Source organism: Chionomys nivalis, chromosome 8 (assembly GCF_950005125.1).
Source record: "Chionomys nivalis chromosome 8, mChiNiv1.1, whole genome shotgun sequence".
Taxonomy (NCBI): Eukaryota; Metazoa; Chordata; class Mammalia; order Rodentia; family Cricetidae; genus Chionomys; species Chionomys nivalis.
This window is the reverse complement of record NC_080093.1, coordinates 23,096,082-23,223,361: the sequence shown is the minus strand read 5'-3', so window position 1 is coordinate 23,223,361 and position 127,280 is coordinate 23,096,082. Positions and strand designations below refer to the sequence as shown.

At 41.2% G+C, this 127,280-nt stretch overlaps 1 protein-coding gene across 2 annotated transcripts; it reads left to right on the top strand.

The window, feature by feature from the left end:
* The first annotated feature begins 66,169 nt into the window (after window positions 1–66,169).
* Tnks2 (tankyrase 2) lies at window positions 66,170–126,932 on the top strand. 2 transcript variants are annotated; one of them, XM_057777818.1, is made up of 27 exons: window positions 66,170–66,673; window positions 78,379–78,603; window positions 80,082–80,177; window positions 80,757–80,793; window positions 81,732–81,807; window positions 82,337–82,431; window positions 84,495–84,561; window positions 88,175–88,361; window positions 89,567–89,688; window positions 92,310–92,401; window positions 92,486–92,564; window positions 95,917–96,088; window positions 97,389–97,468; window positions 98,878–99,023; window positions 99,706–99,871; window positions 101,048–101,267; window positions 104,468–104,577; window positions 105,375–105,563; window positions 108,280–108,532; window positions 109,432–109,514; window positions 110,948–111,068; window positions 113,938–114,035; window positions 115,317–115,391; window positions 116,983–117,088; window positions 119,756–119,942; window positions 123,303–123,459; window positions 124,184–126,932. In XM_057777818.1, the coding sequence occupies exons 1-27, from the start codon at window positions 66,475–66,477 to the stop codon at window positions 124,244–124,246; spliced, it is 3,501 nt and encodes a 1,166-aa protein (XP_057633801.1). In that variant the 5' UTR covers window positions 66,170–66,474; the 3' UTR covers window positions 124,247–126,932. The 2 variants fall into 2 exon arrangements, with proteins under 2 accessions (XP_057633801.1, XP_057633802.1); XM_057777819.1 differs by lacking the exon at window positions 105,375–105,563.
* The last annotated feature ends 348 nt before the right edge of the window (window positions 126,933–127,280 follow it).

Genomic DNA, 127,280 nt, shown 5'->3' with positions numbered 1-127,280 from the left:
GGCAGCATTCAAACGCTGCTTTGTCTTGCTCATCTTCACATAGTAAATATACCAACTGGGGCTCTTTAATTGGTGCAGTGTGTTCAGCGCCATGCTAGGGGTTACCAGGAGTCATAAGCCACAGCCCTTTGACCTTGAGAATAGTCCAGACTTTATTTGATTTTAAACTCAGCAGGTAGCCTGGGCATGAGGAGCCGCTGACTGAGTGAGTTACACAACAGAGGCTGCCCAAGTCTTTGCTCAATATATCTGAGCTGCCTCTGTTGGAAACTCACCCTGGGGTCCCCCAATTACCAACTCATTTTTTCCTTCTTTCCTCATGTCTGTGCGTGTTGTATGTGTGTGTACATGTTCATGTTCGTGCTCATGTGTGGAAATGTGTGTGTGTGTATGTGTGTATAAATGTTGAATGTCTTCCTCAGTCCCCAACATTGCCTTACTTTCTCTTCCTAAACCTAGAGTTCACTGATGACCAACAAGCCCCCAAAACATAGTACACTAGAACCCAAAACTCCTGCACCCATCAGTCATCTTCCTCAGTTTCCCAGGTAGCTAAGACAACCAACAAAATAACATGATTTTTTTTTTAAGTCTCCAAAATACTCTTGAACAAAATTAGACATCTGGGTGCTACAAAATGAAACAGGCAATGGATAAATACAATCTGACTTTGGGAAGGGGCATTCACTCTTCTTGATGGTGACAACTCCAAATAGCTGTGCTGTCTCTGTCTTCACTGAGGGTAAAGCTGGATGAAGGTGCTGAGCTACAAAGACTCTAAAAAGTAACCACTGAATCGTGCTGAAGGGCATTTTACAAGACTTTTAAACGCCATTACTTATTTGTGTGTGTGTGTGTGTGCGCGCGCGCGCGTGCACAATGGCACCTGGGTGGAGGTCAGAGAATACCTTGCAGGAGTAGGTTCTCTCCTTCTGCTATGTGGAATCCAGGGATCAACCTCAGATCGTCAGGCCTGGAAGCAAGTGCTTTTACTCACCAAGCCATCAGCCCTTTAAAGGCTTTACTGGAACTGCCTGGAAGATGAGAGAGAAGAGCCATGTAAGAGAAGGAACAGAAATTAGCCAAAATGTTACCAAAATCATAGGAAACATCAAAAAAAAATCAAAATGAGAACAAATAGTATTCTGAAAAAGAATAAGAAGGCATTTTAGCTCTATCTGCTTAAATTATACTATAGAGTTTTACAAAATAGATAAATAAATTGGTACATGAATACAGAATTATTAATGAAAGGAAAGAATCCAGAAATAGACATGCTTACATATCAGAATTTACTAAATGCTTCAGGAGGGCATGTCTAATAAGGAGAGAGGGAAATAGATGGTTCAAAAAATGGGCATCCGACCATTTTTGGGGATTGGGGACTGGGGATTAAAAAGATATGCCCAATAAATTGTTTTTGCTCTCTGTGGAGAGGAGCCTAAAGTGGGTTGATGGCATAACAACGTGTATGAATAAGACATGTCAGTAGGAAAGTCCTAGTCTGTTCTGTGTTGCTCTAACAATTGCCAGATGATGGGCAACATGTAAAGAAAAAGAGATTTACTTGGCTTTTACTTCTAGTGGCCAGCAAGCTCAGATAGCATGGCAAGGGACCAACTGACTGCATTGCAACACAGCAGAGGGCGTCCTGTGGAGGAGCATAGCTGAGATCAGAAAGCAGGGGCAACAGGACACACTGCAAGGGAGACACGAGACAGCAGGATCACCTCCTCACTTTTATTACCGGCTCTGGCAAGAACTAAACCACTCTTGAGAAATCTACCTATTTCTAGAGACCAGCTCAGCCTCAGTCCTTGCAGAGAGCAGTCGTCCCCAGCCACTTCCCGTCGGGTTTAACCTCTGTAAGGTCCTGACACATTTCAATACATTATCTGGGGAACAAGCTTCAGTGTGAGTTTGACACTGTTAGCCTGGTTCCACCCACCCTGGACACTGCAGTGTTGGTGATTCGGAGAATTTCTACTTTAATCCATGACTTTGGGACAAGGGGGAAAGTATTGAATGGGAGTAGGGTTTGTTTCCTTCAATGATGTAGCCACCGTTAAGTTGTTTGTGGTCTAGTAAATAATCCTCAACCTGTACTCATTCAAGCGACCCTAATTCAGTTCAGATTGTCACTCACATACACCACACACACACACACACACACACACACACACACACGTCTGATCTGGGAATTGTAATTATTTTTTAATTATAGATTTTATCTAAATTTGTAATCAAAAATCTTTATTTTCCTCTTTTAAAAAAAAAATCCAGCCGGGTGTGTTGTCACCTTTAATCCCAGTATTCCAGAGGCAGAGACAGTTTGAGGCCAACTTGGTCTTCATAGTGACCAGGACAGCCAAAGCTACATAGTGAGACCCTGTATAAAAAAAAAAAAAAAAAAAAAAAACTTTAAAAGAAAAAAAGTTCCTAGGTGAGGGCCTCTGTAGCTAGATGCCACGAGAGTACATGAAGGGTTCTCAAGAATTAATTTAGGGATAAAATAGGGATAAATACTCACTGATATAGAACAGTTTAAATACCGCTGTTCCAGTTGTTTTTGTTTGTTCATCCTGTCCTGGTGAAGAGCAAGCCACTTGCTCCACTCCGACCATCCAAGACCGCGGGAGCAAAAGCGTGAGACCCTCTCCCTATTGCTATAAGGAGACATCATGACCAAGGCAACTTATAAAAGAAAGCATTTAGCTTGGGGCTGACTTACAGTTCCAGAGGGTTGGTCCATGATCGTGGCAGGAAGCTTGGAAAGCATTTAGCTGGGGGCTGACTTACAGTTACAGAGGGTCAGTCCATGATCGTGGCAGGAAGCATGGCGGCAGGCAGGTACGGTGCTGAAGCAGAGCTGAGCGCTCATATCTGATCTACAAGCTGCAGATAGAGAGGGCAAGGCTGAGCCTGACCTGGGCTTCTGAAACCTTGAAGCCCACCCCCAGTGACACACCTCCTCCAACAAGGCCACGCCTCCTAATCCTTCCTAAATAGTCCAGCAACTGGGAACCAGACTTTCACATTTATGAGTCTATTCTCATTCACATTCAAACCACCACATACACCCTAACCAAGAAGCTATTTGCAATTGATACCCATTGGCAAAAGGAAAATTTGTTTCCTCCGATGGAGTGTCACTAAGTTTATCAACTATACTTCAGGGCAGACCACGCATGCCCAGGAGTAGTTGGCCAACACAAAAGAAGCTGTATGTTTTTTGTTAGGATTTTGGACATTTTTTTTGTCTTATTGGTGTCTTTTGCTTATTTTGGTTTTTGTTTTTGTGTGGTGTTTTGGTTTTGTTTGTTTGTTTCTGAAAGAGAGAAATAAAGAGCATAAAGTTGGGTGAGTGAGGAGATGGGGTGGACCTAGGAAGAACGGGAGGAAGTGGAAAACATGATCAAAATATATTGAATGAAAAAAATTAATTAAAAATAAGTAGTCTCTGAGGGGATAGACAGAAAGGAAAGGGTGTGGGGGTCAATATGGTCAAAGTACATGATATACTTGAATGAAACTTATTTACAAAGCCAATAACCTTTTTTAAAGGTTAAAAAAGGGTATTAAAGCCGGGCATTGGTGGCGCACGCCTTTAATCCCAGCACTCGGGAGGCAGAGGCAGGCGGATCTCTGTGAGTTCGAGATCAGCCTGGTCTACAAGAGCTAGTTCCAGGACAGGCTCCAAAACCACAGAGAAATCCTGTCTTGAAAAACCATAAAAAAAAAAAAAATAAAAAAAAAAGGTATTAAAGCGAAGACTGAATCGGCTTGGTACAAGGGGAGCAACAGGATATCACCAGTCCCTCCCCTCTGAGTCAGACAAGCCCCTTTATGGTTGCTTGGCTTTCTCTGTGCTATGTGGGCTGATGCTGTCTACATTGTCCTTGCTATGTGTAGGCAGCTAGTCACACCTCTGGTTTGATCACACATTTCATTAAGTCTTCATGCCCTGTGACATCAAATTCTGTTGCTTTGCTTTAAGTATGAGTGGCCCATGAGCCTCAGCAGCTGTCTGTGTAACCAGGCCACTGTTTACCAGGTTCATATTATCCACCGTACAGGCTTCCTGTTTTATAGCCCAATGTCTGTCTGGCCTCAGCTCTGAACTTCGGCTATAGGAAAGGTTTCAAAGTGCCTTCAAGAGTCGCAAGCCCACTCACTGGTAAGATACCACAATGCTTCCTTTAATTATGACAAAACTGACCTCCTCCCCTAATGAGCTGCCCCCTCGTGCTCACAAATGGCTCACATCACCCTACTCCCAAGGCCAAACAGAGCGGCTGATAATTACTGACTCCAAGCGGTGTTCAGAGCTCCGTATTCCTTTCTTTCTGACTAGAATCGGGTGTTGTCTCCCTAAACCTGGGGGAGAAATTGTAGATCTAGTGTAGGCCAGAGTCTTGTGTCAGAGAACTGTTTCTGCCTAGCTGCGGCTTGCCAAGGATGTGATGGAAAGTTCCAGCTTGGGAGCCTGGGGAAGGCAGTTTTCCAGATCCCACAGAGTCAACTATTTGTACTAGGGCTTTAATATTTTGTTTAAAGTGTAGTAAATCTTCTAGAATGTCACCCAAAACTTTAAAAAAATACCCCTCAAAACCAACCTTCTCCAAGTGTTTACCCGCCATTAGCTAAGCAATGGCCTTTTTTAATGAGCAACTGTTAAGCATTTTTTAATTGTTTTGTTTTTGTTTGTTTTTCCGAGGCAGGGTCTCTCTCTATGTAGCTTTAGCTGTCCTGGAACACACTGTGTAGACTAGGCTGGTCTTGAACTTATAGAAGTCCACCAGCCTCTTTCTCCCAAGTACTGGTATTAAAGGTATGGCCCACCACACCCTGCTGCAACTGGTAAACTTTTAAATCACTTTAAAGTTCGGAGTGTTTAGAGAGCCACCAAGAGAAAGATAAGTGCTTCCAAATGCTTCCCCAACCAAAACAGGTTCCCTCCTGCAGTCAAAACCACACTGCTGAGCAAACCAGCATCTGGTCTGGCTTTCCTGTGTGCATTGTTGAGGTCTGGGAGCTCAAACAATTGGTGGTTGAAAAAGATTTTCATCCTGAAAAAGAACAGTCAGAAGAAAATTCACAATACTAAAAACAAATTATGTAGCGAGCATGTGAGGTTCTTTTACACATCTAAGGACATTGCTGCTTTGTAGGCAGACTTTTCTCTGTGTCCAGTCAGCTGCTCCCAGAAAACCACACAGAGACTTAATATTAATGATAAATGCTTGGCCAATAGCTTAAGCTTGTCTCTCCAGCCAGCTCTTACAACTTAAATTAACCCGTTTCCCTTCCTCTATGAGCTGCTCCAAGGCTCGTTTATCTCATCTATGAACTTCCCATGTGGCTTCCTCTTCATCTGGCCCATGCCTCCAGAGACTCCGCCCTCCTTCTTCCCAGCATCCTCTTAGTTTGGCTCTTCTGCCTAACCTCTACCTGTCCAGCTATTGGCCAGTCAGCTTTTTTTATTAACCAATGAGAGCAATGCACAGTTACAGTGTTCAAAGTTTGTTCCACAGCACTGCTAGCTATAATATAATATGATTACAATATAATGTCCATTTTTCCTTTATGTTTGCCTTATTTATTTATTTGGCTTTCTGAAACAGGGTCTCAAGAGCCCAGTTTGGCCTAGAATTTGTCATACAGCTGAAGATGACCTTGAACTCTTGATCCTCCTGTCTTCTCCTCCCAAGTGCGGGCATTACAGTCACACAGCACCCTACCAAGCTCTAATGCTCATTTCAGATTAAATGAGTATTTGCCCAAAATTCCTAGGTATTTACCCAAAAATCTCTAAGTCAACATATCACAGAGACATTGAACATTCACGTTTATAATTACACTATTCACAACACCCAGGAAACGAAGCCAGCTAGAAGTCCGTAAACAGATGGATGGATTAAAAAAAAAAAAAAAAAAAAAAACTGGGCGGTGGTGGTACACATCTTTAATACCAGCACTTGGGAGGCAGAGGCAGGCGGATCTCTGTGAGTTCGAGACCAGCCTGGTCTACAAGAGCTAGTTCCAGGACAGGCTCCAAAACCACAGAGAAACCCTGTCTCAAGCAAAAAAATAAATAAATAAATAAATAAATAATAAAATAAAAATCCAGTACACATACACAACAGAATTTTATGTAGTCACAAAGGAAGACAAAATCATGACACCTGCAGGGAAATGAATGGAACCGGGGGCCGTTGTGTTAAGCGAAATAATCAAAAAGACAAACAGTGCTGATTTCTCTTCAGAGATGGAACCTGAGTTTTAAATTACAAACGTGTATCCGTACGCATGTATGTATGTATGCACAGTTATGGGTCATGATACTAGATAGGGGGATCCTCAGAATTAGGGAGCAGACCTTAAGGGAGGTGGGAACTAGAGAGGGCAATCGAATCCATGACCGGAACACAGAAGAGGCGACTCGCTAGAAAAAAGAAAAGAAGTGGGTGGTGTGGGAGAAGAGCGCGAGAGGGGAGGGAGAGAAAATGAAATGTAATGACACTTATGTATGAAATGTGATTGTGAGAAACAATGACCCTCCCTTCATAATAAGGGTACCACTGAAGCAGTCAGTGTGACGGCCTTGCAAAGTAGGGGGTCAGCCCAGCATGCAGGCACAGCTGACTGTGTGCTGCAGGGAACAGGTTCTAAACCCTAAGCAGCAAGTGCCTTCCTCTTTTCTCCCTGCTGAGTAATCAGGAAAGTACAATCTTACATGTAATCTTCATTGCATCCTTTCCTCTTACATTCATCTTTTTCTGAGCAAAAACATGTGTGGGTTCGTCTCTGTCAGACACATGCCCATTTAGGCAAGCTTGGCCGTTAGTAGCATTAGTAACTCTCTACGCTCAGCTTCCTATTTGTGGGTAGAACACCCTAGCAGAAGTCAGCAAAGGCCTAGTTTTTCCTATTCATTTGTAGCCCTCCCTAAGTTATCTCAAGGTACCTTTGAAAATGGACTAACAGATTTTATTTCTGACATTATTTTGCATGGTAACTAAAAGATAATTTTAAAAAGAAACAAGTCAGACTGAAGAAAAGAGAGTAATAAAATAAATAGCATTAAGTTAAAAAAAAGAGCAAGAGACTTTTGCTTAACTCAGGAACAAAAGATGACTAGCTATCACGTTTTCTTGTCTTGCTTCCACTCCACCCCACCCCCAAATTCAAAGTTTGGGTGCTATTTACTGAACAAGTCTGTGGTTTCTATTGGAAGAGGTTATTATTTTGCAAAGTTCAAACAAAAATGCAATGCTCAATTCGTAGTAGCCAGAGTCAGCGCGTAGGCAGAGTCAGCGCTTAGGCAATAACACTTGATGTGTGGTTAGCTCTTTCAGTGTTCTTCCCACTAAAACCCTTTCTATTGTTGTGGAGAGACACCATGACCACAACTCTTATAAAGGAAAACATTTCATTGTGGTGGTGGCCTTCATGGTGCTGGAGAAGGAGCCGAGAGTTCTTACATCTTGTCTCATAGGCAACAGGAAGTGTCTGAGACACTGGACAGTGTCTCGAGTATAGGCGATCTCAAAGCCCGCCTCCACAGTGACACACTTTCTCCAACAAGACGACACTTACTCCTGTAAGGCCAAAACCCCTAATAGTGCCGCTCCCTTTGGGGGTCATTTTCTTTCAAACCACACAGCTCGTGATTCCATTCTGTCCATGGGGAAAATGAGAAATGGTAAAACTGAATTTCTGGGAAAAGAGTCACAGGAAGTAAGTGGACAGAATCAACTTTTGAAGTCAAGACCGTCATGTGTATCTCATCTGGGTCATTCACAGATATCACACCAGGATGAAGCATGAGCAGTCTGTTGGCCACATGTCTCCCCGTCTTCGTTCTGTCTCCAAGCCTGCCTGCTTTCCCTGCCTCGCTCTTCCCCGTCTCTCACTTGAATTGAATAACCTTCTTGCTTAGTTTGTCTTATAATTCATTCAAATGTATCACAACCAATATACAACTCTAACCACAAAATCCAACAGTAGCTACCCCAATATAAATCTGTCAAAAATGGACAAGCAATCACTTAATACCTGTGCTCAAATACAGTCCCTCACCTGCAGGGTCCTTTCTCCATTCCCTTTTCTGAGGTTTATCTCAGAAGCTTTTCTGCAGTAAGCCATCCTTACCCTCCCCCGCCTCAAGGACCTTCTCTGTGTTTTTCATAAGATCCTAGAGGATTTATCATTTCATGTACATCGACTTTGATAACGATCTGCCTTGTGTTTGTCTCCCCTGATAGACTGTAGGTTCCTTGAGAGCAAGGACAATGCCTTATTCATCTGCGTATCTCCAACACCTGACACCATGTCTACCTAGCGCACATGCCCACCAGGAGAACTGGATGCATTAACTATGAAATAGGTACTGGCTTCCCAATGCCTCACAGGTAATTGAGAAAATGGCATTGAACTGAGATGAAGGCTGTAAACTGGCAGGTGGGAAGAGCATGAATTACCCAAAGATGCTTTGAGAAACAATCTACAGAGTAATGTTGGCCACCCCCAAAATGAAAGAACTCCTAAATAAAGATTGTGAACCACACAAGGTTGGCTGGCGAGAGGAAAGGGTATTTCAAAAGTACCACAGAGCAGTGCCAATCAAACCAGCCAGTGAACCAGGCTTGGGAGCCCCGGCAAAAGTACAAGCTGTCCTAGGACATGGCAGGTTCGTTGTCAGGCCACAAGCCAGTTCCCAGGACCAGTGGAGACTTGGGTTTCTTTAGAGCAGTAGCTCATTAGAATTCTCTTAGTGTAGCTAAAAGCCTTTCTCATCCTCTGACGGTCCTTGACTGCTTCTGTCTATTGCCCAACTTCTCCAGTTCATACTAATCTCTCTAAATCTCTCTTTCTTCCTCCATCTCCCAATGTCTCCATTTCCTCCTTCATCTTACTGCTTGTGTAAGATCAGCATTGCCTTTCAAGCCTGCTGGATATTTCTGCTGCATAATGCATACCTCTAATTTCAGAAAGTACACGGGCCATATGAATGCTCGCCTTGGTGTGCTATGGACTCCTGTTTGTCTCTGCTGTTCCCTCTCCTGGGAAGTCCTTCACCTTATCCATCCCTGGTCCAGCTCAAATGTCCTCTGCTAAATGTTCCCAATCCATGGTAATGAGACAGAATGCCCTGTTCTCTTCCCTGAACTTTAGAGATGAATTTGCTTAGACAACTAAAATAACTTTTGTAGCACTCGATGTCTTTATTTTGTTTGCTTAACTGCCTCCTCTGGTAAACTATGAACTCTCGAGGACAGATACCAAATATCAACCATTTCCGTATCCCTGAGACTTCACAATGCCTCAGCATCATAGACACTCGAAAGAAATTTGCTTATGTAGCCTGTATTCTAAGCCAAGCACAGTGGCCCATGATTGCAATCCCAGCACTTGGAAAACTGAAGCAAGAGAATTGCTGTGAGTCTGAGACCATAGTGAGGTCTAAGCCAATCTGGAATACAGAGGGAGACCCTGCCTTAGAAGAGAAAGAGAAGGAGGTAGGAGGAGAGGAAAGAGGAAGGCTAAGAAATAGCTCAGCTGGTAAAGTGCTTGCCTTGTAACCATGAAGACCTAAATTCATTCACCAGGAAAGGCCAGCCCTGGTAGCATACACAGAAAATGCCAGAACTAGGGGAACAACATCAGGTACATCCCTGGAGCTCATTAGCCAACCAGTCTAGCCTCCTTAGCAAGTTCACCTGGAGAATGCAACCCAAAGTTTCCCTCTGACCTCCTCAGGAACATGCACAAATGGGAATAGGCACACATGTATCCTCTATTCTTATTATTTATTGTGGATTCTAAAAGAGACTATGACGCGAATAGTTATACAGTTAATTAATATGAAATTTGCATACATGAGTCAAAAGGTAACTACAGGGAGTCCTGAGGAACATGACCTAAATGAAGAAATGTAGCGAGTCTTTCTCTTTCCCGCCAGCCAGCCAACTCCCAAATAACCAAATGGAGACTTATTATTAACTATGAAAGCTCAGCTGATAGCTTACGCTTATTTCTAACAAGCTCTTGTAACTTAAATTCACCCCTTTCTATCAATTTACTTTCTGCCTCGTGGCTTTATTACCTCATCTCCATATTGCTCATCCTGCTTGCTCAATGTCTGGCAGGCAGCTCCACCTTCTTCTTCCCATCATTCTCCCTGCCCTGAAAATCCTGCCTAGCTATTGACCATTTCGCTTCCAATCAGAGTGACACATCTTTACTCTATACAAAAAGATTATTTCAAAGCAGAGGAAGTTCATGGAAGGCTCCTTGCATGAGTCTTTGTTACTCAGGCTGAAATTAGATAGCAATAGATTATCAACTAGGTAAATGGGCAGGCATACAAGACCCAAGGAGATACTGCATGTAAAATACAAGGTGACTTGGAACAACCATGCAGGGACCTGCTGAAGACGTCCAGAGGATCCTCTAAATGCATTTGCCCCATTTGTTCAGTACACTTCCTGCCTGGGGAACCTCACTTACACAGTGTCAATAGCTGCTTCTAACCTTTGGTTTCGGGTTGGGTTTGGTCAATGGCAGGAGAGAAGAGGGTGGGAAGGAAAGTAAAATTGAAGAATTTATTCCCCGGCTTCCATCTTGACAGGTGACTGGGGTTGACTTCTCCCTCCTACTCAAGGCCATGGCTTCCATCAAGGGATCTTCCCTATAGAGCAGCCCCATAACCTCTGCAATGGCTCTTCCGCTTGTCCCTCAGCACTAGAGGTGACGACAGCTCCAGATTAACATGCAGAGGACTGCACTTGTTAGATGTCTCCAACCCCATCCAGTCTTGTCAGCAACAACATGTTAATGATGCTCTTTTTCTGCCAGAATTTTGACTGGCTCCCAATGTAAAGGGGAAGTTAGATCAAGCAAAAGACACTTTTAAATTTTGTGAGGACTTCATTTTTGTCCTAAGAGCCACAGGGAACCATTGAAGAGGTTAGTAAATGAAGTAGAAGTTTGAGTTTGAAGCAATCTTTAACATTTGTTCTGTAGAACAGTAAGGAAAGAGGTGCAAGATGGAGGAAGAGGGCAGGGAGTCCAGGGAGGCAGCAGCTAAAGACATAAAAGTGGCACAGAACTAGAAGGAACGAGGGAGCAATGGAAAACCAGCATGATCGCAAACACATCCCAACGCTGCTGCACTGGCCAGGGAAACTAGACCCCAAACTCTTCACCCTGGCATCCAGTGTACCAGTTGTTGTCGCTGAATCCCTCATGCAGTTTAGATGGCCCAATGGCATGACCTCTTTACTGATCACAGTGTGCTTCGTGCGTGGTGTCCTCTATCCAGCATGTTCTGCCTCTTATCCAAGTCCTACTCATCCTCCAAGACCCAGTTCAATAATAATTCTATCAGACAAACAAAAAAGATGCGATACAAACTGTCTCTCAGATATACGATTGTGTGACACCTACGCCAACTCACAGAACAGACATACGGTTGTGTGGCACCTACATCAACTCACAGAATCTCCCTACTTAAGTAATGGTGTCATCCTCTCCATTCTTGTCGGTGATCTGATGCTCAGAGAAATTAAGTGATCATAATTACCCCAGGTTGGATTTGAACCCAGAATGCTGTAGTTGATCCTGATCTAATAATGCTGCTTCTGCAATCATAAACCGTTAACTTGAGGAATGACTCACTGAATGAAGACATTAAACTAAACTCACTAGAATTGCTTTACTCGATTTTCATAAAACTCTTATATGAGACAGACCAATTAAAATACCCGATGAAATAAAAACAAAGAATCTGTTCCAATGCCACCTCCTCCATAAAGCTTTGCTAGGTTTCCCACACGTTTAAAAAGAACTTCTCCCTCCTCTTAAGGGCATGCAGGGCATTTCCAGTTTCCTTACTGCCCTCTGCTTCGTCTCAGTCTGGCTAGCCTGTATTGTCCTTTTATAACAGGCAAGGAAGCCAACCTGGTCTAACTTACCATCCATCCATCCGAGGAAATCACCTGCCTGCCTGCTCTTTCCTCCCAGCCATTCAATAACAGTTATTTGCTTCAAGGAAGCACTTGAAGTGGCTTGGTGAATGAACACCAAGAGCCTACAGCATGCCATTAAGGCAGTCACTTAGCAATGAGAAAGGACAGAGTGTCACTTAGCATTTGTTCAGACCGCACTGCTGGGCCCACCCGCCAGGGCGGAGCAATCTCTTAGTCACTGGGCTTTCTGAGTCACATTTGATTCAAACCTAGAGACTGAATTAAAGGATTAGGTTTATTGCAATTAACTTGTTAAATAGTAAGTGCAATCATGGATGGAGAGTTGTGAACTTTAGAAAAATCACCACATATCCATTTATTCCTACCGCTGTAGAGTCCTGAGTCCGTCTGATGAAAACAGAAATCCAAAAGGAGTCCAGAAGGATTGCTACACACACCGTCAAAGGAGCTGGAGGAGCGTAGCCTGCGAACCCCGAGGTATACATTTATGAACATGCAGAGTTCAGTTATGGATTAGAGCGCAAACTTCTCCTTGGCTCCAAAGCTTAAATAAGACCAATGAGGGGGAAAAAATGATAAGGATAATTTTTATGTTTATTTATGTGGGGTTTTTTGTGTGGGGGTTGGTGTGGGTGTGTGTGGGTGTGAGTGTATGTGGGTGTGGGGAGGTTTGGGGGGTTGTAGGTATGTGTGTGGGGGGTGGGGTGGGTGTGTGTATGTGGGTGTGGGGAGGTTTGGGGGGGTTGTAGGTATGTGTGTGTGGGTGTGGGGAGGTTTGGGGGGTTGTAGGTATGTGTGGGTGTGTGTGGGTGTGCATGCACACATCCGTGTACCATATCTTGTGTGTAGAGGTCAGAGGACAACTGAGGGAATCCATTTTCTCCTTCCACTGTGTAATTCCAAGTATCAAACTCAGGTCGTGAGGCTTGATGGCAACTGCCTTTTCTCACCAACTTAAGGCACACATTTTGATTCACTATAAGAGAAACCTTGCTGACAACCGAACTTTCCAACTATGAGCTACCAAGCCAGGAAGAATTTGCTCATCAGACCCAGTTACAGTCTGAATCCGAAACACCCTCGGAGGTTTAAAGCCTTGCTCTCCAGCCAGTGGCTTTGTCTGTCGAGGCTTTAGGAGATGTGGCCTAGCTCAGAGAGTGGGTTACTGGGGGTGCGCCTTTCAAGGTTACACTTGGCCCCTAGCCCCAACCCTGCTCTACTTTCCGGACTACACACTGTGACCGGCCTCCACCCTCACACTCCTGCTGCGACAGAGCCCTGTGCTCTGCCATCCCTATCGTGATAGACGGAAACTCTCCAAAATGGTGAAATCAAAACAAACCTTTCCTCTTACCTCAGTCAGTAATTTAATCAGCGCAATGCAGAGTAATTGATGGAGACTTGCTCAGGCAAAGCCTGGGAGCTGTGGCCAAGATGAAGACTTCCTGGGGAGCCCGCCTCAGAGGAGAAGGCCTTGCTCCACGCCAGGACTCTGCACCCTAACACACATCGGAAACATGGATAACAAAGGATCCAAGGATTCTGAACAACAGGTCATTAATTCTAGAGTATAAACTAATCTATCGGCCATAGTGACTCAGTTTGACCTACATCCAGGTAGACACCCAGCCCTGAAACCCTACGGAGAAGATCAGGGCTGTCATCTTGACTTCTCACCAGATAATGAGCTCACCGTTTTCTAAAGCTAGGTGAGCCCCAGGAGGTGTTCTAATCGAATACCTGTATTTAGGAGAGCAACTGTACCCTCTTTAGTCAGTACTCAAAGAACGCTAATTCTGTACGGTGTAGATAAGTACCAGATGGTAACTCCCAAAAGCCCCTCAACTTCACCAAATAGAAACTGTCAGTTTTAATTCGTTTGTTTATAAAATATTCTGGGTAAAGCAAAATGCCAGGGTGACTGAATGTTCAAGGTGAAATAACCTCAGACTTGTCCTTTAAAACACACAGAGATGAGATACACACGTAAATTGGTAAAACAAAGGTAAAAGGTAGGGTTTCTATCAGGTCCAGATAGAGTGATCCAAAAATACAAAGAGAAATTGGTCTCCTTGGCCCAGGCAATGGGAAAGCCCTCCCAAAGTGTGTGCACCAAGCCATGCAGGACGGGTAGGACCGGGCAGAGAGGAAACTTAGATCTTCAGCAAGGGCACAGAGCGCATCAAGGAACACGAGTGGCGCAATGGGAAGTGCTCGCATTAGCTCATTCAATGAAGGAAAAGTGAGGAGCGGCGGGTGAAGCATGATCACCAAGGATCTTTGCAAGTCGTATCTGCCTTTCTACTTTGGACGAGAGCAACCTTTGAAGGCCATGAACTGGGAGCTTTAAACATGTGTGTACATTAGCTCACCACATCCTTTGCCTGCTGGGTGCCTTCCAAGCAGGAAATTGCCACTGCGGTACTCTTGCTGGTAGCAGAGAACTTGCAATACTTTTCTTGATAGCAAAAGGACGTTGGCTGAACCTCTGTTTTTGACCTCAGCTCTATTGACCAATAAGCACTAAACATATGGTCAGGTATAGTCCTGCCTCTTGTTTACGAAGCATGCTTTAATAATATTAATTGCAAACTAGCAGTGGTTACCTGGCAGCTGAGAGTTGAGACTGTCCCCCAGGTAGCAAGGAGTCTAAACCATGCTCTTCCATCTTCAATGCTTGTGCCCACGGCCACCCCACACACCCAGAGTCATGGAATTCTTGGCCTGAATAATATTAAGATGCAGTTTTTTATGACCCGTTTATTCAGCAAATATCTAAAGACTATCTGTAATGTAAAAATTGGCTGCCTTTCTAGGTACTGAAGGCAAGACAGGGACTCAAGGAGACAGAGTCTTTGTCCTCAAGGAGAACAGTGGGGCAGAGGGAAGAGAAGGGTGACTGCTCTGTCATGACTTCTGGGTGACGGCAAAGATTGCACGAGCACGAAGGAGATGAAGGAGCTGTGAGGACTTCGGAAGACAGTTTCTCTTTGCCAGTTTTATGAGGAGCAGGTGAAGATTTCTCTAAAGACATGACGTTTAGAAAGAGCTGAGCTGATAGGAGGTGGGGTGGAGAAAGGGGGATAGCGGGAGGAGAGGAGGGGGAACTGGGATTGGTATGTATAAAAAAATAAATGACTTAATTTTTTAAAAAATAAAATGCTACCAAAAAAGTGCTGACATACGTGAAGAGTGAGCCGTGCACAGATATGGGCCTATGCAATCTAAACACTATGTAAAGAGTGAGCCTTACACACATATGCAATCAAAATGCTATGTACATATCTGGGCCTAGACAATCGAAATGCTATGTAAGTGGCTGCTTTACTGCCTTCTTTAGGGAGAGATAACAAGAGGGAGAGTCTGGACATATTTAGTATAGGTCAAAATTAAGTATTTTTGTGGCTGTTGCTTACATCTATGCACAAAAGGCTGTGGGTGTTAGTAAAATACACTGCCCTTGTCAGTGCTTCCAAACATTAGCACACGCATGTCACCTGGGAATTTCACCAAATGCAGATTCTGCTTCCGGCTGCCTGAGGCCTGTGTTTCTAGCAAGCTCCCAGGTGCTGCTGACCCAAAGTCCTCCAGGCCCCTGACAACTGCAGTTCTAGACAGAGACTATTTGAGAAGCGATTTAAAAACCGATATCCATTTTCAGAAGAGTCGTGATGTGGAAATGTAAACTTGCAGGAAGGAAGAAATGGCTAGCCCTTAGAGGGTAAACTCTGAGTCTAAGCTTGGCCTGTCTAGGTCAGCATTTCACTCAGTGAAATTTAATCGATGTTGTTATACAGAAAGTCAAACCTCCCATAGGAAATCGTGCATAAAGAATGAAGGGCCGGAAGTATAGCTGCATGGCAAAATATTTGCCTAGGATACTCAAGGACCTGGGCTCAATTCCCAACAAACACACACACACACACCAAAATAAATTAACTACTTAATTAAATAAACCTAGTGATCAGAGTTCTTGCAGTGGCCTCCTATTCAAAAACTCACCCAAAACACCCATTAAAAAGAAATAAACCCTAAGTAAGAATATTGCACTATATTTTTTAAAAACTAACATAACTAATGTTTTCACTCATCTTTCCACTGATATAGCCGTCCCCAGCCTCAGCCACTTGAAACATTGCCAGAACCCTTGTTCCCATCGCTACAGTCTGGTGGAGTCCACGGACCTGATTAAAGAAACCCAGGTATCTGTATTTCTCAGTGGAAAAGGCTTAGAAAGCCCCTCCTAACTTGGTTCACATCTTTTCTCAGAGGAGCGGCACTGTGGAGAGGAAACAGGGGGTCCACCAGAGAACCCAGTGGCAGCCAACTGTGACACCCATGTAACCTCGATCAAGTTACTCACTCTATCCAAACTGTGTTTTCTCATGTATAAAACAAGAATAGTAAGTTTCTACAAAAGTAATGGAACTTCTATTTGTAAAGTCAATGTAAATGTGATTTCCATAAACTCATTAAGTCAAATCTTCACTGAACAAGGCTGTTGAACTATTGTTTGGTTTGTATCGGTATAAGATTATATCCACTTAGCCAAGGAGACTTGGTAAAGGTCAAGTTAATGTGAACCTGGACAAGCCCTGCTTTGCCTTTCATTATTCCAGCCTGTGGGAAGATGGACATCTTCCAGATCTATTATTTTACCAGTAAAACAGCGGTGATGAGAACTTCCCACTCTGCACTCTGACTGGTTGAGGTGCTCCGTAATGATGAAATCCAAAGGTGTTTTACAAACTCTATTATGATGCCACACACATCGATGCCAGGCCGTACACATCAATGCCAGGCCATACACATCGATGCCAGGCCACACAGGCGCTGGATGGGGCAGGAGTCAGTTTTCAGAACCACTAATACATCACCCCACCCAACCCATGACATCTCATTCCTGCCCCAAACAATAAAAGTCCTGCTGACAGAAGAGGAGGATGGGGGCCATGACTTTCCATCAGCAGAAACTTGAGTGAACGGTGCAACAGTGGATCATGGGATAAAACAAATCCAGGAAGGAGTGCACTCAGCAAGTTTAAGTACAGGAGGTAACACATACTTGAACAAGGTCAACTTAGCCATTGCATAGTATACAAATATTTCAAAACATCATGTTGTGCAGGATAGATATCTAACAATGCGATTTTTAGTTCTCAATTAAAAACCAACAGTTAAAATAAATAATGATGAGGAAAAGATCCCAGAATGCCAGTTTCCCCCACAAGTGTGCACAGAGAAGAGGCTGTGTGAGACTAGGCAAGGAGACAACAACGTATCAGGAAGACAGGAACAAGGCCTCCCCAGAAACAAACACCCAGTAGCAAGTGAACACTGGGACTTCCAGACTCCAGAACTGAACGAAAATATATTCCTATTGTTTTGTCCAGAAAATAAAGAGACCCTCAAAGATACTCAGAGTTCTGCAGTGCCCGAAGTGGAGTTGAGGAATGCTGGCTAACAAGCAAGGAAGCTGGCCCACTGTTGGTGTGCCTGGTATCTTTCAAAGCTCCAAGCCTACATCTAGTGATGGACAGAGTCAAACATTTCTCTGCTGCTGCTGCTGCTGCTGCTGCTGCTGCTGCTGCTGCTGCTGCTGCTAATTGACTGTGTTGTCATGCAGGCATTTCAGGAGTGGGACTGTCATGTTTGTTCCTGGAGGAGAAAATTGAGCTTGGATATCTGTAATGTGGAGTACACATCTAAGGGATTGGGGAGAGGCCATACAGCACAAACTCAAACTGGGGAACAGCTGTCTGGGTCAATAAAGCATACCACTCAGATGTTAGTGCAGAGGACAGGGAGCGGAAATGGCCAAAGGCAAGCAAGAAAGCCGATCAATTACCATTTAGCAAGCGCAATGTGGCTGACTGGCTGATTCCAGGAAAGCTACTTCCAAGAGAATTTCAGGAAAGCAAGAGATGGAGCTCAGCAGCCAGTGAACCAGGAAAACTAGGACAGGTGCTAGAGTGCTAGCCAAGCACGCATGGAGCCCTGGGTTTGATCCGCAGCACTGTATAAACCAGTAATTGTAATCCTGGTATTATGGAAAGAGGGCAGGAGGATCTGAAGTTCAAGGTCATCCTTTACTACGTAGTGAGTTCCAGGCCTATTGTGAACTATTTAACTATGCAAAGTTCTAAAAAGACGTGTTACTGTTTCACCTTCCCTGCCTAAGGTCGCTGATTGGTCTAATAAAAAGCTGAATGGCCAATAGCTAGGTAGAGAAAGGATAGGCAGGACTAGTGACCAGAGAGAAAAAATAGAAGGAGAAATTTAGGCTCAAAAGAATGAAAGAAGGAGAAGAGAATGAGGGAGAAAAGAGGGACACACCCAGGGCAAGAAGCCCGGCAGCTGCCAGCCAGCCAAACACAAGAAGCTGCAAAAGTAAGATACACAGAAGGAAAAAAAGTAAAAAGCTCTGGGGCAAAATGTACATAAAGAGAAACAGGCTGACTGAAAAGAGCTAGCCAGGAATGAGCCTACGCCAGGCTGAGCACTCATAACTAATAACATCTCTGTGTCATGGTTAGGGAACTGATTGGTGGCTCAAAAGTAAAAGCCTGGTATACAGTCCAGTCTCAGATACTTGAGATCCTGTCAATAATTAATAATAATAATGTCCAAAGAACAAACTCCAACACCGTATATTTTAATATTTTTTTCAAAACTCTCCTTTTCTTACTAAATGTCACTTAAAAGCCAGCAAGAGCCTGGAGAGATGATACAGAGGGTAAGGATGCTTGCTCTTACAGAGGACTCAGCTCAACAACCACATTTGGTGACTCACAACCTCCTGTAATTCCAGTTTAAGGGGATCTGACAGCTTCTTCTGGCTTCCATGGGCGCCTGCACTCTCGTGGTGCACATACACACACTCAAGCACACACGCATACACATAAATCTTTTTTAAAAAAACTAGTAAGAAATGTGGCATCACACTCAGGTACAGAAAGAAGATCTATTTGGCCAGGGAATTAGAGCAGAAACCCACAATTCTCAAACTCTCACAGCAGAATGATCTAGAGGCCGTTAAGGCACCGGGCGTACTCCCATGTGCCTAGAGCTGAAGAGTCTGCACTTGCGCAAGCTCCAGGTGATGATCAGTCCCCAGCCCATTTCCTGGGGACCGCTGCTCTAGATGGGGACCCTAGGCGGGTTGAAAACTAGGAGTGCGCAGACTCCTAGGAACAAAGAACGTCTTTGTCTTAAATGTTGCAGTGTTTTAATTGGATGTTGGAGCATCTCACTCCTCCAGGGCAGGTGGCTTGGCTTCCTAGCCTAAGTCTCGCTTTTAGGAGATGCTCATAGGAACACTAAGGGCAATCTTAAAATGGGATAGTAGAATAGGTAGCTCACTAAAAGAGTGGTGTCATGAAGCGAAGTGCTGTCGTTCCAGATTTACCCACTGATGTCCAGCAGAAGATTTCCTATGTGGGGGGGTCCATTGTTTAAAAACTATTGTTTGGAAATCATGTTTTCAGATTTTTTTTTTATAATTATGCATGGATTGGAAGTATGCAATAAAAATAATTTAGGGGACTGGAGAGATAGCTCAGTGGTTCAGAGCACTGGCTGCTACTCTTCTAGAGGACCCTGATTTAATTCCCTGCACCCACATGGTAGCTCACAACCACCTATAATTCCAGTTCCAAGGGATATAACACCCTCTTCTGGCCTCCATTGGCATCAAGCATGTGAGTAGCACACAGATATACAAACTGGTAAAACAACTATACATACAAAAAAATTAAATTTTAAAGAAGGCAAGAAGGCTCAGCTGGTAAAGAAAGGCACCTGCCATCAACCTGAGTGAGATCCCCAGGACCCACCTGGTGGAAAGATAGAACTGACTCCTACAGATTATCCTCTGACCTCCAAAGGTTTGCTCACACATGAAAACATTCACACAAATTAATAAATATGATAATAACTTAATCATGTCCTTCCCAATATTCACAATAAAAATGTTAAATATTGTCTCTTGCTGGTAAAAGTTTGATAACATCAAAGCCAAAGGCCTGTGTCTACTGGCCTGGAGGCCCAGATTTGAATATATTCATCCCTCTGTCCACCCTTTCTTTCCCAGTAGAAAGTTCAGTTTGTTGTCTAGTCTCACTAAAACCCAAGAAATCTAGCATACTGAAGTCACCACAAGTTTGAGGCTAACCTGGTCTACACAGGAGTCTGAGGCCAAGCAGGGCCTCACTGTGAAACACTGTTTTAAAAAGTCAAAAACTAAAATAAAATAAAACAAGACGCTGATTCAAGAGGTAACTCAGCCAGCAGAATTGTTTTCCTGGAAAGCAGAAGACCTTATTTTGATCCCCAGAAACCAAATGAAAAACAGGCATCAGGTATACCCTTGTAATACCAGCACTTAGGAGGCAAAAACAACTGAATCCCAGGATTCACTAGCTAGCCTAGTATACTTGACAAACTCCAGAGGAGAGACTCTGTCTCAAAAAACTAAGTGGAGATGGTCATGGTGGCACATGTTTCTAATCCCAGCACTCAGCAGACAGAGGCAAGCTGATCTCTGTGAGTCTGACGCCAGCCTGTCTACATAAGGAGTTCCAAGTCACCCAGAACCACAACGTGAGAAGCTGTTTCAAAAGAAAAGAAAGAAAACAAACAAAACAACAACAAGGTGAACAGTTTCTGAGGAACAACATTCAAGGTTGTCTTTCAGATTTCACAAGCACACATATGCATGCACCTCCCACACCCACACCTCCATACACCCGTATGCATGCATGCATACACGCATGCACGCGCGCACACACACACACACACACAAATTAGATACACAGAGTGTTCAAATAAGCCACTGGCATGAGTAATATCTTCCTGCAGGAAGAAAAATTAGGAAAATAATTGCCCTAGTAATAACTCAATCCATGGTCATTCTATGGCTGACCCCACAAAGTATAAACAGTGTGCTTCCCAGAACTCGGTGATACACACTGGTGGCCCAGAAAATTTTGGTAAAGGTCTCCTCATAGTCCTCATAATGATTGGAAATGCTTTGCTGGGAGCAAGCCTCTTTCTCTTGTTTGCATGTAGCATGCCTCTGAGCCACCAAAGGTGCTGCTTCTGCTGTTAGGTGAAGAGAGATTTTGCAATCATGCTACACAGCAACACAAGCCCTAAGCGCAGGACGGCTGTGCCCATGCCTGCATGTTGTGTCTGCCACCATATCACCACTAGGCTAGAGACAATTGGTGGTCCCAGAATGTGGCCAAGATTGAGCATGATACAGAATGAATCTTTAATATCAAGGCATTGATGCCATTGTTCTAATTCTGACCAAAGGTAGCAGCTAAGGTCACCCACAAAGCTCACTGTGACCTCAGAACAGGGCACCCTGCCTGCCTGCACCCTGACCCCATCTCCCCAGCTCCCATGGCACATTCATGCCACTCTTCCTAAATACCAAGCTCCTGCTAGGGTAGCAGCAGGAAGGTATTAGTGACACGTGAAGTTGGTGAGGTATGCAGGTGGCAAGCGCTTACCACCCACAGGTTGGGTGGTGACAGTCACAACTATATTTAGGGATCAAGATTAGCACAATCCTCCATGGGTACAGCAAGTACTGGCACATGGGCTCATTGCATTGTGCCAGGGAGAGGGAGACTATTAACCATGGTGAACATGTGCCAGGCCAACTGGAAACACAGTCACAGTGGAAAACGGAATCTGAGATTTAAAGGGAAAGAAGGAGCTAACCCTGTGACCAGCTAAAACTGAAGCTCTTGCACTCAGTTACTCAATTGTCAACATGGAAGCTCAGGCGCAGACTCAGTCCTGAAGGTGAGTGCTAGGACAGACCTCTCCAGTGGGCAGACGGTTTTCAGTGGAGGCATTCTGTCTCACCAAAACTGCCCAGGCACCGTCTGGCCTGGGCATGAGTAGACAGGTCCTTTAATTTAAAATTTTTTAATTATCTGCAGAAGAAACCTTGTGTATAGCTCCCAAGATATCCTGACAGGAGTAAGACACTCACGATAAAAACTTGAATGACCTCCACATTATCACCTAGGGGAGCAGCTGGAGCCCATTGAAAGAACAGCAATGGTGGATGCAGTGATTCTTACATGGTATGTGATGCTCTAGGAAATGTACTTTCCTGTGATATGCTTAATCTGCAAAAACCTGATGAGGAAGTACCACGGGGCCTATCGTATTGATTAGAAACTGAAGCACAGAAAACCGTGTAGCCCATCCAAGATCACACAGCCGACTAAGCCTGGACCAGGGTTTGAACTTGAGTGTCTGGGCCCAAACTCAGCTATATGCTACGAAGTAACTGTTTTTGTAAAATAAATTAATAATAAGCCAATCCCACTGCAACTTTACAAGCTAAAGCAGGACCAATAACCTTTCGTTAAGATTCTCAGAGTCTCTACAGGGCCTTGGCAGAAGTTAGCACCTGCCTTTCATCTTCACAAGGACTGCTCTCCCAGGGAAGATGTCGTCTCTGGATGAGAACTTTCGAACATTGTGAATGAGTCTACTCGAGGCTGTGGAAATGCTCCTCACTGACCATGTCTGGTCCTCAAGTCGGGGAGCCAGCAAACTTCCTAATGACTGATGACATCAAGGCCTGCCAGTGAAGAGGTGGCACAGGGCAGGGTCAGGCACCCACCAAGGCACTGGGAGATGTATCCAATGTCAGCACTAATTGACTTACAAAATGAAAAGATGACTCTTAAGAGCTGGCAACCGAATTGGAAAATCTATTAGAAATAAGATCCCAAATATGTCAGAGAGGAACACTGTGTACAATTGGTGTTAGATATATGGACAGAATCTTTTACCGAAACATACCTACTATGAGAATGTAAATTAGTCTAGCCACTGTAGAAACCAGTGTGGAGGTTCTTCAAAAAACTAAAACTGTAATTACTATACACTCCTGGATATATACCCAAGCGCATTGAAGGCAGCTACCACAGAAGTAACTATACACCCATGTGGGCTGCAGCTCTCATTAGTCAGCCATGGAGTCACCTTAAGTGTCCATCAACAGACAGATAAAAAACAGAGTATGTACACACTGTGGAGAACTATTCAGCTATAAAGGGAAATGAAATTTGGTGACTTGCAGGAAAATGGATGGAACTAGATATCACAGATTACAGATGAAATCCACACTCCTTAGTCTGGACTCCTTGGGGACGTCCATACTTCCGTCCCAAAGAAGCTACAGCCAAACTTTCTGGTCTTATTTCCTGCTACTTCCTCCCTTCTCTGGTCTCACTGAACCGCCCTTATGTCATTAACATTCCGCGACCCTGGAATGTTAATGACCTGCACCATTCCTTTGCCCAAGAACACCCTTCATGCCTTCTTTGCTGATGTAATCCTATGCATCCTTGAACACCAGATGCAAATGCATGTGTCACTGTCTATGAGTCCCTCTGGGCATGCTGTGGGGCCCTTGTGCATTCTCTGTAGATATCTGTTATGCTAGACTGTCTTTGCCCGTCCAGCTATGATCTCAGATTCCTCTTACTTGATGCTCAGTGGTACATGGTGAGCACTGTTATTGTAATCTTGCTCTGGCCTCCCTCTGCTCCCAGACATCTTCATCAGATGAATTCAGACTAGATACACAGTGTACCAGACAGGTACGTTTCATTTCAGAGAAACAGAAAACACTCTCAAGGCATGAGGATGGACCACACCAGAGGGACACAATATACCTTTGTTGCTTACCAGACATGCTCCTGCTACATCATGCTATGTAACTCTCCAGCAGTTCAGTCATGCATCACCCAGGGCCAGAGATATAACCCAGACTTCATCCTTGACTAAAAACCTTGAACCAGCAGATTAAGAAGAATAAAAGAGTTGGGCATAATAGTACATGCCTTTATTCCCAGTACACAGAGGCAGGTGGATGTCAGTGGGTTCAAGGTAAACCAGTTCTACATAGCAAGTTCCAGGCCAGCTGGGGTTGCAGAATAAGGCCCTGTCTCAAAAAAGGAAAACAAAGAGATGAAGATAAATAATAATCTTTAAAAACAGCATATTTGCTTCTCAGGAAGTGGCTGTCCCTTAGCAGGCCTCAAGAAAGCCCTGCCATCTCTAATCTCGATGTCATATGGTATTTGAATCTCGAGCAGGTGCAGTTGGGATACTTTCTCCCTCCTCTCATGAAGTACTTCAAATCGAAGGAGAGGCAACAGTGATGTTTTCCCCTTCCTTAAAATAATGTGTTAACAGGAACACAAGAGGGAGGGGCTGAAGCTGATCGTGAGGGAGGAGTCCATCCTCAATGGCCTGCAAGTATGCTAATTTCTAACTACCTACCCAACCCTATGAACTGAAGCTCCCATAAAAACCTAGAACTTCCTAAGTGTGGAAAGTTGGAATGCTGAGCTGGCATTAACTGGAGAGTTGGAGTGTTGAGCTGGATGGGCCCAGAGCCAATATTACCTTGGTGTGCCTTTACGGCCTTTAAACATCGCTTGTCATCCACCCCTGTATCTTTACCCTTTGTCTACTAGGTATAAGTGTTATAAGTAGATATTGCAGTAAGAAGGACACCACTGGGATCTCTAGGTTCTTATGTCCCTGAATAAAGGTGCGGACAGAGACATGGAGATGGTAACAAGGGCATGAAACGACAAAGAGAGGAATCCATTGCAAAAGGCAAGTGTCCAGAGAGGGATGGCATGACTGAGAGGAAGCAGGACCATCAAAGACAGAAGAAGTCTTGATCGTCTCGTCCAGGCCATTTGCTCAAGGCTCCATATCTAGATAGGTAGGCAGTCCACCTCACTAGCTCCTTAAGCAGTAGATTTAAACATTGCAGGTTGTCTTTCTTGAGACGGCCATTTAGTCAGGGTACCATGGGTCATTAGGAGCTCCAAATGTTTGTATATAATAAGTCATGACCTAGTTGCTAAAGTATAAAAATTTTGCTTGAATTTTTGATCTTCTGTCTCTACAATATCAGTTAACATGCCACTAGCCAAGACAAGTCATATGGCCAAAGCCAGCATCAGTGGAACAGGAATACACTCTCTTACAATATTGACAATGCCACATGACAGAGCATGTGATGGTATAATAACATAGGGAGCCAAATCAGGAATAACCCAGCTGACCAAAGGTAGTGAGTGCTTCACATGTCTGGTGCCCCGCTCAAACTTGTTTATTCTGCTCAGAGGACTGCTGGAATCCCTGAAAGGGAGTAAGTCAAATTTTTACTAATTCAAGACACTGGTTCCACTTGCACAAAATGGGCAGATCGATCTTTTCTAGAAAGGGCCAGACATATCTAGAGACCAGATACCCTATTTTTTATCTGACATCTTGCTCAGAAGCAGATTTCTGTTGCCTTCCTTAGAAAAATAATTGCTACTGGTTATCCTAAAAGGTGTTTTAAAATCTGATATATGTTCATCTGTGTTATGTTTTAATTGATGAGTTTGGAATTCCACTTGAACTTCAGCCACACCTACAGTTGTTCAAGCACTTAAAAAGTCACCTAAATAATAGATTGCCAAACAAAAAGAGCTGTATGTCGTTTAAAGGTAATTCTTGTTCATCTGGTGGTTTGTTAGCTGTAGTCAGACCTGGCCAAATGTGTGCACAAGGACAGAGAAAGGGCAGAAAAACAAAGATCTCGCCTATATATCTTCACAGCCAGGCAAGAAAATTTTCTGTTGTAGTATTCAATACAGTGCTTGTGTCTTTTAAAAACAAGAATATTTTTTCAACAAAAACATATAAATAAATAAATTAAACAACAAAAATATATTCAATCAGGAAAAATATGTTTTTATGGAATGCTAGGGCTACAATCTAAAGCAAAGAGCATTGTGGTTGTTTCTTAAGGGGAAAATCAGCACAGACTTACGAAAGGAAGCACTTTTGTCTATCATGTGCTTGAGGCTGGAAACCAAGAAGAGCTCGATTCAGCCAATGTCTTTAAAACCATCTTTTACAAAATCGCTGTGTGCATTCGTAGAATCACCCACTGTTTCATTCTTCCTGTACAAAACTGTCCAGGGCTGAAAATTTTCTCAATAGTCTATTCCTAGTCATAATAATACTTTTCTTGAACTCCATTTACTTTTGCCCTGTCTTCAAGGCTGACAAAAAGCCCAGTTTAGACCGGGAGATCAGAGGGGCTCTCACAGAGCTTCCAAGGAGGAAGCAGAAAAAAGTCACCAGCCCATCTTCCCTTCTACACACACACATACATGGTCTATTGCTAAAGACGATGCCACACTACAGATCTTCTCCAGGGTGAGGTTATTGCATCCCAATGTTCTCTGTTTTTCTGAGACCCTAGCACATAGCACACCTCCAGCCAGAAAACTCCTCCTACCTGAAATCAACCAAGAAATCATCCTATATCCATCCTTACAGACTGCCGAAGAACGGAAGTCTCTGTTAAAGCAGACAACGCACGATAAAGCCATAAGTTGCCAGTTCTACCACCATGTACCTTCCTGGACCTCCATTCCTTTTCTGATGTCTCCTGGAAGGAATTTGTTCATGATTCAGATGGAGCAACCCATTCTTCACGACATAACATGATTTGTGACTTACATACTGATTTATCTTCTTACCTTTATTGGAGGATATGCACTCTCCAGCTCTTTTCAGCCATGTAAACCTACATTTCATACCCAGCACCTGAATTAATGTCAGGACACAACAATAGTGCATGCAATTAATAATTAAATGCACCAACTAATAAATAAACCAAATATGACCTGCCATAATAGTCTAGGATTTTTTCATCTAGTCACAGGAAAAAAAAAAAGCAAGTGACAAGAATATTTAAGATTTGCTCCCTTTTAAAGTTCCCAAGAAGAAACAGGGTAATAAGTGACAGTGTGTGGCCTGTTCATCAGTAGCCCTGGAGCACTTTGTCTGATAAGAGAAGGGATGATTATCTCATGTATCTGTGTTATAACATGACTTGAGTAATTACGACAATCTTTCATCTCTTCCTGTGTTTCTAGCATTTCTCAGCTGACCTGATCAATCGTTTGACTCAGCAGCTAGACGAACAGCCTCACCTACTCACCAAGTCCAACTCAGCTTCTCCACTTCCATTATGGCCAACCTCAGCATTTTTTTTTCATTGTTTTTGCTTACTCTTACTACCAATGCCAGAGAATTTCAGATTAAACTGAAAGCAGAAACTTAAAAAATATGTCATGTAACTCTCCAGAATGGACTGCTTATATAAACTACATGTACAAAGCCACCATAATGAACCGCCCTTAACCAAACTGCTTTCAATATAATATTTAATTAGGAAGACTGTGGTTTGTGAATGGCTCTGGTCTCTATCCTCATGCCGTCCAAGCCGCACACAGCGGGGGTATCCCAGTCTACAGCACAAACCACAGATCACCACGCTTGTCGTCGTTGTTCCTTTGGCATTCTTTTCATCCATTTTCTGGGTTTGCAGAAAGATCTTAACTGCTCTTTGCTTTTTGTTTGCAAGTAGCTAAGACGATATATCTGGTGTTTGTCATTCATTGTGGTTCATGCAGTTCTCCTGGCAGCTCAAGCACAATCCAGACATGACCCCCTGCTCTGACCTTCTAAGAACTATTGGACAAAGCAAATACTTCTATGCAATGGCAGATGTTTAAAGCAAAAACTAAAACAAAGTCTGACAGTTTTACACAGAGAAACCCTGTCTCAAAAAAAAAAAAACAAAACCACTCCAAAATGGTGAGCTTATTTCAGATGTGTAGTAATGAGGTCGGCGGGCTGCGTCCCCGCCACCCAGCTAGTTTTACCGAAAATAATTACATGGAAACTGTATTTCTTTAAATATTGTTTGGCCCATTAGTTCTAGCCTCTTATTGGCTAATTCTCACATTTTGATTAACCCATTTCTAATAATCTGTGTAGCACCACGAGCTGGTGGCTTACCAGGGAGATTCTTAACCTGCGTCTGCCTCAGAGAGGAGAATCATGGCAACTGCCTCATTCTGCTTCTTTCTCCCAGCATTCTGTTCAGTCTACTCCGCCTACCTAATTTTCTGTCCTATTAAAGGGCCAAGGCAGTCTCTTTATTTAACCAATGAAATTAACACAAAACAGAAGACTCTTCCCCATCACAGGTGGTTTGTTATAGAGATACGAAGTGCCTGACACACCACCTATCTTAGGGTACCTACAAAACTCCCTGTCTTCTATATCAACAGTAAGTTATCTGCATGTAAGACCCATGTCCTCTGCATCTTTGTTTCTCATAATATATTGTTTGATTGGTTAAATGAATAAATTTTCTCACTTGTGAGCTGTCTTGCATTTAGAATTCAACACATGCTGTAAACAACAGGTAACTATTATCTCTTTTGGATGCCACGGTTAGCAGGGTAGATAGTAAAATAGTCAATGATCTAAATCAGGGCCATAAGTTTGGTTTTTGTTGTTGTTTTGTTTTGTTTTATTTACGTTGGACGGGCTACTGTTTTATCTCAGATTTATGGCAGAAATATTAATTCTGCCCTGAGCAAGTGATACACTAAGTTCACAAATAGAAGGCATCAGCACCTCCTACTGGAGGAAACTAGAAATGCAGGCACTCACTGAAACATCTACTCCAAAAGGTTAGAGCCACAACTTCCATTCTGTATTTGAGTGACTCTGTTCATGTATACAAACCACGGTGACTAAGTGTCCACATAATAAAATGCTCGTGGATGGCTTCAATGCCTGGTTAAGCCCAAAACAATATTACCCAAGAAAGTTCATGAATGTATAAACAAATTTGAGAACTACAAACACAGTCAGGGGAGTATTTTGCACTGGGATTGAGAGAGCCAGGAACATTCAGGGAACTGGGGTCTGAGAAAAGTGTAAAATGATGGAAATGAGCTGCAGAATGGTGATCTTGGGAGCTGGAGAGATGGCTCGGGGGTTGAGAACACTGACTGCTCTTCCAGAGGTCCTGAGTTCAAGTCCCAGCAACAACATGGTGGCTCACCACCATCTGTAATGAGATCTGGTGCCCTCTTCTGGCATGCAAGCATACATTAAGACAGAACACTGTATCTATAATAAATAAATAAATCTTTAAAAAAAATAAAATAAAAATAATAAGAGCTGTCAAGTTGGTTCAGTGAGTAAAGGTGTTTGCCATCAAGACAGACAGTTTGTGTTCAATCCCTGGAACCCACATGGTAGAAGGAGAGAACCAACTCCTGGATGTTGTCTTCTGGGTGCCACGCAAGCACTGTATGCACATACATATATACATATACACAAAATAAATAAAGGAAAATATAGAGGAGAAAGGAGGAAGAAGAGGAAAAATTTTGAAAATTAGAGAAAAGAGATTTCATATTTAAAAAAAGAATGGTAATCTTGGGAGTCGTAAACAAACAGAGAAAGGTACGGGTCAGTCAGGAAATTCTGGAAAAGTTAAGTGCTTAAAGAAGAACACAAGATGCAACCTAGGACTGCATTCTCCAAGCAGTTTATTACAGTCAATGAAACATTTGTCTCCAGCGCCATTTAGAATTCAGGGAGCCAAATCATCACTGTAAATTCATGCATGAATCCGTAAAGAAAAAAACGTTAACTGTCGTGTGAAACAGCTGGTCTTTGAAATGTACACTATTCCTGGTTACTATAAAGACGCCAGTTCCTCTCCTATTTGCAATCAAAACTTATTTTATTCAGTACCTATATATTTAAGGCAGACATAGAAGAATACACCGGCAAAATAAGTATCAAAACTTGTTAGGTGGGCTCAAGAGATAACTCATCAGTTAAGAGAGCTAACTGCTCATCTAAAGGACCCGGGTTTGTTCCCAGAACCCAGAAGATGACTCCCTACTGTCTGTAAATCCAGTCTTGGGGTATCTGATACTCTCTTCTAGACTCTGTGGGCACCAGGCAGACACATGGTACACAGACATACATGCAAACAAAATACCCATACACATAAAAATAAATGCAATGTTTTAATTTTAAGATAGACATATTTATAGAAGGTCCTGCCTTACTAGCCATGCAAACATATTAGAAAGCTGACATAATTATATCAACATGACCCAACCACAAGAATTATCAGAGTTCAACTAAACAGACAAAATATGTCATTATATATGTTATGTACACCAGTATCTGGTTTGCCATATACAAAAGAAATCATCACAAACAAGTAGGAAGAAAATTTTATTTAAATACATGACAGGGGGCTGGAAAGATGGATCAGCAGTTAAGAGCATTTGCTGCTGTCCTAGAGGATCTGAGTTTGATTCCAAGCACCCACAGAAGGTGGTTCATAAACGTGTATAATTTCAATGTCATGTCATCTGATACCCTCTTCTGGATTTTATAGGCACCTGCACTCACAACTGCATACACCCATACATGACACATACAGATACACATAATTTAAATTAAAAATAAGTCTAAAAATAACTAATAATAGATACATGAGGGTCAAAAACCCATTAGAGTAAAAATTGACTTAGAACCTTAGTTCATGCACAGATAAACTGTATGTGTTTATAATTAATATTGAAAATGACTTAAAATGGATACATTTTATTATGTTGCTAGATGGAAGATAATTTATATAAATATAACAATAGAAACAACTTAAAGATGTATCATTTATATTTTTATACTTCAAAATGTCATCATTAAAAGAGCTAAGTAACAAACTAGAAAAATATTTGCAACAATATTCTTAATATGTAAAACCTTTAAGTCAGTAAGAAAGGTGCCAGTAATGTAAATATCAGAGTCAGTGCAGAAAGAGACAAGTTATGAACAAGTGTAAGAAGTGCTTAACCCCACTAATAATGAGATGTATTTGATAACATTAAAACCTTAACATCATTGTAGAGGGCATGAGGTTCTTGTGCTCACAGAGAAGCACTAGGGAAACAAGGAATTCTAAACACGCAGGGTTGTCTCTTCAGTGGAAGAGATGAATGCCTATTTCTGCCCAGAAAACTGGGAGCGGACGTAATTTACAGCATGGTGATCTGTGCTGTCTGTGGGGTCAGGCCACACCCAAATTATGTTTATCCCAGACTCTTCCTTCCTAGACCTCTATCTTGGGCATTGTTTCTCAGTCAATAGAACCCATCCTTAGGGGGAGTGTCACATGTCCAAATCCTCCCCTAGGCCCTAAAACTATAGAACCCATTTTTTGTTGTTGTTGTTTTGGTTTGGTTTGGTTTTAATTTTTATTTTTTAAGATTTAAGAAATTTTTTAAGATTTATTTATTTATACAGTGTTCTGTCTACATATATCCCTGCCTGCCAGAAGAGAGGATCAAATCTCATTACAGATGGTTGTGAGTCACCATGTGGTTGCTAGGAATTGAACTCAGGACCTCTGGAAGAGCAGCCAGTACTCTTAATCCCTGAGCCATCTCTCCAGCCCCCTTGTTTTTATTTTTCAACACAGTGTTTCTGTGTAGCCCTGGCTGTCCTGGAACTCACTCTGTAGATCAGGCTGGATTCAAACTAAAGGAGGTCCTCCTACCTCTGCCTCCTGAGTGCTGGAATTAAAGGCATGCACCACCACTGCCTAGCAGAACCCATTCTTATAGAAGACGTTGCATGTACTTTGCAAAAGAGTTTTAATGTACTCATGCCTTAAACTTTATTGGTATAATTGTCACCAGGAAATTTCTTTTCCAAAGTACTTAGATACATCTTTAAATAAATTGACCAGGGTCAGATTCCAGAAGTTGGAACCAACACTGGCTACAGAGTCCTGTTGAACTAGATTTCCATCTTGCCTCATGTGGACTGCTATCCCTGGTGTCTGCAGAGGTCCCCACACTTTGTGTCCTGGTAAAGTACTTAGTAAGAGAAGTACTCTCATGTCACTGGCAAGAAGACAGAACTGTTTTTGGTAGAAAACCAGGTGAGACATAATAAGACCACTAAAAATGTTCACACCCAGGCACCACCATGTGGGTGCATGCAAAGGTCAAAGGCACTTCTGGGTTGCTGTGGGTGTTCTCTGGCAGGGTCTCCTCCATTCAGAACCTCAGAGATGAAGCCTCAGGCCATGAAGTTAACTAATGCCTCAGAAATGAAACCGGGTGAGCAACCCAGGACCCAAGTCATGTCTGCAGGATGGTTAGAGCCAGAAAGCTCAGCATTTGAGTGAGAGCCGGTAAGGAAATATATAGCTGCCAACTTTGCTGCCTACAAGAAACTACATGACCCAGGGCAGCTCATCTCAAGAGTGTCCCAGAACTTAAAGGGGGATAACTTAGCTCAAACAAAGTCTTATGCCATGAGCTACACTCAGCTACCTGAGCACAATTTGATTAGGCTAGACCAACCCCAGCTGCACTCAATGTGAAAGGCACAGCTGAGTGTACCTCATGGCTTTTACCTATATGGGGTCCCTACAGGAGAGGAATGAGTGTCCAACCTCCTGGCTCTATAGATGAGGATGCTAAAAGCTTTTGCACTCAGGATAGTGGTGGCCTAAAAGCCTACAGTGATTACTAGTTCTAGAAGGCCTCTTGTAGTAGCTAGGCAACAGAAGCAGCTTGACCCAGGACAAGTGTCAATTGTAGAAGCCTCCAATGCCTCAAATGAGTAGTCTGTTCTCAAGGCAGCTCTTTTCTTCAGGCAAAGGAGTCAAACTAATTTGGAATCTGTTCATTCTCCCTTCCTTGCTACTCATATAGCCCTGGGATCATAAGTACTAAGGATAATGTCCTGCTGTCCCCAACCCATTTGCTCCCCAGGGCCAGAAAGAAAACAAGATATCCAAACCTGGGCTTGGTGCTTGACTCATGGAACTTCCCAAAGGAGATATCTATCTGACTAGGCATGAGACACACAATGAGTAAAAAAAAAAAGAATTCCAAGGAAGCAGGTCACCAGCTTCAGGGACTATGCTGCTCTGAAACCTAAATGTATGTTGAAGCTTTAATCCCCATGCAATATTGGAAGATGAAGCCTTTGGGGGGATCATTACAGTTGGAGGATGTCGTGAAGATGGGTGCCCCGTGATGAAATTAGTGCTCTCACAAAAAAGAGCCCAGAATATTCATTTTCTTCCTCTATGTGAGAACCACTGGGCAAGAAGGACCCCTTCCCATTAGCTACTCTTAGGTAAACAGCATCAACTTTCAGTTAAGACACTCCTAGTGTCTCCCAGAGCTAAGCCAGACGCTGGGGTCCAGCTACCAATAAAACCAATTAATCTCTGTCCTCACACAGCTTCCCACACAGCAGGGATTATGGGCACTGCAGTGAAGACCAAGGATACGCCAAGTGGACATTACATAAGAGGCCTGTCTGTAAAGAAAAGAAAGGTTTCTCCTGCTTCCCCACTCAGTTCTCTTAGGAAGAGAGTCTGGATCGGAACCAGACAGAGGCATTCTCCTGAGCAGTCATAACACAGGCTTATTTCAGAAGAACTCAGGAGTGCTTCATAATGGTGACCTGTGGTGGTGGTTTACTCCAAATGTCCTCAAAGCTGCTCAGTAATTCATTGCAGGGCTGGAGCGATTGCTAAGTTGGTAAATCACCTGCTTTGGAAGCACAAGGACCCAAGTTCAATCCCCAGAACTCATGTGAAAAAACTAGGTGGATGCATTCTAGTAAACCTCGCACCGAACAGGCAATGACAGGATCCCTGGGGCTTCCTGGCCAGCCAGCCTAGACTGTGTGATGTAGTCCAAGACAGTGAGAAACATTGTATCAAAAAAATAAGTAGTGTCTTCTGGCCTCCACATGCATGCACATGCATGGACACGTGGACCTGCACACACAAATATGTACATAAAAATCATCTATATCCTTGAACTTACTACTTCATTCTGCTCTGTCATTTGTTGACTTAAATTGTCCTTTCACACGGGAGCACCCCCCTTTTGGTGTCTACTTGCCCTTAATCCCTTTGTGCCCCCGGACTGCTCCAGCCTCCTTAGATCATTTTGAGACTATCTTCGCCCGAATCTGCCCACATCCTCCCTCTTTCTGAGAGCAACCCTTCCCTGTCTTCCACTCTAGGCCCAAGAAGGCCACATCCACAATGCCAGACCCTGCAGGGTGGACCCTCCTCATCAATGCTTTCTTATGCTTAGCCCTCATAGTTTCCTAAGCTCTTCCAAAGATGTTTTTCTCAGCTGACACACTCTTGAGAGACAGGCAGGCAGATTCTGGCATCCCTGTATTCCGGGAAACAGAGATCCAGTTTAACCAATGCAATTAATCAATCGCAGTGTCATAAACTGTTAATGACAAGTGAGGGAGCTGAACTCTGGCCCCTGAGTTAGACTAGTCCCCCATCTAAAGCTACACACTCCGTCCCTGCTAGCTGCCTCGGAGCAAAAGCCACCTCCTCCTCCTGAACTCAGAGTAAAGGCCGTGTCCTCCATAGTCGACGTGACTCACGCCTGCATGGTTGACCTTCTTCTTCCCCAGGTTCCTGGATTCCCAGTGCTGAGCCATTTCTGCCCCCCTGCTCCTCCACGGACTAGTACTCTCTCAGCCTAACTCCACATTCTGCTGAGCACTAAGCCATGCCCATGATAGTGTTCCACGTTTGACAAATTATTAAAGGGGAAAATCAACTTGTCATCCTCAGTCTGGTGGTTTTCTGACTCACCGTCTTCCCTTGCCCTGTGACTCATGTAGTCTATACTCTGTGAGTCCTGCCCCTGCTGCTGTTAATACACTAGGTTCCGGGGCTGGTTTCAAACTCATGGGCTCAAGCAATCCCCCACCTCAGCTTCCTTGAGGAGCTAGGACAACATTTGCATGCCACTAAACCCCACTAGGATAACCTATAAGACCCAGTGTTAGGGCCAGTGAGATGGGTTAGCATATAAAGTCATTTGTCATCAAGCCTGATGACCTGAGGTCAACCTGTGGGATCAACTCTTAAGTTGTTCTCTGATCTCCACAAATGTAATGTGGCACATGGACACACACACAAACACACAAGATAGATAGATAGATAGATAGATAGATAGATAGATAGATAGATAGATAGATAGATGTAATTTTAAACAGAACCACCTATTGGACATGATAGTACATGCCTTTAATCACAGTACTCTGTGAATTTGAAGCCAGCATGATCTACATAGCAAGTTCTAAACCAGGCAGGGCAAGAGTGAAACCATGCTTCAAAAATTTTTTTTTTTTTTTAATTTAAGAGTCTGGAGGGGATGGAGAGATGGCTCAGAGGCTAAGAGCACTGGTTGCTCTTCCAGAGGTCCTAAATTCAATTCCCAGCAACCACATGGTGGTTCACAATCATCTATAATGTTATCTGGTGCCCTCTTCTGGCAGAACACTGTATACTTAATAAATAAAAAATAAAATCTTTTAAAAAGTCTGGAGAAGCCAGGCGGTGGTGGCGCACGCCTTTAATCCCAGCACTTGGGAGGCAGAGGCAGGCGGATCTCTGTGAGTTCAAGACCAGCCTGGTCTACAAAAGCTAGTTCCAGGACAGGCTCCAAAAACTACAGAGAAACCCTGTCTCGAAAAAAAAAAAAAAACAAAAACAAACAAAAAAAAAAAAGTCTGGAGAGATGGCTTAGAGATTAAGAACACTGGCCATTCTTCCAGTGAACCCAAGTTCAATTCCCAGCACCACATGATAGCTCACAACTGTCTATAACTCCAGTTCCAGGGGATTCAATACCCTCACACAGACATACATGCAGGCAAAATACCAATGCACTTGAAATAAAAATAAATATTTTTTATTTTAAAAAATGTTTAAGGCCTGATTTTTTGGTCAAATTACTTAAAAAACAATCCCAGCCCTTCCAGTTCAGAGGTTCCTGCTTCTTACTGTTGTTTTCAAAGGCTACTTTGTGTGTATACAAAATACAGTTTCCCATTGTCTGAAAGTGTGATCTCATCTGTTATGACAGAGCTAAACAGAAGTGCTTAACTCAAAAAGACTGAGTGTGTGAGAAGGATGGGGTAGGAAAGCCTTCTAAGAGAAAAGTGGCTGGGCCAGTCTTTAAAACTGTGCAGGGGGGCTGGAGAGATGGCTCGGCAATTAAAAGTACTGGCTACCAGCCACACTGAATGTTATAGAAGAGAAAGTGGGAAGTACACTTGAACGCATTGGCACAGGAGACCACTTCCTAAATATAACTCCAGCAGCAGAGACACTGAGAGAAACAATTAATCAACGGGACCTCCTGAAACTGAAAAGCTTCTGTAAAGCAAAGGACACGGTCAACAAGACAAAATGTCAGCCTACAAAATGGGAAAAGATCTTCACTAACCCCACATCAGACAGAGGTCTGATCTCCAAAATATACAAAGAATTCAAGAAATTGGCCATCATTGAAGAATTCTCATGATCAGATTGGTGGGAATATTCTAGATGCATAAAGAGATTTTATGACAAAAGGAAGCAAAGCCAAGTTTTAGGATCAAAAAATACAATAATATGGAATCTGTCTGAAATCCAGTACTATTTTCATCCACTCATTAAGAACCAATGGGTTTATTTCCTTACCAGGAAAACTCTTCACTATCAAAGCACATATCAGCCAGTGTTCTAGAGAAAATGTAGCATCTGTCCAGTAGCCAAATGCCTACGAGTTCCTGTGGTGGACCAGTCTTAAGTGTCGCGAAAGCTGGGAGGCCAAACACTGGATACTGAGATGATCGGCAGAGTCAGCACAGTGACAAGCTGCTAGCTCCAACCACCTTAATCAAAACCAGAAGCCAGGGCATCAGAGGCCTGGAAACTCAAGATGCCTCCTTTAGCAGAGAAATGGGAAACAAAATATCGGCCTGCCTTCCAGACACCCCAGAGGTGAAATGTGACTAGAAGCCAGATGGTGCCAAAGAAGCTTGGGAAACAGGTCTGTGGCAGTCCCCTTGACAGCTGAAGAGGAGGGAATAGGTATAGGGTCTCAGGGCACACGAGGAAATGTATGACACAGTACCCCAGATAGAGCTAGAATAGTGCCTGAGAAAGAGAGCTCATTCTTTCTCTGTCCATGGGGAAGAACCTGGCACCTCAGTCCCTCTAGCTGGTCAAGTTTATTGTCCTTAAACTAGAGTTTAAGGACAGAGCAGTTCCACCACACAAGACTGGACCCACATGCACTAGCATCTGAATCTGTGTTTACACTTCGGGTAGTGGAACTGGCATTTCATCATCTCTGCCCACGGAGGCTGACCTAGGCAAATCAGCTTTCAACTCTGTGCACCTTTCAAAACCTTTGGACTTCATGCCACATCCAGACTTCTGATCTTTGCCCAGCCCCATGATATGTCTCCACTTCCCTGTCCCAGCAACTCTTTCTCCACAAAACTGATAGAACCAGAACCAGAAGTCTCTCTGTGATAAATAGATACTGCTAGCTGATGCTGTATCAAAAACACATGTGTAACAAACACTGAGAGGAATAAGGCGGGGAGGCACAATGGTGTGAGCTAAATCCTCAACTGACGCAGAAGATTGACAGGTTCCATGAGAAGGAGATCAATCAAGAGCCTGCTAGAGACGTGAAGGAACCACCAGAAATGAAAACAGGGATGACTGAGAGGAAATAGGACTGTTGCCTTGGGCAGGGGGCTGCAAAAGGGGAGGGGAGAATTCTTCCGCCTTCTCTAGTGTGCTTTAAGCCCCCGGAGATTTCTCCACTCAGATCTTATCTCTGGCGTTCTCTACCTGGAATATGCTTTGCTCAGACACTCGCTGGCTCATTCCTTCACTCCCTTCAGATCTTTCCCACATGACACCTCTATGGGGACCCCCCCAAGCATCCTACTTAAAACATCAACTGCCCAACCTTTTCTCCTTCATCTCCACCCATACCACTTCACACTATCACTACTTATGTGCGTTTCTTATTCACAATTCTTCCTTTCTGTCTGGCTACTAACAGTGTGATCTCCACGAAAGCTGGAGCTTTGCTTTATTTACTCATCAGCTTCTAGAATCTGGACCGCAATGGGCACAGTTGACAGACTCCATGAACAAATCATATGTGTTACCGGGTGAAGAATGCTTTAATGACTGACAAATGTTTTTGAAAATTTTACTTCTTTTCCTGGCTTCTTATTTTGTTGAGTTTCATGCTGAATTAGTTCTTGTAATACTAACTATGCCTCAAGTTTTCCAAGTGGATTTATTTTGTGTACTCCTTTGGAGAGTTCCTTGAATTTCACCTGGAAAAGTATAAGACTCACCAAGTTCAAGGAACTATGTCATTAGACACAGACAAAGTCTCTCCAGAAAGATAGTCTCAACCCCTGAGGATAAGGTTTCTCATGGTGATACCCCCCCAAAAAGAACCTTCCAAAGGCAATCAGTCAAACTTCACTGGGGAAGGACATTACTAGTATTGGGATTTGCCTAAAAATTTCTAATATTGAGTCTAAAACACTGAGGAATTGTGGGTTAGACAATATTGCTGTCTATTAGATAAAGATGGCTTTCTAATGGTCTTAAATTGTAGTCAGAATGCACTCTGTTTTGCAAAGACAAGTTATCCCTTGTGAAGGAGTCTGGGGCATTAGCAGCACCAAATGCAGCCTCTCCTTCACCTTTAGTTCTGCTTGAGTGAACCCCCCACTCCTTTTGAATAAGTGACTCAAGTCAAATGGGGAATGCAGAGGAAGGCACACACACCGTGATGCTTGCTTTTAAGTTCAGCTTGAGTGGCCACAGGGCTCCCTGTTATCTGCTTTATCATGGTAAACATACTTTAGAATCTTTCAGCTTGCTGACCTCGAATTTGTGGATTAATGATTCCTCATCTGGTCTACTAACTCTCCCTCAAGAAGTACTGCCCACCCCCTCCCTTACTGGTTTGTCCTTTTTACTGTGAGCATGGATGCCAGGGTAGCTATGAGATCATCACTCACATACCATATGTCACAGAGGAGTCACTACAGAGAGTTTGTTATTAACTGAGTGGTTACTTGTTTCAGTGTTCTCTCTTAGAATGAGCACTAGGGAATTATGTGGGTAAACACGAAGCTGAGCTCCACTCACAAGTGTGTAGTGGATTGATGATGGCTGAGGTAATAATATGAACTTTACATTTTCTGTTTGAACTGCTTAGATTTGTTATTGTATTGCAAGAATAGTCAGATCAATGTTGGGGGATTTAGAGGAACATGGTTATGCTCACAGACAGCTGTACCACTGGGAAGTCTTCTGGACAACTTCTGGGTAACTACACCACCAAGAAGTCCAAACCCGGTTAGCCTTCTACCTCCTATCCGTCCCAGTGTCCTGCAAACCACACAAACAGTCTCACTACTATTGCTACCACGGACCTAGGAAGTGGTGTGTCATTCTGCTTCTTTCATTGCCGTGACTGTGGCTTAGGGTCACACACCCTACTCCACAAGAAACCATGTATAAGCTCTGTACCTTCTTCGGTTTGCTGTTGCTTCTCACCCTAGAGGACCCATACCCCTGGAGTCTTCCTTCCCAATAAATCTCCTGAGTGAGGTTTGTTGTGCAGTGTGACATTCAAAGCCCAGCTGTAACAACTTTTGTGGGAGCCAGAGCAGAACAAAACAGTAACATTTTTACTGGGGAAGATCTCCCCTAGCGGAACATGGAACACAGTCGTTTCACTCCAGGGGACCTAAGCAGAGCTGTAACACTTCTCTGGAGCAGAGCTGCAACAACTTTGCTGGGGAAGCCCTCCCCTGCAGGAGCACAGTTGTTACACCCGCATTGGGGACCTTTCACTGGAACAGAGCCGTAAGCAGATATACTTACAGTGACTTTATGGTCTTCCTTGGCTCCGGACTGCCAGGATACCTTTACATCTGAAATGCAATGCTTACAGATACACTATGACATGGGTGTGTCCCAATAAAACCTTATTTAAAAAATAGACCAGGCCATTAGATTTGGCCCCCATACTGTAGTTTCCAACATCTGGAGTAAATGATCAGAATATAAATGTTCATTATATAATACTTTTAGCATTTTTTTTGAAGCAGAGTTGAAATTTATTAAGAGCCTTTAACCAATTCTTTTAGCATTTGTGCATAATTTTTAAAGTCTTCATAATAAAATATTAAAAATAATGTCTCTCATATAAATGTTTAAACATTTATAAATTTGCACATGTTTGCAGTCCCAGCACTCAGGAAGATGGAGAATTTGAGGCTAATCTGAAGAGCTACATAAAGAGTTCAAGGCCAGCGTGAGTCAGATTGTGAGACTGTCTTAAAAACAAAATGAAAAAGGTTATACATGCCCTTCAAGTTCATTCTTTGCTTTATGTGTGGTCTTTGACATCAGCTTCCAGATGATAAAAGTTGTATACCAAATTCTGACAAGCTCTTCAGGCTGAGCTTTCAAATTACCCTGAGAGGATGATTGAGATGATTCTTGGCAATGGTATGACAAAATTTTTCCTTCCTGCTTTTCCCAGCCAAAAATATACAGTGACTTCCACTTGACTGTGACCTTTCTACTCCTGTCAAGAAGGGGAATGTGGACTTTTTAAGGATACTAACATATATAGCAATATGTGCCCCTTTTTCAGGATTTTTTTAAACACACATTATTTAAGTTAATATTAGCTAAAGTTGACAGCTGTGACTTTTCAAATTATTTCTTTTGAATAATTCTATTACCTGACACTTACTATAATTTGACATATTTTCACTTCCTTCCCAATGTGGATTTTTAAACTACGTCTTGCAGAAGTGGTGACAAGTTACTTGAACTGTTACAAGGTTTCTAGATCCGTTTGACTTTAGAATGTCACTGCTGCAGAACAGACCAGGATTGTAACCGGACCAGTAGACACTTTGGCCTTCTTAAATGAAGAGGGGTAGGAGTCTGTTCTAAATCATTAGCCAAAGTAAGCATGAGGAGAAACCAGTAATGTCTTTGTCTTTCAGAGAATCTCTCTTCAATCCCATTAACCCATTTAATCTTGGGGCCAATCGTTCTCTGTAGAAAACAAAATGTGGGAACAAAGAAAAAGCATCCATGCTGTGAGACCATTATAGCCGCCACAGTCACAAGACTGCTGTGGTGCTGATGCTAGGCAGCCCTAAAGGCTAAACGCTACCCATGGGGAGCATCCCCACCTAGCTGCTGTTACTTGACTCTTTTAAAAGCACATCAGTGTAAGACCAAGGGCAAGTATTAGTTTGGTGAAGAAATTAAACAGAGAATTAAACTATGTAGCCTTCCCTCCTGCTTGGTGGAAAATAAACATTTGCAGCTGTTTGGGTGGCCCCAGGTCTAATTTTGAATAGCTGAGCCCTAGAAAAACTGCAGGGTTTTTGAATATGTTGCAAGTGATTTGGGACAGCATCTCCTCTTGCTTATCAGGGCAATTGGGGAAGTGGAGGAGGCATGTGATAAGATGCATTTGCCTCCTCAAATCCAGAAGGGTACTGTTCTGGGGGAATAATCAATTATGCATGGCTTTGGAAAATACAAAAATGGAGAAGGCAGAGTCCCTCTTTTGGAGGGACACACAGGCTCATGAAGAAGGTATAAGCAATAGGTTTAAATTCAGATGATAATGGCAAATCTGAAACTTAGCAAGGATCTACTATCTGGATGACATTTTCTGTTACCTTGTGGTTTTTTTTAATTGAGTTTTATTGAGCTCTACATTTTTCTCTGCTCCCCTCCCTGCCTCTTCCCTCCCCTTCAACCTTCTCCCGAGATCCCCGCTGTTACCTTGTTTACTCTTCACAATGGGATTTTAACAAGGTTAGCTTGCCCAAGATAAAACAGTATAAGAACAAGAACACAGAGTTGAAAAGCCAGATGTGTACATGCCTGTAACTCCAGCACTAGAGAGACTAAGGAAGACAGATTACTACATTTGAGGACAATTTTGGCGACTTGGTAAGTATGAGATTGGAATGCGCTATATAGAACTTTAATGAATGTTTAAGATTGACTTATTTTAAGCTGGGCACGGTGGTGCACACTTTTAATCCCAACATCGAGGAGGTAGAGGCAGTTGGATCTCTGTGAGTTGGAGGCCAGTTTGGTCTACAGAATAAGTTCCAGGACATCCAGAGCTGTTACACAGAGAAACTCTGTCTCAAAAAAAAAAAAAAAAATTGACTCATTTTTGTTTTATGGGTGTGGGTGTTTTGCCTGCTTGTAGGTCTGTGCATTGTGCAGAACCCTAGAGGCCAGAAAAGGGCATCAGAACCCCTGGATCTGAAGTTAGAGATGATTGTGAGCCATTGGGTGAGTGCTAGGAATTGTACCCAGGGCCTCTGCAAGAGCAGCCAGAATTCTAAACTGTGTGGTCATCTCTCCAGCCCTTTGATGAGTTTTTCGAAAGTTTCCTTAAGTATGTTAATCAAGGACAAAAGTACAAACGATTAAAGAAAAAAAAAACTCTTTGTGTTCCACCCTGGTCTATCCAAGCCTGCCGCCATCTTATAAAACTCAGGAAATGACACCTCCATCAGATGGGTAACTCAAACCAGGAACCTGGAAACAAACATGGATGCCCACTTCCTGGCTCCCAGATCTAACAGCACCAGTGCTTTCTAATTCTGCCTCGAAAATACATCTCAAACCTGTGATGGTCCTTCCTCTGGGTTTGTGGGCCACCGAAGGCCACTTTGCGTCCCCTTCTCAACTTCAATAACCACCCTTTCACTGACCTCACTTCTCCTCCTCATTCCTCTTGACCTATCTCACAGTAGCCAGAGAAAAACATCCGTGAATGCTAAACCTGATCAACACTCTTCAGTGCTGTCCTATTAAGATTAAGATGAAGTCAGGAAGCAGGAGGATTGCTGCAAACTCAAGACCAGCCTGAGCTACAGAATCAAAAACAAAGCAAAATAAAATGAGGATAAAAATCCAGAATCTTGCCGGGCGATGGTGGCGTATGCCTTTAATCCCAGCACTCGGGAGGCAGAGGCAGGCGGATCTCTGTGAGTTCGAGACCAGCCTGGTCTACAGAGCTAGTTCCAGGACAGGCTCCAAAGCCACAGAGAAACCCTGTCTCGAAAAACCAAAAAAAAAAAAAAAAAATCCAGAATCTTTACCACTATGGCACAGGATTAAGCCTTTCAACCCCTCTCAACCTCACTATCTCTCTTTCATTGACTTCCCGTTTCACTCCAGCTATTCTTTAACATCTTCAAAAGTATCAAACTCCTCCCACTTCAAGGAGTCTGCATATCTTCTTCCCCTTAGCAAGCCACTACAGTCTACAAGCCGACACCGTTCCCTGCGGCAAACACAGCTAGAAGTTCTAAAAAGGCCACTTACTGGTCTTATGGCCACACTTTGCTGCTGAAGACATTACTAATTTAATTCCTTCTCCCAGCAAGGAGAAGAGATGGTTTAAAGACCATGCCAGCTTCCCACACAGCCAACCGGGTTTCTCAAAAGGGCAGCTTCAAGAGCATCCAGAAGTCAATTGATTAAACAATGCATACTCAGCAACCCCAAAGTTGGCAATGCGTTTAAATCATCAAGAGAAAAAACTCAGAGAGGCTTCGTGGGCACTGTTCAAACAGACTGAGAGCAAAGTTCACCCTCTGGGAAAGGCTCGACATGTGCTGGCAGAACTGTCACCAGCAGTATGGCAAGCTCCGCTGTTTCACAACCAGATAGCCCTTCTTTCTTGTCATGCTTTACTATACAAGCAGAGAAGCTAAACAGTCCAGCCTCAGCCCTCCTGCAGCTAGGAGCAGCTAACTGAGCAGTTTGGGCTAGATAAGAAAACTTGCGAAGAGTTTCCTGACAAAGCCGGTGATTGAACAACCAGTCTTTCAGGCAGCGCTGTGTATATAATGTCTGGATCAGTAACAGTCATCTTGCAGCTATAAGGAACAAGTCAATAAGGAGGATGTGTAGATATTGGCCTCCTGGATCGATAGATAACATCCTACCTGCACTGCTTACTCCCAGATCTTTCTGTTGCATAAGAAAACTAAATCTTGGATACTCCTCGAGCCTTCTTACTTTCCCATATTTTGCTTGTCCAAGCTACCAAAACTCAAAAAAGACATCTTACAAGTATATGAAATATGGTTGGTGAAATAGAGAGCTAGAAAGAGAATTATTTAACGAGAGACAGACTCAGTCTATGAAGGAGCCTGACACCAACCCTGACAACTGCAGCTGGATCCCTTAAGCCCCCATAGTAGAGGGAGAGACAAGCTGTTTTCTGACCTCCACATGTGTACCGTAGCACAAACATGCTCACAATACAGAGAAAGAGAGAGAGAGAGAGAGAGAGAGAGAGAGAGAGAGAGAGAGAGAGAGAGAATAAATGTAATTTAAAGAACACTGTGGGCATTATCATGTTTCCAGGATGCTTTTCAAAAATTTAAAAATGCAAAATCAAACACTCGATTTTTCTACCCCAAACTGCTTGTTCCTGGTGTTCATTTTAATTAATGGCATTTCCATTTTCCTAATTGTTTATGCCTTTCAAAAACTTGGAGCTATTCTTGACTTCTTTTTTTCTCCCACAATGCCGCATTTAATTCATTAGCAAATGCTGTTTGCTCCAACATCTTAATATTTTCCAAATCCAATTATTTCTCAGCTCTCCTAGCTTAGTCTCAGCCAGAATTATGTGCTAAGCCTCAGCAATAGCTTCCTGCCTGCTTTCCCCTTTGCCCACCTATGGTCTGGTTTTCAAGGAGCAGCTGGAATAATCCTTTTTAAAACTGGAAACTTGTCATATCTCTCTGATTCTGAAATCTTCCAGTGCTGTTTGTTTTGGTTTTGTTTTGAGACTGGGTCTTGGTATATAACCCAGGTTGACCTGGAACTCTCTACATAGCCCAGACTGGCTTCAAACCCACAGCCTTTCTGCCCCAGTGTCTTGAGTGCTGTGTTTGCAGGTGTAAGCCACCACTGTCTTTTGGGGGAGGATTAAGGGGTGAAGGGGTTTAATTTTTAAGCTTTCATTTATTTTTGTGTGTGTATTGCCTGTATGTATGTATGTGCACAGCATGTGTGGGGGTGCTCAAGGAGGACAGAAGAGGGCATTGGATGCCCTGAATTGGAGTTACAGGCAATTGGGAGCTGCTGTGTGGTTGCTGGGAACCTAGCCCTGGTTCTCTGCAAGAGCAGAGAGTGCTCTTAATCACAGAGCCATCTCTCCAGGTCCACCAATGGTTTTTAGTGTAATTAAATACAAACGCCTCAGCAACTTGGAAAGCTGTCACATGGTCTGGCCTCATCCACGTTGACATCTACCACTCATCTCCCACCTCCCCTTCTTCATTGCTCCCCACTCAAGCAGGCAAACACTTGTACACCAGGGTCTGTGTTCGTCAGGGTGCTCTAGAGTCGCAGAATTTATAGAATGAAGAGAGAGAGAGAGAGAGAGAGAGAGAGAGAGAGAGAGAGAGAGAGAGAGAGAGAGAGAGAGAGGCGGGGGAGGAATTTATTGGAATGAATTACAAGATGCAGTTCAACAATGGCTAGATAAATGGAAGTCTAGTAGTTGCTCAGTCCCATGCGGCTGGGTGTCTCGCTGGTCTTCTGTATGTGCCGGAATCACAAAGAGGGAGACTCCAACGCTAGTGAAGGAATGGATGAGCTGACAAGGCAAGGGCCAGAGGTGAAGAATGAACCAAACCTTTTTTTCTTCCACGTCCTTATGCAGGCTTCCAGCAGAAGGTGAGGCCCTTCCCGCCTCAAGATCCAGATCACAAATCTGTGTCTTCCATAGTGTGCCCTCCACTGTAATTCCTTCCAGATATAGTCAAGCTGACAACCAAAAATTACTATTACAGAGCCTCTCTTATGCGTTGCTCTCTCTTCCTCCAGACACATTTCCCTTGCTTCACTGGGCCTCTGTTCCATCACCACTCTGCTGGAGAAGACTACGCTGAACACTTTCCTTAAAACAGAAGGCTCCTACCATGTAGTGCCTCTTAACATCCCTTCACTGCACACTTTATATTAGACTGGACATCAACTGTGCCTGTGCTAAGTTGTTTATTGTCCTCTCTAACACAAATACCAAGAGCACACATGGTTTCATTTATCTCTACTTCCCTGGTATCTTTTCAAAACGTCTGACATGAAGTATGAGCTTAATAATTGTATTTGTGGGATTAATGAGCTTCCTGTATGCCCATCCTAAACTGGAGTCATGCTATCTCACCATTCTTTACTGCTTCCTCTAGCTCATCTAAGCTGACAGCTACAGTACCTGTGTCCACACACATTCCTTGAGCCTCTTCTTGTATTTTTACAATAATAAAATCCTATTTGCTCGTGTGAAAGGAGAGCCATTGAGCTCCTCAGCCCCAAGGATGAATCTCACCCAGCCATGAGAGCATTATTCTATTTTCCCATGCATTATTATGCAACAGATACATGATTTCATTCTGTAAAAGAAAAGAAGGGACAGCTTAATAAAAATGGTCCATTCTCAGAAAAAGACAAAATCCTAGAAAGAACACGAGCTTTGCAGTCATGCTGTCCTTTCTCTCGGCTATAGATGTTTTCTTTTCTTCTTCTTCTTCTTTTTTTTTTTTCCAAGACAGGGTTTTTCTGTACAACATCCCTGGCTGTCCTGGAACTCACTCTGTAGATTCAGTTGTCCTGGAACTCACAGAGATCCTACTGCCTCTGCCTCCTGAGTGCTGGGATTAAAGGTGTGCACCACCACTGCCCGGATCACATTTTTTATTAAATGGATGTTTTCTTTCCTCCTATCTAAATCCTGTTCTATCCCTTGAGTCTAAATTAGGTCCAGACCATGCCCTTCCCCTGTCCCCATGCACAAGAAACCTTTTATCAGGAGTTATACCACAAACAAAATCAATAAACGAAGGGTCAGATACTCCTTGGGGAAGCCCTGGGAGCAGCTGTTATTTGTGAATTCTTCCCTAGCAAAGAAGGTGAGCAAGAGAAGACACCAATCCCTGGCCCAATCTACCCTTCCCTACCCTTTCCCTACACCCAGCACCATTACCATCCCTCTGCCAAACCAAAACCCTGTGACGTAAATCAGAATATAGTTTGCCAGTCAAAAGAGAACGATTTTTATGTGTCAAAACATGCATTTTCCCCTCTGCAGCTCCCTGTCTCGGTGACAAAGCTGGGGATCCAGGATAGTCGGTGTCGGTGAACATTGCTGCATTTCTGCTCCCTCCGTACGAGCAGTCAGCATGCAGCGTACGGCCTGCAGCCTGCAGCATGCGTACGGAGAGTGGAGGAACTGGGCTCCCCAGTTCATGAAGAAACCATGTTTCCCTTTTCACATGGACAGTGACTGTTTCCTTTCTTTTCTTTCTTTTTTTATTAGCTGATTTTCTTGGCAGAGAATATGTAGCATAACCTTTCATAAGATGGGCTTGTAGCCTTGGAGAAACATTCACCAAAACTGAAGGCCAAGTTGCTGATTATTTCTCAATTTGCACCCCTATGTCCCCCGAGTCACCTCGCTGAAACCATGTAAAGGGTCAAATTTCCACCCCTTCTGGTTTGCCCAATAGCAAGTTAGCCTATTTTTACTTTTCTCTCTTGCATATTTTCTTTCCCTTCTGCTTAATTAAAAGAATTTTTCATCACCCACACCACTGTTTTTCTCAGTTCCATTTTCCTGCTCTCTATCTAAATAAGAAACTTTAAAAACTAATCTAGTCAGGTGGTAGTGGTGGCAATGGTGGCAGTAGCAAGGGTGGTGGCACACGCCTTTAATCCCAACACTAAGGAGGTAGAGGCAAGCAGATCTCCGTGAGTTCCAGGCTGGTCTGAGCTACACAGAAAAAAACCCTGTTTCAAAAAATAAATAAACAGGAGGATGCCTATATGTTTTTCTTTGGGTTCACCTTCTTATTTAGCTTCTCTAGGATCACGCATAATAGGCTCAACGTCCCCTATTCATGGCTAGAAACCAAATATGAGTGAGTACATCCCCTGTTCCTCTTTTTGGGTCTGGCTTACCTCACTCAGGATAGTGTTTTCTATTTCCGTCCATTTGCATGCAAAATTCAAGAAGTCATTGTTTTTTACTGCTGAGTAGTACTCTAATATGTATATATTCCATACTTTCTTCATCCATTCTTCCATTGAAGGGCATCTAGGTTGTTTCCAGGTTCTGGCTATTACAAACATATAGGCATCCTCCTGGATATTAAACTTCATCAGCGATGAAAAGAGACAGAGACAGAGACCCACACTGGAGCACCGGACTGAAATCTCAAGGTCCAAATCAGGAGCAGAAGGAGAGAGAGCAAGAGCAAGAAACTCAGGACTGCGAGGGGTGCACCCACACACTGAGGCAATGGGGATGTTCTATCGGGAACTCACCAAGGCCAGCTGGCCTGGGTCTGAAAAAGCATGGGATAAAACCGGACTCGCTGAACATAGCGGACAATGAGGACTACTGAGAACTGAAGAACAATGGCAATGGGTTTTTGATCCCACTGCACGTACTGGCTTTGTGGGAGCCTAGGCAGTTTGGATGCTCACCTTACTAGACCTGGATGGAGGTGGGTGGTCCTTGGACTTCCCACAGGGCAGGGAACCCTGACTGCTCTTCGGGCTGATGAGGGAGGGGGACTTTATTGGGGGAGGGAAAGGGAAATGGGAGGTGGTGGTGGGGAGGAGGCAGAAATCTTTAATAAATAAATAAATTTTAAAAAAAGAAAAATAAATAAACAAACAAAAAGCTAATCTAAATTGTGGGTAATCTAAAATTGAATGTTAACTTAAATGTATAAAAAAATAAGTAAAATGAATTCATTAGATAATTTATTTCTTACAAATCTGAATACAGATGTGTCTCGTGTTCACTGTACAGTGAGTTTTAAGAAGAAATTTAATCTTTTCCTTGGGAAACCTGCTGTATGTAGAAGCGACCGCATTCTGTCACGCCTGTGCTTTAGTAAGCTAATAAAAGTGAACTGCTGTAAACCCTGGCACCAGAGTCAGTGGCAAGAGCACCAGGCAATCCAGAGCTCCAGCTCCAGTGCCAACCAACCCCGGTGTCAATTGTCCTCACATGTTCCGCTTAATGGGCAACCAGCAGAAGAGAAAGATCTGAGCTGGATTGCGGCATGATATGGACTGACCAGACCACCAGGGCTTCTCCTTTGAACATGGTTAAAAAGTAACCGATATGATTTTCAAGGCGTGGAAAAGTACCACATCGCAGGGAGAATTATACAAAAGAAATTTTTGTTCCAGGTCACCTTACTTTCATCATCTGGGTCTGAATTTTCTCCTAAGAGCTGCAGAGGATCCAGTGAAACGCTGAGTTACTGACCCAAAAGGCTAGAATTTGGCATTTGGTGTGAGGACTCAGACAATCGGTGTCAAGCACACTCAGGACATTTTTTTTAACCTTTCCCGAATATGCATGGAATATTTCATCCATTGCCCAAAGCCTACTGAATTTTTCTCACATTTATTTATGACATGTCAGATCTTTATTTGTGTTCTTGTTGTTACACACTCCTGCAGGGCGGTTTGTGACTATCCCTCCCTCACCTCAACCGCATTGAGCTGAGTATATTTTTACTGATACATGGCCTTGTGAAATATAGTGTTTTATGGGCTGTATAAGTATCTCATTAGACTTTATAGTCTGTTTTTTTGTTTTATTTTGTTTTTAAGAGGCAGGGTATCATGTAGCGCAGGCTAGCCTCAAACTCAGTATATAATGAAAACAATCTTGAACTCCTGATCCTCTTGCCTCGTTCCCCAAGGTCAGCTATAAATTGGTTTTTTGCAGCTCCTTCACAAGGCAAAACCAAAAGTGAGATTTTGTAAGAGGGATATTCCCAAACTTGCTTGAAACACCTTTATCGAAGGAGATTAGATATAAAAGCCAAGCAAACAATGAGGAAAGAGGACAGGAGCAGGCTTCTGTGACAGCTTCAGGGGTGGAGGGGCGGCTGCTCCAGCTCCACCCACAGGCCTAGGCTAATCATGTTCTCCATTCCAAGCCGCACCATCATCATTCGCCTGAGCAAAGCCTCACCCGTATTTTATTTATTCACTCATGTTTTATTTATTCACCCTTTAATTCCTATCTCCTACTTCTTCCTCCTTCCTCCCCCTTTCATCCTCCTACAGGCAAACTGTGCCACTGAGTAAAAGGAATACTTGCTTGTATGTGTTCTTGCAAAATGTATTTTTTGCATAAAGATATTTTTTCATCCCACGCTTGCTTGTATGTTCATTTATAGCCCGTGTATAAATCTACTTAGCTATTTCTAATTCTTGGCCTGTTCCCATGGTAACCAATCTCCACATTTTACCTAGCCACTTTCCAAGAGAAGGACACTTAAGACACCATGCAAATACTGACCACCATAAATAATTCTAAAAATGAATATTCTTATGTAAACTTCCACATGAGCAACCAAAGCTATGAGGAAAGATATGAGCACACAGCCCCTTGACCTGAGACGGCTGCTCCTGCCTGCCATGAACAGACCTAGAGATTCTAGATATGGAATCAGGTTAGAGAAAGGACTTAGAGATCACAATCTATACGTTTTGTTTTGTCCTCAGGATCTAAATTAACACAACAGGAATTAGACACAACTAGTCAACGGGAATATTCGCTGCATTGACCCACTTAGAAAAAGCAATTGTTTTGTTTTAGTTTTTGAAACAAGTTCTCTCCACAGATCTCTGACTATCCTGGAATTCACTATGTAAACCAGGCTGGCCTTGAACTCACAGAGATCTACCTGTCTAAGCTCTCCAGGTGCTGGATTAAAGGTATAGACCACCACGCCTGGCAAGAACAGATAATTTTTTAAAATATGGACTGAGGTTTGGGGAGAGGTTTGTAGCCTGAAAGTTTTCCCTTTCTGTTTAAAACTAGAGACAGGAGAGGTGGCTCAGCAATCAGAAGAGCATATTGCTCTTGCAAAGAACCCTGAGTTTTGTTCCCAAGACCCACATTGAGTGGTTCAATTCCTGGGACTCACATGATCAAAGGAGAGAAATGACTCCCAAATTTATCCTCCTCACATGCATCCCATGGCATATGCTTCTCAACCCAACAAATAAAGAAGTAATAAATTTTTTTAAGGTGGAGAATGATTGAGGAAGACAACCAGTGACAACCTCTGGTTTCCACATGCGCACACACACACACATGCACACATACACACAAATAGATATACATACACACACAGGTATACACATACATGCACACATATACACAAACAGGCATGCATACACACGCATGCACACACATACACAAACAGGTATATGCACACGTGCATAAACAAGCACACACACATGCATGCATACACAAACAAGTATACACATGCATGCACACATATACACACCCAGGTATACACACACATACACACATAATAGGAAGTCGCACTTACTCTTTAAGGTGAATATTCTAGTTACAACTAAAGAATATGTGTGTGAGCCGGGCGGTGGTGGCGCACGCCTTTAATCCCAGCACTCGGGAGGCAGAGGCAGGCGGATCTCTGTGAGTTCGAGGCCAGCCTGGTCTACAAGAGCTAGTTCCAGGACAGGAACCAAAAAGCTACAGAGAAACCCTGTCTCAAAAAATCCAAAAAAATAAAAAAAAAAAAAAAGAATATGTGTGTGTATCTTAAGCCATATTAGGTTCCAAGAGCAATGAGACTATTGTATCTGTATAAACAAGATACAGTTTAAGAATGAATGCACAAACAATGGTGCAAATGCAGCATTAAAAAGAAAAACATTTTGTGAATCTAAATATATGTCATGTACTCACAGGAATGGCAAAAACTCTAAGTTTTGAAGAGGATGCAGAGCCACTGAAAGTCATACACTGCTGACGAAGAATAAAATAAGCTGGCACAACCACTGTGAAAAACTGACAACCCCTACTAACATTAATCATGTGACCCATATGGCCCAGAAATCCTACTTCTGGTATGTAGCAGAGAGAAATGAAAATATACATCCGAACACTTGCACACAAAATAATCAAAGCGATTTTATACATAATAGAAAAAAGTTGTAAACAACTACATTTCTATCGAGAGAGAGAAATAAATAAATAAATAGAACCCATCTTGTGATTATGCATTATAGGATGACACTCGGCAGTTATTTTTTAATAAAGACATAAAACGCAGATGTTCATAATAACATTAATGAACTTACAGACAAAATCAGCAAGACACAAAAGCATGTGCTGTATCCTAACATGAGAAGTAGCTGGACTAGCCTGTGGTGATTACCTTATGCAAAGGTTAACTGAGAAAGGGGTGTGCTCTTTCCTCCGCCTGGGTACTGAGGATCAAACTCAGGTCAACAGACGTGGCAGCAAGTACCTTTACCTGCTATGCAATCTGGACATTTTCTTTTTCTTATTTTTTTTTAAATATTTACTTATTTATTCATTATGTATACAATATTCTTTCTGCGTGTATGCCTGAAGTCCAGAAAAGGGCACCAGACCTCACTACAGATGGCTGTGAGCCACCATGTGGTTGCTGGGAATTGAACTCAGGACCTTTGGAAGAGCAGGCAATGCTCTTAACCGCTGAGCCATCTCTCCAGCCCCAATCTGGACATTTTCTATTTTTATTTTTGTGTACATTTGTCTTAGGGTTTCTTTTGCTGTGATGAGACACCATGACCATGGCAACTCTTATAAAGCAAAGCATTTAATTTGGTGACTTACGATTCAGAAATTCAGTCTACTATCATTGTGGTGAGACACACGGGGTGCAAGCAGCCATGACGCTGGAGAGGTAGCTGAGAGTTCCACATCTTGTACAAAAGGAAATGATCTTTCTCACTGGGCGTGGCTTAAGCATATATGGAACCTCAAAGCCCACCTCCACAATGACACACTTCCTCCAACAAGGCCACACCTCCTAACAGTACCACTCCCTTTGGGGGCCACTTTCTTTCAAACTACCACAACACGTATGTGCCTGCTTGTCTGTGTGCGCACCACATGCATATAGTAACCATGAAGGCTACATGAAGGATGTCAGATCCCCTGGAAATAAATACAGGTAGTTATAAACTGGCCAGTGTCAGTGTTGGGAGTGGGATTTGGGGAGTGGAGCTTGGAGTCCTCTGCAAGAACAGTAGTTCTCTTAACCGCTGAGCCGTCTCTCCAGGCCCCAAGATTCATGGGTTTTACTGTATGTAAATTGTGTCTGTGTTGCTAGGGATTGATTCAAAGCCTTGAACAAACTAGACAACTGCTCTACCACTGAGCTCCATCCTCGGTGCTATTTTAAGGTGTACAGAGTGCACATCAATGAAAACAGAAAGAAAGCTCAGGCATTTCAAAACCATATATAGCTACATGTGCACAGATACACACACACACGCATATCCATTCTTGAGAATGCCTTTTTAAGGACTGGTGTGAATTTTGAAAATTATTCTCAATTTTTCACTTAGAAGTGAAAGTATCACCTGGACTCCCAGGTGTCACCTGGGCTGTCTAATCTGTTCTCGGGGGAAAACTGAATTGCTTTTAGACAATTATTACCCAAGCCTCTGCATTTGGTGTCGCCAAGTCTCATTCACCGTGTTTTCTTGCTATCTTCAAAAATGGATGCCATTTATTTTCTACTATGTTTGATTTTTTTTTTGTTGCTTTGTTTTGGTTTTGTTTTTTGAGAGGTCAGAGTATTCCTGTGTAGCTGGGATTGACCTCAAATCTCCCTGACTTAGGCTCTTTAGTATTGGAATTACAAGCACATGCTACTAAAACCATTCTCTCTCTCTTCCTCTCCCTCTTTCTTTGCCTCTCTCCCACCTTCCTCTCCCCTCTTTCTTCTAAATAAATAATTTCTTTCCCAAGTTGCTTTTGGTCAGGCTATTTTATCACAGCAATAGAAACCTAAGTAGGGCCGGGCGGTGGTGGCGCACGCCTTTAATCCCAGCACTTGGGAGGCAGAGGCAAGCGGATCTCTGTGAGTTCGAGACCAGCCTGGTCTAAAGAGCTAGTTCCAGGACAGGCTCCAAAACCACAGAGAAACCCTGTCTCGAAAAACCAAAAAAAAAAAAAAGAAAAGAAAAAAAAAGAAACCTAAGTAGGACAACCTCTATCCACCAAGAGCTCAGGGGCCAACAACTTAGCCATGGGAATGGTTTGTAAAGACATGTGGCCTGCCAGAGGTGGTCAACCACAGTCTGGTGGAACACAAAGAAGGGCAAGGGAGAAGCAGAAGCCAGACATCCAATTCTTGCCACTCAAGTCTTGTTGTTAACAAGCTCAGACTTGCCAAAGCGTTCGCAAACTCATATCCCTGAAACCTAGATGAAGTTTAGCAATTTCAGAGGAAAAAAATAATAAAAGGATTTTGTTCACGTGCATTGAACAAATGTAGCTGGCAAGTGACATATTGCCTCAGGAGAAACAGGAGGAGAAAAAACCTGTGACAATGATCGACGCTTCTAATAAGTGCATTATACTTAGGATGAGAAGCCATCTTTCAAAAGGTTCAAACCAAGCTGGGCATGTAAGTGTCTACACTACCAGCTACTTGAAGACAAGGCAGGAGGATCTCTTCAGTCCAGGAGATGGAAGCCAGCCTGTGACGTGAGCAAAAGCCATCTCCAAAGAGGACTTAAAATAAGAGTATGTCCGTTGACTCTTGGGGAAGGCTGCTTGTTTATTCCCGGCCGCTCTGACTTGAAATAATCACACAGAAACTATATTATTTGCAATGCTGTTTGGCCAATAGCTTAATCACACACATTTTTAAGAAGAATAAAATTTTGTTCCAGATTCTGGTATCACCAGGAAAGGACATTTTCAAATGTCCTTAAGTTGCCTGTTTCTTCACTATATCTAACAGTGACTAGCCAGAACATCTTATTTCAAGGTTAAAAAGATAATTATTGTAATGACTTAAAGGGTTAAGATTTCACAAAATTACCCAAGAAACAAGTGCTTCATTCTGTTAAAGAAATCCACAGTACACGAAGCCCATTTTAAAACTACAACCAGTGGGGGCTGGAGAGATGACTCAGTAGTTAAGAGCACTGGCTGCTCTTCCTGAGGTCCATTTCCACCGACCACACAGTGGCTTACAACCATCTATAGTAGGATCTGATGCCCTCCTCTAGTATAAAGGCATACGTGCAGACGTAGCACATTAAATAAATAGATAAATAAATCCTTTTAAAAAAGAACTGCAACCAGGGACAGGGAGATGGTTCAGTGTGTGAGGCGCTTGTCTCGTAGGCCTGCTGTACCGAGTTCACTCTCTGGAACCTCTGCAAAGGCAGAAGGCCTCCACATAGTTGCCCTCTGGCTCCACACAGGGGCCGAATCACACATGCCAGTGTGGACACATTGTATGTAGCAACAAAAATGATACTAATAAGTTAATAAAACAACCAAATTCTTCAAAATAATATAAAAATTCTTTCTTAGAGCTACACACAACCAGACGTTTGAAAGACGTCTAAGACTAAGAAAGAGTCAGGTGCGCTGCTCAGGGGAAAATCTCACTCAAATTTCTGGATTCAGATTCAATCCAAAACTCTAAAACCATTAATGTTTGCCAAAATTTGTGTCCCCCCCCCCCTTTTTTTAATATTAGGGACAAAACCCAGAACGACGTGCATGCTGGGTGAGCAGTCTACACGGAGTGCAACAACCCTCCTCCAATGTTTCATGACTCAGTTGTGAGTTAGCTCTTTCTAATTCAGAAGAAAGCAAAACCCTGCATATAAAATCTGACCTAGTTTAAGCCCCCATCACCAAACCTATCACATTACCAGCCCTTATATAGCCTTTATTATAAAAATGTCAGTAAACTTTTAAGCCTAAATTTGAAGAATTGCATATGTTCTAAAAACCCCATGAGTGATGAATGAACCTCAAGAGTTAAGCGTCAATGATGGCTGGGAGTTTACTCTGCTGGCAGAGCATCTGCCTAGCATGCGCAGTGCCCTGGGTCCCATCTCAACCGCTATACATGATGCAAACAAGCTGTTCATAAGAGCGCGCCATCACAGACACCCCCACCCCACCTCAGTGCCACCGTTCCCTGCCGTGATGGGCTGTTATTCCCTGGAACCAGGCACCAAACTAACTTTTCCTTCCTCAAATGACCTCCGTCAAATAATCTGCCACAGAAATAAGAACAGTAACTAATACTCCCTCCGACAAAGCCAGCCTCTTCCTGCCACTTTAGAGAGCAATCCACGCAGACTCAGAACAATGCAGATGAGTTTGCTGTCCTCTAATCGACTGGCTGGCGCTCCGCTCCCTGAACCAGGGTCAAAGACCACTCCCTCCCCCACCTGCCCTCCGCTCCACCACCCCCACCCCTGTTGCTTTCAGAGTTAGACTTAAGCGGTATCCGACTATGGGGTTGGTTTTGTTGTTTTGGATTTAGGATTTGCTTGTTTTTGTTTTGCTTCCTGACTTGGGGTTTGGTGTTTACTGTTTAATACTGCAGACCGAGAGCCTTACACAAGCAATATTTTTCTTCTGAGCTACATCTCCAAGCCCTTCTTTTTATTCCTTTGTTTTGTGCCTTGTCTCCACAAAACAAACCAATAGTCTAGCACTCTCTAGCCTAGCACTCACTATATAGGCCAGGCGGGCCCTGAACTCACAGAGATCCTCCTTCCTCTGCCTCCCAAGTGCTGGGTAGAGGTACATGTTATCTTACCGGGCCACCATACCCGCCTGGTAGTGTCTCTTCAAAAGCCTTAAATCAACATTGCAGTTTGCCTTTGGGTTGAGCACCCCTATTCGTTTTATTTGTGGATCCTCAAACATTGGCAGAGCTATGTCCACTAGGTGGCTGTCTTCACCAAGAAGTGTCACAGCTAACCTGGCTTCTGGAAATCTGAAAACTTCAAGTTTACATTTTACAGAGGTAGGCACGTATGCAGTCCTCTAATAGACGTTCTCATACAAAGTATCAACCTGTAGTCTTATTTTTATGCCTTCACACTGGGAGGAAAGGGTAATATATTTAAAATATGCTTTCAAGAGTACTAGGAGAGACAACCTGAATGGGGGCGGGCGTCTCTGGGAAGAACCTAGTGGTTGAAACTCTCAGGAATCTTTGAGGGTGACCCTAGTTAAGACTCCGAGGAATGGGGGATACAGAGCCTGAGCCAGCCACTTCCTGTAACCAGACAAGCCTTCCAGTGGAGGGATTAGAACACCAGCCAAGCCACAAAATCTTCGACCTACAGTTAGTCCTGCCTACAAGATATGCTGGAAATAAGGTGATGCAGAAATTCTGGGAGTGGTCCAGCTGGAGACCCATACCATGAGAGGGAGCTCACCCTGGCTCAGTCTAGAGGGCCAGGATAGGCAGGATCACCCAGAGTCCTAGGAAAGAACTAAACACTATTGGCAGGGCAAAAGTCAATGAAATGATTCCTAATGTCATCCTGCTATACTCAGCCTAGCCCAGTGCTCATTGGAGAGGCTTCACCCAGGAACTGATGGAAACCCACAGTCAAACATTAGGCAGAGTTTGAGGAATCCTATGGAAGAGGGAGTGGAAAGATTATAGGAGCCAGAGTGGTCAAGGACACCACAAGAAAATGCGCAGATTCAACTAATCTGGGCTCATAGGAGCTCACAGAGACTGAACCAACAACCAGAGAGCCTGCACGGGACTGACATAGGCCCTCTGCGTGTATGTGACAGTTGTGTAGCTTGGTCTTCCTGCGGGACTCCTAACAGTGGGAGCAGTGGGTGACTCTGACTCCATTGCCTGCTTTCAGGACCCTTTCCTCCCACCGGGATGCCTCATCCAGTCTTAATAGGAGAAGAGGTGCCTATTCCCACTGCAACTTGATAAGCCATGGCTGGTTGACATCTATGGGAAGTCTGCCCTTTTCAGAAGAGAAACAGAAGAGGAGAAGTGGATGGGAAGGAGGGACTGGAGGAAAGGAAGGAGAGGAAACTGTGGACAGGATACAAAAACAAAGAAACAAAAATGTACTTTTAAAATAGGAAGAGAAATTTTTGTTTGAGGTTAGAAATACTTTGAAATGTATTAGTTTTTCATTTATGTATACACGTGCCTACATGAGCTTACCTGCTTCCTGTACTTATGAGTGACCCTGGAGACCAGAAGAATGTGTCAGACCCCTAGAGCTGTAGTTACAAGCAGTTATAAGCTGTTTGACATGGGTACTGAGAACTGAACCTGGGTCTTCAGTAAGAACATTAAATGCTCTTAAATTCTGAGCCATCTCTCCAGCTCCTGGACTCAAATCTATCTTTCTTTCCTTTTTTTTCTTTCTTTCTTTCTTTCTTTCTTTCTTTCTTTCTTCCTTCCTTCCTTCCTTCCTTCCTTCCTTCCTTCCTCCCTTCCTTCCTTTGTTCTTTCTTTCTTTCTGTTTTAGATTTATTTATTTTATATGCATGAGTGTTTTTCCTGCAGGCACGTATGTGCCCATGTGCATGTCTGGTGCGCACAGAGGTCAGAAGAGGATATGAATCATCTTTTAAACCACCATTCGGATGCTGGGAACCAAAACTAGGTCAACAAGAGCTCTTAACCACCAACCATCTCTCCAGTTTCCTGAAATCTTTCTTAAAGAAATGTGAAGTGGGGGCTGAAGGGCCTGGAGAAATGGCTCAGAAGTTAAAGAGTACATGCTGGTCTTGCACCCGTGTCAGGAGGCTCCCCAACTGTCTATAACTCCAGCTGCAGCAGATCTGACACCCTCTTCTGGCCTCTGTGGACACCCATGTGCACAGGTTCTACACACACACACACACACAGACACACACATACACACATCATAATATTATTATAATCATTATGAAATAAAATAAAAAATTGAAAAGAAATCTTTTTTTTTTTTTTTTTTTTGGTTTTTCGAGACAGGGTTTCTCTGTAGCTTTGGTGCCTGTCCTGGAACTAGCTCTTGTAGACCAGGCTGGCCTCGAACTCACAGAGATCCGCCTGCCTCTGCCTCCCGAGTGCTGGGATTAAAGGCGTGCGCCACCACCGCCCGGCAAGAAATCTTAAAAGAAAATTGAAAAGAAAGAAATGTGACGCACCCAGCTTTCTTGCTCCTGGATAGATTCCCAAAGGACTCTAAGCCAGCACACCACACCACAAGATCTTTGCACATCCATGATTAAGATTGCACTATTCACAAAGCAATGTGACAACTTATGCACAATAGAACCTTCAGTAGCTGAGAGAAAGCTGAAATTATGTCATTTGTTTAAAAAAATGCGACTGGGAATCATTAAGCAAAATAAGACTCAGAAAAATATCACATATACTGTCATGTTTGGAACCTAAATTTATGTGTGCTTGAGTGTGTGCTATGTATGTTTGTATGTCATGAAACTAGGAAGGGGAAGAGAGGAGGGGAAACAGAGACCTAAGGGAGATGAGAACAGTGAGGACGATGGAAAGTGTGTGATGGGAGCCAAAGGCAGGAGGGAGTCCCAGGGGAGCTGGTAGAGGAAGAGACAAATGAGAGAGAGAAATGTATAACAACACACGTATGACGATGCCACTACTTTGTGTTCTTTGCATGTATTCTATGATGGGTAATGTCACTTTGACAAAAGCTTTTGCCACCTTGAAAGTGGACCACTGAGGTTACCTGGGAGCAGGGATAGGATTATCTTGATTACTGTTAATTGATGTGGGATGACCCATCTTAATTGTGGGGGAAACTTAACTTTTGGGATCCTTGGTTATGCAAAGGGAGGACGCAGCATGCATTCCTTGCTGTCTGCCTGGTTTTTTGCGGAGAGGAGGGTGGGTCAAGACAGGATTTCTCTGTGTAATTGCCCTGGCTGTCCTGGAACTCACTTTGTAGACCATGCTGGCCTCAAACTCACAAACATCCACTGACTCAGACTCCCAAGTGCTGAGATTAAAGGCATGCACCATCACCACCCAGTGCTCTCTGCTTCTTGACTGTGGATGCCGTGCAAGCGGCTGCTTCAAACTGCCTTCAAACTCCTCTGCCATGAACTGTGAGCCAGAAGAGACCCTGTCTCCCTTAGCTTGCCTAAGGCCCAAACTTGTAATCTGAGGCTTTTCTGTGTCCTGCCCCATCCCACAAGCATTTCCAAAGAATCACTCAGAGGCTTATATTAATTATAAAAGTTTCACTGATGACTCAAGCTTATTATTAGCTAGCTCTTACATTTAAGTAAACCCATTTTTATTAATCTATGTATTGCCACGTGGCTGTGGTGTTACCTCATTTTTCACATGTTTTGCTTCCTCGGTGGCTGTCCAGTGTCTCCCAGACTCTTCTCTTTTTCTCCTGTATCTGTGCTTGAAATTCTCACCTGGCTCTATCCTGCCTTGCCATAGACCAAAGCAGATTTATTTATCAACCAATGAGAGCAACACACATTCACAGCATACAGAAAGACATCCCACAGCACAAACTTACAAAAATTAAAAATAGAAACTAAAGATCAATGAAAGGCAGATAATATTTTAAAACTATCTTGGAGTTTATTGCCACATGGTGACTCACAACCACCTGCACAAAACAGCTTTTTATTCATTAACCAATAAAAACAACACATATACAGAAGGACCTCCCACACGAAAATAGTGCCACCTCCTGATGACTAAGTATTCAAATATATGAGCCTATGTGGGCCATTCTTATTCAAACCGCCACATTCTTCTTACAGTTTTTATGTGCTTGGGGAAGTAGGGGAGCCTTGTGAAGCTCATCAGTTTCATAGACTTCCTAAAGATAACCAGTTGTTCATGTCCTGAATTTCTGGACTGAAGAAACTCCCCTGAAGAATGGGCTGTTTTACTCCCCTTAGAACATCCTGTGTCTTGAGGAGTTTCTTTCTAAGATGGAGTGTTTTATTTCTACGGAAATTATAACACAACAGTTACATCAGCAGCCAGGACAACTGTAAGTCATACAAGGTGAGCTACAATCCAAGTTGGCTGGGATCCCTACATGATGACAAAGCTTGAACATGCTAAAGAAATACCAGAGTATACGTTCTGTGGAATAATCCTTCTGTACACTGTTGTTGTAGGAGGCAGTTACTCAGCCTCAAAATAACCATATAGAAACTGTATTAATTAAATTACTGCTTGGCCAATCACTATAGCATATTCCTAGCAAGCACTTACATATTAAATTAACCCATTTCTATTATTTTATATTTTACCACAAGGTTCCTACTGGCAAGGTACTGGCTAATGGCTAGCATTTCTCCTCTGGTGGCTCCATGGCATCTCCTTACTCTGCCTTCTTTCTCCTAGCATTCATTCAGCTTAGTTTTCCTCTGCCTAGCTCTACTCTACCCTATCACAGGCCAAGGCAGTTAGTTACTTTATTGATTAACCAATAAAAGCAACACATATACAGAAGGACTTCTAAACCTTCCTCTTTATTTAAATAGAAAAGAAGAGGTGATGTGGGATTCCCCTCTGTATGTTGTGAACCCCACTGGTTAATAAAGAAACGGCCTTGGCCTGTTGATAGGACAGAGTATAACTAGGTGGGGAAAATAAAACTGAATGTCGGGGAAAGGAGGCAGAGTCAGGAGAAGCCATGTAGCCTAGCTGGAGACAGACACTGGAACTTTACCTGGTAAGCCACAGCCTCATGATGATACACAGATTAATGGAGACGGAGTAATTTAAGATATAAGCTAGCCAGAAATATGTTTAAGCTATTGGCCAAACATTGGGCGCCATTCTGTAACATGAGGTCCTGCTTGTTGGGGTTTCTGCCCTGCCCAGTTCCCATAGTCGTTTAGCCCCAAAGAATCACACAGAAGTCTACATTAGGCCGGGCGGTGGTGGCGCACGCCTTTAATCCCAGCACTCGGGAGGCAGAGGCAGGTGAATCTCTGTGAGTTTGAGACCAGCCTGGTCTACAAGAGCTAGTTCCAGGACAGGCTCCAAAGCCACAGAGAAACCCTGCCTCGAAAAACCAAAAAAAAAAAAAAAAAAAAAAGAAGTCTACATTAGATATAAACTGATTGGCCCATTAGCTCAGTCTTCGTATTAGCTCTTATAACTTATATTAACCCATTATTCTTATCTATGTTAGCCACATGGCTCGGTACATTTTTGGCGGAGTAGGTCACATCTTCCTTCTTTGGTGTCTGGACAGGACTGCTGGAGGGAGCTTCCTGCCCCACATCTACTTCCTGTCTGGTTGTCTCACCTATACTTCCTGCCTGACTACTGGCCAATCAGCATTTATTTATAACATAATTGACAGAATACAGAATTGTCCCACACCATTGCCCTCTCTTTTTTTTTTTTTTTTTTTTTTTTTTTTTTTTTTTTTAGAAACAAGAACATTCATAGTCCATTTTTGGGAATGTGGGCATAGTTTTTCAGGTTACTTCCTGCTGGTTGGGGGTGCTGATAATCTTGTTGGGAACCTAAGGAAAATTTAGAATTATGATCAAGTCCTGACTGGAGTATCCTGTGAGGCTTGATCATCTCAAGCAGCAGTCTTGAACCTCTTCTGGATGTAGAACTCAGACATCTGGGCCATCTGTTCCTACCAGAGATTTCTCAGGTGGTCTTCCTTGATCAAACCTGATTTTTCTTAACTCTGAATGAATCCACAGCCTCTCATTTCCTATGGAAACAAAAGCAAATTCTCTGGGTATGGGTGGATTTTGGTTATTTGATGAATTATGGATGTTTGTCATTGTTCAGGGGAGTTGGTTACAAGTTGTTATTGGTCATAGTCAGAAAAAGCTAAACAAAAGAGTTAAATGCAAAGATCTCTTTCTAAAGGAAAAAAAGGGAGATATAGTATAGAAATTATGAGATAAAAGGATCAATTATTGAATCTGCTTTAATCCAAAAAGCAACTATTAATCTCAAAATATTTTATGTTGGTATGAATTTTGTTTACTGAAACACATTTTAAGTTAATTTTGTTATACTAGATGATGTTTCTACTCTTATTGGGGGTATTGTGTTTATACAGCTCATTTAAAATGTATAATTAAAAATATAGGTTAGTAGTTACCTCTAATAATCAAACTTGTTGTTATATTAGGTATGTTTTCAAGGCTAAACAGATATATTTAGATAGAAAGATGGTCTCCAAACACTTTAAAGACCTACAGAATATGGCTTTTAATATACTTAATAATCTAAGACTGTTCATGACAGTGAGACATGTCTGCTCCTGACAGCACCAATACACTTCAATAGAATATGATGGGCACTGAAGAACCTCCGTATGGAATTTGCTTTCTTTATGGCAAAAACTAGTCACTTGAGCAAAAAACTGTCCTTGCCTCAAACTGGACCAGCATGATGCAAAAAAAGAAACTGCCCAAAACTCTGGGTTTTTATTATTAAGACTAATTATGATTGTGTATCAGCCAAACTTTGCCCAGACAAGGCAGGAAGTTCTTCTAGATTCCCTGCTTCTCAGAAACATCTGTCAGATATGCTAGGCCTGCAGGCCAAAGTTGGATGCCCCAACATTACAGAACTTTGGGTGATTGTCCAGACAGCCAGATAGCCCTGTCACTAGGTAACATTACACCCTTCTGGGGTCTTTGATGGAGTTAAAGACTAAATAATTAGACTTAAAGTTTTCGTTAGTTATTATAAAAGGTAAATTAGGTATAAAACTTCAGACTCACAAAGATAAGATAATAGAATATTTTCCCTAAATTTGCCAAATATGAATGGGCTGGATATTGTTAACTGTAATTATTACATGATAACTGTTCTGCTGGAAATCTCCAGCTCATTCCAGCTTGATCCAGAAAACCCCATTTCCTTCTCTCCAAACCCAGTCTTCTCCGAAAATCTTTAACAAATAAAAGGCACCAAAAGCTCAGTTAAACATTTTTGGTGGCTGCAGAGGCCAAGATCCCACCTAAAGTGTACTGTACTCAGGCACAAATCCAGCTTATGGAGGACACATCGTTAACCCTCGCCTACAAGGTATATTCCTACAGAGTATATCCCTACAGGGTATATTCCTACAGGGTATATCCCTGCTTTAGTTTGGGCATGTGACTTCTTCTCCTGCTTCAGTCCTGGGACTAGAGAACTCACCTTGGAATTGCTTTGCTCAAAACAAATCTGTTCTTTTACTTTTTCAACTCAGCTTGATCTGGCTTATTGTATCTGAGGAGAAACCTACTAACCAGGAACAGAAAACCTATTAATAACTATTTTTGTTGTATATAATTTTACTATGTTAAAGTTAAAAATCTTCCTTTTTAATTAGACATAAAGGACAAAACACTGTGGAATAATTCTTCTGTACACTGTGAAGATGTGTTATTCTCATTGTTAATAAAAAGCTGATTGGCCAGCCGGGCGATGGTGGCGCACGCCTTTAATCCCAGCACTCGGGAGGCAGAGGCAGGCGGATCTCTGTGAGTTCGAGACCAGCCTGGTCTACAGAGCTAGTTCCAGGACAGGCTCCAAAGCCACAGAGAAACCCTGTCTCGAAAAACCAAAAAAAAAAAAAAAAAAAAAAAAAAAAAAACTGATTGGCCAATAGCTAGGCAGGATTTTGGGGGCAGAGAGAATGCTGGGAAGAAGAGCAGTATCTGAGGAGTCTCCAGCCAGATGCAGAAGAAGCATCATGGGAAGTTCATGGATGAGGTAAAGGAGCCTCGGGGCAGAACATAGATGAATAGCAACTTATTGATTTAAGTTGTAAGAGCTGGCTGGAGACAAGCCTAAGCTATCAGCCAACCATTAATAACATTTCTCTGTGTGGTTATTTGGGGGTGACTGCTGGGACACATGTGCATGTAGAGGAAAGATCACTTGAGGTTATAGTGAGGAGGTAGCCATCTATAAGCCAAGGAAAAAAGGATTTGAAGAAATCAAACCAAAACAATGAACATCTTGTTCTAACTAAAAAATAAAATAAAAATTAAAAAACTGTGGTAATTTGCTAACGCTGTTCTCTGAATGAATACAAGTAAAACTACTTTGTGTCTTTGCCAGCTGGCTTACCTTACTTACCATTATATCCTCAGTGATCACCCATGTTGGGGCCCGTGATAGGATTCATTTTTTCTGGAGGTTGAGAATTAGACCATGATATGCATTTATCACATTTCATACTCATCCACTCATGGAACAATCGGATTGTTTGTATCGCTTTGATGTAAGTACACATATTAGAAGGAAATACATAAACAAAAATTACTAAATTAAAAAATAATTGGGAATATATTTGGCAAGTGGATGAAATAAAGAAAAATGAGACACAATCATATGAGTAGTGTTCTAATCCTTGGTGTGTTCGTGAATATTTGTTATTATGCATTCATTTAAATTTACACTAAATAGCCTAAAAACATGATTATAGAATAAATCATAAAATAATAGAATATATAACAAAATGTTCAAAAAAGTGTACCCTGCTTTTCTCCCACAGCAGTGAGTCATCACTCCCAAACAAAAACTGGATTTCCTGAAAAACAGGTTAAGTCAATTCACAGGGGGAAATGCTTGTCAGCGTGACAAAGGCCAGCACTTTCATGAGAGCAAAATCTATATATACCTTTCTTTCGGAGTTCCTGAAACAAGATCTTACACAAAAATGTCACTACTACCTTAAACACAAAAATGAACTGTGGCTTGTATTTTTTGATCACAGGGAGAAAAAAAAAACTTTAGAAAACTTTCTTAATGTGCATTGTCAGTGTACCGACCCCTCGGCCACGTCCGGTAACAATACTGATTTATATATGGATTCTCCAGTTAGCACTGAGCTAATAATTTACGATGGGAAGTGTAGCTAATCGGAGTCACCCCCACCCCCAATTGTTGCTTTAGAGTTGAGATTAACTTTCATCGCTTTCTTGATTTAGGGACGTTCATCCAAACTTCTCAATAAGAGCAACGGGTCCATTTCTGAGAAAATGCTTATATAAAAAGAAAAGCGGATGCCGAGGGCCTTGTGAAGAGACAACGGCAAAGAAAACGGGCGAGGGAAGGGGGAAGCAGGAATCTCCCAGGGGACAGTATGGAAGCAAAAATAAAGAACCACCTTAAAACTTCCAAGAGAAAATGCATGCCCGGAACAAAACTTGCAAAGGTTCATTTTCAGTATATGAGCAATGAAACTCATTCTGGGAGGTCTATGCTTTAAGGAAAAGACAAGGCAGCCCTCCCGTTTCCAGCAGAAGATCCCTAAAGATGGCGGTGGGCCGGAGCCCCTTCTCTCCCCTCAACCAAAGGCTCTCGCTGCACATTTCCCACAAACCCCTCCGCGCGGCCCCTCTCGGCCAGACCGGCCCGGCCGGAGCGCAGCCAGTGCGCACGCGCGGGCTGACGTCACGCGCGCCCCCAGGACCCGAACGAGCTGGCAGGAGTGGTCTCGGCTGCTTCCGCCGCCGCGTCGCTCCAGGGCTCGGCGGGCGTGTTCGCGCTGCGTCCGCCGCGGTGGGGCAGCCGGGGGTCACGGAGTCGTGGCGGGGGCGCGCGGCGACGCGGCCATGGGCCTGCGGCGGCTCTGGTGACAGCGGGGAGCCGAGCGGCCCGGGCCCTGAGCGCGTCTCCTGCGGGGAGCCTCGCCCTCCTGCTCGCGGGGCCGGGGCTCCTGCTGCCTTTGCTGGCGCTGCTGCTGGCGGCGGCGGCCAGGATCATGTCTGGTCGCCGCTGCGCCGGCGGGGGCGCGGCCTGCGCGAGCGCCGTGGCCGAGGCCGTCGAGCCGTCCGCCCGCGAGCTGTTCGAGGCTTGTCGCAACGGGGACGTGGAGCGAGTGAAGAGGCTGGTGACGCCCGAGAAGGTGAACAGCCGCGACACGGCGGGCAGGAAGTCCACCCCGCTCCACTTCGCCGCAGGTAAACGCCGGCCCCGCGTCGCCTCCCGCACGCCCCACCTGCAGGCTCGGGCTTGCAGGCCGCGAGCCACACCGCCCTGCCCCGGCGCCGACCTTTCCCGGGGACTCTCGCCTGGGCGTCACGCTCTTTTCTCTCGGGGCTCGTGATGAGGGGTGGGGTGAGCGTGCTCTCGGGAAGTTGTTTTGGTTGTAGGGTTTTTGCTTGTTTGTTTGCGTGGGTTGATGGGGGGAGGTGCTTTGTTTTGTTTTACTGTATCAACAATACCTGCACCGACTTCCGGTCTTGCTACCGTGAAGGGCCTCTTGCACACAGAAAGACCTTGTGATTTGAAAAAGTCATTATCTCGACAATTCACTCTTTGCAAGTTCCACAGTAACTCTTCCCAATCCCTTAAGTTCTAGCGGCCTTCGTAAACGGTGAAAATGTAATTTAGAAGTTGTTTTATTGGCTATTGACTCATTAGAGTTAATTGGTTTAGGTTTCTGGAGAGACTAAAACCGGAAACAGGCAGCTTTGGGAGACCTGAGATCTACTTAGGCTGAGTGTGGGTGGCCTCTGCCACACACACACGCACAAGTTGGGGTGGAAAGTGAGCGAGAGACAAGATGGAACACGCACTGGAGCTTAGATCTAGGATTTTGAGACTCGTTTTGAGTCATCCTGAGATTTATTTTAAATACTTTGAAATTAGTTTTTACTGCTGGCTTCTCTATGATACCAGAGTGCTAAGGTTTGTTGAGGTATTTAAAATAGCCAGGGATGGGGCCAGTTTATTGACTGTACCTTTTATGCTTCTATAAAGGACAGATTGTAACTTTTTAACCTCGTGATCGAAAAAGGTCATCATGGCTTGGTAACATTTGCTATAGTGTGCGTCAAGATTGTTTAGCAGTTCTTTTTAAAAAGAAACATTTTAAGTTTCTCTGTGGGCAGGGATGATGGACAGAAGAGCATGAGAAAGATTTCTTGCTCGCAGGCATTGCTTTTACAGTTAGACTGATTGTGGGTCTGGTTGCTTTGACCTGTCCCCATTTTAAAATGTACATGCTGTCATGAATCATGCTTCCTTAATTGAGAGCCTCTCTAAGAGGGAAAAGCTTGGGAAAACCTCAGGTAGGTGAGCTGAAAACGCCTGTGGACACTAGGAAGAAAAGGAGAGCCCTGAGGCCAAATCTCTGTTGTCAGTGTTGCCTTTCTTCGGCTAATTTGAATTGTCCTGCTTGACCATTTAGCCAACCTATTTGGCAAATGGTCACAACCAACTGCTACATAATCCAGAGGGGTAATGTTACTTAGATTATGTTCACTTGATAAAAATAGCCAAGGACGATCTTAGTTGCCACCTTTCAAGAATTTGGTGTATTAGTGAGTTCATGTCTGAAAATAGTAGTATTTAGAGACGTGGGTGTATGGTGTGGCCTTGTTGCTCCTACTCCATCCCATCCTCAGTTCTTCCCCAACATACTCCTCTCCCACCCCATGGATGGAATCTAAGGCCTTGCACATGCTAGACAAGTGTTCTACAACTGAACGGGGTAGAGTATACCCAGCCCCATGTGTTTTATTTTGTTTGTCCAGATTGAAATGGAAATTTAAATAGCATAGGGACCAACTCGCCACTCATAATTTACTTACAGACAGTTTTAGGTTGTAAAATTAAGAAGTTAGGATATAAAAGGCAAATCATAAAATAATTACTAAGGAGGCTAGGGAGATGGCTCAGTGGATAAAGTGCTTACCTTGAAAACATGAGGATTTGAGTTCAGATCCCCACCACATTAAAAAAAAAAAAAACAGTTGTATTGATACATGGCTATAATTTCAGAAGGATCCTTGGGGCTTATTAGCCAGCCCTTCATCAATGAGCCCCAGGGTCAATGCAAGACCCTGCTTAAAAAAATAGAGACCCATAGATAAAGATACCTAACCTGGTACTTGTACACACAATATAAAAAATAATTGCTAAAGAATTGATTTCACACCTTTGAAAGCCCTATGTTTCAACCCTAGAAAATAAGAAGGTTTTTAAAAGATGGCTTTGTAATTTTAGGGTTTGCTTGTTTATTGGGTTTTTCAAGACAGGATTTCTCTATGTAACAGCCCTGACTGTCCTGGAACTCACTTTGTAGACCAGGCTGACCTCAGACTACAGAGAGCCACCTGCCTCTACCTCCCTATTGCTGGGATTAAAGGTGTGCACTGCTGCTGCTGAAACGCACACACACACATCCATACCTGACTGGCTTCTAAATTTTAAAATCCAAATTATTAGATTAATGGAGCATTTACTAATTCTGTTTTCCTGTGCCGGGTATGGCACCCAGTTAAGTACCTTGACCCTACTAAACGCATTTGCTATTGCGGAGCTACATTCTCAGCCCTATTTATTTTAAAGTAAGTATGCCCACCCACATTTTCTCTGTGGGTAGTGAGTTAGCATTTGTGCTTATGTAGGCGAACTGTTGGGTGCTCGGTCTGTGGTCTCTGGTGATACTTGGTAATTGCCTGACCACGCAGTTATTTGTGTTTGTACTTTATAGGGTTGGAGATGCAAACGCATTTTTAAAAATTTATAATAGCCAGTTAAAGTTTAAAGGTTTAATTGGAGCAGGAAAGGTGTGCTTTGTCAATAAGAATGAGAGGTGTGAATGCTAGAGAAAATGAAAAATGGTTTTTGTCTTTCCATACATGCACACCCCTTAAAACAAACAAAAAAAAAACCTCTTAGTTCAATTAATCAGATGTCAGCCCCTTATGGGAATTAAGTTCTTTTTGTGATTGAGATTAATTACATAAACAGATTTTTTTTTCTTCTGTTAGCTGCTTTTTATTATTGAACTAGGTAATATACTTCTAGGTAATACAATTTTTAGGAAGTCATTCCTAAGAAAAAATACACAGAAAATGATTTCCTTTCCCTTCTATTCTTTCTCTGCCCCCAATTATACAGATACAGGATATGAATTGATTTTTTTTCTTTTTTAAAATTTTGGGTGACATCACAGAATGTATACAAACAACTGGGTTTGGGCTCTAATTTTACTAAGTATAAAATTCTTGGCACTAAAATTCTGTTTAATCAACATTTTATGTATGTGATTGTTTGGCCTGCGAGTGTGTGCACCATGTGCATGCAGTACCTTTGGAAGCCAGAAGACAGTATCAGATTCCCCTGGAACTGGAATTACAGATGGTTCTGAGCTGCCGTGTGTGGTGGGAATTGAACTCAGGACCTCTGGAAGAGGAGCCAGTGCTCTTACCCACTGAGCCATCTCTCCAGCTCTTTATCTTTTTTTTTTTTTTTTTTTTTTTTTAGAATACTTTTATGGTCTGAGCATTTTGTGCATGCAGACAGTATGGGTTTTTTGTGTGCATGCATGTCTGTGTGAGGGTGTCAGATCTTGGAGTTGCAGATAATTGTTAGCTGCCATGTGGGTGCTGAGAATTGAACCCCAGTTCTCTGGAAAGGCAGTAAGTGCTTTTAACCACTGAGCCATTCCAGCCCCCCTGAAATACTTTTGGAGTATGCAGAAAGTGTCAGTCAGTACAGAAAAATGTACAAACTGTGGTTTAAGAAGTCCAGGTATGGGCTGGAAAGATGGCTCAGCAATTAAGAGCACTGATTTCTCTTCCAGAGGTCCCTGGTTCAATCCCCAGCACTCACGTGGCAGCTAACAAATGTCTGTAACTCCAAGATCTGACACCCTCACACAGACATACATACATGCAGGCAAAATACCAATGCAAATCAAATAAAAATAAATTAATTTTAAAAAGAAATCCAGGTATATAGACAGTGGATAGAAAGACAGTACATGTGCTATGCTGTGAAGAATGAAAAGTTGAAAATGAATGTGCATTATATAGTTGTAGCCAAGAGATGTAGCACTGTTTTGATTTGTAGTGTGTGTGGTTTTTTTTTGTTTTGTTTTATTTTTTGTTTGTTTGTTTGTTTTTCGAGACAGGGTTTCTCTGTAGCTTTTTGGAGCCTGTCCTGGAACTCCCTTTGTAGACCAGGCTGGCCTCGAACTCACAGAGATCCGCCTGCCTCTGCCTCCCAAGTGCTGGGATTAAAGGCGTGCGCCACCACTGCCCAGCTTGATTTGTAGTATGTTATTGGTACCCATTTTGAGCTGGTTAGATTCAATTAGAATCATCCACTATGTGAACTGCTTACAAGAAGTTTCTTCCATAGGAAGAAAGTGGAATAAGAGCATCTAGAATTCATTATACAGGCAGTAGATAAAAAACTGGATTTCTAAAGATGAAAGAAGACTGGATGGACCATGTTCACATATATGCAACTCTTGAAGAGTGAATGGATGTGGCTGGTATACAGTAGGAGAAAGGTTACAAGAAGCTGAATAACCTTTTCTATTTAACTATGGATCTAGTTGGAAGTATCAGAACATGGGGTTCCTTGGCATCTTTCAGAGGCATACAGGATTTCTGTAATTTGACAGGTTGTTCATTCTTTGGTATAGAAGAATAGAATAGTAGTTGTCTCAATTCAAGTCTTTGACAGGTCATCTACAAACAATATGATGATTTGTGTCATTTTTATTGTTTACTAAAACAATTGTACTAAAAATCTCAAAAACCAGGTTGGAGAGATAGCTCAGCAGTTAAGAACACTGACTATTCTTCCAGAGGACCTGGTTCAATTCCCAGTAGCCACAGGGCTGCTCATAACTCTATAACTCCAGTTCCAGGGGACCTGACATCCTCACACAGATATACATGCAAGTAAAACACCAATACACATAAAATAAAAATAAATTATTAAAAATCTCAAGAATCAGCCAGGCATGTTGGCAAATGCCTTTAATCCCAGCACTTGGGAGGCAGAAATAGGTGGATCTCTGTGAGTTTCAAGGCCAGCCTGGTCTACAGAGTGAATTCAAGAATAGCCAGGACTTAAACAGAGAAACCCTGTCTCGAAAAAACAAAAAATCTCAAAAACCTTTAATACCATTTCTCTTTATAAAAAATATTTTTATTATTATTTATTTGTGTGCATGTACCTAAAGTTAAGGCCATCCCCTGGAGCTGGAGTTACAAACAATTGTATGCTGCCTCATGTGGGTGTTGGGAATTGAATTTGGGTCCTCTGCAAGAACAATCCATGTTCTTAACCACTAAGCCATCTCTCCAGACCTTTTAATACCATTTCTAACATCGTACTTAAGATGTAGCCACACAAATCCACAAAATGTATCCACATTTTTTGCCTGGGACTACAATTGTACATTATTATTTTCAGGATGGGGTTTTGATTCAGGAATTAAATATTACAACAGAAACCCCAATACTGATTAGTCTGCTCAACAAGTCAGGCTTTGATTCACTGTGTCTTGTAATGTAAGATCTTTGCTAAGCATTTGCCTTGGCTCTTTCTGGACTTAGAGAGGTGGCTTCAGTAATTTCTTTGGAGTACTCTTCTGGGTGCTCCCTCATTCAGAATGTCAGGGTTTTATCATCTCACGGTCCATGACATTTTTTTCTATGTTTCTTCTAGTCTGACTGGATAGTATACCTGCTCCAAGTCAAAGTGGACAAAGCCCTCTTCCTTTTATTACTATTCTAAAGAAATTTAAGAAGGAGATTGGCATTGACTCTTAGGGTATATCTGCTCATGTTCTACCTTGCCAGTGAGAACAGATGGAAATGGAGCTGTAAAGCATTCCCTTCCCCCAAGAAATTGTTACTTTGTCAGAAGTGCTGTGTACCATTCTTGAGAATCTAAGAACGAAGATTTCATCAGAGATTATTCTCTGAGAATTTGGAAAACATCCTTTTATTGTTTATTTTTGGTTTTTGTTTGTTTTTTAAGGCTGCATTACATGTCATCTGGTTGATTTTTATTTATCTCTTGATCCCTTTGCCTCTGAAATGCTAGGGTTAGAGGTATGAGGTACCATGCCTGACTGATGCATCTTAGATGGATGTGTTTTCCCAGCAGTGGGAAGTTTACTGACAACACCTCAGGCTCTCTAAGTAAAATCTTCCAGTGCAGTGGTTCTCAACCTGGGATTTGTGTTTGGGGGTCAGACAACACTTCTACAGGGGTTGCATATCCGATGTTTACAGGTCATAACAGTAGCAAAACTACACTTAAGATGTAGCAATGAAAATAATTTTATGGTTGGGGTCACCACAGCACGGGGAACTATCTTAAAGGGTCGCAGCATTAGGAAGGATGAGAACCACTGTTTAGTGTTAGGATGTGGCTTCAGTTGTTCAAAATTTCAGGCTCTTGATCTTGAACAATATAGCAAATTCAACTACCTGTAGTCAGTGTCCCTCTAATTTTGGCTTCAAGCAACCCCCTTTTCATGGTATTTTGCCAGGTAGTTACAACTTGACCTTCAGCTAGGTCCAGCACATTGGAACAGGAATCTTCCCACTAAACGCTATTTCTTCTTTTTTTTTTTTTTTTGACAGGGTTTCTCTGTGGCTTTGGAGCCTGTCCTGGAACTAGCTCTGTAGACCAGGCTGGTCTCGAACTCACGGAGATCCACCTGCCTCTACCTCCCGAGTGCTGGGATTAAAGGCGTGCGCCACCATCGCCCGGCTAAACGCTATTTCTTGTAACAGTAACAACTAAACACTTACTTTTGCTTTTGCCATTCTCACCAAGTTCTTCTTTCAGTGAGAGTCGGCCTTTATTTATGTCACCATTTTTATTAATGATTGTTACCAGTGAAGAAGTAGAGATCCTTCTTCTAAAGGTGGATGTATTACATGACTTTACAGTTAAGAGGGATACTTAACTAATTTCTGCTTATTCTCATTCTTTTGTTTTACTCTCCAATTTAGGAAGCCGTTTCTAAAAGCCTTTCCTCCAGATGGATACTGAATAGACGGGAGAGGGCAATAGTAGAAGACAATGTAGCTGGGGTAGTGGTGACAGTCAGACATGAAAGCAGTAAATTTACAGTCTCCTTGAAATTTTCCTTCTTTGCTTCTCAGTACCATTCTCAGTTTCCATTCTTAGCTTTTTTTCTCATACCATGGTGTATTAAGCAAACATCAACAAACTACTAAACACCTCATCCTCTGAAGAACTCCAGAAAAATAAAGATGACTAAGACATTCACAGCTCTCAAGTCTTATGGAATTAGCATCCAGAAGCTGAGTTTGGTTGTACATGCTCATAATCTCAGCCCTAGGAAGCTGAAGCAGGAGGCTCTTGAATTTGAAACTAGAAGATACTGAGCCACCATATACAGAGAAAGACAGATGATGCGGACTAGATCAGTGAGCAACAAAGACCCAATCCCTGCTCTTAGGGAACTTTCAGCCAGCCTGTGTCCGGTGAGAACAGTTGGACTGGGTGGAGACTGGTCAGAGGTCGCCTTGTTTGGGTGGTGACTTTTAAATAGGCAACAAAACTAAGGGTTGTACATTCAAAGGAAGAACTTTCTGAGTGGAAAGAGCATTTACTGAATTTCAACATACTTGACAAACAGGAAGGGGAGGAGGGCATGAAACAGTGCCAAAGGTCAGTTCATCCAGGATTCTTGGTAATTCACTGTGGTGACGTGGGATTCCCCTCTGTATGCTATGAATATGTTTTATTACCATTGGTTAACATAGAAGCTGTTTTAGCCAATGGCTTAGCAGAAATCTGAACAGACACAAAGAGAGACACAGAGAGAAGGCAGAGTCAGAAAGATGCCATGTAGCTGCCAAAGGGGAGGACATATTGGAACCTTAGGAAGCTTACCGGTAGGCCACAGCCTCATGGCAATACACAGATTGATTTAAAAAAAAAAGGGGGGGGGGGTTAGTTCAGGATGTGAGAGCTAGCTAGAAATATGCCTGAACTATTGACCAAGCAGTGTTGTAATTAATACAGTTTCTGTGTGATTATTCTGGTCTGAGCAGCCGGGGAACTAAAGAGCAGTCTCTGCCTGCACTGTGGCGCATTTGAGTGTTTAGTCTGAGTGCCCATGGAAAGCAAGTGAACTATTTTAAACAGTAACGTTATACGGTGGAGTTAAGTTTTGTTGGTTTGGTTTGTTTCTGTGGGTGCTTGTGTTTGTGCTGTGGGGTTGTGGTTTGCAGACTCACTGAGCATAGGCTACTTTTATATTTGTAATCTTTGTGTCTTAGTCTCCTGAGGAAAGAGACCACTGACATGTAACACAGAACTGAGGTCCTGGACTCTTAAGTCTATGAAGTGAAAGAGTCATGAATATCTTTGTTGATCATTTCCCCAGTATTCTAGTTTGCTTCCTACTGTTGTGGTAAAACACCATGACCAAAAGCAACTTTGGGAGGAAAGGATTTATTTGGCTTATACTTCCACATCACAGTTGCTCAAGACTTGAGGGCAGGAACTAAAACAGAAGCTGTGGAGGAATGGTGTACTCGCTTGTTCTACGCAGCTCCTTCAGATAGCTTTCTTAGACAGTCCAGGATCACCTGCCCAGGGGTGGCCCTATTCAATCAATCATCAATCAAGAAAGTGCCCTATAGACTCTACAGGCCAGTCTGATGGAAGCATTTTCTCAATCGATTCCCTAATGACTCTAACTTGTGTCAAGTTGACAAAAACCTAACCTACATACTAAGTGTCCTTCACAGTATGTAGCGTCTAACAGTTTGTTGATATTTGCTGGATTGTTATATCATAGTATTAGAAAATAGACAAAGAAGAAAAGCTATAAAAGAACAGCTCTGTTCTGGTGTGTGCAGCCATAAAGACTGCTGGAAATAGAAATGAAAGGGCCACTTCTGAAAAACAAGACTGTTGAAGGCAGGAAGTTCGGGTGGCTGAAATAAAGCAGTGTCAGTGGAAGTATAGAAAAGCTGAAACCTTTTGAGCTAGAGAGAGATGCTTTTGAAAGGATCAAGATGAAACATTCTAGAACTTAGGTGACAAGTGTAGACAGGAGATTCCAACTACAGATCTCACCAGATTCAATTTTGCAGTCTTCTCCCACATACATACTTTCAGCACTACTCATTCTACTCTTTTTTCATCACCTCTTAACATACTTTTTTATGTTTATTGCCTTCCCCCATGCCAATTAAAAAGAAGTTCCTCAAAAGCAGAAATTTGGTGAGCTAGAGAAATGGTTTTGAAGAGAGCACTTGGTTCCCTTGCAGAGGACCCAGGTTCCTTACCAGCACCGATAGATGGCTCTCAGCCATCTATAACTACAGTTTCAGGGGATCCAAAGCCATCTTTTATTTCCCAAAGGCCCCTCTATGTACATAAAAACACATTTGTGCGCACGCGCCACTCACACAAATACAAATTTTTTTAAGGCAGAGATTTAATTTACTTATTGATTGTCATATACACCAGAAAAGTATCTGGCACATAGTAGATGTTTTCTTATGATTTGTTAAATGAATGACTGATCAGGGGAAGACCTGAATCATGACTCCTTGAGCTCTTTGGAGAATGTATTTCAAGTAGGAAAGAATAGTGAGCTGTTGAATATTGCTGGTGTATCTAGTCAAATGCAGACAAAAACCTTTGGATTTAGGAATATGGTTATTGGAAGTGACCCTGTTCAAAGCAACTGTGAGAAAGAAGCAGACGCTGGCTGAATTTGAGAAAAGAAAGAGATAAACCTTACTGATTGGGTTGTGCAGGAGCAGAGCTGAGAATGTGCGTTCAGGAAGAAGACTTTCCATGAGGGAAGAAAGAAGTGTGCTGAGGGGCTCTGGGGAATGACCTAGTAGAGTGTCAAGATTGAGGGGGCACAGAGAGAGCAAAGATCTTGAGAAAGTGAGGAAGTGCTGTAGGTTCTTATACGCTTCCCACTGTATAACAAAATATCAGTGTTCTCTAGTTAGCTTCATTAATATTCATGCCTGGCTTTATGGCCAGAACTCCAAAATGACTGTCTCCAGGTTGGACCAGTTTCCTGAATTTAGGATCCACAGAACCTATTACTCACTGGACATTTGTCCCATGAGCACATCTAACTAAGCATTTCCAGAACCAAATCTTACCTACTGTTCCAGTTAGCGTTTTTATTACTGCAGTAAAACACCATGCATGGCCTGTTGCACAGAGAAACCCTGTCTCGGAAAACCACCATGACCAAAAACAGTTTGGAAGGGAAAAGGTTTATTATACTTCCACATCACAGTTCATCACTACAGGTAGTCAGGGCAGAAATTCAAACAGGGCAGGACCTGGAGGCAGGGACTGACTCACGCTTACTGGCTTGCTCAGCTTGCTTTGTTATAGCACTGGACCCTCCCTTATCAACCACTGAGAAAATGCCCTACAGGTGCCTACAGCCGGGGCAATTTCTCTCTCTTTTTTTTAATGGGGGTTCTTTATTTCTTTCCTTCCTTCCTTCCTTCCTTCCTTCCTTCCTTCCTTCCTTCCTTCTTTCTTTCTTTCTTTCTTTCTTTCTTTCTTTCTTTCTTTCTTTCTTTAAGATTTCTGCCTCCTCCTGGCCACCGCCTCCCATTTTCCTCCCCCAATCAACTCCCCCTCCCTCAGCAGCCCGAAGAGCAGTCAGGGTTCCCTGCCCTGTGGGAAGTCCAAGGACCTCCCACCTCCTTCCACGTCTAGTAAGGCAAGCATCTAAACAGCCTAGGCTCCCACAAAGCCAGTACGTGCAGTAGGATCAAAACTCAGTGCCATTGTTCTTGACTTCTCAGCAGCCCTCATTGTCCGCTATGTTCAGCAAGTCCGGTTTTATCCCATGCTTTTTCAGACCCAGGCCAGCTAGCCTTGGTGAGTTCCCGATAGAACATCCCCATTGTCTCAGTGTGTGGGTGCTCCCCTCCTGAGTTCCTTGCTCGTGCTTTCTCCTTCTGCTCCTCATTTGGACCTAGGGATTTCAGTCTGGTGCTCCAATGTGGGTCTCTGTCTAGGGGCAATTTCTCAATTGAAGTTTCCTCCTTTCAGATGATTCTAGCTTATGTCAAGTTGACAAAAAGCTAACCAGCACACTCACAAACCCTGTTTTATTCTATATCTTGGTTAAGATTCTGTTTACCATATTAGCCACTGGAGTCTATGTTTTCTTTTCTTTCTCTTTTTAATTACTAATAGTGTCATGTGCAGTAGTAAAAAGATTGAGAAATCACCATCTAGATCAGGATGGAACTAGTTAAATTTTCATATTTCAATAAAATAGAAGTTAATTTCTAGGCTATTACTAGATTTTAAATTTTAAAAAATGGGAATATGCAAATAGCATCTTAAAAATATTGGTGGGGATATGAGTGGAATGGATTAGAACAGTAATCGCGTCAGATTTTGACTTAGCTATCTCCTGTCTCTATATTCCTTCCATTTATCTACCCCACTGGAGCAGAAAGATTCTGAGACTTTAAGTCTGCTACTTCTTTATTAGGTACTCATTTATATACTTAAGTTACATACATGGAGTGTATGAAAATGTGTGCACACTAAATATGCAGAACTTGGTGTTTGCACTTGGAAATGTCATTATATAGTTGGAGCCACTTGGGGTTTGAGCTTTTAGCCCCCTTAGAATCATCTCTGAAATTAGTAGCAATCGCAACTAAGGTGTTGTGGGCTACTTAGCAGAGGGAGAGACCTTGGGTTTAAACATTAAGGTTAGTTGTATGTATTTCAGGTCATCTTTTCAACAGTTCTTAAATCCTTGATCATGGTATTTTTTTATCCTAAAACATTTTAGCATAGCTTGTCATTTTCCTTGGTAAACTTAAATGTGGGTAATTTGTATTCTTTCTAGGTTTTGGACGGAAGGATGTAGTTGAATATCTGCTTCAGAATGGTGCAAATGTGCAAGCACGTGATGACGGGGGTCTTATTCCTCTTCATAATGCATGCTCTTTTGGTCATGCTGAAGTAGTCAACCTCCTTTTGCAACATGGTGCAGACCCAAATGCTCGAGATAATTGGAATTATACTCCTCTCCACGAAGCTGCAATTAAAGGAAAAATTGATGTTTGCATTGGTAAGCCAGTATTTCTTTCAGAATTTTCTAGAAATTGTAACTATTCTGAATCTAATGTGTCTAGTGTTGTCTTTCTACCAGGCTGAACTTAGATTTAAGTCTGTTCATGATTTAATCTATCTTTTTTTTTTCTCTCCAGCCCTCAAACCATTCGTTATTGCATGTCTTTTCTTAAAACTCTTAAAATTCTGTGGGAAATAGGGAAAAAAATCATTCTCTAGAAAATTGTGTTCTCTTGAGAGATAAGATGCATAAAGAACCAAATAAAGGCAGCTGAACATGGTGCCTTTTAGTCCCAGTGCTTGGGAGGCAGAGGCAAATGATCTCTGAGTTCAGGGACAGCTGGGGCTACACAGAGAAACCCTATCCCTAAAAATCAAACAAAAGAACAAATAAAGGCATGGTGGAAATGAACATTGCGTATTAGAAGATAATGGCTAATGGTGTAAATTAGAATGCTGGTCAAGTTTATCACCTAGACACAAGTAGAGTCACCTGGCAAGACCAAACCCCAATTGAGGACTGCCTCCAGTAATTTTCTTAGTTCTTAGTTGATGTAAGCTGGCTCAGCCCACTGTGGGCAGTGCCCTTTGAGGCAGTTGAGCCCTAGCTGTGTTTCTTTATTTTCATAAGTAGCTAAACAAGACAATGAGCAGTGTTCCTTCATTGTCTCTGCTTCAGTTCCTGCCCTGAGGTTCCTGCCTCAACTTCTCTTAATGATAGAATGTAAATCAAATAAACCCTTTTTCCTCAAGTTTCTCTTGGTCATGGTTTTATCACAGTAACAAACCCACAACTGGAACAGTTAGCCAGAGTCAGGTCTCAAGGCTCAACTTTCTGGCATCTTTGTACTGGAGAAATGTTAGGAAACAGAAAGGGACTTTGTGAAGAACTCTGGTTATGGTTTGAGGGTCTTGTTGTAATATAGGCACCATTCACTGAATTGCCCAGATAAGCCTTGAACTTTCCATTCTTCAAAAAACTTTTATTTTTTTTGCTTCTGTGTGTGCAAGTGCACACAAATGCATGGTTGTGTTCACATAGGTTTTAAATCCTCCAGCTCTCTGCCTGGTCTGTGTACAGCTTTGGACAGTTGATGATAGAGGAGTCTTTCTGCCATAGACAGTACTCCTGTGCAGTAAGAAAAACTTTGACCAGAGTTCCATTTTCCCCCACATACTTCTTACCACCCTTCATCACCTATCACCAGGGGAAAAATAGCCAAGAAAAATCTTTGTTGAATAGAGAAAACTTACCATGCTCTTAGTGTATTAAATAATTGAGTATGTTATATTTTCTTAAATTTATGGATTTACCATATTATCAGTATACCAAAAGTCTTTAAATAATTTTGAGAATTCTGTACTGGGACTTTTATAATTTTGAGAATGGAAGGAAGGAGGGAAGGAAAGAAACTGATTATTAGCTCAGACTGCCATGATGGCCATTTTGAAAAGTAGTGTTGCTATTTTTTGCAGTGCTTTTACAGCATGGAGCTGAGCCAACCATCCGAAATACAGATGGGAGAACAGCATTGGATTTAGCAGACCCATCCGCCAAAGCTGTTCTGACTGGTAAGTCTGTGTGCACTTTGATTGTTTCAGGAAGAGTAAAATACTTAATGGGCTAGGTAGACGTACTCCCTCATGCAGGTAATGACCTCAAGTAGAGTTTGAACATGATGTAATTTACTTACTGTTTTGCTGTCTGTCAACAGTTGAATTTGATTCTTGTCTAAAAACAATAAAGCCTTTTTTTCTTTCAAATTTGTATTTAAATTTGTCATTGTATTGACAGAAGATTTGATAAACATGTGTTGCTTCAGGTATTCAGTATATTTTTTAAAATCCCCAAGTTTTTCAGACAATTAATGTATTTCTTTATATACTATTATGTTTTTGGTATAATGATTTTTTTTAAGGAATTCTTTAAAAATACTTTATTCTAGTTATTTCAAAAGTATGGCTGTTTGAACTAGAATTCATTTCCTTGAAATCTTTTGACATTAGTACAGCTCTAGTTTAAGTTAGCAGGGTTGGTTTGAGCTATATCTACTTCATGTATCTTCATGTATTTTTGCCTTTACCTAGTATGATGTCCATTTAAGTAACTGCCATTATTTCTGATAGTCTCCCTCACCCCCCAATTCACAGGTGACTATAAGAAAGATGAACTCTTGGAAAGTGCCAGGTATGTATTACTCTTAAGTATATGTGCCATAAAAACTCCACAGTGGGGGCGGGGGATGACTCAGTGATTAGGAGCACTTGATACTCTTGCAGAAGCCTCAGGTTCGGTTCCCAGCACCCACAAGACAGCTCACAACCATCTATAACTCTAGTTCCAGAGGTTCCTATACCCACTCCTCATCTCCTTGGGCTCCAGAGTAGCCCTGGCTGTCATAGAACTTACTCTGTAGACCAGGCTGACCTCAAACTCACAGGGATCCACTTGCCTCATCCTCCTGAGTGCTAGAATCAAAGGTGTACACTACCACTGCCCAACTAAAAATAAATCTTTAAAAAGCAAATTCTTGCTAGACATCTTTAATTCCAGCATTTCAGAGGCAAAGGCAGATAAATCTCTATGAGGGGATGGAGACATGACTCAGTGGTTAGAAGCATTTGATGCTCTTGCAAAGGACCCAAGTTCAGTTCCTGGTACCCTCATCAGAGGACAAAAAACTGCCCTTAACTTCAGCTCCAGGAGTATCTGGTGCCTCTGACCTCTATAGGCAGCACACAAAACATGTATGTGTTGTATTGTGTACACACACACACACATATATAACACAAACACATTTACAAAGAACAAAAATAAGATATTTTAAAAGAAAACAGATTTCACTGTGAATCTCTGGTTCTTCACCCCAACCTCCAAATGTGATAATGGCCCACACTTGTAATCTCCATCCATGGGAGACAGAGTCAGTAAGCCTACAATGAGTTCAGGATAGCTCGAGCAACAGAGAGAGTTCCAGGACAATCTGTGCTACAGAATATGACAGACCTCATCTTTAAAAAATATTGTCTAATGCCATAAGCATGCTTTAAGAGAAGACTTTATTTTTAATGGTTATGATACATAGTATAAGCTACTAATGCATTTTTTTTAATGTGTGTTTCTAGGAGTGGCAATGAGGAAAAAATGATGGCTCTGCTTACACCATTGAATGTCAACTGCCATGCAAGTGATGGCAGAAAGGTACTTGATTTGATGATTTTTTCTTTTTTTTAGAATTTTTATCATCTGGTGATAGGAATGTATATTTATTATAAAGTCCTGGTATTTTCTTTTTAATTTTAGATAGTAATTGAGATTCTTAATAAAACTCATTGATAATGAACATTTATTGCATATTATCTCTGCAATAATGAACTTTAAAATTTATGCTATGCTTACTATATATGTTAATTTCCTAACCAAATTGAGCTGGGCGATTGTGGCATATGATTTTAATCCCAGCACTCAGGAGGCAGATGCAGGTGGATCTCTGAAATTGAGGCCAGGCTGGTCTACAGAGCAAGTCCCAGGACAGCTAGGACTGTTAAATAGAGAAACCCTGTCTCAAACCACCCCCCCCCCCCCAAAAAAAAGAAAAAGAAGTGTGTTGTTTATTAGCAATGATTAATCATAGTTAGATTTTCTTGTATTATGTTTGGGTTTTTGTATTTTCAAACATGTTATGCAGCCATTATGTGAATTTCATTAGTTTATTTGGTTACTGTTTCAGTCAACTCCATTGCATTTAGCAGCAGGATACAACAGAGTAAAGATTGTACAACTGTTACTGCAACATGGAGCTGATGTCCATGCTAAAGATAAAGGGTAAGCTTTGAACAAAAGTGAGGCCTTCTTGTTGGCGTCCTTTAATACACTATCTCCTTAATGAAAACTTTTTCCTGTTGCTGTTTAAGGAAATTGTGATCTTTTGTAAGATGCAAGTTGTTCTGAGCACCATAGGGATTTTAAAGTATTAAACCTACCACTCAGCTCGTGAAAGATGCCCCATAAATTTGAGTGATAAGTAGAGACTGATGAATGGAGTTATTAGGAGATCCTTTAGAAGATATATGCTCTGCCCATATCTTCAAGGCAAGGGTGTGATGCTACATGCCTATAATCCTTTAAGTTGGAAGAGTATAGTCAGAAGACTAAAGAGGTCAGGGCATCTTTGGCTGCATAACAGTTTCAGGCTAGCCTGGGCTATTTGGAACTGAGACTCAAAAATAAATGAATAAACAAATAGAAAGCAGACTTTAGATAAAGAATATGATTCTATAAGAAAATACAGATAGTACATTTAAGAAGTGGTAAACAAGCCAACTTTGATGACACAGGTTTATAATCCTAGCTCCTTGGGAGGATGAGGGAGGAAGATCATAAGTTGAGGCAAGCCTGGGGCAATTTAGTAAGATATTCGTGCCATGCCACCCCCAGTGAAAGGGAGGGGATGTAGCCGAGCAGTAGGACTCATGTTTTAGCATGCACAAAGGCCTGAGCTCAGTCAACAGTAACATGCACACACCCAAAGCTAACTTGCGTAAAGCAGAGGGAGATGATTCACATTGGACAAATAACAGAATTGGAGAAACTAGTTAAAAAAACAAACTAGTTTTAGAAAAGTTTTGTTTTTATTACCATAAGGAGCTCAACCTTTTTCTGCAGTCATAAGCATTTTATGATCTGAAATGAGGAGCTTGTTTTATTCTCAAAGGAGCTTAAGGAGAGATGCATTATGGGATAATACTTGTTGGATACTGGAAAGGTGGAGATGAGAAGTGAGGACAGCAGTGGCTAAGAGTGAGCACTGTGGAGGGAGCTTCAACACAGCTAGGATTTCTAACAGCAGTTGCCATTGCAGTGGAAAAGTAGAGATAGTGAAGATCTGGATGAGAGGAACAGAGAAAACTTTAGCATCCTGAAACTGAGAGTTAGACCCACAGCACATATATTGAAGTATAGGGGGGGAAATGGTTTGGCAGAAAACATTGTGCTAACTTTTAGAGCTCTTGGTTTCATGAGAATGTAGAAATTCAAGCAGAAATATTTAGTGAGTGGCAGTGAAATTGGTATTCAGGCAAGGAAAGAACTGTGTATTACCAGAAACTGCTCTGGCAGTGCTTGTGCCAGTTAGTAAAGCTCATCCCCAAGAAGAGGGAGAGAGGCTTAAAGGTAGAAGCCAGAATGTTAGGGTTATACAGTGTAAGTGTTCTTCCATTATATTACAAAGGAATTTGGCTTCAGTTTACTGAGGACTGTAGCATTTGCCTTACAGAATTTCAAAAGATATTTCAAAGAAGACCTGTTTTATTCAGAATAAATCTGAAAAGGATATGTGAGCCAGAACAACAGAAGGAAGGAAATCTATACCTAGGAAAAGTACATGTGCAGATACACAAAGAATTATAAAGCCAGAGAAAAGCTCAGAACCTTGTGTGTGTTGTGTTAACTTAGAACAGAACCAGGCGCACGCCTATATTCCCAACACTGGGAAGGCAGAAGCAGGTGGATGTCTGTGAGTTCAAGACCAGCCTGGTCTACATAGTGAGTTCCAAGCCAGCCTAAGCTATATAGTGAGACCTCATATAAGGGAAAATTTAAAAGTTAGAACCGTCTCTTCAAAGAAAGCAAGGAAGAACAATGATAATAAAACAAGAATGCCTATAAGGGATTTACCTTTATAAAAATCTGGCCAGAGTTTAGAGAATAAATTGGTTTAGAGGTTGTTTATTTAGGTTGTAACTATGTAAGCCCAAACTAGTTATGAGTAGTAGTGGTGGGGAGAAAAGGAATATGGACTTGAAAGAGACTCAGGAATTACAATTTGAAGATTGCCCTAGACTTAGGGACTCAGTAATAAAGGGCTTTTTCCCTCCCTTTCATTGCAGTGATCTGGTACCATTACACAATGCCTGTTCTTACGGTCATTATGAAGTAACTGAACTTCTGGTCAAGGTTAGTTCTTCTGTGCCTTATTATTTTCTATAATTACATAAAATGATTTGAAATGCATAGTGTTTCTGACTTATTCTTTGTTTTGGGTGCTTGGTAGAAAGTGGGAATAATTATAATCATAACATGCAGATTATTGATAAAATAGCATTTGATTGCCTTCAGATTTTTGAGATACCATGCAATGTTAAATATATAGTTGTTGTGAGTGGGGGTAAGTGGAGAGAATGGGAGGAGGGAAGGGAGTTGGAACTGGGATTAGTATGTAAAATGAAAAAGATAATTTGTTTTCTTCAAAAAATTAAAAATAAATAAAAAGTGGCACTAAAAAGGTCACACTAAAGTGTTAATTGAGATGAGGGATCAGGGACTTACCAAAATAAGATTGAAAATACATACAGAGGTCCTGAGCAAACACCAGGTTGACAACCCTTGCTAAAGAGTCTGGTTAACAGAAGACATTAATTCAGTGACTGCATTCCATGACCAGAACACTCATTATACCTAGGAACAGGGGGTACCAAATCACATCCCTGAGTTAAATAATGAAATATGGCACCAGCAGATACAAAAATAGCAACGAGGGCTAGCCAGATGTCTTAGTGGGTAAAGCCTTTTACTGCCAAGCCTAATGACCTCAGTCCAATCCCTGGGTTCCACATTGTAGTAGAAAACCAACTCCTTCAAGTGGTCTTCTGATCTCTGTGTGTGTACTGTGGCACATGCATGTGTGTGCGCATAGTAATTTAATGTGATGATAAATATACTTTTTTGCCAGGTGGTGGGGGTTGTTTGGTTGGCGGATTGGTTTGGTGTGCGCCACTACCACCCGACTGACAGTAAATGTACTTTTTTTGTTTTTTGAGACAGGGTTTCTCCGTAGCCTTGGAACCTGTCCTAGAACTAACTTTTGTAGACCAGGCTGGCCTCGAGCTCACAGAGATCTGCCTGTCTCTGCCTCCCGAGTGCTGCCACTTGGGAGTATTTTTATTGTAAATTATATTATACTATACTATACATTGTATGTATATTATACTACTGCCTGGCAATAAATATACTTTTTGAAAAAATTTTAAAGCATAACAATGTTGGCACTTGCCTTTAATCCCTCCCAGCACTCTGGAGGCAGAAGTAGGTGGATCTTCTGTGAGTTTGAGGTCAGCCTGGTCTGCATAGTAAGTTCTAAGCCAGCCAGGTTTACATAGTGAGACCCTGTATCAAAGTATCACAAATAAGTAAATAAATGTTTTTTAAAGGATAGCAAGGCATTTTCTCAACTTTAATCTTCAAAGCCTCTAAGTGCAAAAAATCAAGTAGTCTGATCTGAAGAGGGGAAATTCTGTCAGATTCATAACTAAACATCTCTGCCAAGAGTTGACTGTTATTCTTCACTTGAGAGGAATGTCAGAAACTCTAATAGACTGCCTTAAGGTTCTGTCTATAACTGGTTTTGTTTGTTTGTTTGTTTTTCAAGACAGGGTTTCTCAGTAGCTTTGGAGCTTGTCCTGAAACTAGCTCTTGTGTAGACCAGGCTGGCCTTGAATTCACAAAGTCCTGCCTGTCTCTGCCTCCTGAGTGCTAGGATTAAAGGTCTGTGCCACCACCACGTGGTCATCTGTCTGTAACTTTATTGTGATCCAGGTTTTAATGTTGGTTTGATATAAAACTAGAGAATATAAAGCTAATTGTTTTTCTGGTTTTAACTCTTGCATTTAGTTTACTTTATGTGTTGAGGAGGCAGTAAAAATATAATTGAAAATGTAAATAAGGTCCAGGGCAAAGCTCCATAGCTTCAGGATGAGTGCTCGAGATGTACCCATTCACCAAGACTGTGTGGCTTTGGGTCTGGCTAATCTCACTGAGTAATATTTTCTTTGTGACTTACTTTACAATAAAGGTTTGACTAATAAAAAATTTAGAAAGGCTTAATGGTGGTGATGCACAGCTTCAATCCCAGCACTCAGGAGTCAGAGGCAGATGCAGGCAGATCTCTGAGTTTGAGGCCAGCCTGGTCTGTAGAGTGAGTTCCAGGACAGCCAGAACTACACAGAGAGAAACCCTGTCTCGAAAAACAAAATAAAACAAAATAAAAATTAGAAAGGATATATAAAAATTGGCAGGCTGTTGACATGAAGTATGTAAGAATAAGTGAGAACAAGCTTTGGTTGAAGCCACTATAAATCAAATTTAATAAGAGTCAGCAAAAAGACCTAAGTTCACAAAAATAGCACAAAAGATGTGATGTCTACTTCATGTTTTAAACCTTCCAGAGTTTTGGGTCAGGAGAGATGATTGGGGTTAACAGCATACATGATCTTGCCTAGGACAGGAGTTTGGATGTACCCACATTATGTACCTCAGGCAGCCTGCTTCCAGAGACCTTGCCGTGATGCATGTACCCCCACACACTGACACATGCAGACACATGCAATTAAAAAAAATATTTACCTGGGTAAAAAAAAAAAAAAAACTAGAGCTTTTAAGTTGCCCAAGTATAATATGTGATGTTAGCTATTTAAAAGATTACTTTAACTCTGTGCTAATGGAAGCATAGTATTGAAGAGTCAAACCACATTTAGGAATCTTATTCTTTCAGGCTCCTCCTCCTGCTGTTGCCTTACTCTTCTTGTTCCCGTCCAGTTGTCCAGTAACAGGCTAATAAGTAAACCACAATGTAATAAAAAGCTCCTCAGCGGCCGGGCGATGGTGGCGCACGCCTTTAATCCCAGCACTCGGGAGGCAGAGGCAGGCGGATCTCTGTGAGTTCGAGACCAGCCTGGTCTACAGAGCTAGTTCCAGGACAGGCTCCAAAGCCACAGAGAAACCCTGTCTCGAAAAACCAAAAAAAAAAAAAGCTCCTCAGCAATTCAAACTAGTGATGCAGCCCAAGTCTCAGGAACGTTACTGTGTGAAAAAGCTAAACACACATAGTCTATTGTGCTTCATTTTTTATGAGATCCAAGAATACATAAATATGATACTAAAAAACCAGGGCAGGGCTAGAGAGATGGCTCAGAGGTTAAGAGCACTGATTGTTCTTCCAGAGGTCCTGAGTTCAATTCCCAGCAACCACATGGTGGCTCACAACCCCCTTAATGAAATCTGGTGCCCTCTTCTGGCCTACAGGCATACATGCAGGCAGAACACTGTAAACAAAATAAATAAATAAATGTAAAAAAAATAAATAAAATAAAAAACCAGGGCAAAAAAATGCCAATGAAAGAAGCATAAAAACATTCTGTGTCAATAGGGGTCCACACCTTTCATCCTAGCATTCAGGAGGCAGAGACAGGCGGATCTCTGAGTTCACGGCCAGCCTGTTCTATTGAGTGAGTTCTAGGACAGCCAGGGCTGTTACACAGAAAATCTCCATCTCCAAACACAAAAACAAAAAAATATGAATCTTGTTTCTTGTGGTGGAATGGATCTGTATCTTTCAAAATTCACTAAGCTATACGCATTAAGAGTTCTGCTTCCCTGCATGTAAATTATACCTGCAAAAAGAAAGGGAGATTCCTGCAAAATACCCTTTACTAAACTTGAATGTTAAGTTACACAGGGTTAGTCTAAATTCTCTTAAGAATTGAACATTAACCATACACCTTTTCTTCCCCAGCATGGTGCCTGTGTAAATGCAATGGACTTGTGGCAGTTTACTCCTCTTCATGAGGCAGCTTCTAAGAATAGGGTTGAAGTGTGTTCTCTTCTCCTGAGTTACGGGGCAGATCCAACACTGCTGAATTGTCACAATAAAAGTGCCATAGACTTGGCTCCCACTCCACAATTGAAGGAAAGATTGTCATGTGAGTATATGTTCAACATGGGTGCCATGGCACACACCTTTAATCCCAGCACTTAGGAAGCAGGTGTAGATGGATCTTTTTAGTTCAGCCAGGGCAACATAGTGAGACCCTGTCTTGGGAAAATATGCACATGCACACACCAACAAAAACGCCATATAATACTTAGCAAAATACATGACCTAAATGAATGAGTTTTTTTTCTTTTTCACAATTCTTTTCTTTTGGGAATGTATAAATAGTAAAATATTTTCTTTATAGAAGACTGTCCTGTTTCTGTTTAGCATAGGTAATTTAAATACTGTGTAAAAATATATTTGGGCTAGTTTTTCAGTTTAAGAAATATAAATTATAGTTGGATTTTACCCATATCTTTGGGTCTTGCTAGTTCATTTTACAAAAAGTTGTTTGTTGTCTTATAAATACAGTCCCTGGGTTATGACATATAATGCTCTTTACTACCTCGGCCAAATTCTATGGTTTCCTGTGTAGTTAAAGAAAATATAGTAAGAAATAAGCACTTGATTTAGATATAGTATTACTACATAGAAATGAACTATGTGAACTGAACTTACATTATTCTAACAGTAAATGATAGTGATTTCATAATTTCTCAGATCTAATAAGTAAAAGATGGTTGTGAGCCACCATGTGGTTGCTGGGATTTGAACTCAGGACCTCTGGAAAAGCAGTCAGTGCTCTTAACCACTGAGCCATCTCTCCAGCTCTCTAATAAGTAAAAGAAACTTTGAGGAAATGCTTTCTTTAATGTTGTTCATCCTGAGGAGCAACTGATGAGCCAATGTGTTTGATCCATAGTTACCTGGTAGGCATGAGCAAGACTATCTTCTACTGCTGGAATGCTAGCATAGGGGTCATGGTCACCCTTTGTAAATCCTCAGAACACTCTGGGATGCAGTAGTGTAGATGATCTCTAATCCAGTTATAGAATAGCAGCAGACCATGGAGTTTCCTTGGCCTAAATTTATGTATAGACTTGGGAATGAATTGAGCCATGACTAAAGGGAACTAGTCTGCCATTGTTAATAATAGTAATAACTAATCACTATTAGTCTTATCTATGCAACCTTAATCTGGCTATTTTGGAGATTGTTTTTAAAATAATTTCAAAAAAATACTACTATTGTGCTAGGTAAGCCTTGTTAATTGTGATAATTTCATGTGGATGCAAATGCTTCTTCTTTTAGATGAATTCAAAGGCCACTCATTGCTGCAGGCTGCACGGGAAGCTGATGTTACAAGAATCAAAAAACATCTTTCTCTGGAAATGGTGAATTTCAAACATCCTCAAACACATGAAACAGCATTGGTAACGTTTCAGACTTAAGCTTTTAAAATAACCAAAACTAATCATAATGTCTGATATTAGTGATGGCATTGTTTTTTAAAATACTCGTCTGTTGGCTGGTTGATGTTTTTGTTGTTTTGGTTTTGTGAGTCTAATATCTTACTATGTAGCCCAGATTGGCCTTGTATGTGTGGTAGCCCTCCCTCAGCCTTTCATGTTGAAATAGGTATTTGCTGCCCTGCTGAACTAAATTCAGTTACTCTAAGTAATGTAGAAAGATGGACATCCTGCAAAACATAATGCTAGTAGTTTAAGAACCTATCTAAAGGAAAAAAAAAATCCCACGTTCTTGCATGTTGGGTGTAATTTTTTATTATATATATAACATACAATTGGTCATTTGTGGTTTTCCACAAATTGAATTAAGTATCTTAGAGTTACGTCTATTAACAAACTAGGCATGATACTATGTACCTGGAATCCAGGAGGCTAAGGTAGGAGGACCGCAAGTTTAAGGCTAGTCTGAGCCACACTAACAAGATTATCTGAAATAATCAAGTGGAGGCAGGGCGTGGAGTGAGAGAGGTGACCTTTGTAGAACTGTGATAAAGTAATTGTGTGTAGTGAATTCCAGGAGCTGCCAGATGATTGGTGAAATACAGAAGCATGGTCTACCTTCAAAGTAGATATTCCAAAAGAAAATAGGAACCTCTGTAATATAAGCTTCACGATGTTCCTTAGGTAGAAGGAAATGAGTAAAGTAGGCTGCCTGGTAGATAATATGTTTTCTTCCTTATGCCTTAATATAAACTATGAAATTTGCCACTTAACGCTTTTTAAATTTATTTACTTTATGTGCATTGGGGTTCTTGCCTGCATGTACGTGTTGAGAGTGTCAGATCTTGGAATTACAGTTAGCTGCCATGTGGGTGCCAGGAATTTAACCTGGGTCATCCAGATGAGCAGCCAATGCTCTTAACTGCTGAGCCATCTCTCCAGCCCCTGCCATATCATAATTGCCAGCAAAACTATCCCCACACTTTAGGGCCAGTAAGTAAAAGACAGCTGTGAACATACTAATGAGCAGGCAGCATATGCAGCCTGTGTACTCTGAACAAAGATAATGGTTCCCATCCCAGTGCAAAGGACAGGATTTCATCACACTTCTCAGAAGCATGCATTTCTGGAGCTTTTCTGTGTAATATCAGATCATAGTGGTCTCAGGTAATGAAAGGAAAACAGCACAGATGAAAGAATGTACTGTGTGTGTGTTCCTCTAAGTATCCTGCTGTAAGCATCATGTCCTTAACTTTAAAACGTGCTAGGACTTAAATGTTCATAGGTAGTTGTAGTGCAGATTGCAGGCCATTCCCTAGGATAAACAGAAGGGTAGGACTCTAAATTGTTATGAGTATAATAAAAACTTCTTGGAAATAAACATTTTTTTTTTATTCAGAATACATGTCCTTAGTGTGTCAAAAGAACTGTGTACCTGTTAAACTTCACTCTAACGAAGGTGAAGGAATTATTTTGGTGACTACAACAATATCAAAAAATGAATCAAATGAATCAAGAGCATAATTGAGGAACTGACAAAATTTATGACTAATAGCAGAACAGGGACTGGAGAGATGGCTCAGCTGTTAAAAGTAGTGACTGCGCTTCCAGAGATCCTGAGTTCAATTAACGTAAACCACATGGTGGCTCAAACCCTCTATAGTGAGATCTGATGCCCTCTTCTGACAAAAAAGGCGTACGTGCAGATAGAGCACTCATATACATAAAATAAATACATAAATCTTTAAAAAACCAACATATTTTATAATCACTGTATGTAGATGTATAGAGCAACTTTGCTTTAAAATTTTAATCAGAATTTTTTGCCCACAATTTTCAGATTTGCATTTTGACAAATATTCACATTGATTTGGTCAATTATTAGTCAGATACTGAATACCAGTTATACCCAAGTATTATCCGGATGTTGAGATTGTAAAGATTTGTGCCATAACCATAGATAATGTTTATAAAAGGCAAATCCCTCCCTCCTTTCTCTTTTCAACCTTAATACTCAGAAATGCTGCAGCTACAGATAACACAGGTTGTGCCAAACAGGTAATTCAGCTCCTTTTTCTGCTGCAGCAACCAGTTAAGGAAGATAACACAACTTAGCAGCTAGCTCATCGGTGCTGTTAAACCAGCAGAATTCAGAACAGAACAGATGGGGTACAACCCAAACCCAGGGCTGAGGATATATAGCTCAGTGGAAGAGCTGGGCTACCATTAATGAAACTGTGGATTCAATCTTTAGCACTGCAAGAAGAAATGCCAATACTCAAGTCTTTACTTAACCTTTTAAATGTAGCGTTATTCATCCTATTAGTAGTGGCATTGTAAAAAATTGAGGACAAAGTTTTACCAGAATATTTAATAACACATAGTATTTGATCTGTGGAATTTTCCAGCATGTCAGAATTGTAATTACTACACATTCTTTCCAGTAGAAAGTCTTTTAAGAGCAAAGTTGAGTAAAAACAAAGAAATTATATTGCATTTATTATCCTTGATTGGAAACACAAGTGTTCTTAAGTGAAAATGGTTCTGTATGGTCCTTGATTAATGCTGCAATTTGAATTATTTAGCATTGTGCTGCTGCATCTCCATATCCCAAAAGAAAGCAAATATGTGAACTGCTGCTAAGAAAGGGAGCAAACACCAACGAAAAGACTAAAGAGTAAGTATACCTTTAACAGTAGATGTTGTTGATATTTTTTCGTATGGAAGATATACTTATTGTGACTGGCTTTTTCTCTTTAAGATTCTTGACTCCTCTGCATGTGGCGTCTGAAAAAGCTCACAATGACGTTGTTGAAGTAGTGGTGAAGCATGAAGCAAAGGTATAATACACCATTTCTGGTAACCTTGGTAATCCAGCCAGTTACTTTCTGTTTAGTGCCAAGCTAGCTCCTTCAACTATTCATTCTATCATAAATATTTTTTTTTCTCTTAGTTTACAATTCAAAACAATCCAGGCTGGGGAATAAAGTACTTGCCACGCAGTTGTGTGGACCTGAGTTCAGATCCCCAGAACCCATGAAGCAGGAGGTAGTAGTGCTCCTGTGACTGAACAGGAGGCAGAGGTGAGAGTGCTTAAATACTTGCAGGCCAGCTAGCCTGGCACGTGCAGTTCCCAGTCTGTACAGCCAAGGTAGAGGGTGAGGAGCCACACCTAAGGCTGTACTCTTGACCATCGTGCATCCACACACATACACACTCCTCAATACACAGATATTAGGAAGAGGTCCTATGGACAATTTCCCAAATCTATTTTTTGTTGCTGTTCGGAAATTTATGTATCTATTTGTATGTACATATTCCTGTATGTCCTTTTTGTTCCATTCCTTTTAATTCACTGATCGAAGTTATTCTTAACCTTTTCTTAATAGTACACAGAACGCTTCTTATAGCAGGCGACCAGTCCTACCCTGGTTTTCTTTTCTGACCAGCAGCTGGAATTCCTTTATTAATATAATAGCTCCTCTTATTCCCAATACAGAGTCTGTACTTTCAACCATTTCTGTAACTAAGACAAAGAACTTGAATACAAGTAAAGAAATAATTTGACTTAAAACAACATATAACCATATTGATAAATTAACATTGTTTAGTTGGCATTTATGCACAAAGCATTTTACCCATGGAATAACTACTCCATTAAAGCTGTAAATCATTGCCCAATAACTTTAAACTATAATTAGTACTGAGTCCAGAGAAATGGTTTAGTGTGTAAAGTAAGTGCTTGCGATTCAAGCCTAACTACCTGAATTGGATCTCTTGGTATCCATGTGAAAAGCCAGGTGTGGTGGCACACATCTGTAATCTCAGTGTTCTGATAAATAGGAGAGAGACAGGGAAGTTGGCCAGTTCACCAACCAGTTAGCACATTGGCAGAAACAATAAGACCCTGCCTCAACATGGTGGAAGGTGAGAACTGAGTCCCAGATGTCCTCTGACTTCCTCATGCTTACACATACACACGGACAATAAATATCAAATTTTTAATTTAAAAAATGCTCGGTAAAAGATGTACATAGCAGAAATGACAGTCAGTAGTTTCCAGTTTTCAATCCAAAGATCTTTACCACCTTCAAAGAAAATTTTTAGTGAAGATTTAGTATGTGGTACAGAAATGGAGCTTCTGTGAGTGGAGGGGAAAACAGGCCCTGAGTGGCCTGAGACCTTGTCCTCACTGGGTTTGCAGGTCAGTTTTTCTTATTTTTCCTTCCTTGGATTTCTACCCACTCAAGGAACTGCTTAAATTTTTTGGTTTCTTTTTCTGTTATCTTTAATGTCCTAATCTCCACTGGCTTCGGGAAGTTCTTGATAATGTATAAGCGTGATTTTTCCTACTGTAAATTACTAAATAAAATAAAGTTCGTTTCTGCTTGACTGCTTGGCATCCTCATTTGTCTCTCTCTGCTCTGTGCCTTCCTGGATCGCTTTTTCCTTACATGTGGCACATTACTTGAAGAGTACAGATGCATGTTGAATTTGAGTTGTGAGACTTAGTGGGACCATTGTGATTGGAGACCACTCATTTGCTTCTTCTGTCCAGGACTTCTAGTTTCTAAAAACCCGTATCATAGTGCAATGACTGAAGAAGTCCCAGGCAAACCAGCAAAAGTTGGTCACCTTAATATATATCACTCAAAGCTTTCAGGGCATGGTTTCCAAAAAATATGATTTAGTATGTGAGTAAACATTGCCCTGAACATTTTAAATAAGCTTTCAGTTCTGTAATCATTGGCACTCATATTCTAGTTTTATGCTTATTGAGCTCTTACTATGTTCATCTTGAAATATTCTCTGATGACATGAATTATTAATTGACCAATGTTTCAAGAGACACTGGTGGACATAGGATTAATTAGTTATACATTGAATTATTTCCATGATAAGGAGGCAGAATGGAAATGAGGTGGTCTTAGAGGTAGTCTTTAAAAGACACAGCCAAATTGAAAGAATTCTACAGCAGAATAGTTCTGTACCCACTACTTTGATACTATCACCAGCTATAGTATCTTACCTATTCATCAACCTGTCATATTTTTGACACATTTTCAGATTACTGTGCACATACTAAATATTCTGTGTATGCACATCAACTAAAGTTAGATGTTTAAATACAGTTTTTCTGTAGGTGCAAAATTTATATGGGATTAAATGTGCAAATCTTCAATGTTTATTTGCTGAGTTTTAACAAATCTATACCTATATACATATACAATATGCTATGCAATCAAAATCTATTAAAAAAAAAAACACAGACTAAGTGGGTAGTGGATACTGCAATGGTAGATTGTCTCAATGTGTAAGGCCCTGAATTCAATCCATAAAAGTCCTTCATCTCGGGCATTCTTTACCAAGAGCAGTAACAGCTGTTCTGAGGCTTATCTATCACAAATGCTTACTCTTTAGTCTAAGATTTTCCCATTTAGTATAATATTTTGGTGATAAAGCAGCATGTCAACAGTGCCTCTGTATTACTGGTGAGTGTTCCATTGTAGATGTATTGTATGTTTATTCACATAATATTCTACATGATACATGATATAAAAGATTAATTAAGTAGGAATGAGAATTTCAATACTAGCTCACCTCTGGACTTGTCCCTGACTGTAGTATATCTTGGAGTCAATCATAAAAATTATGTGTCTCAAAGACCTGTAAAATTTCAATGAACAGGGGGCTGGAGAGATGGCTCAGTGGTTAAGAGCATTGCCTGCTCTTCCAAAGGTCCTGAGTTCAATTCCCAGCAACCACATGGTGGCTCACAACCATCTGTAAAGAGGTCTGGCGCCCTCTTCTGGCCTTCAGGCATATACACAGACAGAATATTGTATACATAATAAATTTTAAAAAAAATTTTCAATGAACACAGCTTTTTCAATCAATGTCTAGTTCTAAATAGGGTGAATTCATAAATGCTTTAAAACTAAACATAACTTTTTTAAATGTTTAATTTACTGGACTTGGCAACCCACATATTAAACCAAACTTGGATCTTCATTCCGATACCAGTTTTCATGGATTGGGGAATTTGCACTCTAGTATTGAGGTGGGGAAAATGCCTAATTTGGAATTGGACAGTTGGTTTCTTTTAAAAAGAAAAGAAACGGAACTTTTGGTATTGGATGACTTTAGATGGTGCTCCACAGTGCTCATTTCAGTGTCTTCTGCGTTATTAAGGTTAATGCTTTGGACAGTCTTGGACAGACGTCATTACACAGAGCCGCACACTGTGGCCATCTGCAGACCTGCCGCCTGCTGCTGAGCTATGGGTGTGATCCGAACATCATATCCCTCCAGGGTTTCACTGCCTTGCAGATGGGAAATGAAAATGTGCAGCAGCTGCTTCAAGGTATCGGGTGCCTCCCTGGCGTTCTTTTTAAAGGGTAACCTTTTAAGGGTTTCACGTGTCAGGTGTTAGGTGTAGGAGTTGGTAATAAACAGAAAATTTTTGAGAAATGTTGGCCTTCCTAATTTAAAATTCTTAGCTCATTATATTTGATACTTAAATGTCATTAAATTATAATTAGGACTTGTTCAGTAGCAAATTCCGCCCAGTTTTTTTGAGTAAATACAGGATACTGTAGCACGAATTCTAATTGTTCTTAATAAATAAAACCTGGGGTCAGATATTAGAGGGTGAAAGCTGAAGGATCAGAGAAGCAGTGCAGCCACTAGAGAGACCTTTTTACCTCTATCAGTGCTCAGACTGAAGGGGTGATCTTGTCCTCAGACTGCCCTGAGCACCTGTCTCCTTTCTACCTTATATTCCTCTCTCCACCCAGCCATATCACTCCTGTCTCCACCTCCCTAGTGCTAGGATTAAAGGTGTGGGATCCCAAGTGCTGGGATCACCTTTGTGTGAGCTCTGACAGATTCAATCTTGTGTAGCCTGGGGTGGCCTTGAACTAACAGATCCCTGCCTCTGTCTCCCAAGTGCTGAAATTAAAGGTGCCTACTACTCTCTGGTCTCTAATGTCTTAGCTGTGCACTGTGGTCTTCAGGCAAGCTTTATTTGTTAAAACATAAACAAAATATCACTACAGGACACTCAAGTTATATATGATGGTGCACACCTTTAGTTCCAGTATTCAGGATGCAGAAGTAGGCACATCTCTCTGAGTTCCAGGACAGACAGGGTTACATAGATCCTGCCTTTTTTCTTTTTTCTTTTTCTTTTTCCTCCCGTTCCCCCCCCCCCACACACACACACACACTCTCTCTCTTTGTTTTTGTTTTCCGAGACAGGGTTTCTCTGGCTGCCCTGGAACTCACTATGTTGACCAGGTCGACCTCAAACTCACAGAGAATCACCTGGCTCTGCCTCCTGGAATGCTGGGATTAAAGGCGTGTACCACTGCCTGGCCTATCTGCTGGGTGCTCTTTACCAGTGTTCACACATGGCTTGGTTATAATGTAGGCAAGCTTTCACTACGGTTATGTTCTTTACACCACTAAATAGCATATTACAACTAGCATGCTTAGACATTTTGTTCAGTGTTTATTTTCAAAAGATTTAATAGCCTTAGCTTTTTCTCCTGTGGTGATTATATATAAGCCAGCAAACTCAGAAACTACTTTGTAAAATATAACTCCTTTGAATCTTGGTTTTATTTTCTATGTGGAAATTAACTCTTCTCCCCTCTTTCTAGAGGGCATCTCACCAGGTCACTCAGAGACAGACAGACAGCTGCTTGAAGCTGCAAAGGCTGGTGACGTAGAAACTGTAAAGGTAAGATACCATCTTAAATTTTTGTTAATCTTTGGTTTTTATTTTGGCATTGTTTAATCTATATGGTTACATCAATGAACCTTATTAAATAAGGACAAAAATACCAATTCTTCTTCAATAAGGAACACTGAGAAATGGGGTGGGGACCTTTAGTTTCACATAATATTTTTAGAAAATATCACATTGGCAAATTTTAGTATTCTTATAGTATAAAATGTAATTGTCTTAAAGAGCACACTTGTCCCTGTAAAAGAAGAATTTTAAGGGGCTGAAGAACAGTTCAGAACTTAGCAACACTTGCAGCTCTTGCAGAGGCCCTACATTCAGTTCCCAGCACCCAGGTGGTGACTTACAATCATGTATAACTAACTCCAGGATGTGACACCCTTTTGACCTCCGTGTACACCAGGTGCACATGTGGAGCACAAGCACACATCAGGCAAAACATTCAGGAACATAATATAATCTTTAAAAAAAATAAAATAAAAATTATTTTATGGATAAATAAGTATGAACCAGGCGTAATAGTTCACAATCCAAACAGTAGGGAGGAAGAGACAGGAAGATTAAGGCTTGAGTTATTTAGGAAAATCCTGTCTAAAAGCAATACCAAGAAAAAGAAGTTTTATGTTGTTATAGATGACACATAAAACATGCAGGTGTCTGCACAGATTCCTTCTTGTTCACTCATTTTCCCCTTCTGCCTATGGATCCATTGTTATTGTGTGAGCATAGTGTTGCCATTGCTCAGAGCCATTAGGTCTCTTCCTCGGCTGGACCGAACATTTCTCTTCTCCTACAGAGCACCAGATTGCTTGTCCATCCCATCCGGCTGCAGTCTCCCTAGAGTCACCTTCCCTCAGACTCTGTTTTGACTTGTGCTGTACACACATTGTTGTCTTACTGCTTGTGTTGTGTGTCCTGTTAGGTACAGAAATGTGTATCTAGGTACATAACCCAAAAATCTGATGTTTTGAAAGAGCAAGACTTATAATTCAAGTAATATAAATCGCAATTTGACTTATCTATTTCGTGAAGTAATAATCTGTAGATACAGATTTGGGACTCTGAAATTTTCCTCAGTGCTGCTATGATCTAGTGTGCTATTGTGTTTACCACCAAATGGAAGCTACAATGATATTCTTTGAATTTACATTATCAATATGTAAATAGTAAATTGTACCGCCTTTCAAAAAAGTAGAAGAAAATAGAAGATAAAAGCATATATGAAAGAACCAGAAGAATTTCTCAATAAATGACAAGCTAAAATAAAAATAAAAATAGTTTCTGAAATAATTTCTTTAATGAAATAAGAAAATAAGGCAGGCATTTGAAATTTCTATTAAATTGTGTTAGAACAAGACATGAAACTATGTAGCATCATGTTTGTGGTGTGTTCAACCCTACAGAAACTGTGTACTGTTCAGAGTGTCAACTGTAGAGACATAGAAGGACGTCAGTCAACGCCACTCCATTTTGCAGCTGGGTACAACAGAGTGTCTGTGGTGGAATACCTGCTGCAGCATGGGGCTGACGTGCATGCGAAAGACAAAGGGTAAGGAGCAGCTGCCAGGTCTCTCCGCTTTACTGTTATATGACCTTGGGGAAGACACAAAAGATGTTTATGATAAATGGTAAAAATACTTCTGTTTTTTAAGTGTATAAATTGTGTTCTGACATTGGTACAATAACTGATTACCTTCAGTTAAAGTTTTGTGCCGAGCATTGTGGTACACACCTGGACTCCAAGCACTGGGAAGCTAAGGCAGGCAGATCACAAGTTTGAGACTAATAAGGTCTACATTATGAGACCTTTTCTTTAAATAAATAAATAAATAAATAAACAAACAGCTCAAACTTACATTAATAGTAACTTACATAATACCTTGTCATTTTACAATTGCTAGAGATGTCGTTTGTGATGTTGATACTAATATTAATGTACTAAAGTTTTAGTGTTCGTAGAGGCAAATTTTCTTGTTACTCTCGAAATTGTTTTTGTTAAAATACACAATGCTAGATGTTGAGTCTGTATGTGAATATTATATTCTCTTCATTTAAGATATATTGAAATTCTTCCCCCAAAAAAAGTCTTTTTCTGCTTTCCATAGGTTTAAGTTCTACAGAGTATGAACAGTGTACTCCCTTAGGCAGTTCAAGAAATGTCTTTCTTTAGTTATGTATAATTACTGAGATTAAACCATGTTTTCCACCATTACTGCTTGTTTAACTTTCAGAGGCCTTGTGCCTTTGCACAATGCATGTTCTTATGGACACTATGAAGTTGCAGAACTTCTTGTCAAGCATGGAGCAGTAGTTAACGTAGCTGACTTGTGGAAGTTCACACCTTTACATGAAGCTGCAGCCAAAGGGAAGTATGAAATATGCAAGCTTCTGCTCCAGGTATGCTTAAATACTTGCTGTGGACAGTGTGAATTACCTAAAATACTCAGATTATCAAGTAACACTAATATAAAACATCACCTAATGCTGAAACTAGGTTTCAGAGAAAAATGTCAAGAATCTATTATTTTTATTATATATATATATATATATATATATATATATATATATATATATATATATACATACACACACACACACGTGTGTGTGTGTGTGTGTGTGTGTGTGTGTGTGTGTGTGGTAGTTCTGGTTGCTCTCAGACTTTCCTGTTTGGTGATCTAACCTCAAATTTCTTAACTCATTAGGTGGTTTATAAGCCCAGTTTGTTTAACAACTCTATATAATTCATGATGCTGGTCTAATATAGATAGTTATTTTGCTGTAAAATATCACACCATAGATTCATTCATAGCGGTGGCACTCGCTTTTTAATCCCAGCACTCAGGAAATAGAGGCAGGCAGATCTCTGAGTTTGACGCCAGTCTGGTCAACAAAGCAAGTTCCAGGACAGCCAGGGCTGTTACACAGAGAAATTATCTCAACAACAACAACCCCGCCCCCCCCAAAAAAAAAAAAAAAAAACAAGGAGGAAAGGAAAAGTGCAGCTAGGTGTGGTTGTGTACTCTATAGAAAACCTAGCACCTGGTGGGAGTCAGGCAGTTTTAAAGAATGGGAAAATATGATCATGTGATAATTCAATCAGTGATGGGCTACACTTTTGACAGTGGTCTCATAAAATTATAATGTAAGGACTACAGATGTATCTCAGTTGGTAGAGTACTTGTCTAGTCTGCACAAGGCCCTGGGATTTATTCCCAGCACCACATAGACAGGCTCAGTGGTACATGCCTGTATTCTTAGTATATAGGAGGTAGAGACAGGAAGATCAGTGGGTCAAAGTCAGCTTCAACTACAGAATAAATTTCAGAAGACCAGTCTATGCTGCATAAGTCTAAAATAATAATAATTTTTAAATTATATAGCTGAAAACTTTTACTGTGGTTTTTCTGTTCTTAGATACATGCTTACTAATATGTTATAGTTGCCTATGATATTTAAGCATTAATAACAATCAAGTTAGATTTAGTATGAAATAATTTTCTTTGCTCTGACAATTTTCTCAGTGACAAAAGAGACACTAATTTGCCCCCTCCCCCTTTTTTTCCTCATGCCTAGCATGGTGCGGATCCTACAAAGAAAAACCGGGATGGTAATACTCCTCTGGATCTTGTTAAAGATGGAGACACAGATATCCAAGATCTACTTAGAGGTGATGCAGCTTTGCTGGATGCTGCCAAGAAGGGTTGTTTAGCCAGAGTGAAGAAATTGTCTTCACCTGATAATGTAAACTGCCGCGATACCCAAGGTCGGCATTCTACACCTTTACACTTGGCAGGTAAGTAAGTGAAAATAGATTTAGATGGGTGACAGCTAAGATTTTGTTTATTTGGTTTTGGTGGTGAATGGTATGGGGTTTGAGATCAGAGAACAGCTTGTTAAGAGTCTGATCTTTCTATCATGTGGGTTCCAGGTACCAAACTCAGGCATCAAAAAGGTGTCGGGCTTGGCTGTGGGTGCATTTACTTGCTGGGCCATCTTTACTAGCCCTAAGATTTATTTTTACTCTTAAGTAAAATATTTACTCTAAGTAAACTTGAAAGATACAAGTCAAATTATCTACCAAAGCCTTCGTTCTATCCTAGTATATGTGTTTGTACAGAGCATTGTATTTATACATGAAGCTGTTAGCTGAATTTCACTTCCTTTGACACTGAATACAGTCAGTAAGAACAATTGCTGGCTGTAGTGGTGCTCATTTTTAATCCCAGCAGAGGCAGGCAGATCTGTGAGTTTGAAGCGAGCCTGTGTGTATATAGTGAGTTCCAGGACAGCCTAGCTAAAAGGGGGGAGGGGGAATGAAAAGCTGAAATAGGCTCTGCCAATCACTCTGAACTTTGGAGGAGGATTATAAAAAAAAAGCCTACATAAATTAGACTTCTTCATAGAAAACTGATGTTTTCATTTTCTAATGATAACTTAAGTATTAGCTGCAAAAATGAATGTCTTCAAAGACTTCCCTTCCACCATGTAGATTCTGGGAATCAAACTTAAATTATCAGGCCTGGAAGCAACTACCCTTACTCACTGAGCAATCTCATCAGCCCCAACTTTTATAAGATTTTTTGTGCTATATATATGTTATATTTATGTGTATGGATATATAGTCAGTGTTTCTTTGGACTGTGAGCTCTTAAATAATGACCTAGAGACTTATTAATTAATTATGAAGCTTGGTCTTAGTTTAGGCTTATTCCTAACTAGCTCCTATATCTTAAATTAACTTCTTCATAGTAATCTATAGTCTGCCACATGGATCGTTACCTCTCCTCCATACTGTATGTCCAGTTCTTACCCCACCCCTGCTACCTCTCATTTGTGAATCTCTGCCTGAGTTCCTATCTCTGCCCAAAAGTTCCACCTATCCACTCCTGCCTAGCTATTGGCCATTCAGTTCTTCATTAAACCAATCAGAAGGTGCCTTGACACATCTTCACGGTGTACCATGGGTGTTTTGCCTGCATGGATGTCTGTGTGCCGCATGTGTGCCTGGTACCTGTAGAGGTCATTAGATCCCCGAGAACTGGAGTTACAAATTATTGTAAGCTGCCTTGTTGATGCTGGGAACCAAACCTAGATCCTCTGCAAGAACAAGTGCTCTTAATCACTGAGCCATCTCTCCAGCCCTTGACATTACTATTTTAAGTCCACATTGTCTTTTTAAGTTGCAAATACATTGTTTGGTTTGTTTTTTGAGACAGGTTTTCTCTATGTAGGCTTGGCTGTCCTGGAACTAGCTCTGTAGACCTTGAACTCAGAGAACCCACCTGCCTCTGCCTTCTGAGTGCTGGGATTAAAGGTGTGCACTACCACCACCTGGAGTTGCAAATACATTTTATATACAAAATGTGTCTACCCCCTTCTAATAGTGTTAATATTTGGGCCGTGAAGAAACTCAGTCATAAACTGTATGAAAACTTGAGTTCACATGGCCAGCACTAAGGGGCAAAGATAGAACATTTCTGCAGCTTGCTGACTAGCTGAGTGAATGGGCTCCAAGTTCAGTGAAGAGACCTTGCCTCAAATAATCAGGTGGGGGATCTGTGAGATGCCTCAGTGGGTAAAGGTACTCCTCACAGGAGCCTGACAAATTGCATTCAATGACCGGAACCCATATAATGAAGGAGAGAGTCAACTCCAACAAGTTTTCTGACTTGTATACATCACAAGCATGTACAGACAATAAATAGTACGCAACTTTTTTAAAGTGTAAAGGTGTTAGGCCTCATGGTGCACACCTTTAATCCCAGCACTTGGGAGGCAGAAGGAAGTGCATCTCTTGAGTTGGAGGCCAGCCTGATCTAAAAAGTTCCAGGACAATCAGGACTACACCGAGAAGCCGAATTGCAAGGGGTGGGGGTGGGAGGGGAGAGCAATAGGGGAAAGACTAGGTTTACCTCTGGCTTCCCACATTCACTCACATAATACACACAAATACTACACCTTGTGACAATTTCATTGTTTTAAATCCTTAAAAACAGATGACATGTGCTTTAAGATAGACATATTAAAACATTTAAAACCATTATCATTGTTTTTTATTGGGGAAAATGACAAATTCATCTGTGGTTATGTGTCTAGAGATACTTTGCCATAAGAGAACTCTGAGATAGCTGACCAGATACAGGTTATGCCATGTTTCAGAGTTCTGAGCTTTCCTCTTGGTCTTCATAGTGCTAAGATTGCTCTGCCATTTGTCTCCTAAGTGCTCTCTTTAGGCTGAAGCCTTTTTCTACAACCTTCCGAGAGAGATGTCTCCTGTTTTGCAGCTAGATGATTAGGTTCCTGTGGTTTTTAGCCCTTGGAATCATACACCTGAGCTTAGGACATTATATGTAACAACATGAAGTCAGGGCCTTTGGTAGGGAAGTTTTATTTTATTTTTTAATTTGTTTTTGGTTCTTTGTGCTTTCACATCATGCATTCCAATTACCACTTATCATCCTGCCCCTCATGTCCTCCTTCTGCCCTTGTAAACCCCCCAAACAAAGCCAGATTTAAAAGAAAAAACAAAACAAGGAAGAATCTGGTCATGTAAACTGTGGTTTGGCCCAATGAGACAGACACACAGTTTGCGTACCCTTTGTCCATTTATCTTTACTTGCCACAGGTCATTCATCTGGTTCAAGGCCTCTGGTTTCTGGTACACCACCAATAAAGGGCTCTCACTGGGGCTCCTCTTGGATACCCTGTTGTCCTGTGTCATGCAGATCCTCCTGATTTGGAGGTAGAGAACTTTTAAATAGAGGAAAGTCTTTCTATAATTTGATAGATCTCCAAAACCAATGACTAACAAATAATACCAAAAGCTTCTAACGTTTTAGGCCAATGAGTGTTTTTTCCACAAGATAAAATACTAATAATTTAAGATTTACATAAAATTTAGTAATACCTATTTAAAAATATGTTAGCTATTGGGTAATACATGATTTTTCTACATTTTAAAGTGAAAGTAATGCTACTTCTTTCCTGAATTAGCTGGCTACAATAATTTGGAAGTTGCAGAGTATTTGTTGCAACATGGAGCTGATGTGAATGCCCAAGACAAAGGAGGGCTCATCCCTTTACATAATGCAGCATCGTATGGGGTAAGTTCTTCTGTGTTACCTTTAAAAATCTATGTGATTTTTCAAAGAAGATGTCAGTATCTCAGTTTAAATGGAATTTGGTGTGACTTGTTTCACAAAGAACTAAACAGGTTAAATTACATAGAAGTTTTAGTTCTTAATCTGTTATAAGGAGGCTGTGTGACATGGCAATATATTTATCATCTGTTTTAGTGTCCTTGGCACCTGTCTCCTTATTCTTGATGAAATACTGATTTGTGTGTGTCTGTCCAGAAAATCCATAGGTTTCATAGGAATCTTTAGAGATTCAGAAACATTTTTACAGACTTCCTGCAACCCTGAAGGTTCTGGTTAACACTGACCATTGTCAGTGGTCTAGTTTGACTAACTGGGGAAGGCTACTAGTTTGTACATTTATATTCACAAGAATTAGTTAGAAATCACTGAAAGTTGTATTACTTTATTTTCCTATAGTAGATTTTGAACTGTAATTCTTAAGCAACTACTCATAAGTCACAATGCTGAGAAGAAATAGCTTTACTTTTTATTTCCAAAATAAGTTTGAAAATAAGAAGGTAGGTAGATACAGAGCCAGGATTTGTTTTGTTTTGAGACAGATCCTCTCTACATAGCTCTGGTTGTCCTGGAACTCACTGTGTAGACCAGGCTGGCCTCAAACTCACAGAGCTCTCTGCCTACTTCTGCCTCCCGAGTGCTGGGATCAAAGGTGTGGACTTCCATGCCCAGCTCAGAACCAGTTTCTTAAGTAAAGTGCCATAAAACATTTCCAACTGTAACAGGAATATTTTCTTTTACAGCATGTAGACGTAGCAGCTTTACTGATAAAGTACAATGCGTGTGTCAATGCCACGGACAAATGGGCTTTCACACCGTTACATGAAGCAGCCCAAAAGGGACGGACACAGCTTTGTGCTTTATTGTTGGCCCATGGAGCTGATCCTACTCTTAAAAATCAAGAAGGACAAACACCTTTAGATTTAGTTTCAGTAAGTGATGGGCTCTTTGAAACTCAGAAAGTTCAAATGACATGCATAAAATGTCTGCATGGTTTTAGCCCAAATTTAAATTTAGGAGTCCTTTGGTGTTGTGATAAGTAGATAAATTATTAGTCAGTTATTGTATACTTTGGATATGGGAAAAAGAACAGCAGTTGGGAAACAAAACAGGCCCCGGTCCTCTGTAATTTTGTTGCAGTTCATAATACTATAAATTGAATATTGTACCAACTTACCCAGTTAGTGCACCTCAAGGTGTAGTTGCAAAGCCTGCTATTAGCAGAGATTCTGTGTCCTTCCTTGCTGCTTCTTCCTATTGTTACTGTTGACCCTACAAGAGCTGTCTATGTGAGAGCCAGCTAGATGGCTCAGCTGGTACAGGTGCTTACTGTCAGAGCTAACAGCCTGAGTTTAATCCCAGGACCCACCTGATAGGAGAGAGCTGCCTCCCACAAGTTGTCTTTTGACCTCCACATGTGTACCTTGGCACACATGCATCCACACACATACATGCACACAAAATAAATTAATGCTTAAAAATATATTTTAAGGTTTATAAAATAAAGTGAGGTTTTTCTTTCCTTCTCTTTTCATGGCCACTCATGTAGGAGCCTCCTTTGTAACTCCCAATCTCTGTCAGTCACCAGTCCTTGCCTTTGCCACCAGAGCAGTAAAGTGAAAGGAAGGAAAGTTTTGTCCTACCTGGATATAGTCCCGGCTAACCTGGAACTTGCTGTTTATCAGGCTGGCCTGGAGTTAGTTGTTGGGAATTTTTATGTTTGTTTTTTTAAGATTTATTTTTATGCATGTATGTGCGTCTATATGTGTTTATGTGCACCACTTGTATGCTGATGCCAGAAGAGGCCAGAGAATGTCAGATTCTCTGGAACTTGAGTTACAGGTTGTAAACCACTTGATGTGGGTGCCTGGAAACTGAATCTGAGTCCTCTGGAAGAAAAGTAAGGGTTCTTAACTGCTGAGCCATCTCCAGCCCTTTCACCCATCTCTTACCTACCCCTCAGTATGCTGGGATTACAGGCATGTGCCACCATACCTTGTAAGAAACATTTTGAAATGAGAAATATAATGTCTTCTATGGAGAGACTATTCCAACCAGTTGGCCAACTACCTGATTTAATTTGGCTGCATGTAAAGAGATGTTCCCCAGCAGGCTAATTACCAAACCATATTTGCACAAGGATTTCTTGGAAATGTCTCTTTGGTTCCAAACTGATTAAGAAGGAAGCATTTAGAGTTTATTCCTTCCAAACATTGATTCACCAGATATAATTAGTGGCAAGAAAAATAAAATGCTCTAGAGAATGCCTAGAGCCTAGGGAGATGGCCAACTGAGTAAACTACTTGTTGCACATGTGTGAGAACCTGAGTTTGAATTCCCAGAACCCACATAAAATCTGGATACATAATATGAGCATATGTGAAAGATAGGAGTTTCCTAGAAACCCAAGGGTTGACTACCCAGCTTCACAGTAGTGATGAGACCCTCTCAAATCAATCATGGTCAAAAGTGAGGACCATCACTTAAGACTCCTAACCTCTACATGCACGGATTTATACACTCATATACACATACAAATTATACACATACCCACAAAATAAAATTGTAAAGATGGTTTTTAGGAGAGTGAAAGCATGCATGAGCTTTAGAGCTTTAGGCCTGACCTGCTGCTCCAGCCCTACGACTTACAGTTGCAGTCTTGCTAGTTGCCTACTCTGTAACGTTTAGAAGCATCATCAATAAGAGATAAAATATATCTGGTTAATGAAATTAAGCATTATAATAATATCTAAAGCCTTTAGATTCAGGTACAAAAATGTACCCAATAAATGGTCTTTTTTATAGATAAATACTATATACAAACTGTAAGGTCAAGAGATGCACAAATTGAAGAGGAAGAGAAAGGTAAGGGTGTGGACATTATAAATGACTAACCAAGAAAGCATCCCTGTTGATTATGACTTAGTATCTTTTTATATATTAATTTTAATTGTTTATTGGGGAGAGGAGGCTTGAATATGCGTCAGTATACCTGTAGAAGTCAAAGAATAACTTGTGGGAGTCCATTCTCTCATTATATCATGTGGGAACCAGGGATCAAACTCAAGTCATGAGGCTTACTGGCAGTTACCTTCCCTCTGGGCCATCTCTCCAGCCTGTTCCTTAGTTTATTATTTCAGCATGGTAAATAATTGTACGTCATTAGTGACGCAGGTCTAGCACTGAATTTAGAGACTGTTCTTTCCTAGCAGTTTGATTAAAATTATCTTTTACGAAAAAAAAAAAACCAGGGTTTTCTCAGTTTTCTAAAACCTACAAATGGTTCTGTTTTCTAAAGTTTTGTATAGGTTGAATTGCTAATGTAAGAGTTACTGTAATAGAGTTAAAGCTCTTTTTCAGTTAGTAGTTCTGTAATTAATTTCGTTGCCTTTTGGCCGTGATGTCAAAATTCTCATGTTGTTCATTGTACTTTGCATCATTTAGCAGTTTGTTCGCTTTGACTGGAAAGGGTTCTCTGAATTACATTTTATATTCAGTGACAATTTAGCTAGCTGGGTATCAGCCTGTTTGTTATAACAGACCCAGTGTGAATATGCGAGGTTGTCCTGTTTTTACTGCATCTTATTAGGCACAGAAGAATTGTAAACCTTGTTTGTAACAGACTTCATCTCTTGTAATGTGTCCCAGGCAGACGATGTCAGCGCTCTCTTGACAGCAGCTATGCCCCCCTCTGCTCTACCTTCATGCTATAAACCTCAAGTGATCAATGGTGTGAGGAGCCCTGGAGCTACCACAGATGCTCTGTCTTCAGGTCCATCCAGCCCTTCAAGCCTTTCTGCAGCTAGCAGTCTTGACAACTTATCTGGGAGTTTTTCTGAACTGTCCTCAGTAGTTGGTTCAAGTACAACAGAAGGTGCTGCCAGTTTGGAAAGAAAAGAAGGTGAGAAATTCTGTAAAATTAACTATAGCTCATATAGTAGCTCCATGTTTGCCATTTAGAATGGTAGGAAATTGTCCTTTAAGTCTTAAATACAACTCTTTATATGAAATAAATAGCATAGCCTGAGCATAGTCACATTTTATTTTCTTTTATTAATGATGTAAATAGAATTCCTATAGAAACTCAGTTCAAGTTGAAAGTTGGTGAAGGTGGTACTGCGACCTATTATATGTGTGTACATGCCTGTGTGCAGACTTGTGCCATGGTGTTTGAAGGTCAGAGGGCAGCTTTGAAAAGTGGGGTCTTTCCTGCCCCCTTTGAGTGGGCTCCAGGGATTGAACTTGGGTTGCCAGGTTTGCAAAGCAGGTCCCTTTTACCCACTAAGCCGTCTCCCAGCCCTCCCCATTCTTTAGATGTCAATTTTTACCGGTCAGATTCATCTTACCTTACTCAATACAACATTTAAAACTTTTTAAATTAGTTTTGTCATAAAGTAACCTGAAGGCTGATTTTTTTTTCTTTTTAAAGATAAGGCTAAAAGGAAATTTTTAAATGAAAATAAAATGAGGAATATTTAAACTTGAGAAAACCACTGCTTAACTGCTTAAGCCGAACATGATGACACACACCCAGACATGTGGATTTCTGAGTTTGAGGCCAGCCTGGTCTACAGAGGACTTTCCAGGCTAGCTAAGGCTGTGTAGTGAGACCCTGTCTCAAAAAAAAGACCAGGTTTACAGGATTCTTGTTAGTTTTTAGTATAGTGTGAGTGACTATTAGTATTTTTGCTTCTTTGATACATTCTTCACATACATAGTAACGCAACAGAGCTTTCATGTTTACAGTGTTGTTGTACATTATTCTTATGTGAAATTTTGTTCTGGACTTTTTCCTCCCAGATCCAGGAGTAGATTTCAGTATAACTCAGTTCATAAGGAATCTTGGGCTTGAGCACTTAATGGATATATTTGAGCGAGAACAGGTGAGTTGTATTGTTTGATTTAGTGTTTCATAGAAACTCAAAATCTGGAAAATGCTTGAAATTACTTAAACCGTATAAGCTATTGGGAAATGTTTTAATAGTGTGTCTGTTGTGTTTAGTGCTAGGTACTGAACCCTGGCCTCCTCCATACTGAGTGTACTGTGTACTAGTGATCTATCGGCTGCAGCTCTGAAAGTGTTAACACACAGGAAATCAGTCACTTCCTGATTTGGCTTGACTTTGGGGTCTCACTTAGTTCAGTATGTCTGAAAATTGACAGATGTAGTAATGGAACATCCTCTTTGATAACATGGTTACCTGATTCAGTCCTGAATTAAGTTATCTTTGAGCCTTTTCTTCAGTTCTGTTATTCCAGTCACTACCCACTCTAAGCCTGACATTCTGCCATCTACGATGGACAAGAATGTGAATGTGCCAGTTCTACATTTAAGCTGAGTAGCCAGTTTACACATACCTGTCCTTTTTAAGATTTATTTAATGTTTTGAACGTTTGCCTGCTTGTATGTGCACCACATGCATGCCTGGTGCCTATGGGGTCAGAAAAGGATGTCAGATCCCCTGGAACTGGAGTTACAGATGGTTGAAAGCCACCACGTGGGTACTAGGAACCCCAGTCCTCTGAAAGAGCCACCAGCTGTGTCTTAACCAGTGAGCTGTCTCTCTAGCCCTCCATGTACCTATTTGTTGTCATTGCTTTTGTGATTGTTCAGAAATTATAATTACTATAGACTTGAACCTGCAGTGAACTGCAATCTAGTTAGGGAGGTGGAGCAGAAACATGAAAATTTACAGTCTGACAAAGATTTTAGTAAATTGAAAGAAAAAAGAGATTACTGTTAACTGGACTTATTATGGGTGGCTTTATAGAAGTTGTAGAAATGAAACAATTAATGGCTTCAGTTTCATGAAGCAGGAATGATTTGTTTTTGGTAGGAGTTTCAACAGTGGTGCAGAGGTACTGCTTAGCATAGTTCACATCCTAGAGGAGCCGCGCCAGGCGCTGTGTAGTCTTAGATGGAGAACAGTGGTGAGGAAGTACGGTGGAAGGATGGAATTTGAAAGGACATTTATGACTGAACATATTTTGCTCCAACTTTTTGAGTTTAACAGATAATTTGTTTTCCTACCAAAGCTATTCAAAATATTCAGAATAATAAGGAATGGAGCTGTAGAGGTGACCAAGGTTTGATTCCTAACAGTTATCTGCAACTCTAGTTGTAAGGGATGGGGAGGTTGTTAATAGCCTTTTGTAATCCCAAGAGCAGTGCATGCATGAACATACAGACAATACATTCATATACATAAAATATATCTTAATAAAAAATGTGAAATAAAAATGAGTATTATAAGAATATAATTCTATAAGTGTCTACCAGATAAACATTCTGAATAATTTTATTCTCTTTTATAAGATCACCTTGGACGTGCTAGTTGAGATGGGGCACAAGGAGCTGAAAGAGATTGGAATCAATGCTTATGGACATCGACACAAGCTGATTAAAGGGGTTGAAAGACTAATCTCTGGACAACAAGGTATTTCATTTTGATAACTGGTTGACAGTTTAAGTGTTCTATAAAGGTAGCCTCAGTGTAACACTTCAGAAGTCTATGACAGGCTCTTTTTGGTAGGGTTTTGAACAAAGATAAGGCCTCTATTGATAGTTAAAACTTCCTGATGCTACTGTTAAATATATGACCCAAAGGAAAATTTCTTGGCTCATGCAGAAATTTTAAGATTATTGTAGCTCCTGGAAAATGGGAAGATATAAATAATGAAGTTACACTAGCTCAAAGGTGTTAAAATTTTAAAAGATCTGGAGCATGAGTGTCTTTCTTATATTAAACATACTAGATAACAATTATATTAGACAGTTGGTAAGATATGTAATGATTTAGAGGCTGGAGAGATGGCTCAGCAATTAAGAGCTCTGGCTTGCTCTTCCAGAGTACCCAAGTTCAATTCCCAGCACCCATATGGCAGGTCACAACTGTCTATATAACTCCGGTTTCAGGGGATCTGATACCCTCATACAGGTAGACATGCATACAGGCAAACACCAATGCACATAAAATAAAAGTCTTTTTAAAAAAGAATTTTCATAACGTTCTAGCTGAAGGAAAATGCAAATTACATTCATTCAACAGATGTTAGCACCTGTGTGTACCATAGCTAAATATAAAAATGTGAATTAGCCTGGCGGTGGTGGCGCACACCTTTAATCCCAGGACTCCGGAGACAGCCTGCGTCTACAAGAGCTAATTCCAGGACAGGCTCTAAAGCTTTAGAGAAACCCCCTGTCTTGAAAAACAACAACAACAACAAAAAAAAAAGTGAATTATTTTAAGGGTCAAAACCACATTTTTTATTTTCCATTAAACTGAAATGGTGATTTACTAGTGATAGGAACATAAACTAGTGCAGCCACAGTGAATAATAGTAAAACTAAACATATAATCATGGTTCCATATTACTGCCCCTGGGTGTATACTTAAAGAACTCTAAACCAGCACACCGCAGAGATAGTTGCATATCTCTGTCTAATAACTGCACAGTTCACAAGAACTAGGACATGGAATCAGCTTAGATGTCCATCAGCAGAAGAATGTATATAAAAAATGTGGTACACATACACAGTTCTCTTCCGCTGTAGTGGAAGAAATTACGACATTTGCTGCAAACTAGCTCTCCCTGAAGGTCATTATATTAAACTAGCTCTCCCTGAAGGTCATTATGTTAAACCAAATAAGCCAGACTTGAATCAATACCATTTGTTTTCTCTCAGGTGGAATCCAGATTTAAATGCATGTGTAGCATAGAAGTAGAAAGATAATGATGAGAATGAGAGGAACAAGAGATATAGGGGAATATGTGTTACAGAAAAACAAAAGGGAGCTGAGAGGTGGTGGCACACACCTTTAATCCCAGCACTTGAAGGACAGATGAGTCTGTCGGATCTCTGAGTTTGAGGCTATCCTGGTTTAGGAAAGTCAGGACTACATAGAAAAACCCTATCTTGAAAAACAAAAAGAAAAAAGGGAGTAAAATAGGAAAGTAAGGAGGGTGGGGGACAGCAGAGTTTGGTGATTTTGTAGATACTAAAAGATAAAAACTATATTACAGATGTGACAAAGAAATTAGAAGGATTTTGTTTGAAACTCTTAAAGAATTTGTTATCAGTACCAGGTAACAAACTTTATGGACTTATAGGATGGTTTTTAATTGCCTGGTGCTGGTCAAGTCTCCATCATAACTCTTCCTCATAGTTACAGAAAGTGAAGGTATTACTTTATTAAAGTAAAAGACTGAACAGTTACTAAAAGAAGTAATTTGAAGAGTTTATAAACTCATTAGCAATAAGGGAAAGGGAATTCTCATAAATAGTCCCTAAAACTGCTATAACCTATTAGGTTAAAAATAGTTACTTGAGGGACTGAAAAGATGGCCTAGCAGAGATGGTGTCCTGATTCTGCAGAAGACCCGGGTTTACGTGGCTACTTGAGCTCATGGAGAGTAGCTGGAATAGATCCAGCTCCCAGGTGTCCCCTTCTGGCCTCTGAAGGCATACATACATGCAAACAAACAAACAAATGAGTCTTTAAAAGTTAGTGTGCAGAGGTAGAGTTACAGAAATGGCTTAGTGGTTAAAAGTACCTGTTGCCTGGTTATGAGACCAGAGTTCAGACCTCAGAACCCACATAGCAATAACAAGCTGGGCAACTGCCTCTAACTCAGCTGAGGAATCTGATGCTGGCTTCTGAACTCTGTATACATAGACACATGCACCTTACGCACATATAGATAGGTATTCTCTCTCTCTCTCTCCCTCTCTCTCTCTCTCTCTCTCTCTCTCTCTCTCTCTCTCCCTCTCTCTCTCTCTCTCTCCTCTCTCTCCTCCCTCTCTCTCTCTCTCCCTCTCTCCCTCTCTCCCTCTCCCTCTCTCTCCCTCTCCCCCTAGTAGTCTGAATATAATGTGCTATCGTGGTTTTCATCCTTTTGATCCTGTAAGAGAAAGAGGATATATGCGTTTATAAACATACTTTCTTCTTAAAATTACTTCCTTTAGTAACTGTTCAGTCTTTTATTTTAATAAAGTAATCCTTTCACATTCTGTAACTATGAGGAAGAGTTATGATGGAGACTTGGTAGAAAGAATTTATGAAGTCCAGATGAAGCCTGTGTTATTAAGTTTTGACAACTGTAATATGTTTACATAAAGTTTTATATAACCCTGAGAAAGCTGGGTGAAGTGTGTGCCTGTCTGCAGTTTCTGCATTTTTATAAGTCTAAATTATTATGAAATTAAGATTTTGGGGAATTGGTAGTATTTGATAAATCATGTGATTGTTTTGGGTTGGTGTTGTTTTATTGTCAGTTTTTTTATTTCTAAATTTTATTTCATAGGTCTTAATCCATATTTAACTCTAAACAACTCTGGTAGTGGAACAATTCTCATAGATCTGTCTCCTGATGATAAAGAATTTCAGTCTGTGGAGGAAGAGGTATGTTCATCACACTTAAGAAAATGGTAATATTGTTGACTCAGTTGTGCTTCCTAGACATTTCCAGATCTATTTGGATGTGGGATTTTTGTTTGACTTTTGTTGTTTATTGTTGTTTTGTTTGTCCCTCTTTTCACCACCTAGAAAATTTGGAAGTATTTACAATGCATTTCTCCCTCACATACACACTCCTTCTAACTTAATTTACTTATATTTTCCATTGGTGTTTTGCCTGCATGAGTGTCTGTGTGAAGGTGTTGGTTCCCATAGAACTGAAGTTACAGTTAGCAGCTGCCATGTGGATGCTGAGAATTGAACCTTGGTCCTCTGGAAAAGCACTTAGTACTCGTAACCACTGAGTCATCTCTCCAGCCCCCTACAATGAATTTCTAATTAGCCTTAATTTTAGGTACTTGGATTACTACTTCAGTTAGTGTGGAACCAGAATTCTGTTGGAGAGGACTCTCATTTGAAAATAGTGCTAGTGTTCACTCCCTTTATAAAGGCAATTACAAAGTGAGGAAGCTCAGGCAGTTCTCAGCATGTGGATAGTGTTAACACACATACACACCCTTTTGTGATTTTTTTTTTTTTCTTTTTCTTTTTTTGAAACAAGGTCTCAATATGTAGCCCTGGCTGTTCTGGAGTTCACTCTCTAGACCAGGCTACCTCTGACTCCCCAGTGCTGGGATTAAAGGTGTGTGCCATCACATCCTGCTGGAGAGTCCTCTTTACACTCTGATGTACATGTGCTTCATCAGTTTAAATTAAGCACAGATATAAAATTGAGTGAGATTTACTTCTAAAGCTCATACTGTAAAGAAAATATATGTTATGTTTTATTTAGGCTAATATCAGCACAGATAAACCATTGTTTTGCTTTATGTTTAACATTTTTTATTCTCTTCTATCTTAGGTTTTCATTATGTAACATTTCACCTATAAATGTTTTTAGGATGTTCAGTAGTCATCTCTAGAAGATAATGCTCATGATAATCCTAGCCCTCGAGGCAGAAGCAGGCAGATTTCTGAGTTTCAAGGCAGCCTGGCCTAAGTTCTACAACATGCAGAGCTACACAGAGAAAAACCCAGTTAGTCTCAAAAGAAGAAAAAAATAATACTCATGAGTTTATAGAATTTTTGTCCTTTCAAGAAAAATACTATCTTGATTCTCAAAACTTACCTTGGATTCTCAAAAATTAGGAACAAATGAATCAAAACCATATTCCCCAAGTCAGAATGGCAAAATTAATGTCTATGTTTTCGATTCTTTCCCATCAGATGCAAAGTACTGTTCGAGAGCACAGAGATGGAGGCCATGCAGGTGGCATCTTCAACAGATACAATATCCTCAAGGTAACAGTAAAGTTTCCCAAGACCATTGCCCCTGCTTTAAGTGAATGTGATAAGAACATAATGATCTGTCCTGCAGAGTGCTCTTTGACATGACTTCAGGGACTACTGAGGGGGAAGACTGTGTCCCCCAATACTTAAAATTTTCAAAAGCTCTCTTCATTTTTTCTTTTCAGACAGGGTTACATTATCTACTTAGGCAAGTCTAGAATTTGAGTCTCTTGCACTAACCTCCCTAGTGCTGGTGCTAAGATCAGATGTGTGGACCACCATACGTAGCTTTTTTTTTTTTTCTAAGATTCGTTTATTTTGAACTGGAAAGATGGCTCAGAGATTAAGAGCACTGGCTGTTCTTCTAGATGTCCTGAGTTCAATTCCCATCAACCACATGGTTGCTGTCAACCATCTATAAGGAGATCTGATGCCCTCTTCTAGCATGGAACATTGTATGCATAATAAATAAATCTTTAAAAAAAAATAGTCATTTATTTTGGTTAAACATGGTGGTGCATGCCTTCTAATACTAGCACTTAGGAGGTGGAGGACAGTCAGATCTCTGAGTTCAAGGCCAGCCTGGTCTACAGAGCAAGTTCCATGACAGCCAGGGTTACACAGAAAAATCCGGTCTTGATAAAACAAAAAACAATTTATTGAACAGTGTCAGTATGCCTTGAAGTGGATACATCCTTTAGGTTAGTCAGCACTAAGGCTTACTTAGTTGGCTTGATTGCGTCTGCAACAGTCAGATCATTCAGGCAAAGGGGAGCACTTATCTAAGGAGGTGTGTGAACTGTGAAACCAGGAGAGAAGCTGATTTCTAAATTACTATGTTCAGTTTGAAAAGCTGCAATTCCTCCTCCTCAAAGGTATTTCAGTACAATATTTAATTGTGTGTGTGCGTGTGCTAAAATGGCTTTATTTTTGTTCTAATTTATTCACATAATGGTCAGTTTGTGCCATGTATGGTCCTTGATTACATCTGTTACCAGTATTTTGAATTTTTTTCTTTTCTTTTTTTCTTTTTTCTTTTTTTTTGAGCCAATACTAAACTGTAGCTCTGATATGTGCTCTTAGGGACCACAGGTCCTGTAGCACTTAGTGCTGGAGTTGTCCATTTGACCATAGAGATAACTCCAGTAGGAACTGGAGGAAGGGGGATTAATAGGAAGAAGGTGGGGTAAACGTGTGTGGTGGGTAGCTAGTTCAAATCATGTTTATGGTGTTTTGAGTCTGATCAAGTCAGGAAAGCAGAGTGCTTTGCTCTTCTTCTCTATGAAGTTTAGCGTATCTGAGGTATTTCAGTGATGATTTTTATTTAAGTAATACTTTGAGTAATATTTTGAGTAATTTTAAAATTGAAGTATTTTGTGCAACTTTCAAATATTCTTGGCCCCTTAATGGTCATGTGTAGTCTTTTTGTCCTTTGGAAAAAGCTGTTACATGCATGTAAACTCACAGTTACATGCTATGTATGCACAACCACATACATGTGAAGGTCTGAGGACAGCTTATGTATGGGAATTGATTCTTTTCTAGTTGTGTGGTATTTTTTGGTAAGATAAAAAGAATTATTTAATTTCCCTGGTTTTTAAAGATTCAAAAGGTTTGTAACAAGAAATTATGGGAAAGGTATACACACCGGAGAAAAGAAGTTTCCGAAGAAAACCACAACCATGCGAATGAAAGGATGTTGTTTCATGGTATGTTCTCACCCTGGCCTCCCTGTGATTGTATGTCGTTACTGCTATGGTTGTCTTTGTTGCCCTATTTTCTTTCCTTTTGAGACAGCATTTCTCTGTGTAGCCCTGGGTGTCCTAGAATTTACTCTGTAGACCAGACAGGCCTCAAACTCACAGAGATCTACCTCCCAAGTACTAAGATTAAAGTCATGTGTCACCACTGCTCAGCAACTTACATCTTCTTAGTTAAGATATTGTTCCTATAACTTTTACATTTGTGTTTATATTGTGATAATGTACCTTATAATGAACATTTTTATAAATTAAGATTATCCCGTTTGGAGCCAGCAAGATGGCTCATTAGGTAAAAGCCTTATTACAGAAGCCTAATGACCTGAGTTCAGTCCCCAAAATCTGAAGGAAGGAGAGAAGTAAGTTCTGAAGTGTGTGCTGGCAGGCAGGCAGGCACACACAACGAGAGAGAGAGAGAGAGAGAGAGAGAGAGAGAGAGAGAGAGAGAGAGAGAGAGAGAGAGAGAGAGAGAGAGAGAGAGAGAGATCAGAATGCTGGCCTGTTGATGGTGGTGCGCAGAGGCAGGTGGATCTATCTCAGTGAGTTCCAGGACTGTTGCACAGAGAAACCCTGTCTTGAAAAACAAAACAAAAAAAAAAGAGTGCTGACCATTCCTTTCATTTTTGTTTTCTTTACAGAGGTTTGATGTTTAGATCACTCTGAAAAGTTGCATTTTACTTATAGCTAGTTAATTAAAGACATGAAAATCATCTTTGTAGATTGAATACATCCTATTCTATTGTTGTTTTGTTTTGAGAAAAGTTCTTACTACCAGCGCACAGGCTAGCCTAAAATTGACAAAAATCCACCTGCCTTTGGCCCTCATATTCTGTTTAATGTGTCAAAACCACATTTAACTTCATTCTAATCTTAAAAAAAAAAAAAAATTGTCTTTGAACCCAGAAAGGTTACTGGAAATGCTTCTGGGACTGAAAGCACCATGATTTGTCATGCTTAAAAAGATGGTTTTATTTCCTGAGTTGGCAGGTGTTGGTCTATTCAGGTTTATAGCAGAGCTAAATATAGGTTTTTCACATTGTTTATCAAAGCCTTTGGGTATCTTACCCACAGGGTCCTTCAGAAATTATAAAGATTGATAAAAAGTGTTAAGCTTGACAGTCTCCTATTAGAATAGTTATAACTGGACAGATTCTTGTACTCATTCTAAAGCCATAAAAGGTCATAACAGTAATTTCATGACACTTATTAACTTGGTGTTAACTTATTACTTATTAACTTGGTGTTATAATGAATGGATTATCTTGTTTTGGATAGCATCTCTTGTAGCCAAAGCTAGCCTCAAACTGTGTGTAGTGAAGGATGACCATAAACTTCTGATACTTCTGTCTCTATCTCCCAAGTGCTGGAGTTACAGGCATTTTCTACCAAGTCTACTGTTGAATGTTTTTTGTTGTTTCTTGTTTGTGTGTGTGTGTGTGTGTGTTTTAAACTAAATAAATGGTGAGTTTGTTTTATTTTTTGGAGTAATTCAAAATATAGCTCTATTTTCAATATTTCTGTAAAGTAAAATACAGTATATTTTCTCTTAGTAAATAGACTACTGGTTTTGTTTTTAAGGATTTATTTATTATGTATACAGTATTCTGCCTGCATGTATGCTTGCAGGCCAGAAGAGGGCACCAGATCTCAGTCATAGATGGTTGTGAGCCACCTTGTGGTTGCTGGGAATTGCAAGACCTGATTGTATTTGTTTAGCTTTGCTATATGAAGTGAACTGTGACACTCTCAGTCCTGGATTTGTTTATGTTTGACTCTGGAATTTGATAACTTTTACATCAGTTATTTCGAATATATTGGGGTTTTGTTGGTTTTCTTTTTCCTGATTGAATCTGTCCTTTAGCATCTTAACCACAACCCTATTAGAATTTGTCACTACTAGGAATCCTTCTCTGAAAATAACAAGCCAGGGTCTAAAGAGACGGCTTAGCAGTAATGAGCACATACTGCTGTACCTCCAGCTTCAGAGACTACAACCCCTCTGTCCTCTGCAGACACCTGCACTTAATGTACACAACCCACACAGACATATACATAATTGAAAATAAAGTATTTTTTAAAAATTTTAAAATGGCACCAGGTGGTAGAGCAGACAGACATCTTTAATCCCAGCACTCAGAAGGCAGAGACAGGTGGATTTCTGTGAGTTTGAGGCCAGCCTGGTATACAGAGTGAATCCCAGGACAGCCAGAGCTATTACACACACACACAAAAAAAAACTCTGTCTCAACAAAAACAAAAAATTTAAAAATGGCAAGCCAGCTGATAGTGTTTTCAGTAGTGGTTCATGTTCAAGAATTAATATTCAGGGGCCGGGTGTGGTGACAGACACCTTTAACTCAGCACTAGGAGTTAGAAGCAGGTGAATATCTGAGTTCAAGGCCAGTCTGATCAGCATAGTGAGTTCCAGGGCTGTGTAGAAACACACTGTCTCAAAAACAAACAAAGAATTTAACGTTCAGGGCTGGGTGTGTGACTCGGTGCTTGACTGGCATGCCCAAAGCCCTGAGTTTAATCGTAGTTTCTTAGAAAAGTTATCTTACCAAAAGCTTTAGTTTTGCTTTCTAAATTGTTATTTCCCACCTATTTGTATTTTAGGGTCTCCTTTTGTGAACGCAATTATCCACAAGGGCTTTGATGAAAGGCATGCATACATAGGTGGCATGTTTGGAGCTGGAATTTATTTTGCTGAAAACTCTTCCAAAAGCAATCAGTATGTATATGGAATTGGAGGTGGCACTGGATGTCCAATTCACAAAGACAGATCTTGTTACATTTGCCACAGGTGAGTTTTTATTACTTGTTTTGGTAATAATTAGGTGAAAACTGATTACATATTTGAGAAACTTGAAGGGCAAGGCATATCTGACAATGTGAAGGATCCAGATAAAACTTTGTCTCCTCACAAGTTAAAATCATAGCTAATATTTACTGGAGGATCTGAATGGGCCAGCATAATTCTAAGCATTTATTCAATTTCTCATTTGAATGCTTGTACTTCATAAAGAATGCTGAGGTGAGCTGGGTGGTGGTGCACACTTTTAATCCCAGCATGGGGGAGGGGCGGGAGAGGCAGAGGTAAGAGGATCTCTGTGAATTCAAGGCCAACTTGGTCTACAGAGTGAGTTCCAGGACAGGTTCCAAAGCTACACTGAGAGACCCTCTCTCAGAAACAAACAAAAAATGTAATTACATTTATTGGGGCTGGAGATGGTTCAGCGGTTAAGAGTAATGACTGTTCTTCCAGAGGACCTGGGTTCAATTCCCAGGACCTCACAACTGTAACTCGTTTCAGAGGACCTGATACCATCACACAGACATACATGCAGGCAAAGCAGCAATGCACATGGATGATGATGATGATGATGATGATGATGATGATGATGATGATGATGATGATGATGATGATGATGATGATGATGATGAAGAAGAAGAAGAAGAAGAAGAATTATTTGAGCCAGGCAGTGGTGGCACACACCTTTAATCCCAGCACTTGGGAGGCAGAGGCAGGTGGATCTCTGAGTTTGAGGCCAGCCTAGACTACAGAGCAAATTTCAGGATAGCCAAGGCTACACTTAGACACCCTGTCTCAAATTAGAAACCCTGTCTTGAAAAACCAAAAAAACAAACAAAACAAAAAAGGATATGGAATAGGAAACTTTGGGGGCTGGAGAGGTGGCTCAGTGGTTAAGAGCTCTGGGCTCCTCTTCCAGAAGTCTTGAGTTCAATCCCCAGCAACCACGTGGTGGCGCACAGCCATCTGTAATGAGATCTGGCGTCCTCTTCTGGCCTGCAGGCATTGATGCAGGCTGAACACTGTATACATAATAAATAAATTTAGGGGGGTGGTGCTGAGGTGAGCCAGCAAGGTAGTGCACACCTATTGTCCAGCTGTGTTGACAGGTGAGAATGGGACCTTAGGAGTTCAAGGCTACCTAGGCAAACAGAGCTAACCCTATCTCACGCAGGAAAAAATAGCCAGACATGGTGGAACATGCTTTGCCATTAATCCCAAAACTCTTGAGGCAGAGGCAGGTGAATCTCTGTGTCAAAAGAGAGGCGGAGTGGCAGGGGAATCCACAAATGCTGAGTAGAAGGTAACATTGAGCACTAAAGAGACTGTTATTAAAGCCTTTCAATATTGCAGACCTGCAGATTCCAGAAAAATCTTGTTATCGGTCTAGGGATAGGTGTGGGGTTTTGGGTTTAGTACCCATCAAATACACTCACATAAACACACAATGCTATTGGTTGTCTAGTTACTAATTTTATGATAATTCATGTAGGAGCTTCTTTTTCATTATAGTATCCTAAGCCTCTTTCTAACATTACATCCATAAAATACTTTAATTCTCTTCAGAACGTAGTTATTAAATGACTTTCTACTTCGCCTCTTTTAGTTAGTTGCCTATTCTCAGTTCTTTAAATCATTTAGGTAACTTAACCCTAACTTATAAAATCTTTGTAGGCACATAAAGTTTCTTTTGCCATTTGAGAGATCAAATAACATTAGTTACTAAGATTTATTCCACAGTTAGAGCTCTGATTTTTTCAGGCCTGGGCAATACTTTTCAAGCCTTAGGATATGTCAGAATTACCTTGAAAGTTTGTTAAAATGCAGACTGCTGAGTGTAGAGAAGTGGCACAACAGTAAAAAGAACTTGCTCCTACAGAAGACCAAGGTTTTAATTCTTTTTGCCCATGTGGTTCACAACCATCTGTAATTCCCAATGCCAGGAGATCTGACACCTTCTTCTGACCTCATTGAGCAGGCATACATATAATACATACATACATACATACATACATACATACATACATACATACATACATACATACATACAGATATGGTGTCTGATGTTTTTACCCTTTTGGCTTTTTGAGGGGCCCACCACCCAGCTCCCAAATAAATCACATACAGAAGTTTATTCCTAGTTATGAATGCCCAGCCTTAGCTTGACTTATTTCTTGCCAGCTTCTCTAAAATTATCCCAACTACCTTTTGCCTCTGGGCTTTTATTTTTCTCTATTTCTCTATACCTTTCATTACTTCTTTCTCCGTGGCTTGCTGTGTAGCTGGGTGACTGGCCCCTGGTGTCCTCCTCCTCCACTCTGATTTCTCCTTCTATCTATACTCTCTGCCTACTAGCCCTGCCTCGCTGTTGGCCATTCAGCTCTTTATTAGGACCATCAGGTGTTTTAGACAGGCACAGTAATACAGAGTTAAACAAGTGCTGCATAAACAAAAGCCAACACACCTCAAAATAATATTCCCAATACAAATACCCATACACATAATATAAAAATCTTGAAAAACAACAAAACAAACATGCAGACTTCTAGGCCCCACCTCTTGCATGGCTGGGATGAGACTATAGCACTGGATTTTCCACCGAGTTCCTGGGTAAAGCATTGCTAGAGCAATACTTCTGTCTAGGCACCATGTTTAATCCCTGGCCTGGGAGGCAGATTCAGGCAGATCTCTGTGAGTTCAAGGCTAGTTTGGTCTACAGAGGGAGTTTCAGGACAGCCAGGGCTACACAGAGAAACCTTGTCTACAAAAACAGAAACAAAAAATAAGAATTAATACTCCTCTCCCCACAACATACCCACACAAAGAAAGTCTCACTTTACTGGCTTCCTGTCTGTCTGCCTCCCTGTCTTTCTCCCCCACCCCACTCTCTTGCTATCTCTTTGTCTCTCTCCTCCTGCTCTTCCCCCCCCACATTGTGTGTGTGGCAAGGGTGGGGGGTGACAACACAAGTCTCACTCTATCCCAGGCTGTCCTCACACCTCCTGCCTCGGCCTCCTGAGTGCTAGTATTCACTAGGCCCAGCTTTTCTGCTTTATTTCCCCTACGTTTAGGCTTAGGTTTTATATCAGGAGGTACCTTCTGGGTATGAATTACCATTTCTGTTTTGTGTCACAATCTGTACTGTTTAGGGGCTACAGAATTTCAAATTCTGTAAATTGAATGCTTGAGTTTGACTTGTCTTCTGTGCAGTGTTCTATGGCTCCCCTAAGCTGTTGTTGGAACACAATACTTACTGGTTGTCTGGAAATAGTTATTGACATAAAACTTCACTGTTCTGGGTTTGTGTGTTCGATCTGTTTTCAGGGTGAAATTTTCCTTTTCATGTTTTAGGCAGCTGCTCTTTTGCCGAGTGACCTTAGGAAAGTCTTTCCTGCAGTTCAGTGCAATGAAAATGGCACATTCTCCTCCCGGCCATCACTCAGTCACTGGGCGGCCCAGTGTAAACGGCCTGGCGTTAGCCGAGTATGTGATTTACAGAGGAGAACAGGTACTTCATTTCTGTTTGTCTTCAGCAGTGTGTGGCTCTTACATGTTGCCTTAACTGGATTTGGGTGTGGGGAGGATAATTTCAGGCTTGGAAATTTACAAATAAAATATTTGGCATAGATTTTCTTTCTTTTTTTTTAAGATTTATTTATTAATTATGTATACAGCATTTTCCCTACATATATGGTGCAGACCAGTAGAGGGCACCAGATCTCATTACAGATGGTTGTGAGCCACCATGTGGTTGCTGGGAATTGAACTCAGGACCTCTGGAAGAGCAGTCAGTGCTCTTAACCTCTGAGCCATCTCTCCAGCCCTTGGCATAGATTTTCAAAATCAGAAAAAAAAAAAAAAAACCATTGATAAACCTATCTAACCTGTTCAAAGTTTGTCGGTCATTACTTGATCTTTTTCCCCTTTTTTCTATAAAATATAGCAGTGATGTTTAATTCTTTCTTGCTGTCAGTGACAAAACCCTATTGAAGTGCTGTTCTAGAGCAGCATCCTAAGTCAGGGTTGGTGGCAGAATTCCCTCAGATACTGACAGCAGCAAACATGACTTAATACCCACCCTAGACCTGCCTACTGAGAGGACCTAAAGGAGCAGAGTCTGGGTGGGAATATTTAGAGAAATATCCCCAGGTAGTTCTGGTCTGCAGACTCCTCAAGGTTTGGGATGCTTATGCAAGGACACCTTAACACTTGAACTAATCTTTCTCTTCCAGGCTTATCCTGAATATTTAATTACTTACCAGATTGTAAGGCCTGAAGGTATGGTTGACGGCTGAAACCAATTCCACCAAACGTTCCGAAGCAGCTGATGGCCTCTTAAGGTTCACTCCTTGGCTGGAAAAAAAATTCATCCTGGCTACAAGCCTGTGGCAAAAATGATAAAAATGTGAAAGAAGCTTAACATTCTGACTTGATAAAGCTTTAATAATGTACAGTGTTTCTAAGTATTTCCTGTTTCTCAGCACTTTAACAGATGCCATTCCAGGTTCAACTGGGTTTATCTGTACTAAATTATAAACAGTTAACTTGAATCTTTTATACATTGTGTATTGATTCTAACAAAAATGGTGATGCCCTCAACAGAACTCATTTTACTAATCAGTCCTGTGTTCTTTAAAACACAGCATTTACACTGAATACAATTTCGTTTGTAAAATGTAAATAAGAGCTTTTGTACTAGCCCGATATTTATTTACATTGCTTTGTACTATAAACTGTTCTAGAGCTGCAGCGGTTTACAGAGTATTTTCATATGTGTTGCTCATCTGTGTTTTCATCTGTCATCGCCTGAGTGATCGCTGCATTTGATTCCAGAGGCTGCTCGGTTGCTGGTGGAGACTTAGTGGGAAAACATTGATTTATCAAATTTAATTTGCCTGATGGAAGCATTTCTCTCACAAGAAATACTTTCTCATTTAAGAATTTTGTGACTACTCTGGGAATTTCTTTTGTGATGCCTTTGTATCTACAAGGCACACATTCCAGAGAGCTCTGGTGGGGACTGATGGCTCAAGAAGCCTTTTCGATGGCCTCAAACTCGAGTTCTTGCTTTAGAGAGCTTTCTGATGTTCTGAACATCAGAGCACGCTCCCGCAAGGTTTCAAGAGGCCTAAGCCTTGGCTCTGATCTTGGAATGTAAGTAGAAGTTCAGTTTTAGTTAAGGGGAAGGCAATCCTGAGCAATTTCCCAATCAGTTCTAACAACCTCAGTCTAAAAGGGAGGAATAGTGAGTGGAAGTGGGTCTTTTCTTTCTCTCTCTCTCTTGTTTTTTTTTTTTTTTAAAGTTTTTCTTGATCTTTTGGTTGTATTTATGGCCAAGTCTACTTATCATGAGTAAACACAACCCAGAACCATGAGTGTGAGTATATCCGTCTATGGGCCTCTGGAATGGGCAAACCCAGTGCTTCCTACTCCTTCCAAGGCATTCTGCCCAGTTGGAAATACGCCGTCACGGGCTTATGTTCAGCATGGCAGCTGTGGGAGAAGTTACTTCCCTGACAGGCCACTCTAGACTGTTCTAACGTAAGCCCTATAATCGCCTTGCACAGAGGCCTACCTTCCTGCAGTACACTCAGACATCAAGGAGAGATTTTACCCACCTAAGTCTTTGTAAATGAGGATGTCCTCTTTCCTCTCTGCAACACTTTATCTTTGTTTCACATTTACTTGTCTCTTAATAGAAACTCGTACATATAGTTGCTCAAAAGTCAAAAGTCAAATTTACTGTCTATGAATTAGGAGAAATGTATTTCTGGATTTATTCCTCTGATGTAAATTGTGGTTAAGGATTAAGTGGTTAAAACCTGATCTGGAAATGCTTTTATACAGCTCTCTATTAATTACAAATGTGATCCTAAAATCATTTCTTGAAACATAAAAAGAGTATGCCAAATTTTATAAGATTTTCAGGTTCTGTAAGCTTTTGGGTTTTATAGTTAAAAGATAGTGAAATTAATTAATGGGGCTTTATATTTACATACTTCTCAAGTTTGGCCTATATTATACTCTGTGTGGATCTGGAATTGTTTCTCATGTAAAATCATGTTGTTATGAGCTGTGTTACCTCCTCTAACCCATTGCTTACTTGTGTTGTTTTCCACTGTGGTAAATGCGCTAGCATGGCAGTGTTTATTGGGAGCTGGGAATTTGGGGGTGTGGTTTAGTGCTTTGCATGAAATATCTTACTTTATAATGATGGAATTGTTTTTTCTTTTGCCTTGTGATTTTTTTTGAAGTGAATTTAATTTGTGTGTGTGTCGTGCTCTTCCGCCCATCTGTGTCTCACTTGTATCACATTCCATGCCCTCACTTAATTCTTAATAAACTGTTTACTTGTTTTCTGGGTAGCATGATAATTACTGGAGTAGTGTAAATGTGTTGAATGGTCTTTGAGAAATTCATTGAGATTATAGTAAATCATAATTTCAGGAAAACAGTGTATTTTGAGTCTGATAGTGTCAGGGTGCAGCATAAATGTAAAATGTTGACTGTTGTGGCCATACTTATTCAGATCTTTATGATAAAAGTAAGATGTGTTTGGACGTTTACACCATCCAAGATGACGTTGCTGGTCCTAAAAATTCATGAAATTCAGTCTGCTTAGCTTATAAAGAGAAATATATTTTTGTTTTCTATGTCAAAAACATTCTTGATAAGTTTCCGAATCCCAGTCATATTTTTTCTCAAGAAGGAAAAAAAGTGGTGTATTTTCTATTTCCGTGTGCTAATGACCTGTATGTAATCAGTCCTCAGTGTTCCATAAGAAGAGAGTAATGGTACAGGTATCCCCGAGTCTCACTTTGAAGTCTATTTAAGCTGCTTTATCTTCCTGCTTCATTTAAGATGATACTGAAGTGTTTGCTTGCTGTTTCCTGAGCGTGCATGCCCACGTATGATGTGATCCAGTTGTTTGCAGGTTGAGGAAAGAAAACTTGCAAATAAATTTCCCAAAGCTTTTAACAATTAGTTCTCGACTGTGCCTTTACCTCCTGTCCTGTCCAGTTAGCAGACTCCAGTGACGGAAAGTGCAGTGGTCCCTGGAGAATACTGCCTTTCATCGTCCCGTAAGTCCCTGGACACACCCTGTGTTTCCTGGCCTTCTTGGTTGTGGCCTGAAATAGTTACTATTATTGCATGTCCTCTCCACTTAGGCACTAACTCACAGTTGCTATTCCTGTAACACGGATAGCCGGGAGCCCTAGAATGATGTGCCAGCATACACAGGAATCTACACAAGTGCACTCTGCTAATAGGCTCTGTCTTCACACTGTTCCATCCAGTGGAAAGGGGGAAAAAGAAAGTGAGGATGCC

Coding starts and splice junctions, on each gene's coding strand:
- Tnks2 (XM_057777818.1), top strand. CDS start 66,475: ATGTCTGGTCGCCGCTGCGCCGGCGGGGGCGCGGCCTGCGCGAGCGCC. Junction 89,689..92,309: donor AAACACATGAAACAGCATTG/GTAACGTTTCAG, acceptor TGAATTATTTAG/CATTGTGCTGCTGCATCTCC. Junction 115,392..116,982: donor ACAGATACAATATCCTCAAG/GTAACAGTAAAG, acceptor TGGTTTTTAAAG/ATTCAAAAGGTTTGTAACAA.